This window comes from Papio anubis, chromosome X (genome assembly GCF_008728515.1).
Source record: "Papio anubis isolate 15944 chromosome X, Panubis1.0, whole genome shotgun sequence".
In the NCBI taxonomy this organism is placed as follows: domain Eukaryota; kingdom Metazoa; phylum Chordata; class Mammalia; order Primates; family Cercopithecidae; genus Papio; species Papio anubis.
The window spans coordinates 130,432,453-130,576,631 of NC_044996.1; the positions used below are offsets into that span (position 1 = coordinate 130,432,453).

General features: G+C 38.4%; 1 pseudogene; it reads left to right on the top strand.

Moving 5' to 3' along the window:
• Positions 1–42,243: 42,243 nt before the first annotated feature.
• Positions 42,244–43,589, top strand: LOC110742090 (annotated as a pseudogene).
• The last annotated feature ends 100,590 nt before the right edge of the window (positions 43,590–144,179 follow it).

Sequence of the window (144,179 nt, forward strand, 5' to 3'; positions counted from 1 at the left end):
CAATACAACTGCAATACAAGAAAGATGAAGAGGTGAAATGATTGAATTTTTTTGAAAAGGACAAACTCAAAAAAGGAAGCAGTGACTCTCGTGACACATTCCTATTGGTTGAAATTGGTGAGACTGTTGAGAATGTTATTTGTTGCTTCCCCATCCCCCCTGGCATTCTCAATGCACTCACCCATTCATTAATTCATTTTGCAATAATTATCAGACACCAATTAGGAACAAAATGTTGCTCTACCACCATGGTTGATTCACAAGTAAGATTTAGCCCTAATAACCAGAGTTAGAACTTCACGCAATTTGTCTCCTGACCAACCAGTCTATGTTACTTGCAGTTTTACAAGCTGGCTTTGACAAAAGGAAGCATTCTCTGTCTATTGATTACAACTTTTAAAAATGTACTTAAATAGCTCACAGGCAGGTATTTAAACAAAAACATGATAGCTCCTTGGGAGTCATCGAAGCTGGCTTAGTTGCTCTATTCTAAAAGAAAAATCCAAAAGCCTTTTGTTTTATTATGATCTCAATTATAGCACTTCCTCAAAGGATGGTACCTAAGAAAAGCCACTGCTTATTATGGTAAAACCCTTATATGATACTTAACCCTACAAACTTTAATAATATCTCACTAATATTCCCATTCCTGAAAAAAATGGATTTCATTAAGAATTCAAGAATAAGACCACTTTTCTTAAATCTTTGCTTTTTAAGCTTGGCATTTCTAGATAGTGATCTAGTTGGAAACAGCAACATTTGAAAAAATAAGGTTTATTCAGTTTCTTCTGAAAGTATTGATTATATTTTTCACTGAAGTTGCTTTGAAACGTTCTTAAAGGTCTGGATTAGGTATTTACGGAAACCTCTTACTCTCTAAGTTATGGAGTTTACATTAAAAGACTATAAAACTAACTGATCCTCAACCAAGTGTCAGACAAGAATATTTGAAGAATATTAAAACTTATTTTGAATTTATTTCCTTTCATGTGTCATCTCCTTTAGCCCCAGTTTACTTTCAACTACTGATGCTTTTATAAGAAGATTCATTCAAAATATAGGCATCAGATACTGACTAATACTAAATATTTTCCATTCTCCTAAACTAAGGCCAGGTTAATATCTCCAATGTCTTTTTTTTAGTCCATTCAATGCCATGTTTTTTTGGTGATTTTGCTGTTTGAAATGGCTCCCAAGTATAGTGCTGAAGTGCTGTCTACTGTTCCTAAGTGCAAAAATACTGTAATATGTTTTATGGAGAAAACAGGTGTGTTAGATAAGATTCATTCAGGCATGAGTGATAGTGCTGCTGGCCATGAGTCAAGGTAGTTAATCAACAATATGTATTAAACAAAGTATCTTTAAACAGAAATACACAAAATGAGGTAATGTATTAATCAGTTGATGAAAATGTAACCAGATGCTACAGAAACCCAATCCAGTATTTCCCTTAGGAGCAGTGGTTCTGTATTTGCTCATTCAGTGTTCGTGGTGACTTTATAGAACATTAACTACTGTAAGTAATGAGAATTGACTGTACTGTAAATGCCTAGTACTTAGTTGGGGCTAAACATATACTTATTCATTTGTCATTTCTTTGTACACAAAAGGATAAAATGATAACATTTCTTTGAGGGATGAAGGGATGGCTGCCTCCCCTTAGAGTGTTTCCTTGTAAACATAATAGGGCCAATGAGTGGGCCAACCTTTTTACTTCACAATGAAAGGTTTGAGGCCTTCTGCTCCTTGGTAGCGTAAACATATACCTCCAAAATTAACTCTCTCATGAAGTGCACAGGAAACTATTTCAAGGTAAATCAATTTATCTCTCAAGGAGATAAGACAAGCTTGAATTATTCTTTCTTCTGCCTCACTGTAGAAACTTCGATTAAACTCTGTCAAGATGTTGTAGGTACTTTGGAGCTACCTTACATGCAAGTAAATCTGGTAGGGCTTTCTCTAAAAAATTGTGTTCCCTCTCTCTTCTATGTTGGTACAGAAGGGTCTTTTGTTTGGTAGGATTATTTTATTTCTTTTTTTTTCTTTTTTTGTCGGAGTCTCGTTCTGTTGCCCAGGCTGGAGTGCAGTGGCGCGATCTCGGCTCATGGCAAGCTCCACCTCCCGGGTTCATGCCGTTCTCCTGCCTTAGCCTCCCGAGTAGCTGGGATTATAGGCACCTGCCACCACACCCGGCTAATTTTTGTATTTTTGGTAGAGACGGGGTTTCACTGTGTTAGCCAGGATGGTCTCGATTTCCTGACCTCGTGATCCACCCGCCTCGGCCTCCCAAAGTGCTGGGATTTCAGGCGTCAGCCACCGCGCCCAGCCTATTTTATTTCTTAAATGTATGTTTGAGTTTTATTCTGGGGAGGCTGTTATTCTTTAATTTCTTGGGATTGTTCGTATCTGTCAATGACTGAATGGGTTTTTGGCTTTGCTATTATGCCATTCAAATTATACTAATGCACCTGTTAAGTTAAAGTGGTTATGCTTGTGGGCTCTCAGTAAATCAATTTTACTGCTGAATAATGAAGCACTTCAGGTTTTCCATCTTTCTGTATTTTGTTGGAAATCAGAAAAATGGATGTCTAGATATTTTGCAAAGTGTCTGATGATCCCATTTGTTGATTGAGAATGTTGCAGGCATGGGAAGAAAGGTTGCTTAGACTCTAAATTGTATGGCATGATTCTCAGTTACCGGCTCCAGCTATGAGCCAGATGTCTGATTTTTCTAGGAGATATGTAAATTCGATAATTTAAGATAGAAACTAATTCAGGACTCCATTGATTCATCTTGACTGTTTTGAAAAACGCATTTCACTAAAGGATGATGCTGGTGATGCTTGCTTTTACTCATCAACCTGTCCCCTCCTCTCCTATGCACTTCCTTCCCTGGAGATGTTCCGAGTGGTGTCTGCATCAGTGACTTAGGATACTGCTGCCTATAGGGCAGAGTTTCCTAACCATCCTTTGTTGTGATAGGAGCTGTCCTGTGCACTGTAGGATGTTTAGCAACATCCCTGACCTCACCCCGCTGAATGCCAGTAGCATGCCCCCTTCCAGTTGTGACAACTGAAAATCCCCAGACATTGCCAAATGTCCCCTGTCCCCATTGAGAAGCACTCTTTAGGGAGAGAAGGTGTAACTGTGCTAATTTGGGGTTTCCAGCGTTTCCTGTCTCTAAGATTGAAAATAAATGAGCCTTAAGGCCAGGAACAGAAGCTCATAAGTATCTGCCACTGAGGAAGCCCACTTGGTTGTCCTAAGAGGAAATGTGGCTACCACAAGACAAAGGTTCTTCTTAAAAGTTTGTTGGGCTGTTCCCAACTTGCCAGCATGTAGGGAATAGCACCTGTTGTGTATCTCAGTTTTCTTGTCTACACAGGGAATAAAACACTGCCCCTTACACAAATTTTATTTTGTTTTGCTTTTAGTTTCTTTTCTGCCTCATAGAGGACAACAAGCTTAGCAGCTTCTGGAAGATGAAGAACAATGTGATCATCTGAATTTCATCCCTTCTCAGTTCTCTAGAGCTCTTAACCTTAATCGTTGGTACCTTCCCTTTTTCAATAGTTCCTTTCTTAGGACCTTTGTCCAACCAAGTTAATTGGCTTACCACGGAAAGGCAGGAGAGCATGGTGACTAAGATGATAGATCCAGTTTAAAGCCTGTCTCTGCCACTCACTTTGTGTGACTTTGATTGGCTGTTTAATTTCTGGGTGGCTTAAATTTCTTCTTTTAAAAATGTTAATAATGATATTACCATTCTTACATGATTGTTGAGAATTTTGAATGAGTTAATATCCTCATATCACTTGGCATAGTGATGCAAGGAAAAAATTTGTACTTCAGTGGTAACCTATATGCCTTTCCCCTTTATCTATTTTGATTCTGTGGGAGTTCGGTTACAACTCTCAATTGTAGATAACTGATAGCAATGCCAAAGGATTCTTGTCTATAGACATGAAAATGTCCAATCATTCATGTTGCAGTCATTGAATCCCTTTTATTTCACTGTTTCTCTCAGTAGGGGCCATGGGGAGCTGACATCTTTGGCTATTCTTCGTTTCAGTGTCTATGTAATAAATTGCCTGAATCTAAAAAGAATTCATGTTTCTTTACTGGTCAAATCTGTCAGGCCTTGGCCTTACCTTGTGCTTGACAACCAGAATTTGAAATTAGGTTTCCCTGACTTTCCAAAGTCTATCTGTTTGTCACTGTATCTCTTTACGCTCCTGGGTATTATTTTCTTAATAGCCTGTCATCATTTAACTGTCCTTTTTTTGCAGTAAGATTTATGATTGAGTGTTAGTGTCCATCTGAAACAGAATGCATGAACGTCTGTGGCCTCCATCCCAGCCTGTATTCCTTATCTACTGCTGCATAACACCTTACCCCAAAAACTTAGCAGCTTGAAATAACACATGGTTTATGCTGTCATGAATTTAGGCACAGCTTAGGTATGGGTTTTGGGACTCTTACAACCCTGTAATTAAGGTGTCAATCAAGGCTATGGTTTTTCTTACATGAAGCTCAACTAGAAAAGGATCTGCATCCAAGCTCACTCACATGGTTGTTGTCAGGATTCAGTTCTTCAAGGGCGGTTGGACTGAGGCATCAGTTCCCTGCTGGCTCTTGGCCTGGGGCTTCCCTCAATGCCTTAAACTGTGGGCTTTTCCAACATGGCAAGTTACTTTATCAAAGTGTGCCAGCTAAGAAGGCAATAAAGAAAGTCTGCTGAGGTGACATCTCATCCTTTTCCATATTCTATTCACTGGGTTCTGCTCATTTTTTATTTTATTTATATATTTATTTATTTGTTTTCATTTAATTAATTAATTAATTATTTTTTTGAGATGGAGTCTCGCTCTTGTCGCCCAGGCTGGAGTGCAGTGGCATGATCTCAGCTCACTGCAACCTCTGCCTCCCGGGTTCAAGTGATTCTCCTGCCTCAGCCTCCCGACTAGCTGGGATTACAGGCGCACACCATCATGCCTGGCTAATTTTTATATTTTTAGTATAGATGGGGTTTTGCCATGTTGGCCAGTCTGGTCGCAAACTCCTGACCTCATGTGATCCGCTCACCTCGGCCTCCCAAAGTGCTAGGATTACAGGTGTGAACCTCTTATCAGACAGGAAGTATACAGGGGTGTGAACACCAGAAAGTGGGAATCATGGGTGACTATCTTAGAAGTCTGCCTATCACACAACCAACTGTGAACCAAATCTGTGGGCTCCAGCCCAGCGCAATCGGAACCAAATCTGAAGGGGCATACAATAGAACCATAACCCAAAATTCCCCAGGTCTTACAAGCAGGGGGTAGAAATGAGGTAACATTATTATGAATGCCCAAATGTAACTGGATCATAGTCCCTATCTGATAACACCAGATCTCCAGCCTTTCCCTCAAAGTCAACTTTGATTATTTCTGAGAGTCCACAAGGAGTATCTCACATGGTCTCATGAATGAGCCCTCCTCAGTCTTTGGTTGCAACTTTGAAGAGATGCAACCAGGCACTGACATTATTACTGGTGCTGTCTGTCAGAAGTATTCACAAACATGTGAAAGGAAACCCTCAAGATGTTATATAGGACTTGTTTCCTTCAGACCCAATTGCACTTCTAAAGCCATCTTCTACAAAATGAACAAACACGTGACAGAATGCTCCCTCCCTGCTCTAAGTCACAACTTGGATACCCAGATAGTACTGCTTATGTCCCAATATTCCTGCTGTGTAAAGTCCCCTCTATTTGATTCAGATCCCCTTGCTCAAATCAGGTTGAGGAATGGATATCATATCATCTTCTTTACCTTTTCATCCCTCCCATCTCCACTCCCAGGTTCTCAAAATTCCCTCAGCACTTTCCATCCATGTTAATAACTACAGTCAGTCTTTAGGAAAAAGCCCCGATTTGGAACACTTGCCAGTTTTCATGGTATTAATGTTTCCAGCATGCATGATTACAAACTACAAATGTGATATCACTGAACACGGGGTTGGGAGATGTGCACAATCAGTTCTATGCAAGTTGGTACTAGCTAGCTCCAGCATATCTCTGAAGGGCCAGTGGCCCAGGAGACACAGCCACATCCTGGACTAGCTGAAACTTCACTACATGCTCTGTATTGGAATTTTGCTTCTATGTGATAGGGTGTAGAATTAAATCACTTTACTGGTACTCCAGCCATGACTATGGCTTTTGTGCATTCCTTTCATGGAAATTGCTTTTACTGCAAAATGGCCTGGATCTCATTATCCTCAGAGAAAAGTCTGAGGTGTTCAGAAAGCTCCCAAAGTTACAGTCCCTTTAAGATTAACTTCCTGTTTCCCCAGATACTCATGAACTCGAGGCTACTTCCCAGACTTCATTGTTTCTCTTGATTTTTTATATTTCTACTCTATATTCCTCCATGTTGGCTGAGATTGAAGCACTGAGTTTCTACCAAGTTTCTTCCTTCTTGGTTTCGACTAGGACTTTATCTTAGTGATAAGGGACATTACTACCCCATGTAAGTCGATCTAGTATCTTTTTTTGAGGTGTGGCTTGCCCCTCTACTCTAAATATGATCATGGATTCAATGCCCTTTAACACACAAAGCTTACTGAGATTTGGAGAAGAGCCAGGCAGCCACATACTTCTTTCTAATTTCACAGCTCTATGACCTTGGGTGAATTATCTAACTTCCCCAAGTCTGACAATCTCTGTATATGTAGTGGAGATAAGATTACTTATCTCCTCGGTTTGTGAGGAGGATATAAATTAGATGATGGATTTAAAGTTTCAGGCATAGAGTAGGTGCTCGTCAAAAAGTATTATTTGTCGGCGGGGCGTAGTGGCTCACGCCTATAATCCTAGAACTTTGGGAGGCCGAGGTGGGCGGATCACAAGGTCAGGAGATCAAGACCATCCTGGCTAACACGGTGAAACCCTGTTTCTACTAAAAATACAAAAAATTAGCCGGGCATGGTGGCGGGCGCCTGTAGTCCCAGCTACTCGGCAGGCTGAGGCAGGAGAATGGTGTGAACCCGGGAGGCGGAGCTTGCAGCGAGCCGAGATCGCGCCACTGCACTACAGCCTGGGCGACAGAGCGAGACTCCATCTCAAAATAAATACATAAATAAAAAGGTATATGCCAATTAAAAATAAAAATTTAAAAACCATTAAAAAATCTCGAAATACCCTATCATTGTTTTTTATTATTATTATTACTATTATTTTCTTTCTCTCTCTCTATCCATTTCTAAGCATGGATGAATCTTTTATCCATGGATTCAGGGTTGGGTTGGACTGAAATTAGTTGTTCTAGCTTGGGCCAAGGGCGGGAGTGGGCACTTGATGAAGGACACATGCAAAAAAGGAATGTTGCCCCTGTATGGAGGCTCAAAACCTGGAGTCACATTTGGTTTTTGTTGTTTTTTTTTTTTTTTTAATACATTTTTGCATTTTTTAAAATATAAAAATATAACCTGCTCGTCTTAAGAACAGAAAAATATGCAGACATGTTTTAAAAAGCTAATAGTCCACTTTCTTCCCCTATTTCTGTTTTTGAAAGCAATGTATTTATTCTTCCATAAATCTTACATGCTTACACAGATGTAAATACACACATATAAGGCTTTCCTTGATGTTTACTTTTATAAAATAGGTTTCTAAGATACTCATTACTCTGCAACTTGTTTTTTCCCCTTAATAATCCATCATATGAATAGTATTTGCTTTTTTGGTAGGCACTGAATAAATAGTTACTGAAATATTCATTTGTGAAATAAGACTATAAAACTCTTTTGTTGTAACGACTTTATTGAAATATTATTCACACGCCATACCACTCACCCATCTAAAGCATAGAATTCAATACTTTTTTAGTACATTCACAGAGTTGTATAATCAATACCACAATCAATTTTAGAACATTCAATTACTCCCCAAAGAAACCCCATACCCTTTAGTAATTGTCCTCCATTTCCCTCCAAACTCCTCCATTCCCCACCAGCCCTAGGGAACCACTAATCTACTTTTCGTAATCTATCTTGTGTCTCTACAGAAATGTTCTGGACATCTCCTGTAAGTGGAATCATACCATACTGACTTCCTTTTCTTAGTATAATGTTTTCATTTCATCCATGTTGTAGCATGTATCACTACTCTATTCATTTTTACTGCTGAATTACATTCCATTGTGTGGATATACCTCATTCTATTTATGCATTCATCAGTTGATAGGCATTTGTGTTGTTTCCAGTTTTTGGCTATTATAAATAATGCTGCTATGAACATTCGTACGTATCACTTGCTTTAGAACCCTCAATTTTCTGGTCATCTGTCGACCTCTTTGCCAGAACTAATTCTCCAGTCATACCAATGCCAAGTAAATCCTCTTCCATACCCTCAATGTTCCAGGAATGTCTACTCCTCAACAGAACCATGCAGATCTTAATTTAGGGATGTTCCCTGGTGGATCAAGCTTTAATTAAACACTAGCTCTGCATGTTTTATGGCAGATGAGGATACCAGACACTAATTTTGAAAATAGTTTTGTTCCCCAATGGCAAAAATAAATTTTTACCTATCTGACAATTTGGTTTCATAGATGTAATAAGGAGATATCCTGAAGGAAAACATGAATGATCATAACTCTATAGTCAGTTCAGATCTATTTCTGTGTCAAATATCCAGCTGTCTGGAACATCTGGATTTTTTAATCTCCTAAAAGTGTGTCCAAGATGGTACTTATCCCACCTCCGGACAAGCCCACTCTTACTCCTGTATTCCCTACAATGGCAGATGGCACCAGCATACAGGTTGTTGCCCAAGTCACAAATCTGGTAAATGCCCTAGACTTTTCCAACAATCCATTCTGCTTATGATCAATCATCCAGGGCACATCAAGCTATCTGAAATATCTCCTTAATTCATCCCCTTCTCTTTATTCTCATTGCCATTATGTTAATTCAAGTTATCACAATATACCATTGTGCACTATGACCTCTTGAAACACACATTGTTGCATGTTTCAGTATTCCTTTGCTTATGGTATCCTTCCTGCTCTTGTGTGCCTGGTTAACACCAAGCCGAATTTTAAGACTCAACCCAAATGTCACCTTCTCTGGAATGCCTTTGCCTTCCTTCTCATTCAAGTTGGATGAGTTTCCCTTCTTTGCTCCTTGGCACCCTGTTCTTAGTTTTATTTTAGCACACAAAACATTCTAGTGTAGCTATTGATTTAACAGTTTATTTCTTCTTTCATTCGATCTGAAAATCTTCCTTCGTTTTTTATCACAGTAGCTCACACATTATTAGGACCAAACAAATGTTTGTTTAATAAATGAATGAATAATTAACTTTTGTATGTAAAAAAGAAAAATTGAAATGAGTGATCAGTTTTTCACTTACAAATATATATGAGGAACTTCCTCCCTTATTAGAGCTCGGCTATTTATTTGTAACATCAATCTTAAATTCAAAGTTGCTTATATAAGTATGTAACTGTTTCCATCTTTGCTTTTCCTATTTGATTTGATAAATTTTAATGCTTAAATTCTGAATAATTGGAGGGACTCCTTGAAATGTGTGTAATAAGTCCATTAATAGTAATATCTAACTAAAGAACATTTTTAAATAAGCAAAGTAATAGAATAAATCCATTAAGTTTCCATTAAATCCCTCTGTGAAAGTGAACACTATGCATTTGTTAAGGGTTCCTTAATGAAATATCATTAACCCAAATACTTCAGAAATTAATATGAAACTCTCCACACAGAATGTCTTATAGAAGAAGTATATGCCTTGTTATGTAGTCCCATGGTCAGAACTAATCAATTCCATCAGTTTATTATACTGAAGAGATTAAATTTCATGCTTTGCTAAAGATTAATAGAAAAGTATTATTAGAGTTGTGCACATTATTTATTAATCTAATGAGATGATTGTCTCTTTGTAGCAAAAAGAACTTTAGAATTAAAGTGTTATAGAAGATCTTGAACCTTTCATATAGAGGGGAAATGATGAAGAAATAAATGAACAAGGACAATATAGTAAATAAATGTTTTTGGAGACATCCTTACCATAATTCTATAGGTGGAAGAGAGAATAATTTACTTTATCTATCCTATGAAAGAGAACGCTCTGCAAAATACTAATTTGTTACTTCTGTGTCAAGAGGACAAACTTCACCCTTTTCTGTGCTTGAAAACTCCATTTATGTGTTGGAGAATTGTAAGAATTATAGTAAATTCATGGCAGCTTTGGGAAAAGGCTTTGGTGTCACCATCAGATCATACATTTTGAGGTATATCTGGAAGTTTAAAAAATAGAATTGTACTAATGGAAAAAGCCGAGGGGAAAACCCTCAAGCTCACTCAAGCAGGTGAGGAGACTGCAGAGAAGTGAGTAGAAAGGATTTCGCAGGAAAGATTAAGGCTGCAGAGGGAGAGACAGAAGATTACTGGGTGTCTGGTGGAGCGGCTGGGTGGCCACAGAGGGACTACCACTGTGGGTGTCTGCTGGGAGCTCCTAGTATGGTCAATAGGGCCAGAGGGGAAAAAAAGGGTCCAGGGAACTTGTGGCCACAATTAACATGGTAAAAAAAGGAGAAGTTGTCTCTGGTGGAGGTGAAAATCCTTCCAGAACTCAACTCCAGAGAAACTTGCTATTTTCTTGGTTGAGATGCATCTTCAGACTCCTGTCCTCCAGCTATATATCTTTCCTGAGAAGTCACTTTCCATTTCCCACTCACACACCACACAAAGGGTGAAATCAAGGCACAACCACGAAGCCTGCCTTCTTACTCATAGGTGAAATGTGGGAGGGAATGTGGGGTGGGGGTGGTGAATGCCAGGGGAGCAGTGATCCTCTGTTGCTGAGGAAACTGTCACTAGATATCAATATTCATCAATTCATATTGTTGTTTCTAGGCAGGAATGGGCAGCCAAGAATCACCAACAGCATGAAAGACAGTCTCCAAAGCAAATCAGCATAGCAATGAACCTGCAGGGTTATGTATGAACGTATGTATATATGAAATGAAGAGGAACTCAATGTCTAATTAATAATCCCAGAAGTTAAAGCAAATATTGCAGTCATAAACAGAGCGTATAGCTTAAATAAAAAATTCTATCAGCAAGCAAGATCTTAGTAACTAGAAATAACTGTAACCCTCCTTCTGGGTATACATTTAAAAGAACTGAAATCTGGACCTCAAAAACATATCTGCACGCTGGACCTCAAAAAAATATCTGCATGCCCATATTCATTGCAGCATAATTTGCAGTAACCAAGATATGGAAACAACCTAAATATCCATTGATGGATGAATGGGTAAAGAAAATGTGAGAGAGAGATATATATATGTGTATATATATATAAAATATATATGTGTATATATAAAATATATATGTATCTATGTATATATATAATATATGTATATATGTATATATATAATATATATGTATATATGTGTATATATAATATATATGTGTATATATATACAGTGGGATATTATTCAGCCTTGAAATGTAAGTAAATCCTGCCATATGTGACAACGTAAATAATTATCCATTATCCTCAACATGAACATTATCCATGTTGAGGACATTATGCTAAGTGAAATAAGCCAGTCACAGAAGAACAAATACTGCATAACATCGTTTATATGAAATCTCTAAAATAGTTAAACTCATAGAAGCAGAGAGTATATTAGTGGTTGTCAAAGGGTGGGGGTAGGGGGAAATGAGAAGTTGTTGTTCAATAGGCATAAAGTTTCAGTTATGCAAGATGAATATGTTCTGGAGAACTGTTGTACAACCTTGTGCCTAGAGTTAACTGTACTGTGCTATACAGTTAAAAATCTAAGAGGGTAGAGCTCAAGTTAAGTGCTCTTAACCACCACCAAGAAAAGGGAACGGGGAAACAAGGCAACTTTTGGAGGTGATGAATATGTCTAGCATCTTGACTGTGGTGATGGTTTCATAAGCACAGGCATATGTATATGTTCAAACTCATCAAATTGTATACATCAAATATGTATAGTTTTAAAGCTGTTTAAAAATATAACTAATCATTTAAAGTACTTATTAGAATTTCTCTTGACATTGGGCATGACTAAAAAGAAAATATGTAATTTAGAAGACAAAATTGTGGACTTTTCCTAGAAAGTTTAAAAGAAAAAAAAGATGGACATTTTGAGAGGAAAACTAAATGAAACAGAAAAAAAAAAGAGGCTACACATAGCCATTTACTGGAAACATAAGAAACAATGATCAGAAATAATGGTGAAGAAAAATATAATTAAAAAGAGGAGAACATTCCTCTGCAATGAAAATTTCAATCTTATTTTTGACACTGAAAAGGGGGAAGGAAATAAGAAGTATCTCCCACTTTTTGATGTTTTGGCAGTGCCTTCCTTTGGCTGTACTCAGTGGAAACCAGGTGGCAAGAGAGCACGACTCTCCAGGGTCACAGAGCCAGGCTAAGAAGGGGAAGGATTTGACAGTGAAAAAGATAAAGTAGCTTCCCCCAAAGTTATTACATTTTACTGAGGCAGTGTATTAGGATTCTGAAAGGAAAGCAGAAACCACTCTAGGTATTCAAAGAATTTAATGCGAGGACTGAGTATTACAAAACAATTAGAAAGGTGGGAGGAGCCAAAGAAGAGGTACACTAGCTCCCTGTCTTGTCACTAGGTTTCATGGATTGAGGATGTTGCTAGTGCTGACCAGGTCAGGAATTGCAGGAAGCTGCTGCAAAACCTCATCTGTGCTGTGATTCTGCCTGCCATCGCCAAGAAGGAATGATGGTTCTACTTTTCTCTTGCCTTGTAAATCTCATTGATTCTCATTATCAGAACCTGGAATGGAATACAGTAGGCAAGAGACTCAGCAGAATGTAGTTTCCAGGTCCCCAGCCCCTGTGAAAAGCTCAGATTAAGGTGAGGGGGGGAATGGTTCTGACTACCAACAGACAATCCAGAAAAAAGGTTGATGTGAGGTTATTAAACAAATAGACATATAATGACAAATATATTAAGTGATGTGAAGAAAAATAAAACAGGGAAGGGGCAAAAAGTGCTAGGACTGCTCTTTCGGAGAGAATGGCCAAGACGAGCTGCTCTGGGGAGATGACACTGAACAGAGACTTGAATGAAGTGAGGGTGAGATCCATGGGGTTCACAGATGGAAGAGCATTTCCTGCAGAGGGACCTGTCAATGGAAAGGACTTGAGGCAGGGAGGTGCTTGGCAGGTTAGAGGAACAGCAAGGCAGCAGTGTGACTGGAGTGTAGCAAAAAAGGGAGACATGAAGTAGATGAAATTACAGAAGTAGCTGTGGACTGAATTAGTCAGTCTTGCGGGTCATGGTAAAAACTTGGGATATTTTTCTAATATATAAAAGACATTAGAATAGTTTGAGAAAGGAAGTGTCTGAATTTGACATGCATTAAATTTATTTCCTTGACCTCTAGGGGTAGAAGAACTATGGGAAACAAGAGTGGAGGCAAAGATACCATTTGAAAGCCATTATAGATCTTCAGGTGAGAAAGATGATGGTGGTAGTGGGGAGGTGGTGAGAAAGGATTGGATTCAGGTGTCTTCTGAAGCTAGAGCTGACGGGATTTTGCTGATGAACTAACTGCATGGGGGCAAGAGAGAAGGAGAGGAGTCAAGGTTGATCTCGAGTTGCTAAAAAAATGGTGGGGCCATTTACTAAGATGGGGACACCAGGGACAACAGCTGTGCAATGGAAGTCAAAGGGTAAGTTTTATGTGTGTTAAGTTTGAGATGCCTACAAAAATATCCAAGAGGAAATGTTGAGGAGTTCGTGAGATACACAAGTCTAGAGTTCAGAGGTGAGGCTGAGGTGGAGGTAAAGATTTGGAACCTTTTTTAGTATACAGGTGGTCTTTCAGCCATAGTGCCAAGTGAGACCCTCCAGGGCTGGTTATTATTCAAGGTAGCTACTCTTAGTAAAAATCTGCTATGTGTGTGTTACCTTCTAACTCACTTTTGAATTATTTAAAGTTGCTTCCGGCATGAAATGACAGAGCCCACTGGAAGAAAAAACTCTGAAGCTAATTCTCAATTGCTTATACAAAGAGTATTCAACGCAACAGAATATAGATTTCCTTGTTTGCACATAATTGGTTTTCATCCAGTCTTTCTCTTTCCAATAACCTAATTCTTTCATCATTTCCAGGAATGCCTTTTCTACATTTGACATTTCTAGAAGTTTGTGTGATGTCTATTGAACAATTTCTCCTTTAAATATGATCATGCTATCTAATTTGTGTTTAAAAATCCCTAATTCAGTGCACCTCTTACCTTATTTCCTACAGGCTCTTTGGCATGCAAGAGGAAGTAGATTTTTCTCTCCTCAGAGACACTTGCCAAAGCTGCATTAAGAAGAAAAGAATGAAATCTGTTTGATCTTAGAGACATGCTGTTTTGTAGATAATGAAAACAAATGAAGCATAACAGTTAATTTTGTTATTTCTATCACAGATGGGGCCTCCTGTTAAAGAAATCTCTCAATCAAATAAATTATTTTATTTGACACTGAAGACCTAGAGAATTCGACAGCTAATGTGGTCACCCTCTCTATTTTCATTTAAAGATAGATAAGGCAGGACAACTCATATTTGCTTCCCAACCTCCATCACTCTCTGAGCTCTAGACATTTTAAATTCCAAAACCTCTGATCATCATTGCCTGTTTTTAAACAATGAAAGGCTGGAAAATTATTCTTCTCTGTAGTCTACAAGATAGATATCAGCACCTGAGAAAAGCACCAGAGACCTTCATGTTTTAAATGGCTTGTCTCTCCGAGGTTCCAAGGTCGCATTTTCTTTGTTTTTTTTTTTTTAAAAAAAGGTCAGTGCAAAAATAAATGAATTGCAACAAAGAGAAATACTAAGTAAATACAGCAGAAAAAAAAAAGCCCAGAGGATTGGAGAAAAGGCAGGGGTGAGGGGTGAACTAAATATCAGTTGATGGGTTCTGAAAAAGGAATTTCACACTTACAAAAATTCTTCTAGAAATCATTATGAATCTATTTTGCAAAAGCTTAAAAACAATGGCTTTAAAGCCAAAGTCAGATCCCTTTGAAAAGTAGAATATTTTCACGAAATTATTCTCTGTAATGTTTTGAATGTCTCCCTCATGGATCCTTGCCCATTTGAATGCCCTTGTGTAGAGAGGAGAGAACCTGAGCATCAAAGAATATCTGATGTGTTCACATCAAACACAGACATTCCTCCATGTCCATGATTAGAGGCTTAGAATCATTGCTGCTGACCAATGATTTACCAGGACTCTCTGATTTTTCCCTAGAGATAATTTTGCAAAAGTATTTTTATTTATGCAAATCAGATTATACAGTACACAATATGCAGCAATCACTTATGTAATTTCACAATATGACATGCTTGTCTTTCCATGCCAATATGTGTGGCTCTGATATCTTCTTTTTAAAGACTGCATCATATTCACTTAAATTAGTGATTCCTAATTTGTGGCAGCCAGGGGCTGGGGTTGTGGGGATGGGGATTTTGCCCCCTAGGGGGCAGTTGGTAACTTCTGGAGATATTTTTTGTTGTCACAACTGGGCAGAAGGTACTGATGAGTGAGGACCAGGGATGTTGCTCAGCATCCTACACTGCACAGGACAGCCCTCACGAACAAGAGTGTCAGCATTGCTGAGGTTGAGAAACCCTGGAAATAGATGTGCCACAATTTACTTAACAAAATCTCTATTAGTAGACATTCGGAGTATTCCCAATTCTATCTACCACAGTAGCAGTGAATACACAAGAATCTATATGTTTGTGCAACATTCCAAATATTACTTTAGGATAAATGCCTAGAAGAATAATTTCTTGGTAAAAGATTATACCACTGAGAGGTTATATATGTTGTCAACTTGAACTATAGAAGGTTATATGAATTTACTTTTCTTCCAAGAATATGTGAAAATGAAACCATATTCTTGGAAACCACTCATAGCCTCCGTTGGATCTTATTAATCTATTTAAGCTTTGTCAAACTTTTTGATATATGGATGGCTACTTCTTTATTGTTATTTGAAATTTATTAATTGCTAGTGAGTTTAATCATATTTTCAAATGTTTATTGGGCTTTAGTTTTTTCTTTTGTGAATTGTTCACATCCTTGATAATTTATCTATTGAGTTAGTTATCTTTATCATTGTGATTTGAAAGAACTTTGTTTCTTATATGTGTTAACAAATAGTTTCTCCTAGTTTGCCATTTGTATTTTAGCATTTATAATTTTTGGATATGTGGAAGTGCTACATTTGAATAGAAGCAAATTTATCGTTATTCAAATATTTCTCCTTAGAGTTTGTGTCATATTTAGAAATGCTTTCTCCACCCCCAGATGATTAAAAATACACCTATGTTCTCTTCTAGTACTTTTCTAGTTCCTTTTTGGTCTGTTTGTCAGTTTTACGTATAATCATTTACATCTAGCTCAATTACCTTTAGTATAAATAATGTTAACCTACTGACTTCTAATATAGCTATCACAGCTTCACAGGAACAAGTTTATGGAGATTCTTGTTGCCAAGAATAAGTTTCTAACCTCACCATCTGTAATCCATTCTGGAACACTAGCCAAATTTCTTCATAACATCACCCACAGGCAGGAATGATGCCTAGCACTTGTTAAGTGTTAAGCTTGTCAAGTTTAATAACTTATGAGATTTCACAGTATTTTTTATATTTCACATTATTTTATTTATTCATATTATTTCATTTAGTCACATTTCATGTTGTTTTATTTTACCTTCACATCACACTTTAAAGCAGGTTGTATTATCCCCACTTTACGGATGAGGCACACTTTAGGCTGTCAGCTTGGCTGTACATTTCTTGAGAATGGTCACTATTTTCTCTCCTCTAGTGTGGGACACATATGATTTATTGAATAAATGCCTGGATGGCCTAGGTTACTTTGCTATGTAAAGGAGATGAGCAGATTGACTGGATAGTTGGTACTTCTTATCTTTACTTGATTTGGCTATAACTTAATCACAACATCAGCCTCAAGACAAATTGTCTGCAAAATACTAGCTGGTTTGATTATACTATTTATCCTTTTTGTATATATATACACATATGTATAAAGCGATGTCAATTTATTGCTAATTTAAAATAACGCCAAATTAAGATTAGCATGGGATGTGGATGTTTAAGGATCAATAAGTTAATACTTTTGAGAGATTTAGAGTCCATCAGCTCACATGTTTGGGGGGAGCTTACATACTAAAATTACTGCTGGAACACTAAACAAGATATCTAGCTGAGAGAGAGAGAGAAAGAGAGAGACTGACAGAAAATGAAATTTGTATCCAAATAAATCATAATCATATTTTTTTCTAAAATCATTTCTACTTCTTTCCAAGAAAGATAGACAATTCAATTCTTTTGCAAATGACTTGCTATGGTCCCCTGATCACAATAAAATTTAACTCCTAACTACATATTCCCAACATATGGACCAGAAACCAAATTAATTCCTGACTACTAGCCCACTGGAAGGGAAATGCCTAGATTACTTCAAAGTGCTTATAACTGCACAAAGACCAGGGCCACTTTGTACGTGGCTATAGAAACAGGCAGTAGTGTTGGTGTCCTTAAAATAAAGTCCACTCACTTGGTCAAAATGATCATGTGCCAAATCATCAAGGAACATTGTATAAGTGATATGAGGAGATCTTCAGATGCATGCCCCTTTGATGTGATTGAATGGTTAGGGCCAGAAGTGGGTAGATTCTGACTTTTTGAGTGATCAGTGCTATCACCATTATTTTTTGGTGAAAATTCTTCTATGAGAAAATGCCAGAAGTATGTCCAAACAAAAGCCTTTTTGTGTTCATAGCTAGTTGCATCCATAACCACTAGACAAGAGATAAAAATTGATAAAAACTACAGCCTTGAGGATATAACTCTATCCCTGAGGTCTCCTCAGAGCCTCAGCTTTATACAAATTTTCTATTCCACTCTCAGCCAGCTGTTCAAAGTATAAGAATCGATTTCCCTGATGGGCAAGGAATCTCAGGATAGAAAACATATTCAGAACAAAATTACAGAATTGTACTTTTTCTTCAATAAAAAACCATTTGTTTTCTTGCTTTTACAGAACATCCACAGCTGAGTCCAAATACATTTCAGTCAGATGTCCTTAAGAAAACAAGGTCTTTGGGGCTGATCTCAGACACACTGCAAAGCTCTGTTTGAGACTTTCTTTCCCATGCCCGTTGTCTCAGCCTGTTGCTTCATCTTCCAGAATCCTTTAAAGTTACCTTTCCTTTGGATTTACTAAGAAGTTCAGTGCCACCAGGTAGTTCTTCCCAATTCTTCATGTTAGTCAATTTCCTGGTTTGTCTTTGCCACTTAAGGACTTAGCTCTGTTCCTGAATCTTGAGCTGAGTTAAGTCCTGGATGGCAGAAGATGGAATGAGTCGGTGGAAGAGGCAGAAGATTAGACAGAATATCAATTAGAAGCTGTGTTGGTGGTGCTTATATTTTCAAGTAAGAGAAAATCCCAACCCAAACTCCCAATAAAAAGGGGACTTACTAGTTATCATAACTTCACATTAGTAATGGATGATTTTCAAAACAATTCCACATGTATTATTTCACTTTATTATAAGATACTCCTCTTTGCAAAATTGGTTATCACTGCGCTTCAACTGAAAAAGTTCTGTTCCAAAGGTGTGCTGCCAAGGGTTACACGGCCACTAGGTGGCGAGATGAGATTCAGATTGAGGCTTCGGAACTGATTTACTATACCTCGCCACTCCCAGGATTGTTTTGAGAGTTGGAAATGGGAAAGAAAAAGAAGAAAATGCAGAATAAGAAGGCAGTGAGGGAGGAGGCCCTGGCGCATTTCAATTAAGGACAAATTGTATAGATTTATGTTTTTTAAAAAATGGGGAGAAATCACTGAGAGCAGTAATGGGGAGAGTGTGGTGGGGAGCTGGCTTCCTAGAGAAGGCTGGGGAATAGGGCTGGTGTTGGGGTGGGAGTCAGCAACTAAAGGCCAAATCTACCTCTTAATGGTCTGACCTTCCAATGATACAAACCCTGCACATACAATGTGTTCCTTATATTTTGGGCTTTATTTGCTTACGTTGAAACAAGTCTTTATGAACTTATACCATACAAAGATGTGGTACCATGTTTACCAAAACAATTATCCAAGGTCACACAGACCATTTGCAGATATTTCAACTCAAGAGCTCTGTCCTCACCTGTCACAGTAGGGACACTTTCATTCAGAAGGAAGGAAACCAAGTGAGAAGGGGCAGAAAGGAGTCACCTTTATATTGAATTGCTTAAAATGAGTTCGGCTAGTCTCCTGAACTTTGCCAGTGCTGCCTTCACAGCTGACAACAGCCGTCTTTTGATTTGAAGTTTTGCTTTCCTTGTAAGATCTTTAAAAAAAAAAAAACCCTTTCCTCCAAGAGTTTTCATCTATTCAGGACAAGTTAATCCTCATGCTTCTGTTTTTCTGCCTGTGACATAGCTTGTGGTCAGTTGCTAGATTAAATAGTGAAGGCTCACTCTGAAGATCTCAGTTGGGGCCACAAAGAGGTTACTGAAAGAAAGAGAAAGAGAACTGAAGAGTGATTGTGTAATCACTCACATAAAACAAACAACTTGGCTCTAGGTGACTGGTGTGGCATATTTGATTAAAACTCTTTCCAAAATGACCTTTTCTCCACCCACGTGTACTATGCGTCTTTCAAAGTCTGAGCTAGGAGGCTTGATAAGAAAGGGCAAGCCTTGACAGGGCTTCTGGGGTGTGATTCACTTGATAAACTTGCAGACCCTGGTGCAGGATTTGGAATGCATGGAGGAGGTGAAAGCGGGAAAGATAAAGCAGAAAATGCAGAATAGTTAGGTAGTGAAGGAGGAGACCTCCCTCTTCAGGACTGACTGTGCTGACCTTTGGGAGCACTCTCTTTTTTGACTTCCTTCCAGTTGTGTGTGTGTATGCGTGAATGGGGAAGTGTAGAGGACATCTTCTTAATCTCTACCTTGTGCTCAGATGATACAAGCTAGTAATTCAGGGGCATGGCACACACATGCAAACTGTAACTCAAGCTTGAACGGAATCAACTCAGGACAGAAACAATATTTCAGAGGTCCTAGCACATAGATTCACTTGACTACACATGTATTCTCCCATCCTCATATTTCCATGTAGACCTTAGCATGGACATCTTTACTCATTTTTTAATGTATTTGCAATGTGGGTTTGACAGAGATTAGTATTTCAAAAGTATTACCTGGGATGTATTTTTATATACTTGTCTCACTGAAATATAGAAATCTAATCAGTAGAAAACCTATACAAGGATGATAGGCCCCTATATACTATGATTTAAGTGGCTTTTGGAAAAGATTTCTAGATTTTTTTGAAATTACATCCAGTCAGAAGACTTTAGCATTTTCTCTGTTAGTAGTTGCCAGCTCAGTTTCCACATTTTAAAATGAGGCTACTGAGAACTACAGTGACTGAAAAGCTTTCGTTGCAGCAAAAATGTATTAATATGATCCCGCATCTGTGCCTAACACTGGGACTTGTATTGCTATGGTCAGGGAAGTAAGAGTGTGAGTATACAATGCTACTTCAGTTGAGTGAGAAACTAGGGACAAATAATTCAATTTTCCACAAATAGGAAGTATCACAATGTTCTGAAATTGTTTGTTTAACTTTATCTACTCAAACTGGACTGATCAGCTTGAGAATAGAGCCCAATTCTTGCCCACTTTTGAATTTACACACCTAGCATGAGACTTGCATTTATATGAAGCACTAGATAAATTATTCCAGAAATAGACTACTCAATATATTATTCTAGAACCATAAAAAGACTATGGAAATAATTTTCTCAAAGCCCCTTTTGAAAAGAGGGAAAGAGAGAACAGCAAGGATAGCTATCCCTTTTTGGCGGTGACTGCTGCAGTTTCTTCTCCTCCTGCTTATTCATCTTTATTCTTTTCAGCAAGAGTTAAGATTTCCAGATTTTGAAGCTGTTGGCTCATCTTGCAGGAGGCCATGATGGCAAGCAAAGTCTTTACTCTGACTTTCATCTCCCTGTATTTCTCCACACCTGTGTGGATGCTTGCTGTTTTTGTTTACATAATCAGAACAGCAATGTTGGAAAACTTTTTTTTTTTTTTGCTTTTTTATGAAACTTCTTGAAATTAGATGGGCCCCTAAAAAAAAGATGTGATTGTCTTGAGGCTTTTTGTTCCCCCATAAAACTGACACGAAATAGAAATTCTAGCTTTCTATTTTCCTCTGTGATCCTGGGCCTCAAAACATTTTAAGTCTAGTGCTAAAATAACAACCAGATATCCCCCTTGATATTATGTGTATTAGGGGTTTTTAACATTACAGGAGACCTGGAGAATGAGTCTTTATTAATTGAATAAAAGTAACAGTCATTTATGTAGCACCTACTTTTGCCTTCTATAAAGAATTCAAAGACCAACTAATCACATTTATCCTCCAATGGCTATCTTTGGAAGGAAACCCGTCAGAGTCCCACATATCCCCTGGCCATTCAAGATTGTTGTATCGGCCAGGCACAGTGGCTCACGCCTGTAATCCCAGCACTTTGGGAGGCCGAAGTGGGCAGATCACGAGGTCAGGAGATCGAGACCATCCTGGCTAACATGGTGAAACCCCATCTCTACTAAAAATACAAAAAATTAGCTGGGCATGGTGGCGAGCGCCTGTAGTCCCAGCTACTCAGGAGGCTGAGGCAGGAGAATGGTGTGAACCCGGGAGGCGGAGGTTGCAGTGAGCCGAGATGGTGCCACTGCACTCCAGCCTGGGCAACACTGGGTGACAGAGCGAGACTCTGTCTAAAAAAAAAAAAAAAAAGATTGTTGTATACCCTGTGGTAACAGAACAATTGGCCCTCAAAGATGTTCGTGTCCAAATCCTCAGGACCTGTGCACATGGTGCCTTATATGAAAAATAGGACTTTGTAGATATTGTGAAGTTAATGATCTTAACATGGGGAGATTATCTTGGATTATCTGGGTAGGCCCAGTGCAATCACAAGGATCCTTATAATAGGAAGGCAGGAAGGTCAGAATCAGAGAAGGAGATAGAGCTTTAAAAATGAAAGAAGGGCCATAAGCAAAGGAATCTAGGTGGCTTGCAGAAGCTGGGAAAGTCAAGGAAACCGATTGTCCCCTAAAGTTTCCAGAAGGAATGCAGCCCTACTAACACATTTTAAACTTCTGCTCTCAAAAAATTGTAAGATAATAAATCTGTGTTGTTTTAAGCCACTAAGTTTGTAGTCATAGGAGATGAATACACCTCTCAAAGGCTTTCTACTGCAAATACTGGACTCTCTGTCTATGAAAGCAGACTTGCTCATGCACTGGACAGGCCATGTGTGCCAAGCAATTAAGCCTCAAGGAACACCCTCAAGCAATGACTAACATGATGAATATGCTGATTTCTGTGCCCCTCAGATTCAGAGACATGGTTCTAGATCATCGCCAGAGGTCTCAAGCTGGAGTGATATCCAGCTGCTCGTAGCAGTGATCCACCCAATGATCTCCCTTTCCCTTTCCTGTTTCCCTTCTCCTCTCCCCTACCTGTGCTTCCAGAGATTGCCTCCCCAATATGTTACTTGTCTCAGGGTTCATTTGCTGGGGAACACAGCCTAAGACACCTACTTGAAAGCCCAGATGAATGTGTGCGGAAGGCCCTCTCTGGTAGAGATTGGGGGTGGGGGTCATAGAAATCTTTATTGTATTTTTAAGGGAAGACAGAGAAAGTTTTTATCCATAAAGATTGTGATAAATAGGAAACTGTAAAATGATAGTGGAAGATTAATTGGAGCTCTAGAAAAGGAAATAACTAACTTATTTAAAAACTTGCTCATTTGGCTGGGCAGGGTGGCTCATGCCTGTAATCCCAGCACTTTGGGAGACCAAGGCAGGTGGATCACTTGAAGTCAGGAGTTCAAGACCAGTCTGGCTAACATGGTGAAACTCCGTCTCTAATAAAAATACAAAATTTAGTCGCGCATGATGGTGTGTGCCTGTAGTCCCAGCCACTCAGGAGGCTGAGGCAGGAGAATCGCTTGAATGCGAGAGGCGGAGGTTGCAGTGAGCCGAGATGATGCCACTGCATTCCAGCCTGGGCAACAGAGTAAGAATCCATCTAAAAAAAAAAAAAAATTGCTCATTAATTTGATGATACTTATCCTATAAGGTTTTCTATGGACCTTTAAAATCAGAGATACAATGTGTGGGCATTGTTTTCTTCATAGATCAACAGCCGAACAAAAGATAATTTCAACCTAAATAAATATGCAAAATAAATGTAATATTCTGATTTTTGTGAAAATCAAGTAAAATGAAAAGGTTTATATTGCAAGTCCTGACATTGGCTTGTTAATATTAATAATAGCTTAGAGTTTTTTGCCATTCACAGTTGCCCTCCCATCTTTTATCTCAGGCAATACAAATGCTACATTCAAAAGTGCAATTCCTGTTGTGTGGTTCATTTAACATCCAAGACAAGGGAGTCCTAATGCTATAGAGCAATGGATGCAGAGTGTTTCAGCATCATTCCGATAAAGCAACTAGCAACTTTAACCACCATTCTTTCAACTACTTTATCTTATCAGCAAATCAACTGGTAACAAGAATTTTTTTTTTCTCTTAGCAGTAGAATTGCTATTTTTGTAAGAGATTCTCATATATTTTCTTCTTATTCCAGAATGAAGCTCATTGCTTATTTCAGGGTTAGAATACTTCAGCTGCAAAATGTGAGTAGTTTGATATTTAAATATTAAATGACCAAAACCTTTTACTTCTGAAGCTTAAGAAAGTAATACTTCTATTGTTGCACTTGACATCCCATCTAGACCTATCTCTTGTGTATATGAATGGTCTGGGGCATATTTAGTAGATATTTTCTACTAATGCAATTAGAAATGCGATAAAAATATTATTAGGATGATGCCATTTTATTGAGCACTTATTTTTTAAAAATGAGGTTAGTCAGTCTCTGTGCTCCAGATACTACATCATTAAAATAAGACTATTTTATTTTACTCATTCATTCATTTAATTATTATTTCAATAGGTTTAGGAGTTCACGTGGTTTTTGGTTACATTAATAAATTGTATAGTGGTGAAGTCTGGACTTTTAGTGTGCTTGTCACCCAAATAGTATACATTGTACCCAATAGTTGATTTTTCTTCCCTCATCCCCTTCCCACTCACTCACTTTCTGAGTCTCCAGTGTCCACTATGCTACTCTATATGCCCCTCTGTATCCATAGCTTAGCTCCTACTTGTATGTAAGAACATGCAGTATTAAGTTTTCTGTTCCTTAGTTACTTTGCTTAGGATAATGGCCTCCAGTTGTATCCAACTTGCTGCAAAAGACACTATTTTGTTCTTTTTTATGGCTAAGTGGTATATATACACCACATTTTCTTTATCTACTTAGCAGTTGATGGGAACTTAGGTTGATTCTGTATCTTTGCAATTATGAATTATGTAGCAATAAACATATGAGTGCAGGTATCTTTTTAATATAATGACTTATTTTCCACTGGGTAGATACCCAGTAGTGGGATTGCTGGATTAAATTGTAAATCTACTTTTAGTTCCTTGAAAAATCTTCATACTGTTTTCCATGGAGATTGTACTAAATGACATTCCCACCAACAATGTATAAGCATTTCTTTTCACCACATCCACACCAACATCTATTCTTTTGTGACTTTTTAATAATGGCCATTCTGACTGGGGTAAGGTGGTATCTCATTTTGTGTGTGTGTGTGTGTGTGTGTGTGTGTGTGTGTGTGTATTTTGTAATTTCCATAGGTTATGGGGGAACAGGTGGTGTTTGGTCACATGAGTAAGTTCTTTAGTGGTGATTTGTGAGATTTTGGTGCACCCATCACCCAAGCAGTGTAGACTGCACTCTATTTGTAGTCTTTTATCCCTCGCCTCCTTCCCACCCTTTCCCCCTGAGTCTCCTAAGTCCATTGTGTCATTCTTATGCCTTTGCATCCTCATAGGTTAGCTCCTACTTATGATTGAGAACATAAGATGTTTGCTTGTCCATTCCTGAGTTACTTCACTTAGAATAATAGTCTCTAATGTCATCCAGGTCACTGCAAATGCCATTCATTCATTCCTTTTTATGGCTGAATAGGATTCCATTATATATATATATATATATATATATATATCACAGTTTCTTTATCCACTTGTTGATTGATGGGCCTTTGGGTTGGTTCCACGTTTTTGCAATTGTGAATTGTGCTGCTATAAACATGTATGTGCAAGTATATTTTTCATATAATGACTTCTTTTCTTCTGGGTAGATACCCAGTAGTGGGATTGCTGGATCAAATGGTAGATCTTCTTTTAGTTCTTTAAGGAATCTCTACACTGTTTTCCATAGTAGTTGTACTAGTTTACATTTTCACCAGCAGTGTAGAAGTGTTCTCTGTTCACTGCATCCATGCCAACATCTACTGTTTGTTTGTTTGTTTATTTATTTATTTATTTATTTATTTATTTATTTATTTTTTGATGGAGTCTCTCTCTGTTGCCCAGGCTGGAGTGCAGTGGTACAATCTCGGCTCACTGCAACCTCCGCCTCTGGGGTTCACGCCATTCTCCTGCCTCAGCCTCCTGAGTAGCTGCGACTACAGGTGCCCGCCACCATGCCCGGCTGATTTTTTGTATTTTTAGTAGAGATGGGGTTTCACCGTGTTAGCCATGATGGTCTCTATCTCCTGACCTCGTGATCCACCCGCCTCAGCCTCCCAAAGTGCTGGGATTACAGGCGTGAGCCACTGCGCCCAGCCTGTTTTGTTTGTTTTGTTTTGTTTTTTGTTTTTTTTTATGATGGTCATTCTTGCAGGAGTAAGGTGGTATTGCATTGTGGTTTTGATTTACATTTCCCTGATCATTAGTGATGCTGAGCATTTTTTCATGTTTGTTGGCCATTTGTGTATCTTCTTCTGAGAATTGTCTATTCGTGTCCTTAGCCCACTTTTGAAGTACTATGGCTAGAGTCATGGTGGAGAAAATGCAGTTCTATACCAGTTCAATTACCCGTAATATTTTTAATATTTTAATATTTTTTAACCTGATTTTTTTCCATAGGTTATTTCATGCAAACTTAATGCAACCTATTATCCCACATTTATATCTCTGGCTCAGACCTTTCTGCTAAGATCCAAATTCATGTTGCCATCTGCCATCTATCACCTCAATGACAGAAGTATAAGAAACCTCATATTTCCATTTTTTTTTAAGATGGGGTCTCACTGTGTTGCCCAGGCTGGTCTCAAACCCCTAGGCTCAGCCTCCTGAGTAGCTGGGACTACAGGTTTGCCCCACAGTGCCCAGCTAGAAATGTTACATTTCCGAAATGGAATACTGATCTTTCTTGCCATCCCTTACCATTCTGCAACTACTCCAATATCGTGAGCCTAAAGCTATGGCATTGCTATTTGCTTAGTTCTCATCCCACACACTTGAGATTCATTCTTGGTATCTCCTTCCTCCCTACCCTCTTACACTCAATTGATCATCATGTTTTGTTGATTCTACTTTTTGAATCCACCTCTTTCTCTCCATCTCTATCTTAAGCATCCTGATTCATGTACCCATCAATTCTTGATTGAGCCATTGCAGTACTCTTCTTAGCTAGTTGCCCAGGGTCACTCTTACACTAAGTTTGTCTTTAATTTGTTAAATTATTATGAACTACTTAATAGAGAAAAAGTTAACATACATTTATATAACTCCAAAAACTATAAGTCACCACTTTTTTACAGAGGGATTTTTTATAGATTTTACAGAGATGGGTATTTTCCATTTCTTCAGACCTCTTTTAAAAGAAGGAAAACAGTGCAAATGGAACTAAATCTCTTTCCCCTCCTCCCATCCTTTTTTCCTCCCTCTTTTCCCTGAAGATGGTACATATTATTCCTATAAATGCTTATTTGCTTTTACTTCCTTGTATAGATCCTTAATATAATGTATTGCTTTATATGTTTTAAAATGTACACAAACTGTGGTTTGTCCATACAATGGAGTCCTTTGTTGCAGTTAAAACAAATAAACTAGATCTGTATTTATTGACAGATTTCAAAAATATAATATTAAGGTTAAAATATGTTGAAAAGGAACCTTTATAGTCTTTTCTCCTTCCTGTATAAAAGCACAAAGATTGAGTGGCCTTTTAAAAATAGGAACCTGGCCATACTTTAATATTAGGAAACTGTCTTCATGTTGCTCTTAGGAAAAAGTTCAAAATCCTTAGTATGACCTGCATAGACCCTCCCTACCTTGCTTTTCAGCCTTTGTATATGTATCCACTCTACTCCTCAATCATTAGGCATAAATTATAGGAAAGTTGTTAGTGATGCAGCATGTATTTAGGATGTTGGGTATTGATGAAATAGGAGGCATATGGGAGAGAAAGAGTGTCTCAGTTTATCCCCTAACCCCCAAAGCAGATAAAGGCTTGGGTGCTGGTGGTTATTTGGGAGGTAGTCCCAGAAAGTACAAGCAAGGAAGGTGGGGATGTGAGACTGGGAATAAAGAAAAGTCAATAAAGAGTGAACTAATGGTCAGGTTACTGCTGGGGGCAATTGGGACTCAATACCACTGGGACCTTCTGAGGAACTGTGTGGTACACACTTCACAATTGTTCTGTAAGAGGATGAGAAGGCAGGGGCATGTATTCACTGGCTCTCTTCTTTTGTAGAGGGGTTCCCCTTGAGACCATTGGCTCCCGTGAGCATCAGTGTTAGGCATCTGTGGCTGAGCAAGCGCCTGTATTGTCCAAAAAAGTGTTCAGAGAAGTGAGATGCAGGTGCTTAAGGAAGGAGGTTGCCAGCCAGCCAGGAATCAACTTCCTCAGCTGCAGCACTGATACAGAGCATGGCATCAACTGCATTGATTCCAAAATGATTCTAAAACCAATCCCAGGTTTCTGACCTGGGCAGCTGAATGAAATTATGCATTATTCCTGAGAAGTGGGAGATGTTAAAGAAGGTGGGGAAAACTTAACAGCAAATACCACCATAACCTAGTTCTTTTGCATTTTCACCAACGTTTCCTCTGCTACACTATGGACATGGCAGGTCTACGTGAGCAACGCACCATCATTCCAGAACATAGCCTCCCTCTAAGCATCTGTGGCCCCATCACCCAAACTCTCCCTATTGCAAGTAAGATCAGGATGAATTAATATTGGATATTCTAGCTTCATCTTTCCTAACATCCAACACACTTGTACTTAAATAGAATAGTGTGGTACACAGAATTCTAAAATGGCTGCAAGATTCCTGTCCTCTCGGTGTACATGTCCTGTGTAATTTCCTCCCTCTTGATTGTAGGCAGGACCTGGAATATGATGAAATATCACTCCCATGATTAGCTTACATTATATGGTAAAGGTAAAGAGATGTTGCAAATGTAAATATGATAAGGTCACTGCTCAGTTAACTTTGAGCTGATTAAAAGAGAGATGATCTTGGGTGGGTCTGAACAAATTAGTTGAGCCCTTTAAAAGAGGGTCTAGAGCAGCAGTCCCCTACCTTTTTGGCACCAGGGATCAACTTCATGGAAGATAATTTTTTCCCACAGACTGGGGGTGGGGGTGTTTTGGGGATGAAACTGTTCCACCTCAGATCATCAGGCATTAGTTAGAGTCTCATATGGAGCACACAACCCAGATAATCAGGCATTAGTTAGAGTCTCATATGGAGCACACAACCTAGATCCCTCACAGGCACAGTTCACAAGAGGGTTCTCATTCCTGTGATAATCTGATGCCATCACGGATTTGACAGGAAGCGGAGCTCAGGTGGTAATGCTCACTCGCCTGCCGCCCACCTCCTTCTGTGTGGCTCAGTTCCTAACAGGCCACAGATTAGTACTGGTCCATGGCCTCAGGTTGGGGACCCCTGGTCTAGAGGTCAGAGAGTTTCTCCTGCTGGACTCGCAGAAGTATGCTGCCATATTGTGAGAAGACCTACAAAGGGGACCATGTAGCAAGGACTGGAGGGCAACTTTGAGAAGCTAAGAGTGGTCCCTGATAGCCAGCAAGAAAACGGAGACCTCAATCCTACAACCACAAGGAAATGAGCCTTTCCTGAAGGAGCTTGGAAATGGATTATTTCCTATTTGAACTTCCAAATAGAAATGTAGTATGGCTAACACCAGGCTGATTGCAACCTTTTAAAACCCCAAATAGAGGACCCATGTAGGCCATGCCTGGACTCCTGACCCATGGGAAATGTGGGTTAGTAATTGTATGTTATTTCATGCTGCTAAGATTGTTGTAATTTGTTATATAACAATAAAAACTAATATAGGTAGTGATTAAAAGAAGGAGTTCTGGAATCTGGTCCGCCTTGCTTTTCATGTACCTTGGGCCTATAGCTGAGAATTTGTGTGTCTCAGTTTCCTTATCTGTAAAATGGGAACAAAAATACAACTTATACAATTTTTAAGTATTAAGTTCAGTTTCTGCCATTAAGCCAGCACTCAACTAACTCAGCTATCATTATGATATTATTATGACATTATCATCATCATCAACAGCAACAAAAATTAGATTTTGAATTAAATAAAACTGAATACAATTGATTTTTTGGTAATGAGCTATGATGGGTTAACCCACTCAGAATAGAACAATGTTATGAAAATTAATTAGGCATCTACTATGTTCTTCAGAGAAGAAGATGAATAAAGCTAAGTCCTTGCATATAAATAGCACATGCACTTAAAAAGAGTGAGGATTTATGAAGAAAAATTTTAGGCAATGTAACATATATGTTGAGTTTTTTTTTCAAAATTACTAAAGCATGGCATACATACATAACACTGCACAAATCCTAAGCGTACAGCTGAAAACAAATTATAAAAAACTTTCATGTAACTGGCACCCAGATGAAGAAAACAGAGCATTAGCAGCATCCAACAGCCCCACCTTGTTCCCCATTCGACTGACTACCCCAGGTAACCCCTCTACTGACTTTTTATACCATACACTAACTTTGTATGATTTTGAACCTTGTATACATGAAATCACACAATATATTCTTTATTGTGTCTGATTTCTTTTGTTGAATATTGTGTTGGTGGGATTCATTCATATTGTTGCACATAGTTGAAGATTGTTTGTTCCTTTCTATATAGTATTCCATTGTGTGAATATCTCACAGTATCTCCGTTCTACTACTGATGGGCATTTGCATAGTTTCTGGTTTTTGTTGATTACAAGTAGCATTATATGAACATGCTAAGAGACATTTTTGGTGTATATATATATATATATATATATATATACACACACACACACACACACATTTCTGCTGGGCGTATGCATAGAAGAGGAATCAATTTTCAGTTTGAAATAACAATATGACTAATCAATATCAACAGCAGCAAAGTAATTCCAGGTGAGAGAGGAAAAAATGAGATAGTCAACAGGGTGGAGGCAGCTAGGCAAGGAGTATGGGCGGTTGTGCATCCTGAACCAGCACCAGAAGAATCAGTCAATGAAGGTTGAGCTGGAGTAGATTACATCTTCCAGGATGAAAAAGAGCCGAGACCACACACCAAGCTTATAGCAACAGATACATTGTTATCGACTAAAAGAACATTCTCATATTGAATGCCACTGGGACATGTGTCAGTGTGGCATTTGGATAGACCATATACAAATGAAGTGGAAAGACAAGGTAATCTTATTGGGCCAAAACATTAAAAAAAATCAGTTTCTAGTATTAGGTGTATAAGCTATGGCCGAGAAAATGCTCTCTTAACCAACACCTGTTTCACTTTCTTCTTTCTAGGCATGAAGGAAAACTATATTTCCCAGCCTTGTAGCTGAGGCCATCTGACTGGGCTCTAGCTAATGGGATGTAGGCATAAGAATGAATATTACTTCTTGGCCTGGATATAAAACTTGCTATGTAACCTCCTTCTCAGTCTCTTTCCCTCTGATGAAAGTCCATGAAATGAGTCTCTCCAATCTTCTCTAGATTGTGATGACAAACCTTTGTTACAATAGACTACTGAGATTTTAGTGTTAGTTTATTACTGCTGTATAGTTTAACCTACCTTGACTATAATCATAAGCAATAAGAGAGGCTACTGAGAAATTTTACAACCTAGACCTGCCCATGACCTGTAACTATTCAAACTATGGCTATACTGCCTTTAACCAGGTCTGTTGATAGTCATCTATTCTCTATCATTATCACCTATTCTCCCAACATCTCTGCAAGATAGACAGGCAACAGGAGGAAACTCAGGTTCAAAGGTCTGAAATTGAGTCAAAGTCATACATCTGGTAAGTGGCGGGTTGAAATCCGATCCAGGGTTTCCCAACACCAGAACCCTCTTTTTGCTATTCCTCCTCCTGTCTTTTTAGGCTATAAAAAGGTATTTTTACTTGGGTTTTCCCAGAAGCCAACCCTGAGGCAAGGATTCCAGTGCAAGTAATTTACTTTGGGGGTGATCCAAGGAAACACCTGCAGAGAAGTAAAAGGAAAGAGAAGGCAACTAATAAAGAGTGTTTTGCCAAGGCAGTTAGCACCAGAGACAACTGGGTCTCAATTGGAGAGGGAAACTCTAAGTAAGTGTAGAACGTATTTTTCAGTGTTATCAATCCTGAGAGGTGAGAAAGCTAGGGTATCTATATAGCAGTGTTCCTCAAACTTTAGCTTGTATCAGAATCACCAGAAAGCTTGTGCAAACAGATTGCTGGGCCCTATCCACAGTGTTTCTGATTCAGTAGGTCTCAGGTGGGGTTTGATAATTTGCATTTCTAACAAATTTGCTGGTGATGCTGATGCTGCTGGTCCAGGGGCCACATTTCGAGAACCACTGTTATTAATGTTTCCATGTGAAATTTCTTCCCCTGAATTTCTCAAGAAACATATGTGCTTATCTGAATTCTGAATCCTGAGATAAATCCATTGACAAATTGGGAAAATGGGGAATAATATTATAATTCTCCTGTAGCAATTAAAACTTAACTCTCAACCTACAGATCATGGTTTCAAAAGAATACACTGATGTTGAGTCAAAAGCAAGGGCAAAAGTATGAGCAAAAACTCACACATGTAGTAAAAGGTTAAGGTCAGCCTTTCTAGCAACAGAGACAGGAGTACACAGCAGAGAAGTGGTCACAATATAGATGGTCAGTCTTGCTTGTATCTGTTGCCATGTTAAGTGTAGTGTGTTTGTGGTTCTGTCTGTTGCTAAGAGTGAGTCATTCTGGAAAATAAAATAAATATTCATAAGTTTATATCCATGGCTATACCTTGTACAAATCCTATTATTTGTACATTAGAATAACAAGTTTTAGAAGCAAAATAAATCACTACATTGGCAATTTCAATATGTGATTCTGGGTACCGTGGTTAACCTTGTTAAGAGATCTGAATGTTAAATTATTCAAATAATATCCAGTAATGCTCACTGGCATTTCCAGTCTTTGAATGTTCACTAGAGTCCACAGTTCTTTGTAAATACTACTAAATGTAACATATATTATTCATTAAAGATTTTTTAGATATCTGTAATAATAAGTAAAGAATATAAAGAATACCAAAGTATTTAAAGAGTAATTTATAATCTGGGGAATTCCTGAGAATTCCTAAATATTTCTATTCATTTTCTCAATTGTTGAAGAATTTGGAAATGTTATTGTACATCAACTTCTATCCCTCATTGTTGGGAACTGTGTATAGGGAGAGATAGTTATACAACATTTTCCCCCTTGTGGAACACATAGGCAAAGCGAGTTCTGGCTACAGAGGAAGCCAGAAGGAATACGATGGGGCAACTGACATAAGAGGACATTATGAAAAAGATGAAAGATAACAAGGGTTGGGGTCATGTGTCAAAAAAGGAACCCTTGTGCACTGTTAGTGGGAATGTACATTATTAATACAACCAGTATGGAAAATAGTGTGGAAGTTTCTCAGGAAACTGAACATATAACTAATGTATGACCCAGTAATCCCACTTTTGAGTATATATCAAAGAAATTGGAATCAGTATGTCAAAGAGATTTCTACACTCCCATGTTCATTGCAGCATTATTTACAATAGCCAATATTTGAACCAATGTAGGTGTCCATCATCAGATGAATGGACAAAGAAAATGTAGTATATGTACACAATGGATTACTATTCAGCCTTAAGGAGAAATCCTGTCACTTAATGATAATGTGGATGATATGGTTTGAATATGTGTCCCCTCAAAATCTCATGTTGAAATGTGGTCCCCAATGTTGGAGGTGGGGCCTGGTGAAAGGTGTTTGGATCATGGAGACGGATCCCTCATGAATGGCTTGGCATCATCCCCTTGGTGATAAGTGAGCTCTTGTTCTGAGTTCACACATGATCTGGTTATTTTAAAAGTGTGCAGCACCTGCCCTCACCCTCTCTCTCTCTCTTGCTCCCGCGACAACCATGTAAGATGCCTGCTCCCACTTCACCTTCTGCCATGAGTAAAATCTCCCTGAGACCTCCCTAGAAGCTGAGCAGATGCTGGCATCATACTTCCTGTAGAGCCTGCAGAACTCTGAGCCAATGAAACCTCAACCTCTTTTCTTTTTCTTTCTTTTTATTTATTTATTTATTTTTTATTATTATTATACTTTAAGTTCTAGGGTACATGTGCATAACGTGCAGGTTTGTTACATATGTATACTTGTGCCATGTTGCTGTGCTGCACCCATCAACTCGTCAGCACCCATCAACTCGTCATTTACATCAGGTATAACTCCCAATGCAATCCCTCCCCCCCTCCTCCCCATGATAGGCCCCCGTGTGTGATGTTCCCCTTCCCGAGTCCAAGTGATCTCATTGTTCAGTTCTCACCTATGAGTGAGAACATGCGGTGTTTGGTTTTGTGTTCTTGTGATAGTTTGCTAAGAATGATGGTTTCCAGCTGCATCCATGTCCCTACAAAGGACACAAACTCATCCTTTTTTATGACTGCATAGTATTCCATGGTGTATATGTGCCACATTTTCTTAATCCAATCTGTCACTGATGGACATTTGGGTTGAACCTCTTTTCTTTTTCTTTTTTTTGAGACAGAGTCTCGCTCTCTTGCCCGGGCTGGAGTGCAGTGGCCAGATCTCAGCTCACTGCAAGCTCCACCTCCCGGGTTCACACCATTCTCCTGCCTCAGCCTCCCGGGTAGCTGTGACTACAGGCGCCCGCCACCACGCCCGGCTAGTTTTTTGTATTTTTTAGTAGAGACGGGGTTTCACTGACCTCTTTTCTTTATAAATTACCCAGCCTCATGTATTTCTTTATAGCAATGCAAGAATGGCCTAACACAGTGGATGATCCTGGGGGACATATGTTAAGTGAAATAAAGTAGGCACAGAAAGACAAATACTGAATGATCTCATTTATATGTGGAAACTAAAAAAGTTGAACTAATTGAAGTAGAGAATAGAATGATAGTTACCAGAGTCTGGGGGAAGAGGATGATTGGAGAAAGGGTAGATGTTGATCGAAGGGTACAAAATTTCAGTTAAACAGAAGGAATAAGCTTTAGTGATCTATTGCAAAGAACTGTAGTATTAATATATTTTAAAAGGTGACTATAATAAATAATAATAATGCATTATATATTTCAAAATGGCTAAGAGTAGATTTTAAATTTTTCACCACAAAAAAATAAGTATGTAAAATGACACATTTGTTGATTAGCCTGATTTAATCATTCCACATGGTAAATATATATCAAAATATCACATTATATTCCATAAATGCACATAATTATCATTTGTCAATTCAAAATAAAACAAATAAGAGAAGATGCAAGTACTGGGGGAGGGGTTGGACTGAATTGCTCTTTTAAAATAGCTTTATTGAGGTATAATTTATATACCATAAAATTCAGCCATTTAAATTGTACAATTATATGATTTTCAGTAAATTTATTATAGAGTTGTGAGACTATCATCACAATTCAGTTTTAGAACGTTTTCATCACCACCCAAATATCTTTATGCCCATTTTCAGTCAACTCCAGCTACCCAGGCCAAGTGCCAAGCAACCATTAATCTGCTTGAATTACTTTTAAGGGATTTGCTGACCCCAAGATTCTATAAAACTAGAATTCTGAGACTTGGGCACAGATACAGTGCCCAAAATGTAAGCTCACTCCAGGAAATTCCAAAGGCATTTGTTTTTTTCTGAGAACACACGCCTTCCTTGTACTTGCCATTTTGACATTTAGCAGCTTTCCTCATTAGTGCACTTTTCACACTGAGCAGCTTTGCAGACACCTGTTGATTATTTTGCTGTTAACTGAGATTCTGGTATCCTAGAAATACTGAGGGTGAAAAGGCTGTGTCGCATATTATAAATATCACCTTCTTTGCTAATGTAGGCACTTTGCTTCCAGATAATTCATGATGGATGAAATCAGCAGAACACAAGGTTTTGAAAACTCTGAAGTGCCAGATGTTTTCTTCTGGGCTTTCCCTAGAATGTTATCTTGTCCTGACTTCATAAAAGAAATGCATTTAAACCTTGTTCTCTCCATCTCAGTGGAAAAAACAATGATGTTGCAATTAGAGATACCTAGAGTTTTCTACCTATCCCTGAGAATGTGCTTTCATGTTGGAAACTGAGGTAACCTTTCTGGGACTGGGGAGATTCTGTTGTTCTGTTCTTCAGGTCCTCTAAAAGCCCAGGAAGCCAGTTTTGTTCCAATAGGTAACTTTACAGTTGGGGTCAGATCCTTGATCAAATCTATATTATCAAATAAATATGACTAGCAAAGTGCCATCAAAATTAAGAAACAAATGTAAATTTCTAGGATAACATAAAATAGCAGATTCATTTCCACATACTATAAAATGGATACATATTTTCCCCAAGCCTGTTTTCTCCTCTGTAAAAATAGGCCTAATCATAGCACACTCTGAAGTATAAGAGTTAAATGTATTAGAGAATAAGAAAATAGAATGCGTATAACATTTAAGATACATGTAGTACATTTTATTTCTCTTCTTCTGTTTACATTGATTAAATGAGAAGTTCCACTTGCTAATCTAGACAAACCATAAACAAAATTTACAGATTCTGTTGCATTTCTATGACAAAGACAAAATATAAATGAAAAAAGTACATTTTATTAGACTTCACAAAGTAAAACAAAACATAACAAAAAAACCTTTGTCAAAAAAACACCAAAAACATAATTTAAGAGCATTTAATCAATTAAGAAACAAATTTGCAATATGTATAATAGATGAATTAATAGTATTAATTAAAAAAGTTAGCTGGGCTTGCTGGTACACACCTGTAGTCCCAGTTACCCAGGAGGCTGAGGCAAGAGGATTGCTTGAGCCCAGGAGGTTGAGGCTACAGTGAGCCACGATTGCACCACTGAACTCCAGCCTGGACAACAGAGCAAGACAGCAAGACCCTATCTCAAAAAAATAGTGAATCTTTTTGTGTGGGAAACTTGGTAAACATATTTACATCCATTGACCTAACAATTCAATTTCTAAAACTTTTTCCTAAGGAAACAATTAGTAATATGCTCAAATATTTAGCCATATAATGCTAAAGGTGGACTGTGTGGGGTTTTTAGTTTCATCTAAAATTTTAAAATACCCTAGATAGCCAATAGGAAGAATTAAGTGTTATGTGTATTCACCAGAATCTTATGCAGCTAATAAAAATTATAGAAAAACCATTAATGACATAGGGTGAGTTTTTTTTAAAAGCCTTTTTAGAGAGATATGATGAAACCTGACAGTAAAGTTTGAATATATCTCTATAATAAATAGGACTTAAAAATTAACACGAGGATGTAACCTGAGTTGAGCTTCTTTCTTTATAAAAGGATGCATAATTGATCTTAAATATTTTAATATCTTTGACTATCTTTGATAGACTATGAAAACATCATAGTTTGTAGAGGAGAGGTCATGAGTTCTGTCTTTGCTAATAACTGTATCATTTGTGCCTAGCATGATGCCTGCCATATAGTAGGTGATCAATATTTGTAGGATGATTTAAGTAGAAATTTCCTAGGTTAGACTATTCTTCTTTTCTTTGCTTTTCAAGTGTAGCTAAGTGGTCTGATGAGTGTTGGGGGCTGTTAGTGTTGAATTCATCCTTAGGGTTGTTTTGGCACAGGCTGACAGCATTACATCTTTCCATCTATCCCCCAGATACTCCCCCACTTGTATCACTGCCACATGTCATGGTATGAACCCTACAAATGTTGACTCAGTGTACAAAATAGTTAACTATGGTATCTTCTTTAATCAATGGGGGGAAAATGGCCTCAATTGCCCTTTTATACTTCCTATACCTCCTGCTTTAATCTTACAATTTTTTTTCAGACTGTCCCTTTGGTCTTTCCTGATGGTTCCTTCAGTTACCACATGAATATACTGAGCTCTAGCCATTCCCTGCTCCTCATATTTTCTTTCTCTATTCTCTAAGCTGAACTTTTTTAATACCCAGCACTACAAAAGAAACTATATGAACCCTGAGAAATGAATAAAATTAATGTTCCTTTGGGAAGGAAGAGGATTTGTATAGACGAAGTCCCACCCAACGTGAAGAGGAACATGTGGCCCACTTCATCAGCATTGGAGAATTACGTGCAGGCGAAGAAAGGCGGACAGTCAGACACATGTATTATGACTCCCCTGCCCTGTGCCAAATCCAGAGTATCTGTCGTAGTGCTGGTGGTAGAAGGACTGAGGCGGGATCTAAAGACATAGGGGCTTTTTTCTTCTTCCCATTTGGGATTCTTGGGAGATATCACATCTCACAGTGTTCCTGCATCAACATGGCTGACCAACTAAAAGAAAAACAAGTGTTGTGGCATGGTAGGGCAGAAAGAAATTAGTGAGTTTCTAATTCTGCACTGAGTTAGTGTCCAGTGACTCCTGTCTCTTCTGTGTCATGGAAGACAAGAAGTTCTAACAGTCCCAGGGTTGTAAGGAGGACACACAAAGTAGCTGGTGTTATCGGTAGGTAAGCCCACTGAGAATGTTGCTATAGGGGAAATGAGTGACCCAGTAGTGAATGGTTTCATGGCACAACCACAGAGCTAGCTATTGGATGGGTGTTGCAGCCACACTTCTTGGGATTATACAGTGATCGGGAGAACCAAAAGGGGAAATTAAGCTGAGAGGACACCCCCAGCCTTGAGACTACAAAATCACCAGCTGCAAACTTTAGCAAATGCCAGCAGGGCAAGCAGTGACAAGTGAATAAGGTTACTATCACTGCTGGCCAGTACATCCATACCATGGAATGTTATCCAGCAATAAAAAGGAAAGCTATTAATATGCATAACAACTTGGATGAACCTGAAGGAAATTATGATGAGTAAAAAAGCCAATCTGAAAAGATTATATGATTCAATTTATATAAATAAAAACATTTTACATACATATATTTGTTATTCTTGAAATAACAAATTATTGAGATAGAGAACAGATTAGTGGTGCCAGGAATTAGGACTGGAGGGAAGGGAACAGGTATGGCTTATAAGGGAGTAACAGAAAGGAGCCTTGTGGTGATGGAACAGTTCGTATTTTGATTGTGGTGGTGGTTACATGAAGGTATACATGTGATCAAATTGCACAGAACTACATACACACACACAAACTCAAATAAGTGCATGAGAAAAGTGAAATATTAATAAAGTCTACATTGTATCAATGTCAGTTTCCTGCTTTTGATGTTGTACTATGGTTTTGCTGGATGTTACAATTGGGAGAAGCTGAGTGAGGGTATATGGGACCTACCTGTATATTTTTGGCAAATTTCAAAACAAAAACTTAAAGCAAAATATTTCTGTATGAGTAAGATATGATTAATTAGTAGGATTAAGTTTCTCTCCATTATTCATTCAGGTGAGAGAGCAAGAGGAAGATTAGATTAATTATAAGAAGTAAAGAAGATACAGTTCTCTAGGGACACCTATGTGTATTTATAAATCTGTGACTATATATGAATGTGAGTTTATTCCTTTGTTTGACATAAATGAAAACATATGTTACAAGCTATTTTACATCCATTTGGCTTTTTTTTTCACCTTTAGCAATGTGTCTTGCATTTGTTGTCTATCAATACATATAGGTCTACCTTATCCTATTCCTTTAAATGGCTGGTTAGTATTCTTTCCTTGGATATGCCAGGCTTAATCCATACATTAATTATGTAACCATTTCCTCACTGATGAGCTTTGAAAACCAAGCTGCAGTGAAAATCCTCCTACATTTGTCTTTGCAAGCATATATCTGTAAAAAAAATTCTGAAGTGGATTTACAGTTACATTAGAGACACACTGATGGTAAGACTCACACACATGCCAATCAATCAAACCGCTAACTTGGTTTAGGATAAGGACCTGGATACACAGATGTTTGTACTGTTGAGAGTGAAGTATACTGGATGGAAGGTATGTTCAGCACCTGTAGTTGGCTTAGCGCTCCTACCCTAGGGTCCCTTCACCTACCTGTGATACACCGGCCTGTGGAATTGGATGTGAAGTCCCTCCTGCAGTGGATCTGATCAAGTCTCAGGAGCTATCCTCCAACTGTCTCCCAACTTTTTGTATATGACACATTTCTGTATGCAGGTATTCCCTGATATTCATTCACCATCACCTTTTGACATATCATTACTTTGTCAACCTTGAAAACTAACATGTCCGTTTTAAGAAAAAAATCAATGTGCAATAAATATATAATTTATTTATGTTTTTGGATAGCTCTTTTTCTGGAGTTCATGGTTAAGATGCCCTCCTTCCAGAAATCTCCACTAAATATGAACAACTGCTCTTATGGGGCCCAAGATTTGAACATCACCTTTCTATACATTTCTACCAGAGTGTACTTGGCAGAGAGAGTATAGAATAATGATTAACAGCAAGGGTTTCAGTATTAGGTTGACATTTCCAATCTTACCTTGCCCACTCACACAGTACAGAGCAGGAAGTCAAAACCCATCAGTCTGGTCCTAGAGTTTCTTAACCAGTTTCAGTTATATATTGCTGTATAAATTCTGTGTAATGAATAACCACAAAAAAAAAAAAAAAAAAAAAAACAGTGCCAAACAACAAAGAAGTGTTTATTTCTTGCATATCTGTGGATTAGCTGATCTGGGCTGGCCTCAGCAGAGCTTCCCCAGCTGGAATCAACAGAGTAGTCAAGATATGTTCTCATGGTGGTGGTAGAAGGTTAAGAAGGCAAGATGCACTATGCAAGTACATTTCGAGTCCCCACTTAATGTCATGACCAATTATACCCATTGGCCAAAGCAAGGCTTATGGCCAAGCCTGATGTCAAGGGGTAAGGAAGGAGGTGAGAGTTACTACAGACACACATGGCAAAATGTGTGGCTACAGAGAAGGGTGGAGATTTGAGGCCAATAATACAGTCTGCTACAACCATCATCCTAATGCTGCTTCCAATATGTTTTGTGATTATTATTCATTTTCAGTAGCCCATCAGAGTCTCTTGGAGCATACTACATCCTTTCCCACTTTTTATAAACCGATCAGGTTGTTTCTTCTTATGTATCTTTATGCACAATGGATTGAAAGGCACTACTGTGGTCTCCTGGTATCTGTATATAACCAGGGATAGCAGGTTATAGGATATTAGTTCTACTCTTTTTGTATCGGCTAGGAGTGTTTTTGGCTACAGTTAGAGAATTCATAGCTACCAGCGGTTTAAATAATAAATAAATTCCATTATTTTACACAAGAAAACTGGTGGTTCCACGTTTGTTGTGATTGCTCAATGAAGACTTCAGAAATTCAGGATCTTTCTATCATTCTATTCTGTCATTGTCAGCCTGTTGGTTTTTCTGCTTTAGGTTACTGCCTTATGGTCACAAGATGGCTGCTTTGTTCCAAGCATCAGAACATCCCATTTCCACATTCAGGTCAGAAAGAAGAGTAAAGGAGCTGTAGTAGAGAGTACTCGTCACATGTTTATCCCTCTGCAAGTAAGAGAGACCTTTTGCAGATGCTCCCGACAGACTTCTTCATCCTTCTAGCTGACTGGAATTGTGTCACATGGACAACCATAGTTATAGGAGAGACCAGGAATAGTAGTATTTATTTCCTTTACCTCTTTCACAAAAAAGTGGCAAAGGAGAAGAGGTTAAGATGGCTCCTGTGTGCCAATTGACACTGTCTACCATACATTTTTCACTATTCCGAGACATTATTTCAGGGCTTCATAACTCTAACTTTAGATTCTCCTCACATTTTTTTTCAGATTCCCAGGTTAATTGAAGAGGAGAGGGATTAAGCCCTTTTCTCTGACAAATCCTAGTATAGTCCTCCTGTGGACTTATGAGTTAAGTAGATTTTTCCTACCACTTTGGGATTTTATTTTTTCATTTTTTGTTTGTTTTAGTATTTGTTTATTATCCCAGAAATAGTAGTATAACCATAACAATGATGAAACCATGTAATTATTTTGAATAACTGAAAAAGACAAGAGAACAATCCGGAGCCTTTATTTTAAAAAGTCGGCACTGAATTTCTTAAGAGTATTCAATCAGAAAGAAATCTACTGAGACACTAGCTTTGGGATATAATTGAGCGATTACAGAGCTCCCCAAATAGCAAACACTGAAAAGAAAAACTCAATTTTAACTAACAACACATACACCTATAAACAAAAGGCTTTGGCCTGATTCTCATTAATACAACTAAAATCTATTTCCATTCACTTGTGGAAAAAAGATTGATTTTTTTCATTTCTGCCTTAGAGAAACACTGATAATTACACTATGAAAAAATATCACTCACATGCAGTGTCTTCTTCCCCAATGTGCCATCAGATTAAAATTACTCATCCCCCCAATTCAGACATACATTTCTCTTGTCAGAACATATAAATTAGGGACAAAATACAACCTGCATATTAGAATGAATAAGAACACATGCCAACAGATCAAATTTTAAAAATTGGCAAGTCTCTCTAAAAATGTGTTAATATATATATTATGAAGGAAAATGAAAGGGCCTGGGAAACAAAAGCAATTTTTACTTAAATTAATTTGATTTTATTTTGGAGATTGACTTTATGGTCAATTCTAAATTTCTATATCTTATTTTTATGGCATAAAAAGAAGCTGAAGCTGATGTCTGGTCCTTAAATGTATCTGCTTAATATAGCCATATACAGGGAAGCCCATCACATCTTCAATAAAATCATTTCTACCTATGACCAAAGCTTAGAGCACTGCAGTAGCAGTCAGTGTCGTTCATTACTGACCACTTCAAAGTTTGATTCAGTTTGCTTCTCGAGAACCTCAACTGCTGATGGTGCTAAGATGCTTCCACATGATAGCTAACATTTGACATCTTACTTAGTGCCAGGCATTGTTGTAAGTGTTTTTCATGTGTCATCTCATTTAGTCTTCAGGACAACACTGTATATATATAAATATTTGTATATATTTACATTATTATATCTATTTATTTGAGGAATTCATATATAGATAAAAGCTTAGTCAATTGAAAGCAAATGTTTCTAGATGCCTTTCTCCAGCTCTATTTCTTGCCTTTACAAATTGCAAGAAAAGTGTACTCAAAACTCAAGTACCCTGTCCTAATCCAAAGATGTCCAGTAATGCGTGGGCCAAAGGTGGTTGGCATTGATTCTCTATAGGAGTGGGACAGAATGTGGTGCTGTTCTCACCTTGTTTTGCTTTGTTGTTGGACCCTCCAAAAGGCCTGAATTGGGTAAAGGTAGATTTTAAGAATAATGTAAGTGGAATGTATGTACGTGGATTTCATCATTTTAAGATGTAACACAAACACTTCATTTCAACTTGAGATTCAACCCCTAAATCCCCTAAGGCAGAGAGTATTATATTTTAACAAAATGCTGTGTAACTACACAATTAACATAAGGCTTTGAATAGACTACTAGTTGTGGATTTGACCTGCCCATGAATATTCACCCACAAAAGTGACAGCCATATCAGTTCTCTGTGATAAGTGCCTCACCGTCACTCCAAGCAACTGGTCACTGATGACTATTAGAGGACAACATATGTTCCAAGTTAGGGCAACCATATTTTCTGTTCTAGAAATTAAGAATCAGATTCCTTCCACCATCTTGCAGCCTGTGGAGACCTGTTGGGAATAGGACTTCTAAAAGGCAAAGATGTCTGGAAGGCTATGGTCCAAGGCCATTTTTGCTGTCTGTAAGCAGGGTCTCTAGAACTAAAGGGAGCATAACATTTCTTCTTAAAATTGAAGGTGTTTATGCCTGAGATGAAACTGAATTCTATTTGGGCAAGAAATGTGCTTATGCATACAAAGGGAAGAACAACACAGTGACTCCTGGTGGTAAACCAAAGCCATAATAATCGGGGGAAAGGTAATTCAGGTCCATGGAAACAGTGGCATGGTTCATTCCAAATTCCAAAGCAATCCTCCTGCTAAGGCCATTGGACACAAAATCCGTGTGATGCTGTATCCCTCAAGGATTTAAACTAATGAAAAGTAAACAAATAAAAGTGGATTTGTGCTCTTGTAAAAAAAATAAGAATCAGGATTCAGAAAAGGCTAGAAATCCTCTATGTCTGGTTTAAACTGAGGACATGGAAATCCAGGGTCTGTGGAGGGGTGACAAAGAAACAAAGATAGCTGAGGAAAGAAAAAGAGAGTAAAATACATGAGCAGGGAGAAGATGTCCTGAGAGATCATATGCTATCATATAGTGGGAGAGAAACAGAGACAAAAGAGAAACTACCTTTGTTCTTCAGGTCAGGGTTTCTGTTTCGTGCTGCTGGGATTCCAAGTACTGTATGTGCTTTAAAATTTTGCTTCAGCTCATTTAAAGTGGGACTCTTTTATTTACCCTAAAAGGAACTTGATTGACTGTTCCAGGTTTCAGAAATATGAGCTCTCTAGATGAATGTTGCCTGTTAAAGTTTTAAGCTTCATTCTGATACCTCTGGGCATTGTATAAGCTCTCACAGAAAAGCTTAAAAACTTTTATTTTAAGGCTAATGGCTTGGAGTTGGACTAGGTGACTTCTAAGAGCCCCCTCAATCAACCCTGCAATTCTAGAGTGCTTTGCCATAGAGTTAGAGAGATTTTTATACCTTAGAAGGGGCTACATTAAGCATTATCTCAGAGAAATGGCTATGTTCACACAAAACCTGTAATGAATATTCGTGGCAGCATTATTAATAATACCCAAAACACCGGATGCAGAACAAACATCTTTCAACAAGTAAATAATTAAACCATGGTCCATATGATGGGATACTACTCATCAATAAACAACAAAAATTATTATTATTATTATGGAAATTATTATTTTCAACTTTTATTTTAGATTCAGGTACATGTGCAGGTTTGTTTTTGGGCATATTACTTGATGCTGAGGTTTGGGGTATGATTGATCCCATCACTTAGGTACTGACCAGAGTACCTAACAGTTTTTAAACCCTTGTACCCCTCCCACCCCACTCCAATAGTCCCCAGTTTCTATTGTTGCCATCTTTATATCCATGAGTACTCAATGTTTAGCTCCCACTTACAGGTGAGAACATGGGGTATTTGCTTTTCTGTTCCTGCATTAATTCACTTAGGATAATGGCCTCCAGCTGCATCCATGTTGCTACAAAGGATATGACTCTGTGCTTTTTTATGGCTGTCTAGTATTCCATGGTGTATATGTACCACATTTTCTTGATCCAATCTACCATTGATGGGCACCTAGGTTGAGTCCATGTCTCTGCTATTGTGATTAGTGCTGCATTTAACATGAAAGTGTATATGTCTTTTTGGTAGAAAGGTTTGTTTTCTTTTGAATATATACTCCTTTTCTCCCGAGAGCACTTCCTCACTTCAATAAACCGCATACATCCAAAATTCTGTCTGAAGCTTGCCTTCTAGGGAACCTAATACAAGAAAGAAGCTTAGGAGTGGCCAACAAGTTAGTTATTATTTTTTAAATAACTAACTGATTAACATTAATTTTGTAAAAATGCCTGCTCTGCTTTTCAGATGCTTAAAATGACTGAAAAGAGGTATTTGCCAAAAAACTGATGCTATCCAACAAGTAAGTTCACCTGGACAGATTGACTCAGACACAGGTATTAAATGTCCATGCTTGGGGCTATGGAAAGGTTATGTTAAACCCCCAGATTCTAGTTTCACAAGGTATTTCCTACAAAGCAGAGCTTAGCAAACTAGGGACCATGGGCCACATCTGGCCTGCAGCCCATTTTTGTATAACCCATGAGCTCAGAATGATTTTATATTTTTAAATGGCTGAAAGAAAAATTAAAAGAAGAATATTTGTGGCATGTGAAAGTTATATGCAATTCAGATTTCAGCATCCGTAAATACAGTTTTACTGAAAGCCAACCATAACCATTTGTTTACATTTTGTCTGTGGCTGCTTTCAAGCTAAAACAGCAAAGTGGAGTAGTTGACGCAGCAACCATGTGGCCTGCAGAGCCTAAAATATTTACCACAGTATTTGCCTTTACAGAAAATGTTGCTGAACCTGCTGTAAAAGAATGAGGGGCTTGAGTCCTGTTGTGTTTGATGGAACTCATTCTGAATAGCTAATTCCAGTTGTTACAAAATTTCTTTTTCTGGGTTAACAAGTTTCAACCGAGCAGAAAACAAGGAAGTAGTTGTGTATGTGGCTAATGGGGTAGGGGACATTGAATCAGAAGTAAAAACCCACAATGAGAAAAAGGAACATTGCAGCCTTGAAAGATCCACAGTCAGTCTTTGTCACTAGGAGAAAGGAAGATGCTGACTTGCGACAGAGCAGACTTGGAGAGCTGGGAATAAGGGAGGGGGCTAGCAATGAACTCATAGAGCTAAAACAACTGAAAGTCAGTAATTGCCTTTCAATAGTGTCTAAGCCCCAGGAGCTCCATTAAAGCAGCCAAAATGGATTGAATTCCCACTGGGGGAGACGCTTGCCATTGATCGCCAGACCCATCCAGCAATCCTGCGTCTTAGCAGGAATGATTACTCTCCAAGAAATCCTGCCCAGAAGCCTGCATCCATCACTTTCTCAGTGACTGGAGAAAGCATCCTAGACAGGATGAAGATGGCTTGATAGATTCCTGCAGCACAAGCGGGAGAATGTGTGAAGGTGAGATCATTTAAATTCAACTCACATGTGTTTGATACAGAGCAAGGTTTTTGCATACATGTTATTACTCAATTATGAGCCCCAATTGATACATGGAGAAACTCAGATTTGGACAGTTTTAAGATATGTATGCAGGATCATAGTATTAGTAAGAGAAAGTTATTTGAAAGTAGCAATGTTAGAAAACTAGACAGGCATCATGAGAAAAATTGACAAGGGGAAGAGAGAGGTGGTGGGGAGAATCCCACTGCACATAGCAACCCAAGTGGCCACCCCTGGATCAGGGCATTGGACTGCATAGATTCAGGCCAGCTACTAGAGTGGGCCTGGGACCAAGGTTGGACACATTAAGGAGGCTGGAGACAAAGAAAATAATTCAAGCTCTAATGTGGATGAATATATAGTTCCCTAGAATATGTAGTGTTTTCAGAAAAGAAAAGGCTTCATGCATAGTGATTAAGAACATGGACCCTGGAACCAAACTGCTTACCTACTTAGCTGTGTGACCTTGGGCAAGTCACCTAACCTCTCTGTACTTCAGAAAAATGGGACTAACAATAGTACTTGTCCCATGAGGTCACTATGAAGCTTAAAATGGATTAATATTTGTAAAATGAAAATACAACTTTATTAAATAGATAATGGAGATTATTTGTATGTGCTTATGAACAACGAAACACCAGTTTTCCAGGAAAAAAACCTTTTAGGGTTTGTTTTGTAGCATTTGTTGATTCCTATGGTATAAATAGTCTCCCCATGTCAGGTATTAAGTTACCAATGTAGCATAATTGAATGCAAAATTAAGAAGAAGTATGTATAGTAGCATACTATTATGTGGTATTTCCACCACACAGACACAATAGATATAATTGATCTCAAGAGCATAATCATATAATCCAGTAAAATAATTAGGCCAATTTGAGTACTACCTTTGCTTTTAAAATAATTCATTTAATTGTAAGTTTATATAATTTAATTTTTAATATAGGCTGTATTTATCAATTGGCTGTCAATTCCTGAAATTTTAACAATTGTCCCTCATGAGCTGGTATAAGGCAAATTCAGTACACCGATAACGTGTGCTTTTGAGACACTAGCCCTGTCTGTGTGGCAAAGGAGAAAGATCTGTGGAAAGAATCCTATGATGGTTAATTCTATGTGTCAACTTGACTGGGCCATGGGGTACCCAGATATTTGGTCAAACATGATTCTGGGCATTTCTGTGAGGGTGTTTTTAGGTGAGATTAACATTTAAATTGGTAGACTAAGTAAAGAAGATTCCCCTTCCTAATGTGCATGGGCCTCATCCAATCAGTTGAGTTTAGTCATCAGAGACATGGAAATCAAAGCAACAGCTAGATACCACTTCACACACACTAGGACAGGTATAATTTAAAAGTCAGATAGTAACAAGTGTTGGTGAGGATATGGAAAAAAAAATGGAACTCTTATAACAGTTTTGGAGGCAATGTAAAATGGTGCAATCTGTTGGGAACAAGCCCCCCAAAATCTGGCCATAAATTGGACCCAAAACTGGCCATAAACAAAATCTCTGCAGCACTGTGACATGTTCATGATGGCCATAATGCCCACGCTGGAAGGTTTACAAGAATGAGGGCAAGGAACACCTGGCCTGCCCAGGGTGGAAAACTGCTTAAAGGCATTCTTAAGCCACAAACAATAGCATGAGCGATCTGTGCCTTAAGGACATGCTCCTGCTGCAGTTAACTAGCCCAACCTATTCCTTTAAATTTAAAAAATTTAAAAAATCCCTGGCAATCGGGATTAGCATTGTTGAAAGCTAATAACTGCAACCCGACCAGCGACAGCTGAAGCAGGGTGAGGGATCGCCTCACCTGGGAAGCGCAAGAGGGAAGGGAATTCCTTTTCCTAGTCAAAGGAAATTGAGACACACAACACCTGGAAAATTGGGTAACTCCCACCCTAATACTGACCTTTACCAAGGGTCTTAGCAAATGGCACACCAGGAGATTATATCCCACACCTGGCCCAGAGGGTCCCACACCCACTGAGCCTCCCTCATTGCTAGCACAGCAGTCTGAGATCTAACTGAAAGGTGGCAGCGAGGCTAGGGGAGGGGCACGTGCCATTGCTGAGGCTTAAGTAGGTAAACAAAGCCGCTGGGAATCTCAAATTGGGTGGAGCCCACCACAGCTCAAGGAGGCTGGCCTGCCTCTGTAGACTCCTCCTCTGGGGACAGGGCATAGCTAAACAAAAAGCAGCAAAAACCTCGGCAGAGGTAAATGCCCCTATCTGACAGCTTTGAAGAGAGCAGTGGATCTCCCAGCATGGAGGTTGAGATCTGAGAATGGACAGACTGCCTGCTCAAGTGGGTCTCTGACTCCTGAGTAGCCTAACTGGGGGACATCCCCTACTAGGTGCAGACCAACACCTCACACCTCACACGGTGGGGTATACCTGAGATGAAGCTTCCAGAGCAAGAATCAGACAGCAACACTCGCTGTTCAGCAATATTCTATCTTCTGCAGCCTCTGCTGCTGATACCCAGGCAAACAGGGTCTGGAGTGGACCTCAAGTAAACTCCAACAGACCTACAGCTGAGGGTCCTGACTGTTAGAAGGAAAACTACCAAACAGAAAGGACACCCACACCAAAACCCCATCAGTACATCACCATCATCAAACACCAAAGGCAGATAAAACCAAAAAGATGGGGAAAAAGGAGTGCAGAAAAGCTGGAAATTCAAAATCAGAGTGCATCTCCCCCTCCAAAGGAACGCAGCTCATCGCCAGCAATGGAACAAAGCTGGACGGAGAATGACTTTGATGAGTTGAGAGGAGAAGTCTTCAGTCGATCAAACTTCTCAGAGCTAATGGAGGAACTATGTAACCAGCACAAAGAAACTAAAAGCCTTGAAAAAAGAATGGATGAATGGATAACTAGATTAATCAATGCAGAGAAGACCTTAAAAGAACTGATACAGATGAAAACCATAACACGAGAACTACGTGACAAATGCACAAGCTTCAGTAACCGACTCGATCAACTGGAAGAAAGAGTATCAGCAATTGAAGAGCAAATGAATGAAATGAAGCGAGAAGAGAAGTGTAGAGAAAAAAGAGTCAAGAGAAATGAACAAAGCCTCCAAGAAATATGGGATTATGTGAAAAGACCAAATCTATCTCTGATTGGAGTGCCTGAAAGTGATGGGGAAAATGGAACCAAGTAGGAAAACACTGCAGGATATCATCCAGGGGAACGTCCCCAACCTAGTAAGGCAGGCCAACATTCAAATTCAGGAAATACAGAGAACGCCACAAAGATACTCCTCGAGAAGAGCAACTCCAAGACACATAATTGTCAGATTCACCAAAGTTGAAATGAAGGGAAAAAATCTTAAGGGCAGCCAGAGAAAGGTCAGGTTACCCACAAAGGGAAGCCCATCAGATTAACAGCAGATCTCTCGGCAGAAACTCTCCAAGTCAGAAGAGTTAGGGGCCAATATTCAACATTCTTAAAAGAATTTTTCAGCAAGAATTTCATATCCAGCCAAACTAAGTTTTATAAGTGAAGGAGAAATAAAATCCTTTACAGACAAGCAAATGCTTAGAGACTTTGTCACCACTAGGCCTGCCTTACAAGAGACCCTGAAGGAAGCACTAAACATGGAAAGGAACAACAGGTACCAGCCATTGCAAAAACATGTCAAAATGTAAAGTCCATCGATGCTAGGGAAGAAGCACATCAACTAGACAGCAAAATAGCCAGCTAATATCGCAATGGCAGGATCAATTTCACACATAACAATATTAACCTTAAATGTAAATGGACTAAATGGTCAATTAAAAACAGACTGGCAAATTGGATAAAGAGTCAAGACCCATCAGTTTGCTGTATTCAGAGACCCATCTCATGCAGAGACACACATAGGCTCAAAATAAAGGGATGGAGGAAGATCTACCAAGCAAATGGAAAACAAAAAAAAGCAGGGAGTTACCCAATCCCTGAAAGTCTCTGATAAAACAGACTTTTAAACCATCAAAGATCAAAAGAGACAAAGAATGCATTACATAATGAGTAAAGGGATCAATTCAACAGGAAGAACTAACTATCCTAAATATATACACCCAATACAGGAGCACTTTAGATTCATAAAGCAAGTCATGAGAGACTTACAAAGAGACTTAGACTCCCCATACAATAGTAATGGGAGACTTTATCTACCGCTGTCAACATTAGACAGATCAACAAGACAGAAAGTTAACAAGGATATCCAGAATTGAACTCAACTCTGCACCAAGCGGACCTAATATGAGCATCTACAAGAACTCTCACCCCAAATCAACAAATATGCATTCTTCTCAGCACCACATCGCACTTATTCAAAAATTGACCACATAGTTGGAAGTAAAGCACTCCTCAGCAAATGTAAAAGAACATAAATTACCAACCAACTGTCTCTCAGACCAGTGCAAATCAAACTAGAACTCAGGACTAAAACTCAATCAAAACTGCTCCAACTACATGGAAACTGAACAACCTGCTCCTGAACTCTAAACAACTCGTACATAATGAAATGAAGGCAGAAGTAAGATGTTCTTTGAAACCAGTAATTAAAGACCTGTATAACAAGAATCTCTGGGACACATTTAAAGCAGTATGTAGAGGGAAATTTATAGCACTAAATGCCCACAAGAGAAAGCAGGGAAAGATCTAAAATTGACACCCCTATCACAATTAAAGAACTAGAAGCAAGAGCAACCACATTCGAAAGACAGCAGAAGGCAAAAGAAATAACTAAGATCAGAGCAGAACTGGAAGGAGATAGAGACACAAAAAAACCCTCCAAAAATCCAATGAATCCAGAAGCTGGTTTTTGAAAAGATCAACAAAATTGATAGACTGCTAGCAAGACGAATAAAAGAAGAAGAAGAATCAAATAGATGCAATAAAAATGATAAAGGGATGTACCACCGACCCCACAGAAATACAAGCACCATCAGAGAATACTATAAACACCTCTATGCAAATAAACTAGAAAACTTAGAAAGAAATGGATAATTTCCTGGACACTTACACTCTCCCAAGACTAAACCAGGAAGAAGTTGAATCCCTGAATAGACATGAGCTCTGAAATTGAGGCAATAATTAATAACCTACCAACCAAAAAATCAGGACCAAGACCTTAGATTCACAGCCGGAATTCTACCAGAGGTACAAGGAGGAGTCGGTACCATTCCTTCTGAAACTATTCCAATCAATAGAAAAAGAGGAAAATCCTTCCTAACTCATTTTATGAGGCCAGCATCATCTGATACCAAAGCCACAACAGAGATACAACAAAAAAAAGAGAATTGCAGACCAATATCCCTGATGAATATCGATGTAAAATCCTCAATAAATACTGGCAAACCAGATCCAGCAGCACATCAAAAAGCTTATCCACCACCATGATCAAGTGGGCTTCATCCCACGGAATGCAAGGCTGGTTCAACATATACAAATCGATAAATGTAATCCAGCATATAAACAGAAGCAAAGACAAAAATCACATGATTATCTCAATAGATGCAAAAAGGCCTTTGACAAAGTTAACACTTCATGCTAAAACTCTCAATAAATTTGAGTATTGATGGAATGTATCTCAAAATAATACAAGAGCTATTTGTGACAAACCCACAGCAAATATCATACTGAATGGGCAAAACTGAAGCATTCAGCAGAAACTGGCACAAGACAGGGATGCCCTCTCCACCCTCCCTATTCAACATAGTGTTGGAAGTTCTGGCTAAGGCAATCAGGCAAGAAAAGAAATCAAGAATTATTCAGTTAGGAAAAAGAAGTCAAATTGTCCCTGTTTGCAGATGACATGATTGTATATTTAGAAAACCCCATTGTCTCAGCCCCAAATCTCCTTAAGCTGATAAGCAACTTCCAGTAAAGCCTCAGGATACAAAAGAATGAATGTGCAAAAATCACAAGCATTCTTATACACCAGTAACAGACAACAGAGCCAAATCATGAATGAACTCCCATTCACAATAGCTTCAAAGAGAATAATAAAATACCTAGGAATCAACACAAGAGATGTAAAGGACCTCTTCAAAAGGAAAACTACAAACTACTGCTCAGTGAAATAAAAGGACACAAACAAATGGAAAAGAGAACATACCATGTTCCATGGATAGGAAAGAATCAATATTGCAGAAATGGCCATACTGCCCAGGTAATTTAGAGATTCAATGCCATCCCCATTAAGCTACCAATGACTTTCTTCACAGAATTGGAAAAAACTGCTTTAAAGTTCATATGCAACCAACAAAGACCCAACCCTACATTGCCAAGACAATCCTAAACCAAAGAACAAAGCTGGAGGCATCCGCATACCCTGACCTCAGAGCTATACTACAAGGCTACAGTAACAAAATAGCATGGTACTGGTACCAAAACAGAATATGAACCAATGGAACAGAACAGAGCCCTCAGAAATAAAACCACACACACCTACAGCCATCTGATCTTTGACAAACCTAGAAAAACAAGAAATGGGGAAAGGATTCCCTATTTAATAAATAGTGCTAGAGGAAAATTGGCTAGCCACTTAGAGTAGAAAGCTGAAATGGATCCTTCCCTTACTCCTTATATGAAAATTAATTCAAGATGGATTAGAGACTTAAATGTTAGACCTAAAACCATAAAACCTAGCGAAAACCCTGGGTAATACCATTCAGGACATAGGCATGGGCAAGGACTTCATGTCCTAAACACCAAAAAGCAACGGAAACAAAAGCCAAAAAATTGACAAATGGGATCCTAATTAAACTAAAAGAGCTTCAACAGCAAAAGAAACTACCATCAGAGTGAACAGGCAGCCTACAGAGTGGGAGAAAATTTTGCAATCTACTCATCTGTAAAGGGCTATATCAGAACCTGTAAAGAACTCAATCAAATTTACAAGAAAAAACAAAACCATCAAAAGTGGGCAAAGGATATGAATAGACACTTCTCAGAAGAAGACATTCACATACAACCAACAGACACATGAAAAATGCTCATCATTACTCGCCATCAGAAATACAAATCAAAACCACAATGAGATACCATCTCACACCAGTTAGAATGGCAATCATTAAAGTCAGGAAACAACAGGTGCTGGAGAGGATGAAATAGAACACTTTTACACTGTTGGTGGGACTGTAAACTAGTTCAACCATTGTGGAAAACAGTGTGGCGATTCCTCAAGGATCTGGAACTAGAAATACCATTTGACCCAGCCATCCCATTACTGGGGATATACTCAAAGGATTATAAATTATGCTGCTATAAAGACACATGCACACATATGTTCATTGCAGCACTATTCACAATAGCAAAGACTTGGAATCAACCCAAATGTCCATCAGTGACAGACTGGATTAAGAAAATGTGGCACATATACACCATGGAATACTATGCAGCCATAGAAAAAGATGAGTTCGTGTCCTTTGTAGGGACATGGATGCAGCTGGAAACCATCATTCTCAGCAAACTATGGCAAGAACAGAAAACCAAATACCGTATGTTCTCACCCATAGATGGGAATTGAACAATGAGATCACTTGGACACAGGAAAGTGATCATCACACACCGGGTCCTATTGTGGGGAGTGGGGGGAGGGAGGGATAGCATTAGGAGATATACCTAATGTAAATGACGAGTTAATGGCTGTAGCACACCAACATGGCACATGTATACAAATGTAACAAACCTGCACATTGTGTACATGTACCCTAGAACTTAAAGTATAATTTAAAAAAAACCCGAATATTTATTTAAATCATAATTAGTTGACAAATGAATGGACTGAATTTGAAATTATTTTCCAATTTTCACATATGTATTCTGTTAGAAATTTCAGATTATATAGGGTTTATATTATTTATTGATAAAATAATCTATATGAGATAACCAATTCATTATTAACTTCAATAATGTTTCACAGACATGCATAATTAGCATTTTCTATTTACATTGCTTAATAAAAATAGAATCTCTTAGCATTCTGAGGATTGCATTAATTTGTAACACATGACGGCACAAAAAGAAAGAACATTTTAAGTCTTCATTAATGGACTGGAAGAGAAAATAAAAAGCAGGCTCATTAAATTCTCCACTGATACTCAATTATAAAGTTTCCCACACTGGGAAAGACAGTAAAGTTTCATAAACAGATCCAGAGAGTGTGAGTTGATGTGAACAAGAATAAAACTATGGGAATTTAACCTGATCAATGACAAGGTAATATACTTGAAGGCGATAAAATAGCTATAATGTATTTGAAAGATAGTGTGACCAAAGATAAGTAGAAATTGCAGGATAAATACACATACCGGTAAACATTCAATCTGACAAAAAGAGCCTATAATACATATTGGACATAAGATCCCAACATAGGAATTTAAATGGCAAAAGTGGAGGACATGTAATGTAAACCATACTCACATAGTGGTTAAGAACCTGAGGTCTGGAGTCAGAGAGCTCGAGCCCCAACCTTCATTCCGCCATTTAGTTATACAAATTAACTTACTTCTCTCCACTTTATTCCCCTAATATATAAAATATAGATAGTAACTTCTTTTCTCACAGGAATAAAGAATGTAATTCTGGCTCAGGAACCTAATACAGTGTCTGGAATCAAGGACCAATACATGTCAGCAATTCTAACTACTATATTATTATTTTTATTACTATTTCAGCAGCCTCCTAGTGGTTGTTCTTGACTCCAGTCAATACTCTACTCTGTCAGAGTGGTCTTTCTAATAAACAAATGTGAAACTATTATATTTTGTTATAAAACATTCCACTGACTGCATGAAGCCTATGGTCCAAAGTCCAAATCATTTACATGACACAAAAGGCTCTTCAAGCTCCAGCCACAGTCCCTTCGCTACATCATTCTAGGTATTCCCTTCTGTGCACGTTGTCTTTCAGTTGACCCAAGCTTTTACTTCTCTTAGACCTCCAAATCTTTACACAGACTATTCCTTTTTCCCAAAATGGGAGAAAAAGAAGCATTCCTATTAAGAATTGTGAAAGATTTGTAATATCTACCCTGCTAGAAACCTGGCAAGTCAGTGTCGATTTCACGGATGCAGTCAGAGGACAGTAAGTCCCTGCGTTAGAGACAAAGACCTTTATTACTCCCAGTACAGCACAAAACATGAGTTCATGCTTGTGTCAGTTTTCCTTGACCCCCAAATCCCACAAAAGCAACACAGAGAGGCCCGAATAGATGTTACACACCTAAGTCACAGCTGAGGGACCTTAATATTAGAAAATGAAAGTATTTTATAACTGGCTGCAAGCAAACCTCCCTGATCTTTGCCTCAGATGCAGACATTATTATACTGAGTAGCAAACAAATCTGCCACCTGTTCTGGAGAGGGACACTATTTCTAGCTTCCAAGGCTCTAAAAACATACTTGCCTAATATTACAGATTATAAAACAAAAAACAGTCTGTCTCTATTTAAAATATTAATAATATTTTTCATTACGAATTCTTGCATTAAATTGGATTTTTAACAAATATTGCATTAAAATATTTATTTTGGTGACTAAACTTTTGGCATCCCTTTGAATTTTGTGCCTGAGAAAATTAGGGCCTCAATCACTTCACTCTAATCCTAACCATACAAAAAAATGCAAAAACAAAAAACACAACAAAATTATACACATATAGGCATGCCTCGGAGATATTGTGGGTTCAGATCCAGACCACCACAATAAATCAATTGTCACAATAAAGCAAGTCACATAAAATGTTTGGTTTCCCAGTGCATTTAAAAGTTATGTTTACATTACACTTTGTCTATTAAGTGTTCAATAGCGTTATGCTAAAAATAATGTACATACCTGAATTTTAAAATAATTTACTGCTAAAAAATACTAACAGTCACCTGAATATTCCGTGAATCATGATATTTTTGCTGGAGGAGGGTCTTGCCTCAATGTTGATGGCTGCTGACTGATCAGGGTAGTGGTTGCTGAAGGCCAAGATGGTTGTAACAATTTCTTAAAATAAGACAACAATGAAGTTTGCCATATTAATTGGCTCTCCCTTTCATGAAAGATTTCTCTGTAGCATGTGATGCTGTTTGATACCGTTTTACCCACAGTGAAACTTCTTTTGACATTGGATTCAGTCCTCTCAATCCCTGCCACTAAAGCAGTGACTATGTTGATGTACTGTTCTAAATCCTTTGTTGTCATTCCCATGATATTCATAGAATCTTCAGCAGAGGTAGATTCCATCTCAAGAAACCACTTTATTTGCTCATCCATAAGAAGTAACTCCTCATCCTTTGAAGTTTTATCATGAGAAATCAGGAACTCAGTCACATCTTCAGGATTCATTTCTAATTTCTAGTTCTCTTGCTATTCCCACCACATCTGCAGTTACTTCTTCCACTGAAGTCTTGAACCCCTTAAAGTCATCCATGAGGTTGGAATAAACTCCTAAAATCCTGGAATTTTGACCTCCTCCCATGAATCATTAATGTTTTTAACGGCATCTAGAATAGTGAATCCTTTCTAGGAAGTTTTCAATTTATTTTGCTCAGTTCCATCAGGGGAATCATTATATATGGCAGCTATAGACTTACAAAATATATTTCTTAAATAGTAAGACTTGAAAGTCAAAATTACTTTTTCATTGATGGACTGCAGAATGGCTGTTGTGGCAGCAGGCATGAAAACAACATTAACCTCCTTGTACATCTCCATCAGAGCTCTTGGGAGACCAGGTGCATTATTAATGAACAGTAATATTTTGAATTTTTAAATATTCAGTTAACCATGCTGTAAACAGATGTACTGTCATCCAGGCTTTGTTGTTCCATTTCTAGAGCACAGACTGAGTAGATTTAGCATAATTCTTAAAAGCCTTGAGATTTTCTGAATGATAAATCAGCATTGACTTCAACTTAAAGTCACCAGCTATATTAGTCCCTAAGAAGAAAGTCAGCCTGTCCTTTGGATCTTTCAAAGCAGGCACAGGCACTGACTTTTCCTCCCTAGCTGTGAAAGCCCTAGATGGCATCTTTTCCCAATATAAGGCTGTTTCATATACACTGAAAATCTGTTGTTTAGTGTAGTCACCTTTATCAATTACCTTTGCTAGATCTCCTGGATAACTTGCTGCAGCTTCTTCACTGGCACTTGCTGCTTCATCTTCTACTTTCATGTTAAGGAGATGATTTCTTTCTTTAAGTGTCATGAACCAACTTTTACTAGCTTCTAACTAGTCTTCTTCAGCTTCCTTACCTCTCTTAGTCTTCACAGAATTAAAGAGAGTTTGGGCCTCACTCTGGATTAGGCTTTGGCTTAAGGGAATATTGTCACTGATTTGATCTTCCATCCAGACTGCCTAAACTTTCTCCATATCAGCAATAAGTTTGTTTCACTTTCTTATTCGTGTGTTCACTTGGGTAGCACTTTTAATTTCCTTCAAGAATTTTTCCTTTGCATCCACAACTTGGCTAATTGGTGCAAGAGGTTTAGCTTTTGGTCTATCTATCTTGGCTTTGAACATGCCTTTCTCATGAAGCTTAATCCATTTTAGCTGTTAATTTAAAGTGATAGACATGTGACTCTTTCTTTCCCTTGAAAACTTAGAGGTCATCGTAGGGTTAATAACTGGCCAAATTTCAATATTGTTGTGTCTCAGAGAACAAGAAGACCTGAGGAGAGGGGGAGAAATGGATTGGCTCATCAGTGAAGCAGTTAGAACACACACAAAACGTTGATTAAGTTCACTGTGTTCCATAGGTGTGGCTTATGGTACCCCAAAACATTTACAATAGTAACTTCAAAGATCACCGATCACAGTTCACCATAACAGAGAAAATAACAAGGAAAATTTTTGAAATATTGTGAGAATTATCAAAATGTAACACAGAGACATAAAATGATCCCATGCCATTGGAAAAATGGTGCTGATAGACTTGCTCAATGCTGAGTGGCCACACACCTTCAATTTGTAAAAACACAGGAAACATTTGACCAAAATGGGAGAGTAGAACCAATATAGCTTAACTCTCTCACATAGAAAACCAAAAACAATATCCAACAACAAGATTATCACCAGTAATATTCCAGAACTCAATTTTGAGGCTAAGACAATCCCTGGAACCACAGAGAAATATAAAACTTTGAGCATATGTTAAGATAAATAGACTTCTCAATGTCCCTCCCCAAACCTGCCAGGCACTGCCACAAAAAATTCCTTTTGGACTCACAGTTTCTACACAGAAGAAAGTGAGATATAGGCATACATCCAGCTTCCCCACCATCTTAGTTTCTTTTGCAAGAAAACCATTCCTGCCTCAAACCACAGGAAGCATCATGAGTGCCTGTATGGAGAAAAACCTCTGAGAGCACCTAGAGACACAGAGGGGAGGCTTAATTAGCAAACACAGCCTATAAAACCCTGTGTTTTATCTCAGCCAAAGGAGATATCACATCAGAGTGGCTGATCAGCAGCATCATACTGTAGGAAGCATGTTCTGTGGGTCTTATGGACATGAACCTCTAGCTATGCTTCCCACACGGCTGAGGTATCATTTGGGACACCCACTTCAATCAGAGATGGGCAGAACTCCCTACATGTGGGAGAGCTGAGGCAAGCTGTGGTGTAAGGCACCATCTAGTGCCAAAAAGGAGGTATTAATTTAAGATTAAGGGGACTCAGCAGGCATATTTCTAGGAACCTCTAAGCAAACATACCCAAGAAAGAATAAAACAAGCCAGACGGCAAATACCAGAATAAATAACTAATCTTTCAATATGAAAACATAAACATACATCCACAGGAAACAGTGGCAAACAGGGAAGCATGCCCTCCCCAGATGAATAAAGCAAGGGTCCAGTGACTGATCCGAACAAGATGGCAATGTGTGAGCTCTTAGATCGAGAATTCAAACTAGAAGTTCTAAGGAAACTCAGTGAACTCCAAGATAACATCAAAAAGCATCTTAAATTTATCAGAAAAATTTAACAAAGAGATTGAAATAATTTTTAAAAACCAAACAGAAATCCTGGATTTTAGAAGTACATTTGCTAAACTGAAAAATGCATTACAGGCTCTCAACAGCAAAATGTAACAGAAGAAAGAATCAGTGAGTTCAAAGAGAAGATATTTGAAAATATACAGTCAGAGGATAAAAAAAGAAAAAACAATAAAAAGGAATGAAGAACACCTACAAGGTGTAGATAAAAACCTGAAAGGAGCAAATCTAAGAATTATTGGCATTCAAGAGGGACTTGAGAACAAACAAAAGATAGAAATCTTTTTTTCAAAAAACAGTAACTGAAAACTTTCCAAATATAGAGAAAAGTAAAAATATTCAGGCACAGGACGTTTAGCGATCACGAAGAAAATTCAAGCCAAACAAGACTAACCCAAGGCATTACAATATTCAAACTTTCAAAGGTCAATGACAAAGAGAGTATCCTAAAAGCAGCAAGAGAAAAGAAGCAAATAGCCTATAAGGAGCTCCAATTCATCAGCCAACAGTCATCTCAGCAGAAATATGCAGGCCAGGAGGGAGCGGGATAACATATTCAAAGTGCTGAAGAAAAAAAAAAAACCTGTCAGCCCAGAATACTTACCCAGCAAAGCTTTCCGTCAAGCATGAAGGAAAGATAGTCTTTTTCAGACAAACAAAAGTTGAGGGAATTCATCACTAGACCAGTCTTATAAGAAACGCTAAAGGGAGTTCTTTCACTGGAAGAAAAGGACACTAACATGCAAAAAGATATCATTTGAAGGTGTCAAACTCAGAAGTACACAAACAAATTTAGAATTACTCTAATACCCTAAATGATGAGTGGATTACACATCATATATATAAATGATTAGATGGCAAATATATACACATACATATATGATAAATGACAAATCTATCAAAATAATAATAGCAGAAACCTGTTAAGAGAAAGCAATGTAAAAAGAAATTGTGACAACAAAAAGTAAAAATGTTGAAGAGGTAGAATTAAAGGGTAAATTAAAGATTTTTTGTTGTTTTTTATTTGTTTCTTTTCTTTGTGATCAAAGTTAAGTTGTCATCTGTTTAACATAATTTGTTATATCTGTACAATGTATTGTTTTGATATGTGTATACAATGTGGAATAATTAAATCAAGCTAATTAGCATATCCAACACATCATTTACCTATCATTTTTATGGTGAGACATCTGAACTTTACTCTCTTATTTTGAAATATACAATATATTATTGGCTGTGATCACCCTGCCATGCAATAGATCTCAAAACTTATTCCTCCTGTCTTTCTGAAACTTTGAGCCCTTTGATTACACAACTCCCCTTTCCCTTCCTCCTGACACCTCCAGCCTCTGTAACCATCATTCTACTCTCTATTTCTTTCTTTTTTTTTGTTTGAGATGGAGTCTAGCTCTGTGAGTTCAACTTTTTTAGATTCCACATGTAAGTGAGATTATAAGGGATTTGTTCTTCTGTACCTGGTTTATTTCATTTAGCATAATGTCCTCTAGATTCATCCATGTTGTTGCAAATGACAGTATTGTTCCCCTTTTTAAGGCTGAACAGTATTCCATTGTGCATTTTTACCACATTTTCTTTATCCATTCATTTGATGAGGAACGCCTAGGTTGATTTCACATCTTGGCTATTGTGGATAATGCTATGAACATGGGAATGCAGATACCTCTTCAGCACACTGATACCAATTCCTTTGGATAGGTACCCAGAAGTGGGATACTGAATCATATGGTAGTTTTATTTTTAGTTTTTTGAGAAATCTCTACACCATTTTACATAATGGCTGTATTAACTTACATTCCTGCCAGCAGTATGCAAGGGTTCCCTTTTCTCCTCACCCTCACCAACACTTATATTTCATCTTTTTGATAAAAGCCATTCTAACAGGTATGAGATGGTATCGCATTGTGGTTTCAATTTGCATTTCCCCAATGAGTAGTGATGCTGAGCATTTTTTCATGTGCCTGTTGCCCATTTTTATGCCTTCTTTTTAGAAATGTTTGTTCAGGTCCTTTGCCCATTTTAAATAAAGCTATTTATTTCCTTTCTATTGAGTTGAGTTCCTCATATATTTTGAATATTAATTCTTTATTAAATGTATGATTTGCAAATATTTTCTTCCCTTCTGTGGGTTGTCTCTTTGTTTTTATTATTATTATTATACTTTAAGTTCTGGGATACATGTGCAGAATGTGCAGGTTTGTTACATAGGTATACACATGCCATGGTGGTTTGCTGCACCCATCAACCTGTCATCTACATTAGATATTTCTCCTAATGCTATCCCTCCCCTAACCCCCTACTCCCTTACAGGCCCCGGTGTGTGATGTTCCCTTCCCTGTGTCCATGTGTTCTCATTGTTCAACTCCCACTTATGAGTGAGAACATGCGGTGTTTGGTTTTCTGTTCCTGAGTTAGTTTGCTGAGAATGATGGTTTCCAATTGATTCCTTTGATGAGCAGACACTTTACAGTTTGATGCCATCTCATTTGTCTATTTTTGCTTCTGTTGCCTGTGCGTTTGTGGTCATTTTGGAAAAAAAATCCTTGCCCAGACCAATGTTGTGAAGCTTCTCCTCTATGAAACCCTTATTTCTATCAGCCTCTGCATTTCTTCACCTATAAAATAGTGTGATCCAGCAAAAATGTATACCTCCTCTACCTAGAAATGTTTTCTTACTTTTCCCTGGGTGGATATTTAGAATTTAAGTATTTTGTTTAATTAAGAATTAAGTATTTCTTTCATCCATTGATCTGTTGCTTCTGTATTTTGAGTTAAACAATAGCCATTTAGAGATAATTTTAGAACTCATGGGGAGGCTATTCTGGTCACAATGTGCCTAAATCTACTGGTAGAAAGAGGGTGGAGGCAGCCTGAAATGGAATGTGTGTAATTACTACACAGAAAAATGGATTCTTACTTTTTTATGCTATAAATCTTCCTTCCTTCCTTCCTTCCTTCCTTCCTTCCTTCCACAATCCAACGTAGAATTACAGAGACCTAAAAACATATGTAAATAGCACAGCAGTGTAAGCATATCTGAGAAATCTGTACTCTGTGTTACAAAAACATGACTGATTTGGGGGGAAGTTTTAAATATGTATAAACTGGCCAGCCTTATATATAATCATTCACTTAATTGCAGGCTGAATGACACTTTTGCAAAATGAATATTAAATAATAGTTAATTTATTTATTGTATTACTTATGTATCCAGAAGGAATGGGGCAATGAGAAGAGAAAGAGCTATTTAAATGTCTCGGTGAACTGGCAAGCAGATGAGACTTGTTCATAAGCTTGGTACACTGCATAATTTGGCTGCAGCTTGGGGACGATAAAATCCCCAGTGCTTAAGATTCTAATTTTTCTCTGTGGGGTTAAACCTATAGATGCATACCATTAGCTGAAAATAAACAGAGCTTACTTTCTGGGAGAAACATATATGGTATTTCTGTGTAGCTTCTATTCAATGATTTTCTAGGTAATTATCGAAGTTTTTGCTATCAGTAATCACATTATGAAGTCAAATGACTCAGGTTTATGAAGAGATTTAACCCATCGCTACAAAGTATATCTGAACTTCTCAAAAGGGAGATGTTTAGTGTCCACTAACTTTAAACAAATGCCTACCCTATGACTCAGCAATTCTACACTCCTAGGATTATATGCAAGAGAAATGAGAATTTATGTCCATCAACAAACATGACCAAAAAAGTTCATAGCATCTTTATTCATAACAGCCCCAACTTGGAACACCCAAATGTCCATCAGAGTAGAAAGGAAACTAAAGTGTGGCATATTCATACAATGGAATACTCCACAGCAATGAAAAAGAAAACTGCTGATATATGCAGCACAAGGGATAACTCTCCCACGTATTTTGGTGAATGAAGGAAGCCAGACACAGGGTGCATGCTGTACATGATAAAGAATTAAAGATAACTGGCGGGACGCGGTGGCTCACGCCTGTAATCCTAGTACTTTGGGAGACTGAGACAGGCGGATCACCTGTGGTCGGGAGTTTGAGACCAGCCTGACCAACATGGAGAAACCCCGTCTCTACTAAAAATATAAAAATTAGCCAGGCGTGGTGGTGCATAGCTGTAATCTCAGCTACTCAGGAGGCTGAGGCAGGAGAATCCCTTGAACCCAGGAGGTGGAGGTTACGGTAAGCCGAGATTGTGCCATTGCACTCCAGCCTGGGCAAAAAGAGTGAAACTCTGTCTCAAAAAAACAAAAACAAAAACAAACAACAACAACAACAAAAACTGATGGTGATGGAAATTAGAATAGCTGTTATTGTTATGGAGTGAGGGTGGGGGAGTAGGCCATTGACAAGGAGGAGGCATGAAGGAACCTCCTGGGGTGCTAGAAATGTCCTAGATCTTGATCTGGGTGGTTACACAGGTGTGTAACTCCTTTGTAAAACTCCTTTGAATGGTACCGTTTTGTATACTTTACACAACTTACTGTACATGTGTTATACCTCAGCAAAAAGCAATAAATAAATACATTCATTCACTTTTACAGAGGTAGACTTTTTCCCACTACCAAGTACATAGCTAGAGAAAGAACACTGGAGTCCAGTGAATCTCACAGATTTTGCATGGGGTCAGGATGAAGCTATGGATAGATGTCCATGGGTGGGAGTTAGCAGAGGCAATTGTGCTTGGCGCTCCAAGTCTCTTTCCTTTTTAAAAAATGCATATTCTGGGCGGAGCAAGATGGCCGAATAGGAACAGCTCCAGTCTCCAACTCCCAGCGCCAGCGACACAGAAGACCGGTGATTTCTGCATTTTCAACTGAGGTACTGGGTTCATCTCACTGGGGAGTGCCGGACGATCGGTGCTGGTCAGCTGCTGCAGCCCGACCAGCGAGAGCTGAAGCAGGGCGAGGCATCGCCTCACCTGGGAAGCGCAAGGGGGAAGGGAATCCCTTTTCCTAGCCAGGGGAACTGAGACACACAACACCTGGAAAATCGGGTAACTCCCACCCCAATATTGCGCTTTAAGCAAACAGGCACACCAGGAGATCATATCCCACACCTGGCCGGGAGGGTCCCACGCCCACGGAGCCTCCCTCATTGCTAGCACAGCAGTCTGTGATCTACCGGCAAGGCAGCAGCGAGGCTGGGGGAGGGGCGCCCGCCATTGCTGAGGCTTAAGTAGGTAAACAAAGCTGCTGGGAAGCTCGAACTGGGTGGAGCTCACAGCAGCTCAAGGAAACCTGCCTGTCTCTGTAGACTCCACCTCTGGGGACAGGGCACAGCTACACAACAACAACAACAACAACAACAAAGCAGCAGAAAACTCTGCAGACGCAAACGACTCTGTCTGACAGCTTTGAAGAGAGCAGTGGATCTCCCAACACGGAGGCTGAGATCTGAGAAGGGACAGACTGCCTGCTCAAGTGGGTCCCTGACCCCTGAGTAGCCTAACTGGGAGACATCCCCCACTAGGGGCAGTCTGACACCCCACACCTCACAGGGTGGAGTATACCCCTGAGAGGAAGCTTCCAAAGCAAGAATCAGACAGGTACACTCGCTGTTCAGAAAGATTCTATCTTCTGCAGCCTCTGCTGCTGATACCCAGGCAAACAGGGTCTGGAGTGGACCTCAAGCAATCTCCAACAGACCTACAGCTGAGGGTCCTGACTGTTAGAAGGAAAACTATCAAACAGGAAGGACACCTACACCAAAACCCCATCAGTACATCACCATCATCAAAGACCAGAGGCAGATAAAACCACAAAGATGGGGAAAAAGCAGGGCAGAAAAGCTGGAAATTCAAAAAATAAGAGCACATCTCCCCCGGCAAAGGAGCGCAGCTCATCGCCAGCAACGGATCAAAGCTGGACGGAGAATGACTTTGACGAGATGAGAGAAGAAGGCTTCAGTCCATCAAATTTCTCAGAGCTAAAGGAGGAATTACGTACCCAGCGCAAAGAAACTAAAAATCTTGAAAAAAAAGTGGAAGAATTGACGGCTAGACTAATTAATGCAGAGAAGGTCATAAACGAAATGAAAGAGATGAAAACCATGACACGAGAAATACGTGACAAATGCACAAGCTTCAGTAACCGACTCGATCAACTGGAAGAAAGAGTATCAGCGATTGAGGATCAAATGAATGAAATGAAGCGAGAAGAGAAACCAAAAGAAAAAAGAAGAAAAAGAAATGAACAAAGCCTGCAAGAAGTATGGGATTATGTAAAAAGACCAAATCTACGTCTGATTGGGGTGCCTGAAAGTGAGGGGGAAAATGGAACCAAGTTGGAAAACACTCTTCAGGATATCATCCAGGAGAACTTCCCCAACCTAGTAGGGCAGGCCAACATTCAAATCCAGGAAATACAGAGAACGCCACAAAGATACTCCTCGAGAAGAGCAACTCCAAGACACATAATTGCCAGATTCACCAAAGTTGAAATGAAGGAAAAAATCTTAAGGGCAGCCAGAGAGAAAGGTCGGGTTACCCACAAAGGGAAGCCCATCAGACTGACAGCAGATCTCTCGGCAGAAACTCTCCAAGCCAGAAGACAGTGGGGGCCAATATTCAACATTCTTAAAGAAAAGAATTTTAAACCCAGAATTTCATATCCAGCCAAACTAAGTTTCATAAGTGAAGGAGAAATAAAATCCTTTACAGATAAGCAAATGCTTAGAGATTTTGTCACCACTAGGCCTGCCTTACAAGAGACCCTGAAGGAAGCACTCAACATGGAAAGGAACAACCGGTACCAGCCATTGCAAAAACATGCCAAAATGTAAAGACCATCGAGGCTAGGAAGAAACTGCATCAACTAACGAGCAAAATAACCAGTTAATATCATAATGGCAGGATCAAGTTCACACATAACAATCTTAACCTTAAATGTAAATGGACTAAATGCTCCAATTAAAAGACACAGACTGGCAAACTGGATAAAGAGTCAAGACCCATCAGTCTGCTGTATTCAGGAGACCCATCTCACACGCAGAGACATACATAGGCTCAAAATAAAGGGATGGAGGAAGATTTACCAAGCAAATGGAGAACAAAAAAAAGCAGGGGTTGCAATCCTAGTCTCTGATAAAACAGACTTTAAACCATCAAAGATCAAAAGAGACAAAGAAGGCCATTACATAATGGTCAAGGGATCAATTCAACAGGAAGAGCTAACTATCCTAAATATATATGCACCCAATACAGGAGCACCCAGATTCATAAAGCAAGTCCTTAGAGACTTACAAAGAGACTTAGACTCCCATACAATAATAATGGGAGACTTCAACACTCCACTGTCAACATTAGACAGATCAACGAGACAGAAAGTTAACAAGGATGTCCAGGAATTGAACTCATCTCTGCAGCAAGCAGACCTAATAGACATCTATAGAACTCTCCACCCCAAATCAACAGAATATACATTCTTCTCAGCACCACATCGTACTTACTCCAAAATTGACCATATAATTGGAAGTAAAGCACTCCTCAGCAAATGTACAAGAACAGAAATTATAACAAACTGTCTCTCAGATCACAGTGCAATCAAACTAGAACTCAGGACTAAGAAACTCAATCAAAACCGCTCAACTACATGGAAACTGAACAACCTGCTCCTGAATGACTACTGGGTACATAACGAAATGAAGGCAGAAATAAAGATGTTCTTTGAAACCAATGAGAACAAAGATACAACATACCAGAATCTCTGGGACACATTTAAAGCAGTGTGCAGAGGGAAATTTATAGCACTAAATGCCCACAAGAGAAAGCAGGAAAGATCAAAAATTGACACTCTAACATCGCAATTAAAAGAACTAGAGAAGCAAGAGCAACCACATTCGAAAGCTAGCAGAAGGCAAGAAATAACTAAGATCAGAGCAGAACTGAAGGAGATAGAGACACAAAAAACCCTCCAAAAAATCAATGAATCCAGGAGTTGGTTTTTTGAAAAGATCAACAAAATTGACAGACCACTAGCAAGACTAATAAAGAAGAAAAGAGAGAAGAATCAAATCGACGCAATTAAAAATGATAAAGGGGATATCACCACCGAACCCACAGAAATACAAACTACCATCAGAGAATACTATAAACACCTCTACGCAAATAAACTGGAAAACCTAGAAGAAATGGATAATTTCCTGGACACTTATACTCTTCCAAGACTAAACCAGGAAGAAGTTGAATCCCTGAATAGACCAATAGTAGGCTCTGAAATTGAGGCAATAATTAATAGCCTACCAACCAAAAAAAGTCCAGGACCAGATGGATTCACAGCTGAATTCTACCAGAGGTATAAGGAGGAGTTGGTACCATTCCTTCTGAAACTATTCCAATCAATAGAAAAAGAGGGAATCCTCCCTAACTCATTTTATGAGGCCAACATCATCCTGATACCAAAGCCTGGCAGAGACACAACAAAAAAAGAGAATTTTAGACCAATATCCCTGATGAACATCGATGCAAAAATCCTCAATAAAATACTGGCAAACCGGATTCAGCAACACATCAAAAAGCTTATCCACCATGATCAAGTGGGCTTCATCCCTGGGATGCAAGGCTGGTTCAACATTCGCAAATCAATAAACATAATCCAGCATATAAACAGAACCAAAGACAAGAACCACATGATTATCTCAATAGATGCAGAAAAGGCTTTTGACAAAATTCAACAGCCCTTCATGCTAAAAACGCTCAATAAATTCGGTATTGATGGAACGTACCTCAAAATAATAAGAGCTATTTATGACAAACCCACAGCCAATATCATACTGAATGGGCAAAAACTGGAAAAATTCCCTTTGAAAACTGGCACAAGACAGGGATGCCCTCTCTCACCACTCCTATTCAACATAGTGTTGGAAGTTCTGGCTAGGGCAATTAGGCAAGAGAAAGAAATCAGGGGTATTCAGTTAGGAAAAGAAGAAGTCAAATTGTCCCTCTTTGCAGATGACATGATTGTATATTTAGAAAACCCCATTGTCTCAGCCCAAAATCTCCTTAAGCTGATAAGCAACTTCAGCAAAGTCTCAGGATACAAAATTAATGTGCAAAAATCACAAGCATTCTTATACACCAATAACAGACAAACACAGAGCCAAATCATGAATGAACTTCCATTCACAATTGCTTCAAAGAGAATCAAATACCTAGGAATCCAACTTACAAGGGATGTAAAGGACCTCTTCAAGGAGAACTACAAACCACTGCTCAGTGAAATAAAAGAGGACACAAACAAATGGAAGAACATACCATGCTCATGGATAGGAAGAATCAATATCGTGAAAATGGCCATACTGCCCAAGGTAATTTATAGATTCAATGCCATCCCCATCAAGCTACCAATGAGTTTCTTCACAGAATTGGAAAAAACTGCTTTAAAGTTCATATGGAACCAAAAAAGAGCCCGCATCTCCAAGACAATCCTAAGTCAAAAGAACAAAGCTGGAGGCATCACGCTACCTGACTTCAAACTATACTACAAGGCTACAGTAACCAAAACAGCATGGTACTGGTACCAAAACAGAGATATAGACCAATGGAACAGAACAGAGTCCTCAGAAATAATACCACACATCTACAGCCATCTGATCTTTGACAAACCTGAGAAAAACAAGAAATGGGGAAAGGATTCCCTATTTAATAAATGGTGCTGGGAAAATTGGCTAGCCATAAGTAGAAAGCTGAAACTGGATCCTTTCCTTACTCCTTATACGAAAATTAATTCAAGATGGATTAGAGACTTAAATGTTAGACCTAATACCATAAAAATCCTAGAGGAAAACCTAGGTAGTACCATTCAGGACATAGGCATGGGCAAAGACTTCATGTCTAAAACACCAAAAGCAACGGCAGCAAAAGCTAAAATTGACAAATGGGATCTAATTAAACTAAAGAGCTTCTGCACAGCAAAAGAAACTACCATCAGAGTGAACAGGCAACCTACAGAATGGGAGAAAATTTTTGCAATCTACTCATCTGACAAAGGGCTAATATCCAGAACCTACAAAGAACTCCAACAAATTTACAAGAAAAAAACAAACAACCCCATCAAAAAGTGGGCAAAGGATATGAACAGACATTTCTCAAAAGAGGACATTCATACAGCCAACAGACATATGAAAAAATGCTCATCATCACTGGCCATCAGAGAAATGCAAATCAAAACCACAATGAGATACCATCTCACACCAGTTAGAATGGCGATCATTAAAAAGTCAGGAAACAACAGGTGCTGGAGAGGATGTGGAGAAATAGGAACACTTTTACACTGTTGGTGGGATTGTAAACTAGTTCAACCATTATGGAAAACAGTATGGCGATTCCTCAAGGATCTAGAACTAGATGTACCATATGACCCAGCCATCCCATTACTGGGGATATACCCAAAGGATTATAAATTATGCTGCTATAAAGACACATGCACACGTATGTTTACTGCAGCACTATTCACAATAGCAAAGACTTGGAATCAACCCAAATGTCCATCAGTGACAGATTGGATTAAGAAAATGTGGCACATATACACCATGGAATACTATGCAGCCATAAAAAAGGATGAGTTTGCGTCCTTTGTAGGGACATGGATGCAGCTGGAAACCATCATTCTTAGCAAACTATCACAAGAACAGAAAACCAAACACCGCATGTTCTCACTCATAAGTGGGAACTGAACAACGAGATCACTTGGACTCAGGAAGGGGAACATCACACACCGGGGCCTATCATGGGGAGGGGGGAGGGGGGAGGGATTGCATTGGGAGTTATACCTGATGTAAATGACGAGTTGATGGGTGCAGCAGACTAACATGGCACAAGTATACATATGTAACAAACCTGCATGTTATGCACATGTACCCTACAACTTAAAGTATAATAATAATAAATAAATTAAAAAAAAAAATGCATATTCTTTATCCTCTTTGGCCTTCTTGATCATCTGGGCTATGTCATATAGAAAAGGATGTTACCATGGCGTGGGTCAGGGTGGGAGAAGGGGCAGAAAAACAAATGAGTTTCATAAGCTTAGGTGCAGATAGAACCGGGAGCACAGACAAAAAATGAATTGTGGTAAGACAGCTAGGTTTACTCCCAAGCCGACTAGATAAAGATTTGCCAGTTAAGGGAGAGAACAAGAGTTGAAGAGAAAGCAAGGAGTGAGATGATGCGGGTCCTTGAGAAAGAAGCCCTGTCCTCTTCACAAAACTCCCAGGTAGATAGTATGACTCAAAAGCACATGTGCATTGCTTCTCAATTTCTTTTTCTGAATGCCTTGCTGATTCTATATTTCCCTTTGTCATTGATTATGGGTGTTCCCAAATGATCAACTTTGAATGTTGTTTTCCTTCCTTTAGATTATATTGACCCAGAATCATAAGTTTATCTATTCAAATCGTGTCACAAATGAAAAAAGTGATTGTTGAATTCATACTCACATTTCCTTATAAAATTCACTTTCCAGAAAGTTGATTCAAAACTGTTTCTCCTATAGATTCTGAGTATTCTTTTTTTTTCTTTTCTTTCCTTTTTTTTTCTTTTCTTTCTTTTTTTTTTTTTTTTGAAATGGAGTCTTGCTCTAGCACCCAGGTTAGGGTGCAGTGGCACGATCTTGGCTCACTGCAACCTCTGCCTCCTGGGTCCAAGTCATTCTCCTGCCTCAGCGTCCCGAGTAGCTGGGACTACAGACATCCGCCACCATGCCTGGCTAATTTTCGTATTTTTAGTAGAGATGGGGTTTCACCATATTGGCCAGGCTGGTCTTGAACTCCTGACTTTGGGATCCACTCGCCTTGGCCTCCCAAAGTGCTGGGATTACAGGCGTGAGTCACCATGCCTGGCCCGTATTCTTTTAAATTTTAGGACTGATAGGTATTATTACTGCAAATACACACACACACACACACACACACATTCTCAGCAAAAAATAATTTAAAATACATATTGAGAAAATAGAAAAAATTACTTCCTAATAATAGATATTTTCATATTGGAGAGTAAAATAAGTTTTGGCCTGCTTATCTGAGACAGTTGAGTGGGGAATTTATTCATATCTATTACGATAAATGTTCTCTATGTTTCTCTTGTGCTGGAAGAGACTTGACTGCTTGTTCATAGCATTTTTGTCTTTTGATTTTGGTGCCATATATACGCATGACTAGAGACATGGATGGAGTTTGGTTTTGAGACGGAGTCTTGCTCTGTCGCCCAGGCTGGAGTGCAGTGGCCGGATCTCGGCTCACTGCAAGCTCCGCCTCCCGGGTTCACGCCATTCTCCTGCCTCAGCCTCCCGAGTAGCTGGGACTACAGGCGCCCGCCACCTTGCCCGGCTACTTTTTTGTATTTTTTAGTAGAGACGGGGTTTCACCGTGTTAGCCAGGATGGTCTCGATCTCCTGACCTTGTGATTCGCCCGTCTCGGCCTCCCAAAGTGCTGGGATTACAGGCTTGAGCCACTGCGCCCGGCCTTGGTTTTCAATTAAAGACTAATTCAGGAATCCAACATGTATTGATGGCTGTGCCAGAAAGACTTTGAATTTCAAAATACTTGGTAGGTCAGCAAGCGCATGGCAATTAACCTTAGACATGAGGATTTTCTGATGGACAAATTAATGCTGAAATGGTACATATTGTTATGTATTGACCCAAGACTTACCATTTTCGTGGTCACGTGTTAACATTTTAAAAATCATATTTCTCATTTCATCGACATAATGACAGTGTTATAGTAACACAGAGCTTTATATTTGTCTTCTTTCTGAAACACAACCTTATTGAATCACAAATACAAATCAAGTTATCTTGCAGCTCTCAGGTACAGATATATTCCTCTGAAAGTGGGCCAAATTGAGAGAATCACTGCATTTGTGAAATCCACCATACATTCCAGATTTGATACTTCACATATCATCAAAAGGTTATCAGAAAATCAGGAGACAGAAATTTAGAGATGGAATGTAGCATTTCTGAGTCAGTGTCAGATTTGTCGAGTCTTGGTTTCCCAGACTTTGTAGGAGGAGAACCTTAGCAGTGTGAGCGGGGAGGAATTTTTGTCTTCAAAAGGCATAGCAGTAATTTCTAGTATTACAGTTAATAGCCAGGTTGTATTTATATTATTTAAAGTCTCTATTTGTACGTCACCACAATATGTAAGTCTATAAAACCAAAAGAAGCACACTGTCATTGTTAGCCTTCTTCACAAAGTGTATTGAACAGTAGCTGGAAATTTGTAACTCATTGAATACAGTTAGAGTCTATATTTTTTTACTTGAATCATTCTACTCATATCCTGTCCATTAATATTCCTCCTTTTGTGGATGTAATGGGGAAAAAGTTAATGTCAAAACTGATGGAAATCTTCCATTTTTTAATTGCATGTGTGTGGATTTGTAACTTTTTTCCTCAACATCTTTTCTGGAATGGGAAGAGCTAGAGGCATAACAGTCACTATCATGTTTTTAATTTATATTATCAAAGTTTAGAAAGGGAAACATCACCTGTTTATTTAGGCCCACTCTATAGCCTACTTATCATTGTAATTTTGTTTCTGGTTGGTGACACTTTCATTTGTATTATTTCTGATTTGCAGGCTTGAAGCCACAAAGCAAGTGGCCCTCCCTCTTTCTTATTCAGTCATCCCTACATTTTTCATGGCCTAACCTGTTAAGATAGCAATTGCTCAAGAAGACTTGGATCACACTGAAGATCCTTCAGTCACATCTCAGTAATGCCAAATTAGTTCCTGTTGGAGATGGTGGTTTTTAATTTTTCATTGAGTACCATGGCACTAATGTTCAATGTACAATCTCTGTCTTTGAGTATATGGAGTGTCAGTAAAATTTCAACTTCTCTGCTGTTTCCAGGAATCTGCTGGGCATACCTTTCATAGCCATGAAATAAGAAAGAAACCAAGCTCTTATGGGGTTCCCACTTCCCATTTCCTATTTGAGAAAGGATCATGTTTTGAAAAGGGTCTGGTCTTTGAAGTTGGGCAGGTCAAGTTTTGAGTTGTGGCTCTGCTCTGTGACCTTGGATGAGTTAACTTCTGAATAGCAGCTTTCTCCTCTGAGAAAACACAGCAAAACAAACCTAAATACAGCAGATCTTCCTTTCCTGGGGGAAAAAAAACAGCAGAAGCAACACAATGTTGCTGTGATGAATAAAAGCACTAAAGCTTGTAAAGTGCTAATTAATATTAGCTCATGGGAGATGCTCAACCAATGTTGATTCTGAGCTTTGCTCTCTTCACACAAGCCTTGTTTCTCTCACTCTTTTTATTACATTAATTTAATAAAGATTAGTTGAATATCTATTATGGGATTCACTCTGTGGAAGGTCATGGGGAAAATACAAAGATGAATGACACAGTCCTGTCCCTAGGAAAAACATTCTAGTATGTTCTTTCTTGACTTTGGCTGTACCTTAGAATAACCAGAGAAGCTGTAAAGAATGTCAGTGTCCAGGACATGCCGAAGGTCAATTATGTTGGAATCTCTGGGTGGAACCCCAGGATCAGTATTTCTTAAAGTACCCTAGGTAATTCCAATGTGCATCCAAATTGAGAATCACCATTCTAGAAATAAATCAGATGTACAGACTAGAGTTATAAAATCCAATTCTGTTTCATACAGAGGATTCAGGGCCAATGAGATGGACAGGCTAAATCATGAAGGATCTGGTACACCACCTTAAATAATTTAGCTTTATCTTAAAGATGATGTAAAAGCAATGAAAGAACATTCTGATTAAGCTTCTAGAATTATCCTTCCGGCATATATGTGAGGGTGTTGTGGTAGATGCTGCCCCACTCATATCCCCTTGGACTTTGTTATTACAGACTTTCAATAAACTGCCCAATGGCCTTTTTAGGCTGAAGAAGCCCTATTCTTTCTCTGTACCATGTGCAGCAAACTAGAAGTATGGAAGAATTAAGCAACCAACACTCTGACTGCTGCAGTAGTCACCAATGACTTGCAGGGGTTGATGGATAAACATCCCACACCCCTTGGGTGAGATAATTCTAGAGTATGTGGTCTATACGGTCTCCTAGAGTTTCCAAGCAAGACTTAACTGCAGTTGCCCACAGTGCTAACTAACTTGACAATGTACCTTTATTTGGCTTCTTTCTTTCCTCTGTCTCATTTTCCTACTTCTATACTATACTATTTCTCAACATGGACACTATTGACATCTGGTGCTAGATAATACTTCATTGTGCAAGATTGACGTGGTAGGGGGTGCTGTGCTGTGCACTGAAGAATGTTTAGCAACATCCCTGGTCTCTATGCATTAGATGCCAGTATCACCACCCATCTGTCACAGTTGTAACAAGCAAAAAAGCCTCCAGATATTTCCAAATGCCTCTGGGGGAATAAATTACTCCCTATCCCTCCAGGTTTAAAACCACTGCCCTACTAGTATAATGAACTATTTATCCTCGAATCTTTGTCTCTAGATCTGCTTCTGGGGAACATAAACCAGGGAGAGGAGTTGAAGAGGGACACACCAGGGACATGGAGATCAATTGTAGGATAATCATATCAGTCTGAGACAGAAAAGATAACAGTCTGAACCTTGAGTGAAGCTGAAGTAATGGAGAGGGAGAGGTGGATTTCAGAGATTCCAAGAAGTGTAATTCACTGGGACTTGGAACCTCAGTATATATGAGAAATGAGGAAGAAAAAGAAATTTAGTATGACCTTTGTGGGGTCGTTCAATGACAGGAAATTCAGAAGCAAAACAGGATTTAAAAACAAAATCTATTCTTTTAGGGGATTTGTGGGAAGATGGAGATGTTGGATTCTATTTTGTATCTTAGTTCAGAGCCATTATTGTAATGTTAGCATTCCTCTAACTTTCCAAGAGAAAGGTCACTTTAGATCAGTGATTCTGAATCTTGGCTGCATAATGGGATCACCTGGGAACTTTTAAAAATCTGATACTTCAGCCCCCATACTCAGAGTTTTCGACTCAATTTGTCTGGAGTGTGACCTAAGCATCAGGATATGTAAAGCTCCTGAGTGATTCCAATGTGCAGTCAATACTGAGAAATCCAATAAAATTAAACAAAATTAGAGGAATTGTTTAGAGAGAGGACCCCCCACTTCATGCACACACACACACACACACAAACACTCTTCAACCTTTTCCTACTATAAATATGGCCATGCTATTAATGGTCACCCTGTAAAATGATGCTAAAGATAATACTTAATCAAAAAGTTAAAAGTATTGAGCACCTCCTCTTTCCAGGTACTTTTCTAAGCACTTCTTATGCTTTGTATCATTTAACCCTCACAAAAGCCGTATGAGATAGTACTATTTTATACCCGTTCTACAGAGGAAGACACTGAGTCTTAAGGCCTTTGGCTTCGTAAAACCTTGTAAAGTGGTCCAGGGCTTCCTGCCTGACTCCAGAGCCCAATCTGTCAGCCACAACACTAGATGGTAAGTTTAAATTCTTCTTTTTGTCTAAGAGTCTCCGCTTATGGGGAAATTTAATATATGAATAAGTTTGGAGAATAAAATGCAGCATTTTACAATCTAAGTGACAACCAAAGCTTTTCTACAGGTCATACAAACCAGATGGATTTGACATGATCAGGCTAGAAATGACGATCACTTTTCCAGGGCTAAAAATATGTTTCTATGCTCTCATATTCACTCCTAAGTCAGAGCTTATCTGAGAAAGACTAATGGTTTGGATGTCATTTTATAAAGCTTTATGAGATTATGTTGTTTTATTTAACTACCTTTTTGGTAGATAAATTGATGATGATAATCATTTATTTTTTTAAAGTTCGCATACATTTGAGTAGGGGGATGTTAACAGCGAAAGTAACATCTACTCTGTTTCTCCTAACATGGTGGTTTCCAGGAGTTTACTCTATCCCATTATGCTTTTAAGTTTCCACTGTCTTTTGAAGTTCAATAATAAAGAGAATTATGAGAAAATAACTTTACTAACATTAGACATCTTACTTTGAAGCATATGACATGTGGCCTATTTACCTACTTCTCTTTACTTTTTTATAGTATCTTTTTTCCAAGGAGTGTGAATATTTCAAAAATATTTATTTTGCCTTCATAATATTTCCTTGATATTAAAAACGGAAAGACATATTAGAAGTATTTAGTATTTTCTTTTTATTGCATGGATCTTAGGGAAAAAATTACCAAGGGGCATTCATTCTTTAAGGAGTGTTGAGAATTATTATTTTTATGCTAAATTCTCTAAGCCTGGTATCAACATTTTCTTTATGATATCCATATGAGCAAGTGCTGTGTACAATGCCATCATCTGCCACATTGGTTTGTGGACAGAGACTACATAGGCCAAGGGTCCACACACTTTCTACAAAGGGCCAGATAGTAAACATTTTAGACCTTGTAGACCATACAATCTCTGCTGCAATTACTCAACAACTGTGTTACAGTGTGAAAGCAGTCACAGGCAATATATAAACAAATAAGCATGATGGCATTCCAACAGAACTTTATTCACAAAAATAGGACATAGTTCAAATTTGGCCATCAAGGCTGTAGTTTTCCAACCCCAGCATAAAATCATACAAGAAAGGCCCTAATCTTTGCTTCCAGTTCAAAGTACTAATCCCACTTTTCATTTGTGTGTGCACTTCAAAGCTGTCAGATAGCAATCTCTAAATAAGAGTGATTAGGTTGTATAAACAAACACAGCTGGGCAAATCCTATTACTGTTATCCCAAATGACTTCAACCACCTTGCCAGTCCTTGTTTTCTTGGATTCAGCCTAATCGCACAAGCTTGAGTTAGAAAGATAACCTAAGTGAAGTTTGGGCGTGGTTGCTGCCCAACAGCAATATACTTAAGATATTTAAAACAAGGAAAGCAGATGATTTTCAAGGTCCTTTCACTTCCAACACTCCAGGGTATGTCTAAGGCCATCTACTTATTCATCACAGAAAAGAACCTGTGGCCAAAAATGTGGCCTTTGAGGTGACCACACTCAGAACATAACTTAAGTTCTGCTGGTCACTAATTTAATGCTAATAAAAACAATGGTTACCTTATATTGAGCATTATAAGCTGTCTTTTTTTTCTCACATAAACCTTATGATGCCTCTGAAGTAAGATACTCTTATCCCTTTACAGGTAAGATACTCTTATCCCTCAGACCACCGAGGTTTGGTTTCCCCAAAATCACTCAACTAGTGAGTGGTGGAATTAGTATTCAGACCCACGTGTTCTGAGTGTAAAACCTGTATTCTTTCTACTTGAAAAGCTCCCTCCCCACATAGTGCTCTGATAGCAATAATAGTGTCAGCATTATGAACAAAAATAGCTAATTGAGAGTTACAAGGTGCCTGGCACTATTCTAATTTCTTTATAGGTGTGAATTCATTTATCTCTCCCACAGGCCTACCAAGTATGTCCTCTTGCCATTCCCGTTTTCTAGCTGGGAGGCACAGATAATGACCCAAATAACCAATCTCAAGGCAATTCCTAGAGTTGGAAAGCACCATTCAGTCCAAGTGGAAACAGCCTACACAGGAAGCACTCCCTTTATTTTCCACTGTCAGAAAAGAAAGAAAAACCACTGAGATCTAGAGAAGCAGTTATGTCCCAGCCTGGCTTTTCATTCTAACTGCATCCCTCCTTTCTCTACTCACCCTTTCATGTCAGTTCATTTTGTGCTGATAAATTCTACTCTCTCTGGAGTCTTCAATATGCTGTCTGGTGAATCTCACAGCAAAACTATACATTTTGGAGATATCAAGTGGACAACAGAGACAGAAAATAGATCTGTCTCACTGTCAAGACATCAGATAAACTGATTCCTTCCTTCTGCTTCTTCCTTCACATTGCTTTGCCAAAAGTCACACAACAACGGCACCAGAGGAGCTCACGTGGTGCTCTAGAGCCCAGGTATTCACAACATGCAAGGCAGATACCACAAAAGGAGAAGGGGGAAAAAGGATTATACAAATCATCAACCATGTCAAATAGCTTTAGCTATGAACATGGAGGTGCCTTTTCAGAATGTCTCGATAGTGAGTTTTTTTGTTTGTTTGTTTTTGCTGTTGCTGTGGTAAATGATGATAACATCAAGTTTAAATCTGCTAGGATTTGAATGTATGTGTCCCTCTAAAATTCATGGTGGAACTTAAATCCTAAGCGATGGTATTAAGCGGTGGGGCCTTTTGAGAAGTGATTAAATCATAAGGATTCTACTCTTGTGAGTGGAATTAATGCCCTCATAAAAGAGTCTTCAGAGAGCTGTCTGGTGTTTCCATCTCTTCTGCCATATGAGGACACAGCAACATTCCAAGAACCATCTTGGAATCAGAGAGAAGCCCTCACCAGACACTAAATCTGCCAGTGCCTTGATTTCTGACTTCCCAGCCTCCAAAACTGTGGAAATAAATTTCTATTATGTATTGATAAATAACCTAATCTAAGATATTTATTATAGCAGCCATGAATGAACTAAGACAAAATCTAATCCCTGCCATGAAAGAAAGTAAGTGTCCTGTGTACCCTCTCTCAGAAAGGGGATTGTGAGGGGACAAAAGTTACCCGTCCTCTCTTCTCAAATTTTCTGCTGCCTACCCTTCTTGCATTCATTCTGATGATCTTTCCATGTCTGAGTATTACAGTTGCAAAGCTTGGAATTGCCTGATTAACTGGGACTGCTTGTTGTGAACTAATGGATAATTAGACTTAAATGGCAGTTGTGGGTTAGGTACCATCACCACAACATAGCTACCAGGTTACAATACCAATCAGATAAAATGCTGCTTCACAAACAGGTATTTTAATTTTCTTAACTTTTACCTTTAAATAATTTTATACTTAGAGAAGAATTCCCAAAATACTATAGAGTTTCTCTCAGTATAGAATAGTATAGAAACCTTCGTTCAGTTTCCTCTAATGACTACATTTGCATAGCCATGGTACACTTATCAAAACCAGGAAATTAGCATTGATACAAAACTATTAACTAACTGTATTAGTCCATTTTCATGCAGCTGGTAAAGACATGCCTGAGACTGGGAAGAAAAAGAAGTTTAATTGGACTCACAGTTCCACATGGCTGGGGAGGCCTCAGAATCATGGCCAGAGGTGAAAAGCACTTCTTACATGGTGGCGGCAAGAAGAAATGAGGAAGATGCAAAAGCCGAATCCTCTGATAAAACCATCAGATCTCATGAGACTTATTCACTACCATAAGAAAAGCATGCGGGAAACTGCCCCCATGATTCAAATTCTCTTCCACCAGGTCCCTCCCACAGCATGTGGGAATTATGGGGGTACAATTCAAGATGATATTTGGGTGGGGAAACAGAGCCAAACCATATCATTCTGCCCCGTCCCCTCCAAATTTCATGTCCTCACATTTCAAAACCAATCACGCCTTCCCAACAGTCTCCCAAAGTCTTAACTCATTTCCGCATTAACTCAAAAGTCCACAGTCCAAAGTATTATCTGAGACAAGGCAAGTTCCTTCCACCTATGAGCCTGTAAAATCAAAAGCAAGTTAGTTACTTCCTAGATGCAATGGGGATACAGGCATTGGGTAAATACAGCCATTCCAAATGGGAGAAATTGGACAAAACAAAGGGGCTACTGGCCCCACGCAAGTCCAAAATCCAGCAGGGCAGTCATATCTTAAAGCTTCAAAATGATCTCCTTTGAGGCTATGTCTTGCATCTAGGTCACAGTGAGGCAAAAGGTGGGTTCCCATGGTCTTGGGCAGCTCCGCCCCTGTGGCTTTGCAGGGTACAGCATCTCTCCCAGCTGCTTTCACGGGCTGGCGTTTAGTGTCTGTGGCTTTTCCAGGTGCACTGTGCAAGCTGTCGGTGGACCTACCATTCTGGGGTCTGGAGGACGGTGGCCCTCTTCTTATAGCGCCACTAGGTGGTGCCCCAGTAGGGACTCTGTGTGGGGGCTCCCACCCCACATTTCCCTTCCACACTGCCCTAGCAGAGTTTCTCCATTGGCGCCCTGCCCCTGCAGCAAACTTCTGCCTGGGCATCCAGGCATTTCCGTACATCTTCTGAAATCTAGGCAGAGGTTCCCAAGCCTCAATTCTTGACTTCTGTGCTCTTACAGGCTCAACACCATGTGGAAGTTGCCAAGGCTTGAGGCTTGCACCCTCTGAAGCCACAACCCGAGGTCTATGTTGGCCCCTTTTTGCCAAAGCTGGAGCAGCTGGGATGCAGGGTTCCAAGTCCCTCGGCTGCACACAGCACGGGGAACCTGGGCCTGACCCACAAAACCATTTTCTCCTAGGCCTCCAGGCCTGTGATGGGAGGGGCTGCCCTGTCAGAGGTGAAGATCTCTGACATGCCCTGGAAACATTTTTCCCATTGTCTTGGGGATTAACATTTGGCTCCTGTTACTTACGCAAATTTTTGCAGGCAGCTCCAATTTCTCCTCAGAAAATGGGTTTTTCTTTTCTATTGCATTATCAGGCTGCAAATTTTCCAAACTCTTTTGCTGTTTCCCTTTTAAAACTGAAAGCTTTTAATAGCATCCAAGTCACCTCTTCAATGCTTTGCTGCTTAGAAATTTCTTCCACCAAATACCCTAAATAACCTTTCTCAAGTTCAAAGTTCCACAGATCTCTAGGGCTGGTGCAAAATGCCACCAGTCTCTTTGCTAAGATATAACAAGAGTCACCTTTGCTCCAGTTCCCAACAAGTTCCTCGTCTCCATCTGAGACCACCTCAGCCTGGACCTTATTGTCCATATCCCTATTAGGCTTTTGGTCAAAGCCATTCAACAAGTCTCTAGTAAGTTCCAAACTTTCCCACATTTTCCTGTCTTTTTCTGAGCCCTCCAAACTGTTCCAACCACTGCCTGTTACCCAGTTCCAACATCACTTCCACATTTTTTGGTATCTTTTCAGCAACGCCCCACTCTGCTGGTATCCATTTACTGTATTAGTTCATTTTTACACTGCTGGTAAAGATATACCCCAGACTGGGAAGAAAAAGAGGGTTTAATTAGACTTACAGTTCCACATGGCTGGGGAGGCCTCAGAATCATGGCAAGAGGCAAAAGGCACTTCTTACATGGCAGCGGCAAGAGGAAATGAGGAAGATGCAAAAGCAGAAACCCCTGATAAAACCATCCAATCTCATGAGACGTATTCACTACCATGAGAACAGCATGGGGGAAACTGCCCCCGTAATTCAAATTATCTCCCACTGGGTCCCTCCCACAACACGTGGGAATTATGGGAGTACAATTCAAGATGCAATTTGGGTGGGGACACAGAGCCATACCATATTACTAACCTACAGGTCTTTTGTGACCGTCTCCAGTTTCCCCACTAATGTTCTTTTCCTGTTCCTGGTTCCCACATTAAATTTAGGTTTTTTCTCTTGAATCTCTGCCAATCTGTGATACAGGGAGGTTAAATGGCATGCCAAAGGTTATACAGTTATTAGTAGAACTGAGGTTTTTGAACCCAGAGGTATCTTTATGAAAACCACATTTTTAATCTTTATACTGCTGTCCTGGGTTTCCTTTTGGACATCAACTGGACTGTACATAATTTAAAAATAAATGTCTAATTTTTGTGACTTTGAGAGTTAAAAAATTTATTTGTTTTAGCAGGTACCATTATATTAACTAATGTATGGGGCCTCTCTGGGTCAGTATAGTAATATAGAGTTATACTACTATGTTAATTATATAGTATGGACTTAGCCCAAGACTATGCTATACCTAACAAAAGAAAGCAATATAAGTGTACCCGTCCTTTAATTTAGGCCCTTGCTTTTACATACCTTCATTTATCTTTGATTATCTTAAGAACTAAGCAATTGTTACAAATATAAATTTGAAATAAATTTACTTTTCAAAATAAAATAGATGTCACAAAATACTTTTATAAAATGATGGAGAGGGTAGAGATTGTGTATTAGGAAATCCAATACACTTATTCAGAAGTATCTTATAATTTCATAAAAGGGGAATCACTACTTTAGCACATCATTAATGCCAAACATTTTCAAGACTTTCTATTGTGTATGTCTCTTAAGTCCCATATCAGCACATTGGATTATTAAATTGGAAGTTGGAATCATTAATCAACAAAATGAAGTTAGAGCTAGGAAATTTGCATGGGAGCCAATTAGAGCATAGCCTGTGGGATACAATATAATAAAAATTCAGCCACAGGATGTAGCACCAAATAGAACATTTTCCTAGCAGAAGCACCCTACTAGAGGTGACTTCTTCGTTTCTAGCACCATGTTTGGTCAAGGATTTGGAGAAACAGCCCAATATGCTATACGAGAGTATTTTTTTAACTTTACCTGTATGAACATATGTGCCTTTCATTTTCCAAATCATACTTGGTTGTAGACTAAGCACTTAATGAAGTACAAGGAAGAGAAAAGCATTTGAAAAAATTTACCTGAAACAAATATCTGTGAAATTGCATTTTTTCTTTCCTCTTTTCAGCCTTCCACTTCTCTCCAGAGAATAAGAGGCCAATAACATGTGCCCTCAGCCTGTTCATAAACTGTGTGGAGTGCAGATATCCCTCATCATTCAGCTGCTATGGGTAGGTGGGATGAAGTGTAGGCATCAAAGACGCTGAGGCAGGCTGGCACTGGCAAACCTATTTACAATTGGATGAAAGGCAGGGATAGTTTCACTTGTCTTGGTGGCCCTGGACCTAGCAGAGAACATGACAGGCTTGTTTCGTGTACTGGTGTGGCAACCATGAAAATATGCCTTACATCTCCAACTGCAGAGAGTGATAGCACCAGCTTCTGCACTTTAAAAGCCATCACTATACTTTATAAGAAGAGGTTCATTGTCTACTGCTGCTGATTCCTGAACTTCACTTTTAAAAATGTCACTCATCACTTATGCCAAAATTTTTGTTGAAATTTGGTTACTGATTCCATTTTCCATAATAAAAATCAGTTGTTCTTGCCAATTTATGAAACTTTTGCTTTTAAATATATTTCAATGGGTTCAAAAGCCAGTAAACATTTGCATTTTAAAGACTTCCTCATTTTAAAAATATTTAATGCCAATGCTTTCTATAGATGTTTATGATATTTTTTGTAAGTGATATATCATTTGGGGTAATAACGTTACATAATGCTGGAAATTTTTCCACGGATTTATTTGAAAATGCTCTCTACATAAAATATCTCTTTGGTAAATCAGTTACTTTTGTACACTTTGCTCAAATGTTAATATGTACTTTGAAGAGACACACTGGTGCGTTAATTTTGTTTAAATCTGCTAAGTAGCCAACTATTAGCAGCCATCCTGTTATTATGCAAAACTGCCACTCTTTGCCAGAAAACTAGGACACTAACCTTCTTATGAAAGAAAAATAGATTATAAATCATTAAGTTGATAATGATTTTCAGTACTTTGCCACAAGATAACCAGAAAATTCTACAGCAAAAACAGAATGTTACACTTTTATTACAAAGCCTTATGAAGATTCCACAGTTTAAAGCTTTTGGTTTTATAAATGAAAGCTTGATGACATATGGTAGTGCATAAATTGCAGTAAATCACAACATGCCAGTGCTGAATAAAAGATCAATCCCTCCGCATTTTGATATTCCCTTCGTCCTTCATGATATCTAATGGGCTGGCTATGATCATGTGACATATGATTGAATGAGCATGCCAGTGTTAATGTTTATACAAAATGTTAGTAATGCCTAATATGTTATATAGATGAAAATAACACAAACTGATCTCATATGCTTCCCTATATCCTTATTACCAGAATTATAGCCAGAGTGGTAAGCATCTTACTGGCTGGTGGTTAAGGAGGTTTTCAGTCTTGGTAAGCTGTAGGTTTGGGTTTTACCATGCATGCAAGAACTGGAGACAAGTCTTCAATTTATGAAAGGTAGGCAATAAAAGCCAAAATTCGGCTGGGCGCCGTGGCTCACGTCTGTAATCCCAGCACTTTGGGAGGCTGAGGTGGGTGGATCACGAGGTCAAGAGATTGAGACCATCCTGGCCAACATGGTGAAACCCCGTCTCTACTAAAAGTACAAAAATTACCTGGGCGTGGTGGCATGTGCCTGTAGTCCCAGCTACTCGGGAGGCTGAGGCAGAAGAATTGCTTAAACCCAGGAGGCGGAGATTGCAGTGAGTAGAGATTGTGCCACTGCACTCCAGCCTGGCAACAGAGCGAGACTGTACCCACCCCTCCCACAAAAAAAATATTTTTGCATAAAGTCAAGGTTCTCAAAGAGTTGCATATATAGGCCAAGAGTTGAAAAGTTCCATCCATTAGCATATGGCAACAAAGAAACTTCTCTGCTCATGAACGGGTTTTGGGTAAAAACAAAAATGTCTCCCTTTCCATTCTATAATTATGGGTCTATGTCTCACATGATTAACAGTTAGAATTTAAACTGTTTGGGATCAGGAATTTCTGAGCTGAAAAATTAACACAGAACTTGAGTCCAGGCCAGTGATAGTGTTAAGACATCTGCAAGGAACAAATATAAAATTGCTCTGGATGGGTATGCCCTCCTCCCAAGCAACAGAGGTTTCCAACAGAGAAGCCACCCCTGAACACGAGTTTACGACAGTGTTAAATGTTTTCCAATTATTTCTCCAGGTTTGTTCTCCATCCTTCTTTACCCTGCTTTTCCCCCAACAGACTAACCTCTATCTACTGCATCACTTGGGTTTCCTGTCTTCTCACTGGGTTCAGCTAGTGGGAGGTAATACAGGAGATTGAGGGACAGAAGAATAGCAAGATCATGATATTTGTTCCCTTAGCTACATCCATGCAGGGCCACTGGTTGGTAGTGTCTGCTTTCCTCTAGTAAGGCATGTCTCTTGTCAGGCTACCCTTTCTTTCAGCTATGGGTCTGGTAATCACTCCCTCCTTGTGCCATTCAGGCTTAGGGATAGCAATAGCTCCATGTTTTACCATCTTTTGGCTGCTCTTAGCCCTGGCCATACCTTTATAAACAATTTTGTGTTAAACTCTCCACAAGTACTCTATTTGATGAAGCATCTTCTTCCTGCCCGAAATTTGACAGATATACTATTGATAATTTTAAAAGTGAATATTAATGATAAAAATTGAGGACAAAACCTACCTTGAGCCAAGAGTTCACATACCTAATTAGAACTCAAAGAATGTCAATACTAAAACAATTTATTGGACACTGTAAAAATATATATTTGGCATAATTAAAAACTAAAGAAGCAATAAAAATCAGAAAAAGAACAAGATACTATGAAAGAAGAACAGACATTTGAAAAATAACCAAATATAATTTCATGGAGAGATGAAGAGATTGAAAATATGAAAGAGGGGTTAAGAGACATTGAGAGATTGGCAGAGAGGCAATATACACAGAATAATAGCTGAGAACTTTTCATAATGGATTACAGACATAATTCCTAAAATTTAAAAAATATAACATGTCCTGAGTAGAATAAGCCCATATTCAGGCATATCTAGTGAATCCAGAATAAAATAAACCCATATCCAGACATATCTAGTGAAACTGCAGACAAAGAAACAGACAGAACATTTTAAAAGCAGCCAAAAAGAAAAGCCAGGTTATTCATAATACCAATAATAAGACAGACAGTTGACTTTGCAACAGCAGTAATATAGACCAAGTAATATTGGAATAATATCTTCAAAATAATTAGAGAAATTAACTGACATTGATAATTTTATATTCAACTAAAAATACCATTCAAATTCAGGGGAAAATGAAAACTTTGAAAAAGTGGTTCATGTCTTACAAAATATTTATGTTATAAAACTGGCTAATAAAAGAAAATATAACTACTAAAGAAATAGAATCAATAATCTAAAATCTATTTACAAAATGAACATCAGGCCCAGATTGTTTTACAGGCAAGTTTTGCTTAAAATGCAAAGAACCTAAAAGAGACATGGGCAAAACATGATGTATTAGTCCATTTTCATGCTGCTGATAAAGACATACCAAAGACTGGGAAGAAAATGAGGGTTTAATTGGACTTGCAGTTCCACATGGCTGGGGAGGCCTCAGAATCATGGCAGGAGGCAAAAGTCACTTCTTACATGGTGGCAGCAAGAGAAAATGAGGAAGATGCAAAAGCGGAAATCCCTGATAAAAACCGTCAGATCTCATGAGATTTATTTACTACCATGAGAATAGTACGGGGGAAGCCGCCCCCATGATTCGAATCATCTCCCACTGGGTCCCTCCCACAACACGTGGGAATTGTGGGAGTACAATTCAAGATGATATTTGGGTGGGAACACAGAGCCAAACCGTATCACATTAATAGATAATCCAGAGAGACAAAATTCACAGTGGCTAATAAACCATATGGAACATTATGATCAGGGAAAAGCAAATGCAAACAAAAATGAAATATCGTTCTGCCAGTTTCAGGTTGACAAAAGTTAAATCTGAAAACATCAAATGTTGGCAAGAGTTGAACATAAATGGGAATTCAAAGGCTTTAATAATAGACTATAAACTGGTTTATTTACTTTGGGCAACATTTCTGCAATAGTTAGCAAAGATTCAGATAAACATACACATTGGGTAATTTCATTTCTAAAAACTTGTACACATGTGTGCAATAAAACAAATACAAGATAATTTAGTGGAACATTAGAGATAATCTAACCCTCCCTCAATGAAATAATGGATAATTGTAATATTTAGAAAATAGATCTTGTAAATAGTGAAGATGCATGAACTAGGTCTGCATACATTACAGAACAAAATGTTGAAGAAGCAAGGCACACAATATGTATCACTATATCATTTATATAATAAGTTAAAAACACACAAACACTAATGTAATTTACCTATGGATTTATGCGTATGTGGTTAATGTTAGAAACATACATGAAACAAGACATATCAACTTCAGGAGGAGAGGGAAGAGATTGAGTGGTTACAGCTGTATCTGTAACACTTTAGTAAAAGTAGAGATAGGGGAAAAATACAACATTCTACTTGTTTAATCTTGGTGTAGGTATAAGAGTATATGATTTTCTATACTTTAACTGTATGTTTGAAAATGTTTGTTATTTCAAGACAAAATAAAGCTTATAAATCACCAAAATATTTTTATTAAGCATTACACTCTTATTATCTTCTTTACACCTGTAGCAGAGGAGTAGTGTCCCCACCCAAAATCTCATCTTGAATTGTAATAATACCCACATGTCAAGGATAGGACCAGGTGGAAATAATTGAATTATGGTGGGTGGTTTCCCTCATACTGTTCTTGTGATAGTGAGTGAATTCTCACGAGATCTGATGGTTTTATAAGAGGCTTCCCCCTTTCCCGCTACTCTCATTCTCTCCCTTCCCTCCCTATGAGGTGGTGCCTTCTGCCGTGATTGTAAGTTTCCTGAGGCCTCCCCAGCCATGTGGAACTGTGAGTCAATTAAACCTCTTTGCTTTATAAATTACCCAATCTCGGGAATTTCTTCATAGCAGCGTGAGAACAGGCTAATACAAGTAGAATAGCCAAATCTATTTCTAAGCAGTTTTACTATACATTAAATTTATATGACCTACACTGGTATTCAAAGCTATGTGTTACACCTGCTTCCTACCCTCTGGGATATAAGTAGGGGTGGAAATGGTTTGCCTTGAATTTGTAGATGAGCATCTGACACTAAATGTTTCTTGTGAGACTATGCCACCTGCTTGCGGTATAGCCTGTTAACAAGCAGAAAGGAGGCCACGGAGTTACCAAGTTTCCACTTCCCCCCCTGAGACACTCCTTGCTCTTATTTATTCTGTTCTGGCTGCTGGATTTCCATCCCTTTCCTCTCCTGTGAAAGTACTGGCTGGTGATGCTAATTTGAGAGACGAAAATGTAGGAGAAAAACCACCTGCAGCCAAAGGAACTCTATGAGTTCTTACGAGCTCATTATTACACATACAAGTTAGAAATGTTGATTGAACTCAGCTCATTGCATTTCTATTTCTAACTTTTTCAACACTAAAGAGCCTGCTCAATGCACACATTGGCAGTTTCAAACTGCACTGAAGGATTGCTATATCCCAAAAGGGAGCATTGGCAGTTGTTTCTGGGAACCTGTTGAAATTCAAAACTGAGTATGAATAAAGGCTTGGACCACTGAGTGAGAAAGAGCCTTGAACAGTCTATTTTGTTATACAATGAAAGGTATTTGCTTTAAGGCAATAAAAGTATTCAACTTTGGATATGATTGGGAAAAGAAAACATTTACAACCAGGTGGTCTAATTGAAAAAATGCAGCCCACAGATTTGTTCAGTGTCTTTCTAGATACTGGCAAGAGACACAGAAGGAAGAAATTGAGTACATCAAATACTACATGTAGGCTCTGCCACTCAAGGACTTTTAAACCCAGATAAGGAAAGAGGGCACATGTATATAAAACAGAAGAACAGGCAGAAAATTCTGATGACATTCTCATGTTTGCATGTCTTGATCTCCAACTTCCCAGTAAGCTTGTTCCACACGGCTAATATATATTGGACACCTATTATGTGCCAAGTGTTGAGAGAAGCACAGGAGACATAAAATCAAGTCAGACAAGGTCCTTGCCTTGATCTATAGGTGGAGATAGAACACTTAAATAATTATTCTAATATTAGGTGAAATGTGCTCTAGGAGAGCACCACTGCAGCACAGAAGAGGGACTCGGGGTGGACAGAATCTTGAGACATGAATAACTGTTAGCCAGGCAAAGAAGTGGTTCATAGAAGATTATTCTAGGCACAATTAAAAGCATGAGCTAAAGATTTTAAGGGGTGGAACATCATGAAGTTTGAAAGCCAATCAAGTCCTTTTTGTTCTTTCACCTGAGCTTTAAACAGTGGCTCTTAAAACAGGAAATATAATTCTCTGAAACACTTTGTGTAAAATATTTGTGTTTCCATTCAGAATTTACTCTCTTATTCCTGAAACTACATGCAAAATGTGAGGAAAGGGACAAAGGGATAAGGACAGCTACCAGTTTTTTTCTTGTTTCTTGGCTCTTCAGTGCCTAGCTCATTGTCTGGGATGGATAGATGGATGGATGATGAATGGACAGAAGACGAAGACAGAAATTTTGTACACACTCACACACACACACACACACACATATCTATATATATGTCTATCTATCTAGAAGGCTTGTTGAATTGAGTTGAACCACTAGCTAACAAATACAAATTGTGTTATTCACTTCAGTTCATGGAGGTGGGATAGGTTGTTTGATTTTCTAAGTCCTCCCACCTTTAAATCTAAAGGCTTTATGACATTGAAAATTAGGAGATAGCAGGTTGATAGGGTCAGATGTTATATCGGTGAACAGGGAAAGGGAATTCCCCTTCCATCATCGGCTTAAATGTATGCTGGGCTTCCTACAGAAATGTAAACTTACTATATGTATTGACTGCTGTCAATGCCAAGTATTTATAACTGTTAACTTTATTACTTTCAAATTTCATCCTGTGCTTTGGTGCCTGAGGCAAGTTAGGAACAGACACCAAAGTGGTGACGCTTCACTCTCACCCAACATAATTAAAAAGTTTTCAATGACTTCTCCACACTCTTGATCCCATGGGAGAAAAATAATTTCTTTTTCACGCAAAGGTTAAATATATTATTAGATATGTTGACAATGATACATAAAACTATAAGATCTCTTCCACAGAGTAAAAGAAATTCTCTCACTTCCTACATTTTGCCTTCTTCATCACTAATATAATGTGTTCTGTCCCAAATCTTCATTTTTTCCTCTCTCCTCAAATAACATTCTCTGGTGGACAAAACTTACTTTGGTGAAGGTGGTCTTTGAGTTTCATGCTCTAAATACTGATAATTTTTGGCCCCCAAACTGGTTTTGGTTTCCAGTTGCTGTTAAAAGTAGCATATCATAAAAATATCATGAGTTTCAGGTCTCTAGAAGGCAGAAAAGTCTTAAAAACAATAGAAAGAACCTGGTATAAGTGAAACTAATTTTTAAAAATATATGCATGTATATACAGATACTCCTCGATTTATGATGGGGTTATGTCCCATAACACAGTAGTCTATGTTTGGACAAAATCATCTAACACAAAGCTTATTTATTAATAAAGTGTTGAATATCTCATGGTTGTTTATCCTTGTGATCACATGGCTGACTGGGAACTGCCCAACATTGCAAGAACGAATCCTACCACGTATTGTGAGTCAGGGAAAAGATCAAAATTCAAAATTAAAGGTATGGTTTCTACTGAACGTCTATTACTTTCTCACATTATGAAGTCGAAAAATAGTAAGCTAAGGACTGCCTGTATATATAAATATGTGTGTGTGTGTGTATGTATGTGTATATATATATCTTAATCATGGGTAACTTGCGATCTTCAGCTATAGCCTTTTGTTCTCAAAAAAGTAAAAAGATCCTCAAAAAGAGGGGCAATGTTAGGAAAAGCCTGCTTGCACTAGAGCTAACAGGAATCCACACAATCAGTTAGGAAGTCTTTTTCTGTAGATAAGCATCAGTCAAGAGACAGAAATCACACCAGTAATTTTAACAGAGAGAATTTAATAGGAAGAATTGTTAACTAGGTATAAAGTCTTAACTACACAACTGAAAAGGTTAAAAGAGAAAATGCTAAGGTATTGTAGTTGCGGGAAGCAGCTGCTATCCTGAGGGAACAGAGAAGAGGTTAGGACTGTACCATTTTAGAAGTTTGGGAGAGAAGGGGCCCATGGAGTTAGAACTCTGAGCCCTGAGAAAGGCACACTGCCTGGTGGTTGCTGGTGTCTCAGGGTGGTGGTGGAGCAAAATAAGGCTGACTCTGAATGTGTTGAAAAGATGAAAATTGACTTCAGGTGCTGTTAAAGGAAGGCCTGGCCACTGCCAGAGTAAAGATGTGAGGCTGGGTTGATGGCAATATGAAACAGGAATACAACAGGAAGCCCATGGGAAGCAAACAGTAAGCGGACAGGAAAAACCAAGGCCCTCACCCTTATCTGGATTTACGATCAGCTTCTGGCGACCCCTAGTGACAGAGCCAAAGAGGGATCAACTGGCAAAGTAAAAATGTGTGGTGCATAGTTCAAGCCTTAGTATCACAGAGCAGGAAATAGAAGGGCAAGTTTGGAGCTGGATAACAATACTTTAATAACTGACACTTAAGTTTGCAGAAGAAACCCTATCTACAGTGTGGATTGGTTGTGAAATTAAAGTACTGTCTGACTAAGAACCCAGAAGGCAACCATTCTGGATGGCTATGCTGATTGACTCAACATCATCTAATGGTCCCTAATGAATTATTTGAGCCAAACCCGAAACCCCTTGCTAGTGACTTGTATGAAAATGAGTTTTTCATATTTTATATTCAACCTAAAAGTTCTATATGCCCTTCAGCAAATTAAGTAGTTCAACGCCAGTATTTTTAATAAACCACAGTCACTGGTGATAGGGCTTGAATCCAAAGTCCAGATGTGTAACAAATGTGGGCCTCTTATGCCTGCTTCATATCAAAAGCAGAAGCAAAAGAATTTTTGAAAAGTGTAATACAGTCACTTACAATGGGAAAAAACCTAAGCAAAATACTACAAAAAAAGGAGCAAGATAATTTTGGTTGTTTTCACTGCTCAATCAACATTATTTTGGGGGTCCTAGCCAGTGCATTTAGACAAGAAAAAATAGGTAAGGTGTATGAATATAAGAAACTGTCATAATTCACAGTTTATATCATTATTCACCTAGAAAGGCCAATTGAGTCAACTCAAACCCTAATATAACATTAGAGTTCAGTAAGTAAGCTAGATGTAAGATTAACATACACAAATCAATAGCTTTGCTTCAAACTAGCCATAACCAGTTAGAAAATGTAGTAATTAACCAAAAAAAAATTAGAGTTTATTCACAGCACTATTGGAAACTTTGAAATACTATATAAAATTAAGTAAATTCTTTAGCAGAGATATATTCTCTGGGGTCCCTAAGCATCATTTGTGTGTTTTCAATTATAGTATCATCTGTATAAGCATTATAAATGCATTCTGTATCATCTATATCAGGGGTTAGTAAATTACAGGCCATGGGCCAAATCCTGGTTGTGGTTGGTTTTGTAAATAAAGCTTTATTAGAACACAATCACACTCAATCATTCATACACATACTGTGTGTGACTGTGTTTGCACTACGTTTTCAGAATTAAGTAATTGCAACAGACACACTTTTGCCCACCAAGTGGAAAATATTTCTTCTCTGGCCCCTTATAGAAAATATTTACTGACCACTGATCTGTATGATTACATTATAAATGAGCCCAGTCCATATTTGCATTTGTGTCCCTAATCACACTGGTACTTGCAGTGACTATATTTAACTCTTAATATGCTGGCTAATAAGCAGATCTAACTGTTTCCAGGTTGGAATATTCTTGCATCAAAATGAGAACCATCTTCTGACCACACTGTGCTCTTGTTTAACAGTGAAAAGGCCAAAACTTATCTCTTGCAGTTATAATTTACATGTATAACACTTTTATGGAATAAGACTTGTTTTGTAATTTAGTAAGTTGAAATTTGTTTGATATAATCAAATCATCATAGTAATGATTAGTAATATACTACTTTAATTGTCATGGGCTAAAGAGAAATGTACCAAAGAGGACTTAAGGCAAAAATGATATGTTTTTACCCAGTAATGTCAGAGTGTGTGTCCATGAAAATGTTTTCCAGTAGAGTTATTAGAAAATCCTTGGGAGACTTGAGTCCTTGCATGGCTTTCTCTAGCACAGATAGAACAAACTCAAAAGGTATCTTAATGATAAACACCATTGTTGCCCTATGGTCAGCTGGGATGTGATTATCTCATTTTTTGTACTCAACAAAGGATTTATTTTCAGTAACTATAACAGTAAATATGCAATAAATAATTAAGTTGCCTTTTTAAATAACTGTATTTTGGTTTTTACTATTAATTAACTTAAAATGGTACAGAACTGATTATTATAAACACACTTGTTGTGAAAAAGGAAAATTAGCATTAATGATAATGACTAGAACTCAAGTCATGGCCCACTATCTTTAAAATAAAGTAAAGATCATGTTGAACAATAGCATACTACGAAACATCTGAATGCATCTTTACAAATAAGATGTGTGTTTCAACAAAGTTACATCATATATTAACTTAATGTTATTCAATTAAAATTTTCTAGCAGTTTGAATTTGATTTTAGACTTAATGGTCTCCAGAACTGTGGGAGAATAAATTTCTGTTGTTTTAAACCACCAAGGTTGAGGTAGTTTGTTAATACTGGCCCTAGGAAACTAATACATAGCTCTTCTCAGATAATGTTTGCTGGCCCCCGATTTAGATATTTTTTGGTAGCCCAGAGTTTCTAGTATAATCATCACAATTTGTCAATTGATCTCAAAGCCTTTTCTGGTAGACCTTTGTCATTGTCCCTCCACTCCATTCTCACCAACACACAAACATGCACAATATGCACATGCACACACACACACACACACACACACACACACACTCCACAGACCTTCTGTGTGGGGAGGGTAGGATAGCCAGTAGTAGCCTCCACACATTCCTTCCCATTGTCTCCAGCCCAGATAGCTTGAATTATCAAATTTGGCCCCCAAACTTATCACCCTAAAGTCCAACCCAGAGGCTTTGAGTGGGAAAAAAACAAAACAAAACAAAAAAACAAAAACAAACAAAAACAAACCCAGCAGCTAGCTAGGGGATCCTCAGTCTATTTTTTCTTTAAAGGGTAGAGTACACAGTATATTATAATGATCGTAATGTTATGGATTTTTTGGGTGTGTACAGTCTAGAAAGTTTTGTAAATTTTTTTTTTGAAGGTGACATACATTAAAACAAATCACCCACCAGCAGCTAAAGCAATGGCTCAAAAAGTTCTGAAAATTTTAACTGGATTACTATGCCTGTGTAATTTTCTTTTAATGACTACTTAGCAGGCAAAGGAAGAATAGAGATTGGGGCTTCTAAAAGAGTATTCTCAAGGATTCCCTTAATAGCTGACTATTACCAATAAAGCTATAGGCAGCTTTAGCCAACATGAAATTGTAATGTTAGTAGATAAAAATAGTTACCATAGTTACCTTTCTCCCACTGGAAAAAATTTCAACTGGCTACAGCTATCCGTCATAGGGGTTTTGTAACAAAGCACATAGGCGTGGTTTTATCTGATAACTTCAGGATGCTGTGGCATCAATGAAAATTAAGTTGGAGTTGTTAAAATACACTGTCAGGGAACTTGATGTTGCTACAACGGATATCCCTATACCCATTTTTTTTTTTTCTTAAAAAAAAAAAGGTATCTCTCAAGGTGTTTAAGCATTCAGTGATGAATGGAAGGAATTGACAATACAGACTCCAAACTCCTGATACCAGTAAACCTCTGTTTTATGCAACTTCAGAGCAGTGAAATTTCCCTTCAATGTAATTGATAACTTATTTGAGGTAAAAATGACAAGAAAAAAATCCTGGTTTAAAACTGAGTTGTGATTTTTTTTTTTTTTTTTTTTTTAAATCTCCATCAAGAAATTTACTAAGTGATGGCAACTGGAGGATCATGGATGTTTTTCAAGTATGTGTTTGGTTCAGCTCAAGGTTCCTATAATGGAGAGTTACTGATACCAGGCTATATCTTTATTATTATTAAAAACTGGTGAAGGTATTCTACTGTGAGGTCACTCAGGATGTAATCACTGGTTTCAGAGTGGTTTAATTCACCCATTTGAAATTTGACTGATGAATTTATATTTTATCGCAAATAATAAAGCAATTTGTTTTTGTCTAATAACCTCATTTACATTTTCACATTGCTAGAAGCCTACAGACCTTATTTTTAATGTTTTTCTGATAACATAAGTAACAAATGTTCATTGTTGAAAATATGTGAAAAATTCAAAAAGCCCAAAGATTAAAATAAATCATGATGCATACTATAACCCCTGAGTTTAACATGTAGGCAGATCTACTTCCAGTTTTTCTATATGCAATATAAATATATATTCATAACATGCACTTTAAATTTTATATGTGTACAATGTATGTGTATGTACAAACTTTTAAAGTAAAACTAGATGTATATTTTACATGCCACTTTGCAACCTACCACTTTTCTTTCCTGTTTTTTTTTTTTTTTTTTTTTTTTTTAGCCTGATGAAATCTTGTTTATTCTGAAACATAATTGGTCAACAGTGAACATATGATTCTGGAAAGTTTCTTGTTTGAATGGCAGGAATGAGTGAGGGAATATGAGGACATTGTGTGGGAGGAAGGAGTAAAAGAGTAGGAAATAAGAAAGGCTGAAAAGAATCAAAGATGAGCTGGAGTTACTTAACTTTTTTGAGAGAGGTGAGGCATATTTTCTTTCAACTGGATTTGGGCCAACAGGCCCTGCTCCAAGTCCTTTGGCCCTGTGTAGCTGAGGGGTAGGAGATGATAAGTTTTGAGCCAGCTTGGCTTTGAGTGGCAGACCAAATATTGAGTGATGTTTTCTCCAAAACATAGCAGAGTTTCTTAAGAAAAACTTGATTCTAAGAGAATTAATGACTACAAGGGTCAGAGTTATTTTAAATCTCTGCACAATAAAGATAGGGGAGCACCAAGTAAAAATTACACTCATCTTCCAAAATGTTGGCATTTGCTCTATATAGCAGTTCATCATTTTAAGGTAGGAGTCATCTAAATGGAAGTGGGTGGTTTGATAATGATTTATTATGAACCTCTAAGAGCAGAGAAACATTTTAGGGTCCTTATTAGAAGACAGGTATCCTATTTGGCAGTAGAATGGGAAAAGCTATTGGGTCACACGATAATCCAACAGCAGATCATTGAGTTTGGATTTTTATTGAGATCTTTGAGCATCTTTCTCATCCTCAAATTTGCACCTCTGGAGCCTCAGGTGGCAGTGTTTTCTATCCTTTTTTTTTCTTTTTAGTTTCTTTTCCTTCTAGTTTCCATATTTGTAATCTGTTTCATTTTTTACATTTTGTTTTGAAAAACATGAAGAACCAAGTTCCTACTGGACAAAACAAAAACAGGCAAATAGAAGAGAACAAACACAATTATGTGGTCCTTTTCATTTGGAAATTGGTCATTCATGGCAATCAGTATCTGCACATGAACTTCTCATCAGAAAAGGAAAACAGATCTGTATTTTTCAAGGACTTTTATCAACCACGTAACTAAATACTTGTGAATTTTAACTATATTTAGTATTCTCTTTTTTTCTCACATAAGTAATTAAGAATATGTTCCCTGTATTTGTCCAACTTTTTTTTGAAAGTTCAAAAAGATTTCCCCATATTCTTACCTCACTATCAAAGGGTGGTTTTTTCCTTCTTTTTAAAATTTAATTTTAAATTCAAGGATACATGTGTAGGATGTGCAGATTTGTTACATAGGTAAACATGTGCCATGGTGGTTTACTGTACCTATCAACCCATCGCCTTGGTATTAAGCCCAGTATGCATTAGCTATTTATCCTGATGCTCTCCCTCCCCCCATCCCCCCTGACAGGGGACATTTGGGTTGATTTTGTGTCTTTGCTATTGTGAATAGTGCTGCAATGAACATATGTGTGCATGTATCTTTATAATGTAATGATTTATATTAGTTTGGGTAATCGAATGGTATTTCTGGTTCCATGTCTTTGAGGAATTGCCACACTGTCTTCCACAATGGTTGAACTAATTTACATACCCACCAACAGAGTAAAAGCATTCCTATGTCTCCACAGCCTTGCCAGCATCTGTTGTTTCTTGACTTTTTAATAATCAACATTCTGACTGGCATGAGATGGTATCTCATTGTGGTTTTGATTTGCATTTCTCTGATGTTGAGCTTTTTTCATATGTTTGTTGGCTGCATAAATGTCTTCTTTTGAGAAGTGCCTGTTCAAGTCCTTTGTCTACTTTTTAATGGTTTTTTTTTTCTTGTAAATTTAAGTTCCTTGTAGATTCTGGATATTAGACCTTCATCAGATGGATAGATTTCAAAATTTTTCTCCCACTCTTTAGGTGGGTTGCCTGTTCACTCTGATGACAGTTTATTTTGCTGTGCAGAAGCTCTTTAGTTTAATCAGATCCCATGTGTCAATTTTCGCTGTTGCAATTGCTTTTGGTGTTTTCGTCGTGAAATCTTTGTCCATACCTATGTACTGAATATATTACCTAGATTTTCTTCTAGAGCTTTTATAGTTTTGGGTTTTACATTTAAGTCTTTAATCCATCTTGCATTAATTTTTGTATAAGGTGTGAGGAAGGACTCCAGTTTCAATTATCTGCATATGGCTAGCCAGTTTTCCCAGCACCATTTATTAAATAGGTAATCCTTTCCCCATTGCTTATTTTTGTCAGGTTTGTTGAAGGTCAGATCATTGTACATATGTGGTCTTATTTCTGAGATCTCTATTCTGTTCCATTGGTCTATGTGTCTGTTTTCGTACCAGTACCATGCTGTTTTGGTTACTGTGGCCTTGTAATATAGTTTGAAGTCTGGTAGTGTGATGCCTCCAGCTTTATTCTTTTTTGCTTAGTATTGTCTTGGCTATATGGGCTCTTTTTTGGTTCCAGATGAATTTTAAAATATTTTTTTCTAATTCTGTGAGGAATGTCAATGGTAGTTTAATGGAAATAGCATTGAATCTATAAATTAATTTGGGTGCTATGGCCATTTTCATGATATTGATTCTTCCTATCCATGAGCATGGAATGTTTTTCCATTTGTGTCTTCTCTTATTTCCTTGAACAGTGGATTGATCCTACCACTTTTCACTCAACATTATATTGCTAACATTTTTCATGACACTGAATATTCTCTACAATTTCAACTTGTATTTCTTTCTAGTAGTTCATTATATGACCATATCTTAATTACCTTAACTAAGTCCCGATTGTGGAAAATTTAGGTTATTTCCTATTTTTTCCAGTTATAAACAGGGCTCTGCAAATATGTTGATGTTGTATCTTTGCACAATCATGGCTATTTAGGAGAAATTTCTAGAAGTAGAATTGCTGAATCAATGGATTTGTACATTTTGAGCTTAACTGAACTCAAAAATCCTTTAAATATTTATTCTCCATGAGTACTTTTTTTAAAAAGGTTTCTTTTCATCAAAGTTTTCAGATCAAGATGTAGGACATTTCTAGCCCTCCAGAAGGTTCCTTTTTGCTTCCTACCAATCTGTACCCACCACACATACACATCCCAAAAGTAACCACTGTCCTGACTTCTGTCACTACAGACCAGTTTGCCTATTCTTTAACTTCATATAAGCAGAATCAGACAATATGTACTCTATGTATGGCTTATCGTACTAATTATGTCTGTGAGATTAGTCCATGTTATGTACATAACAGTAATTTGTTCTTTATAATTGCTGTATAGTAGTCCACTGTATGAATGTGTTTAAAATACCACCATTTATATATCCATTCTCCAGTGAATGGACATTTGGATTGTTTCCTGTTTGGGGCTATTGTGAATAAAGTTGTTATAAACCTTCTTCTATGTGTCTTTCCTGGGCATTTACACTCATTTCTCTTGGAGTTACTGGATCACGGAGTAGGTGTATGTTCAGAAATATGTCTTCTTAAGTGAGGGCAGAAAATCATGTGAGGAAAGGAAAAATTAACCTCCTGAGTATAGGAGTGGATGCTAGCAGGTGCCAACAGAGAGGGAGAGCTGGTCCAGACCACCTCTGTTGTCCTGGGCACTGAAGCAGTCAGGAAGGCAGATCATAGTGATAAAGTATTCAGGAGCTTGGCCAATAATACCATTACAAAAAACTCCCAGGCCAGTTTTAAGGCTGGCAATTCCCTCTAAAATGTGTGTTTCCTTCAGAGGAGGAAGAAAAATAAACAAGACTAGCAAGTTTGGACATTTTGGAACAGACTCCCTACAGTAGTAGCTGAGGTCCTCTGAGTTACTTCTGTCTCAAGACAAACTAAGTGCACTTTAATGTTCTTCTTCCATAGATATGAAAGAAGAAAAGCTCTACAGTAATCTAAGGTGCTGTTTTTCTAGGAGTCTTATAATGCTATGCAAAGTGCTGATTCATGACAAGATAAGAAGCTTGCATTAGAATGTAAATCAATGCACTGCTTACCTTGTCAAGAAGATCTTCATATCAAAAAAAGTTAGATGAATTAAACAATGTGCTTACTGACATAGTTGATTTACATTCTGGCAAAAACTTCTTATCACAGATCAATAAGAGTTCACTAATAGGCAGCTGAACTCCAGACCACGTGGACTTTGGAGTAACATGACCTGCGTTCAAATACTCACTGTGCCACTTACTATGTGATCTTCCATACATTTCTTTCTTAAAGTTTAGTTTCCTCATCTGTAAAATAGGAATGATAATAGTAGCTACACATGGGGGCCTATGAAGAATCTGAGTGCACCCATGGAAAGTGCTTGTTTTGGGCACAAAATAAATGGTTCTCTTTGCATATGCAATCAGACTGTATGGAATGTGGTCGGCTCCAGAGTGCACTTCAGCATCTGAGCTCTAGTGTTTCACTGTGCAGTACAGGTCCTGCAAGAAATGGATGAGAATACCATTTACGAAATTGCTAAGCAATCATAATACCTTCCTACAAGAATAAATTTCATGTTCTGTATAGAGCATTAAGCATTGCTTTGCCATCTCATTTCAGAAAATATGTCACCAAATTAGCATATGTCTGCTCCTTATCTCTCTGCATTAAGTCAATTTATTTACATGTCTTTCTCTCCCACCATTGGGATTGTGAATTCCTCAAGGGTAAAGGCTTGGACTAATTTTCTTAGTATTTCTTGCATGTCTGGCACATGGTAGAGTTAACGCATTTTTATTGAACGTGTGGAATGTCAGGTACTTGACATTAACTAGGGACATGAGACAGTACAATCCTTTATCTGTTATAATTAGGCTGACCTTTCCAGATGAATAAGTAATTTGTCTGCATTGTTTAGCCAACCCTGAATTACAATTGTTGGTATTTGACAATTAATTAGGATATGCTAATGTTAAAATGTAAGCACTATCAGGTGTGTGTCAAACAAAAGATAGATGGGAAGCCAGAAGTGATATATGACATATCCAATTTTCATAAGGTCATTCAACATTTAGAATCCCCTACTGCTGCTTTCTCTACAACCAAGCAGAATTTTGATAATCTATTTTTGCATTATTTGAAGACAGCATAAAGTTCGGTGAAGATTCTTGTCTAAAATATATTCCTCAGTAAAAGGTGATCTATCCCACCCAATTTATTAACCTCCTTATATTCTTTTGGCCTCTTATGCCTTGCTGATCCTTGGTGAAGTGCTTCATTGAGTGGCGTACTGCTCTCCTGTTTGCTTCATCTCCCAATACCTCAGTCTCATTCACAGTAAGGGTAGTGCTCTGGAATGGGCTTATTGCACAAATGTTGAGCAGCTTCAGTGTCCAAACAGACTGAACTCACAAGCCCTGACTTGTCACACAACTTCAGAACTCAGTTCAGGGCTGTACCTTGGGGTATGGGACCTGGGAAAGTTAATGCTCTGTGGGTCAGGCATTATGGGGAAGCTAACAAATAACCTTTTCTCCCTTCCTCCTCACTGGTAGACTGCTCCATTAAGTCCGTCCAGTGAACAGACCAGCTGCATTTTCTTGTGAAGCTGTGGCCAGCTTGGTAATATCCAGTGCTATGCTTGGAAAGTGTTTAAAAACTGACTCTCTAGACAAAAGTAAAGCCCTAATTTGTAGTATTTGCCAATTTCCATGGCATAAATATTTCCACCATGGCCAATTTTAAACAAGGTGATGTCATTGGACATGGATTTGGAAAGACATGCACACAATTGGCTCTGGTGACAACTGTAGCACAGCCCTGGTGACACTTCACTCTTTTTGCCTTTTCTCATGTCCTGGTTTAATTCCTTTTTCTTCCTACTTTTGCTGCCCTGGGATTGTACCCATACAGATTGCATATGGTCTATGACATATAGCTTGTAGACTGCTGCAGAACCTAAGCTAAAATGAGAAGCTTGTGATTACTATTTCTGCATTATATCTATATAGCTGATCCAATTATTTCTTCTTCATTGTGAAAATTTTCAAGTTGAAAAATCTGACCCAAAGGTATACAGAAATATCCCTTGTAGGATACAGAGCAAATAGTTGACAATGAGGAGCTGTGAACCAAAAGGGATAAAATGCATTGCAGAGAGGAAAATTTCCATCAAATGCTAAGTTTTAATCCAGAGTCTGTCTCCCTGCTGTTATCAATATTATATTATTAAATAGTTGATTAATAGAGATAATTCCTTTTTGCTTCATGGAATAAAAATTGAAGACTTCATGGTGGGTTTTTTTAAGGGTCAAAGGAAAGGAAGGGTCAAAACAAAGGGTTATATGGACTTTGGGGACCAAAAAAATGGAAGAAAATTAGAATATTTGATGATGTTTTGAGGAGTGGATTCTATTGGTGCCCCACCCAGACCTCCTTTACCAGTGGGCTCACCCAATCCCCAGCTGCTGTGAGTGTTGGTTGCTTGTCTTCCAAAGCTACTTTCTTCTCCTGAGCATTGTCTTCCAAAGAATGACCATCTGGCCAGGAAGGTTATGCTCAAACCCTGGCACTAGTCAGAGGCCAGTGACTGACACACACAGGTGTACAAATGGTTGGCCCACTTACCTCAACATGAAAATAAATTTGTAATTCCAATGAGTGCTCCTCATTGAGATTAAGCAGAACTTAATCTCCATCACATCCTTGTTTAGCTTTCTCCTCCAATCCATCCTGCTTCCCTCACTTCCCTTCTCTTGAGAACACTTGCTCAATAAATGACATTGACAGGCATTCCTGTCTTAGGTTCTGCTCCTAGGAAACACAACTTGAGACATTTTGTATTTAAGGTTTTCTTTACTTAAGATTGAAGAGCTCATCACAATATAGTCTCTCTTTATCAGAGTGTACTTATGAAGGAGAAATACAAAGATAAGTTGATAACATGTCTGGGCTAAGCTTGATCTTTGAAAGTATTTTTCTCAGTCTTTAGGGTAGAATCAAAGGTGGTGCCATTCATCTGTAGAGTGTGCCAGTGTTTCAAAGACATGCAAATAGATAGATCTATCTTAACTTGACAAGCAGATTATATAATCGATTAGGAAAGTGACATTAGCATTTCAGATAGAGAGGTTAAATGGCTTACTCAAAGCCTTTTGCCTTAACTGGATAGCAAAACATAACTTTTTTATGAGAAATGAAGCTGGAAACTGGCCCATTGGGTTGAAACAGTGACTTGCTGCCTATTTTTACTATCTCCCTCCCTGTCTTGCTGTCCATCTCTGTAGTCATGATGTGGGACTTGATAATATCCAGCTGCCTAGAATTCCTTGACTTGCTAATTTATAATAATAATAACGAACACTTTTTACTGCTTTTACATCTGGGCCAGATTCTCTTTATTTAATCCTCACAAGAAACTGATGGTGAAAGTATTATTATCAAAATTATTAACAAAATTCAAGTCATCTAGCAAGTGTGTGGCAATCAGAAATTTAACACTAGTTAACATCTCCTTAGGTATTTGCCCTTATCTGTTTAAAATAACTAGCAGGGAGATGTAAGCAATAAGAGAATGCTGTGCTGGTCTGTTGTTTGCTCTCAGATCTGTTCTTTGGCCTCTTTCCACTCTTTCCCGTCTCAAAAGGTGTTGAACTCCACAGACTGCATTTCCCAGTCTGTCACATGTCAGCTAGCTTCCAAACTGGGTTTGGTCAATAGGAGGCACTGATGGGAGATTGAAGGACTGGAGGGAGAAGCCAAGGTATTTCTCCCTCCCTCCTCACCTTGCTTTTCTGGCAATAGTCATGTGTTATCCATACTCATGGATTCTTCTAACAGACTTACTAAGGCTTCAGTTTCCACCAGCTGAGCCCAGCTCCTGAGCACTCATAAGCCACGTCCTTCCTCTGTGCTTCCAGCCTATGGGTGGCTTCCTGCCATTGTTAATCCATGAGTTGCCCCACTATTATATATTCGACTTCTGCTCTCCCAACATCTATATAACCAATTCCCTGCATTAAAATCCTTCTGTTGAAATGCTTGAGTGGTTTCTGCATCTTGGCTAGTCTCTGACCAATATGGATGCAAATCACACATCATAATCTATAGCAGTACTGTCCAATACAATAGTTACTAGCCCAAATTGAGATTGGCTATATGTGTAAAATATACACTGGATTCTGAGTAGTGAGTATGAAAAAAATGAGTGTAAAATATTTCAAGAATTTATTGATTTTGTATTGATAATCTGGATATATTGGGTTGAATAAAATATGTTATTAAAATTATTTGTACCTCTTTCTGTTTTCTTTCTTTAATGTGGCTACTAGGAAATTTAAAATTACATATGTAGCTTACATCTGTTTCTTGAATTCTATTTCTGTTGGATAGATATTCTCAGAATCATGCATCCTATGTAGCCTATGTGTATGACTTTGAGTTTGGTCTTATAGATTGAGCAAGTGAATTTAGCTGGAAGGGTATGACCTGATGGACAATACTGAGAAAGTATTGCCTGCTCAGAGATTAGAGCTGTCTAGAAGGAGAACTGGGAAAGTGAATAGAGTATGCAAATCCAGAGGAAAAAGATAAATATTCTCCTCATCAGCAGCACCCTGGTGGCCAAGTAGAGCCCTGAAGTAGAACTACTAGTAGACAAAGCTGATGCAAACGACAGTTGAGAGGCCAGCAGTCTGAGGTTACAATTTGATAGTGTCAAAAAGAAATTCAGACTTAGTAAGGATAGGCTTTATTCAAAAGGGTTATTGCAAGGCAGGAAAAGGACTATTGTAATAGGGAGGATGCTCTGCTCTGGCCATAAGGTCTGCAAGTGTCTCAAGGCTTAGGCAAAAAGGGTTTTTCTTGTCCTCATTCATTCATTCATTCATTTGGTGGCTCAAGCTGAAAATGAGCCAAAGTTTCAGGACCAGGGTTGAGAAATAAGTTGGACCGAAGCTTGCTTAACAAGCATCTTGTTTTGATTGATCAGTGGAACAAGCAGTTCAGCTAATCATGTATGAGACAAATGGGAGTGTACAGGGTCTGTGTCTGACCTTCTCACAGGTAAACAAGGAGATACCCATGGCCCTTATCTAAGTCTTACCGGGAAAGATAGTTATTTGCAGTAAGCCAGTTTCTGAAACACAAAGGAGTGGGGACGGGGGACGTTTCTTTAACTGGCACTATTTCCCAGGGTCACACGGGTAAGGTTAAGTTCAACATTGCCAATAGCTTATCAAAAACTGAGTTCAAATGAGAACACTTGGACACAGGAAGGGGAACATCACACACCGGGGCCTGTTGTGGAGTCCGGAGAAGGGGGAGGGATAGCATTAGGAGATATACCTAATGTAAATGACGAGTTAATGGGCGCAGCACACCAACATGGCACATGTATACATATGTAACAAAAAAAAAACTGAGTCCAGTGGCTTGTTTTCCTGCCCCTAAACCTGCTTCTTTCTCCTCTAGTTACTGATGTCTCCATCCCCAAGATGCCCAGGTACAAAACCTCAGCCATCATACACACCTCTTCTCTTTCTTGCCCCTCATCTATCTGCTCAGCCTGAAGGTCTGGAGAAGTATCTTCTTCCCCAAGGTTGCTTCTGTCTGCCATTCTGTTCCTAGGTTGCTCTGTCCAGGCCCTTATCACCAGGGCCTTATCACCTCACACTCATTTGCTACAGCAGCTTCCTATTGGGTCTCACTGCTTCCTGCCAGAGCACATCTGCAGCTGAAGTTCAGTCACACCCTGTCTGTGCACAGAAGCCCTTAGCAGCTCTGCACTGCCCACAGGTTAACACTCAAACTTCCCACCTCACTTCTGAAGCCCACCCACAAGGTGACCTAAGTCCTCCCATGCCTCTAGATACAAGCTCCATCCAACTACCTACTTAAGTCTGAACATGCTATAAGCTTCTGTACCCGTAATCCATTCCTTCCCTTGTTCAGTCTAACTGAGATGACTTTCCACCCTTTCTTCCCGTTTTTGACTGCTGAAATCCAATCTCTCCTTTAGGTGTAGCTCTAGAGCTGCCAGCCATATCCATGCAGCTCAGTGTTTCTCTCTGGCTTACATTATTTTCTCCTTTTTTTTTCTGTGTTTACATAGCATTTTGTTTGTATATGGTGGTCTGCTTGGGTTTCTAATTCAATGACTTGCATTTTTAGTGATGTGTAAACATACACATCTCCCCTGCAATTTGTAAATTCCTTGAAAGTAGGGATGTGTCTCAGTGATCTGTGAGTTTTCTCAGACTGGCACAGTCACTGACCCATGCTAAGCAATTGAATTACATTTTAACAGATACTTTTGAAATGGCCTAACTTAATATAGATGTTTTTGTGTTACGTATTAAGAACCAAAACAACAACAAAAACACCTCCTTAAAAGTTTGCCAACATTTGTGAACCCCTGGGGTAAGAGCAAGAACATTTAATTCCTTTTAAATGCAGTTTAAGTACAAAATGGTAAATATACAACTGTTCGTGACCAATTCTTTTTGATAAAAGAGGATACTTTCAATAGAAGGGAAAAAAGTTTATAGGATTAATTAAATTAATTTTCCACCTATTTAGAACAATCAAGTATCTAAACTCTGTACTATCTGGAGATCACATATACACATATATACACATATATACACACATATATATACATATACACATACGTATATACACATATATACACACATATACACATATATGTATATATACATATATATGTGTATACTATATACATATATACACATATATATGTGTGTGTGTGTATATATGTGTATATATAGAGAGAAAGAGTGAGAGTGAGAGTGCCCTATTGAGTAGTTTTTGTAATAGTGGGGGAAAAAAATGCTACAATTTCAATCTATCCTGTCAAACTCCTTTAATGTTAAACTGTAAACAAATCTCTATTGAAGTCAGTCTCACAGCCCTGCCCACTTTCAGCTTAGAGCTTAGATTATCTTTCAGAAAATGAAGCTGGAGGTTGTGTTGACATAAAGGAAATGTCATTTGTGAAATCCCTGCATTAGCTGAGCTCTTCTGGGAAGTGACTTCTGCTGGATCTCAGAGGCAAATGTCTATCTTTGGAGGAAGTGCGCATTTATGTCATGTCACAAAGTCCCTGAACAGTAAGTGGCTGAGAATGCCTTCAAGTAATATTTTTAAAAGAATCACCGCAGAAGAAGGATACAATCAACATAATAAAATCTTAGGGTCTAATAAAGACAAAGATGACAAATCCAGCCTCCTCTATCAAACAACAGACATCAGCTTATAGAGTTTAATTTGATATATGGATGAAGTTGAATGCTTACAGATTCATTACTTTGGACAAAATAAGGTGCCATATTTTTCCACTATGATAATCTAGTATTGAATACAAAGCAATTTTTATGGGATTTTTTTTTTTCTCACTGATTTTAGGAAACGTCATTGTGGAAATTTTCAGAAAATCAAGAAAAGCATAAATAAAAATGACTTGTAACCCCACCTCTCAAAAAGAATTCTATTCATATTTTGGAGCATATCATTTCAGTCTTTTTCCTGTGCAAATATGCACTTTAAAAAATAATAGTATCGTAACTGCCATTTTGTCATTTTTTGTTGGCTTCCCACTTGAAGCAATGGTTCCCAGCCCTGCCTGTAGTTTAGAATCCCTGGCGGGTTTGAAAAACATGGAGTAACCTCATGAAGAGTCTTGTGAATACATAATGAAGAGTCCTGTCTTGGACCAGACATTCTTAACCTTGGCTGCACATTAGAATCCCCTGGGGAGGTTTCACAAATTCCCATGCCCCGGCCACACCCAGACCAATTGTATCAGAATCTCTGGGGTTGGAACCCCAGTAATTTTTTTTTTTTTTTTAAGTTCCCAGGTGATTCCAACAGATGGCCAAGGTTAAAAACTTTGGCTTTGGGGTGGTGGGTTACGCATCAATCTATCAGGCTTTCTTAAAATTCTCTCAGATGGTGGGTTCAATGGCATGCACCTGTAGTCTCAGGTACTTGGGAGACTGAGGCAGGAGGGTTGGCTTGAGCCCAGTGGTTTGAGATCAGCCTGGGCAACACAGTAAGACCTTGCCTCAAAAAAAAAATTTCTCATTTGATTTTCACATATTCTTAGGGTGGAAAAACCTATACCCAGAACTTAAAATTCACTTGGTACCATTTTAAGCTGTGGCTGTACCTAGCTAGGTGCCACCTACATAGGTGTCATAAGTGGGTCCACCTGCTTGTTCTCCCTTTGGTCTAGGGTGGCCCATCATTCAGTTCACTGTCTTAAGATATCAGAAGATTTTAAGGAGTGGGTGTAGTGAATGCACAGAAAAAGCCGGCCTAGCCTAGCAGGAATATGGTGTAACAATAAAATCAACTAATAAGTTCATGCTGCTTCTTGGTAGAGAGCAGTGATTCTCAATTTTGGATGAATAGTAGATTCCCTGGGCCTATCATAATCCTGATGTCCAGGCTGTACCCCAGACGACTTAAATCGAAAACTCTGAGGAGGGGAACTTAGGCATAAGTAATGTTCAAACTTCCAAACAATTCCAAGGATATGTACGGTCAGGATGGAGAATCACTAATTTAGACCAGGGCTTCTTTTTTTATTTTTTATCATTATACTTTAAGTTCTAGGGTACATGTGTACAACGTGCAGATTTGTTACATAGGTATACATGTGTCATGTTTGCTGTACCCATTAACTTGTCATTCACATTAGGTATTTCTCCTAATGTTATCCCACCCCCTGCCCCCTACCCCACAACAGGCCTCTGTGTGTGATGTTCCCCGCCCTGTGTCCAAGTGTTCTTATTGTTCAATTCCCACCTGTAAGTGAGAGCATGCGGTGTTTGGTTTTCTGTCCTTGTGATAGTTTGCTCAGAATGATGGTTTCCAGCTTCATCCATGTCCCTGCAAAGGACATGAACTCATCTTTTTTTATGGCTGCATAGTATTCCATGGTGTATATGTGCCACATTTTCTTGATCCAGTCTATCATGGATGGACATTTGGGTTGGTTCCAAGTCTTTTCTATTGTGAATAGTGCCACAATAAACATATGTGTTCATGTGACTTTATAGTAGTGTGATTTATAATCCTTTGGGTATATACCCAGTAATGGGATTGCTGGGCCAAATGGTATTTCTAGTTCTAGATCCTTGAGGAATCACCACACTGTCTTCCACAATGGTTGAACTAGTTTACACTTGCACCAATAGTGTAAAAGCATTCCTATTTCTCCACATCCTCTCCAGCATCTATTGTTTCCCAACTTTTTAATGATTGCTATTCTAACTGGTGTGAGATGGTATCTCATTGTGGTTTTGATTTGCATTTCTCTAGTGGCCAGTGATGATGAGCATTTTTTCATGTGTCTGTTGGCTGCATAAATGTCTTCTTTTGAGAAGTCTGTTCATATCCTTTGCCCACTTTTTGATGGGGTTGTTTTTTTCTTGTAAATTTGTTTAAGTTCTTTGTAGATTCTGGATATTAGCCCTTCGTCAGATGGGTAGATTGCAAAAATTTTTCTCCCATTCTGTAGTAGACCAGGGCTTCTTAAAGGGTGATCTGCAGATGGGCAACCTCAGCAGCACCTGGACTGTGTGAGTAATGCTGATTCTCAGGCTCCACCCAAACTCTGCTGAATCAGAAACTCAGGAGTAGGGCCTGGTGATCTAAGGGATGCTGGTGATCAATTTTGAGAACCACTAGTTTAGAGATTTCTAGCCAAACATTTCTTTTCTTTTCAACGTTCTGGTCCTTGGGTGTAAAGATCTGTGTTCATCATATTCCTCAGTTGGTGTCACATGGTCATCTGTGGTGTGTTTTCTTTTTGTTTTATTTATTTTATCACCTTTAACCCCATTTAATTTTCTCAACAAGCCTGTGAGAGCAGTATATCCCTTTTTTATAACTTTTCATTTTTGTGGGTACATAATAGGTGTATATATTTATGGGTTACCTTTTTATGGATTAGAGAAACTGAGGCTCAGGAAAGATCATTTCTAAAGCAAGATCTTCAGAGTCTTGGGTCTACCACTTCTGGGCTGCCTTCAAAAATTACCAGTGAAAATGCAATTGCCATGAGTCAGACCAAATCCCTAACCTGTTAGCAGCCAACATTTCTGGGACTTAGCTGGCATTGCCTGTGAGACCATGTAGCTGCAAGGTAGGACCAAAGGCTATTCATTCAGAGCCAGTGATGGTGGAGGGTCACTCTGATGCTGAAGTAGGCACAATGGGAGCAAGGATGATGGGAGTGCCAAAGGAAGGAGAGGTGAAGGTGGGTTAGAATTTGACCCAACTCTACTTTAGATGAAGGCAGCTGTTGTTCCTGGTATCCTCGGGCCCTTGGGCACTGTATTAGTCCATTCTCACACTGCTATAAAAAACTTCCTGAGACTGGGTAATTTATAAAGGAAAGAAGTTACTTAATATGTAACATAAAACATCTAAATAAAGTTAGGGCATTTCAAAAGTATCTGTTAAAGTTTAATTCAATTGCTTAGCATGGGTCAGGGCTGACTCACAGTTCTGCCTGACTGGGGAGGCCTCAGGAAACTTATAATCATGGCAGAAGGGGAAGCAAACACATCCTCCTTCACATGGCATCAGGAGAGAGAAGTAGCGAGAGAAGGGGGAAGCCCCTATGAAACCATCAGATCTCATGAGAACTCACTCACTATGACGAGAACAGCATGAGGGAAACTGCCCTTACGATTCAATTATCTCCACCTGGTCCCATCCTTGACATGTGGGGATTATTACAATCCAAGGTGAGATTTGGGTGGGGACACAGAGCTAAACCATATCAGGCTCCCATCACAAGGCAAAATAGTGTTTTGTGTTCTCTGAGGGAAGCCTGATCTCTCTGGGGAAAGTCTTTTGGGGACATGGCTATCAAGATTTGTGGCATGTTCTGGGAGAATGGTCACTGCTAGGCAGTAGTATCATGAGCAGAGCATAAGCACTGCTGTATCAGCTGCAGTCCATAGGAAGTGTACCTAAAAATGTCTGAGAAGTACTATTCAGGGGCAGTCATTCTCCTTATTAAAGGAATCTTGGAAATGTGCTATTAAATTTCTAACTCCACCTTTCCATTAAAAATGTTGTGATTATAGCATTTTCCTGTTTATGTTTACTTCTCAGCACTACTTCCATGGCATGGCATTTTGGTAACATGTACCCTAGAACTTAAAGTATAATAATAATAATAAATAAATTTAAAAAAAAAGAATGGTATTTCTCAAGTAGGGGATTTTAGATGTTTGGAGTTCTGATATCGGACTTTCAGAGGAGGTATGTCTTTCATAGCAGTTTATTAAACTTATCTTTTGATGGTGATTTTAGAATTAATTCACACATAATATGGATTAGCAGGATAATCACCTTTAAGAAATGCGTTGAGCTCTTACTGTTTAGAGTTATTTTATTTTAGTAGTTGTCACAATCCAATCAAGCAAATTCCATTGTCATCCCCATTTCAAAGATAAACGAAGTTTGCACAGAGGGGTGAATTAACTAGCTTTGAGTCAGTAAAAAGAGGAAGCACCACTAATGACTTAATCTTGCCTCTGTCTTAGTGTCGATTTCAATTGTCCCACTACTAATGAGGCAAAACAGAGACAGAGACAGACTTAATAACATAAATCATCAATTACATCAGAATAAAGGCCAATTACATCCCAGTGTGCAGTATGAATAGGTGTCACAGTAGTTCAGGGAGGGAGATGTGTGGTTGGAAAATTTAATGAATCCTAAGAGAAAAGGTTTTTCTCCAAAAAGATTTAAGCAAACTGGGTATTCAATGTCTTTGATTGCTAAAGAAATCTTCTAATAGCTGCTTGGAAGAGAAGCAGGACCTATGTGTATATTGGTTGACATTTGCTAGCTACTGTTTGGTTCCATTTACTAATTGCCTCTTTGTTGGGGGATTAAACCTTGTTACTTGCTACATCTAAGTGATAGGCACAGATAGTTGGAGTGTTGTTTACATCTCGATATGTAACAATTATTACCTGTTATTTCTGATTAATGGCTCATGTTTAGCAAATATGGAAAATGGTTCTGAAGATCCTGTCCCAAAAATATTAACTCATGCCACTTGGTAAAGAAATAACCACTTTGGGGCTATGATAAGATAAGCACCATATGAAAGAAACCAGAGCCATTACTTATCAACCAAGCTGTGTGCAAAATCAGCCCCTCATATAGAGCCTATGTCTGTTCCTCCTAAAGGTTTTTATTTCAAACTGGCATTCTCCATCTGCTAGTTTCCTCATTAATGAGTAATAAACTTTGGTGTTCAGATTAATTTGTTTAAGAAATTTTTGCTTCAGTAATCTTCACAAGTCACATGGAAGGAAAGGAGGGCCCAACTCAAAAGAACTGACACCATGGAAGTTCACTTCTTATTCATGTTTCAAGTGGCTATTTCAGCAAAAAGGGGAGGAAATCCAATGTCAATTACACCTATGTTTTTATACTTTTAATTATTTTGTACATTTGTTTTAGTTCTTTCAGTTCATGTATTAATTGATTCATTAATTCAACAAGTTTATGACCTCCAAGAACTTAGGTTCTAGAGGGGGAAGCCAGGCAATAAACAAGAACACTTAGGAGAAAGAACTGTGCTGTGTGGAAGAATAAAGCAGAGGACAGTTTGGGTAATGGGTTCTATTTCAGACATGGTGATAGAAGTTTGTTGAGAGAGATGACATTTGAGCAAAGGCTTGAATAAAGTTAGGGAGCCATGAAATGATATGGGAGAGGAACATTTCAGATAGAGAAATAAGAGTGGGAAAAATGTACTTCAATAGAAAACTATACATTGTTTAGAGCAATGACTCCTAACTGAGGATGGTTATGTCCTCCAGGTGACACCTGGTAATATCTGGAGATATTTTTGGTTGTCGAAACTTGTGTGGGGGGGTGTTATTGGCATATTGTGGGTAGAGGTCAGGGATGCCTCTCAATGTCCTCCAACATACAGGACAGTTCCCCTCTACAACCAAGAATTATACATACAGCTCATAATGTCAATAGTGCTGAGGGAAACTGGTTTAAAACACACCCTTCTGATTTTATGGGGCTCTATGACTTTCATTACCTTTGAGTTATTGTACAATTCTGTTAAGTTGTATATAAGTGACAGAAATACAAAATAACGCTGGTCTGTAGAGATATAATAAAGGTTTTCTGTGGGGGTTTAATTAACTTCCCTCCCCCAATGAGAAAAAGACTGATTTTGCCTCCATTTACGAATTCTCTCAATATCCATGATCTATAAATGTGCCTCTTGGATTCACTTTTGAATCGGCTGTTACATCTTACTGGTTCTCTCATTGTTAATGAGTTAAATAAAATCTTTAACACATGCTAATTTTATACCTGTATGAGAGTCATATTTTTTGAAAATTGTTCTTTAACATAAGTAAGCACAAAAACCTTGAAGAATAACCTTGGCTTTTTTTTTTAAGAAACAGAGGAAGAAGAGAATGGAGAACATTTGAGGGAGAGTGCTATAGTTTGAATGTCTCCCCCAAAAAGCACATGTTGGAAATTTCATCTCCAATGCAATAGTATTGAGAGGTGGAGCCTAAGGAGAGGAATTTAGGTCATGGGGACTCCATCCTCACAAATGGATTAATGCTGATTATAAAAAGGCTTGAAGCTATGAGTTCAGTCTCTGCCCTCTCTTGTTCTTCCACTTTCTGCAATGGGATAACACAGCAAGAAGGCCCTCACAAGATGCCAGCCCCTCAATCATAGATTTCCTAGTTTCCAGAACTGTAAGAAATAAATTTCTGTTCACTAGAAATTATCCAATCAGGAGACCAATTATGAGGTGCTCCAAATAATCCAGGGAAGAGAGAATGGTGGTTTTGACTCACGAAGTATTGAGCAAGGTGATGAGATATGTTCAGATTTGGGATGGTGAATCTTGATATGTACACCCAGAGGACTTGCTGAAGCTATGTTGTCTAATTAGGTAGCCACCAATCACATGTGGGTATCAAGTACTTGCAAAGTGGCTAATTTGAAATGAGATGCACTATAAATGCAAAATACACACCAGATTTTGAAAATGGAGTAAGAAAAAATAATATAAAATGTCTCAGTAATATTTGTTTTTGTAGACTACATGTTGAAATTATAATATTTTGGATATTATCATTTAAATTAATTTTACCCATTTTCAAACACTTTAAAAATGTGGCTACTAGGCATTTTCAAATTACCTATGTGTTCACATTATATTAGACATTGCAGTGTTGAAGAATGGCAAGTGGGCTGTTCAATTCAAGAAAGGTAAAATCTATACCTCTGAAAATTTTTAAACTGATCAAAAACATTGAAGAAAAGCAGTTGTTTCTGTTTTGATCTACTTAACACTACCTAACAGTCATTCTTCCATAGTAGGGGAGGGAATTTAATTGATCTAAGTTTTTGTTTATGTATAATATAAATACATAAACAGAAATATAAATACATGTATAATAATAAAACAAAGGGATGCTTCAGGAATCTTGAAGAAAAAGAGGATCAGTATCTCCTTTATGTTTGAAAAGCAGGGGAAAGATAAGTAGAGTAGTAGTTAGGAAATTTGAATTCTAGTCCTTCTTAAATATAATACTCTAGTAAACTATGACCATGGAAAAGCCACTACCTTTTCTGAATCAGTTCATGCTATATCTTTGACGTGTCTCAGCGTGTCACTGGAAGCCCTCAAGGGCAGGCACTATATCTCATTCAGCTTTGTATTTTCCATAATAGTGCCTTACATAATGGTGGTCTTTGTTGAATTGAAGAAGATTCAAATTGTAGTCCTGTCTTTGAGAGAGTAAATCAGCCTCCTTAAACCTCAGTTTTCTTCATCTTTAAAATAGAGATAATGTTACCAGCAGCAAGTTCAAGTGGGCACCACAGTACTGGATCCTTGTCTTCTTGGGAGAAAGAATTCAGCCAAGAGACAGAACTAGATTTAAGGCAGAAATGGGAGTTTATTGAAGCAAAGTAAAGTATACTTGAAAGGGACCAGGTGGGCAACTTGAAAGATTTGAGTGCCCTGCCTGATCGTTGGCTCAGGGCTCTTATAGATGTACTATTTCCTTTTTTAATCCCAGTCTCTTCCTCTCATGTCTCCCCCTGGGCAGGCTGTTGGTTAATTGCTGCACGTGCAGGGTCTTGCCAGTATCTGGGAGGGACCGCATGCACCCTTTGGTGGTTGAAGTTATACACATGCCCTCTTAGTGCAATTTTCTCTTACTGATCTAGCGCCCCTAGAGGAAGGTCATATACAGGTCAAACTCCACCATTTTGCCCTTTATTATATGTGCCCCTTACTGTGCATGCCTGGAAATGTCCCCAGAGAAAGGTCAAACTCTGCCATTTTAGTTCTTATTGGGAAGTTTTTTGTTTGCTTGTTTTTGTTTTTGTTTCTTTTCCCAAGATGGAGTCTTTCTCTGTCATCCAGGCTGGAGTGCAGTGGCTCAATCTTGGCTCACTGCAAGCTCTGCCTCCTGGGTTCACGCCATTCTCCTGCCTCAGCCTCCCAAGTAGCGGGGACTTTAAGCGCCCACCACCTCACTGGGCTAATTTTTTGTATTTTTAGTAGAGACGGGGTTTCACTGTGTTAGCCAGGATGGTCTTGATCTCCTGACCTCGTGATCTGCCTGCCTCAGCCTCCCAAAGTGCTGGGATTACAGGTGTGAAGCACTGCACCTGGCATTCCCTGGGGTTTTTTTTTTTTTTTTTTTTTTTGGCAATTCTCCTGCCTCAGCATCTGGAGTAACTTGGAATACAGGCACTTACCACCACACCCAGCTAATTTTTGTATTTTTAGTAGAGATGGGGTTTCCCCATGTTGGCCAGGCTGGTCTCAAACTGCTGACCTCATGACCCACCTGCCTCAGCCTCCCAAAGTGCTGGGATTACAGGCATGAGCCACCGAGAAGTTGTTGCCCACAAGCTCAAGATGTCTCCTGTTTTTTAGGAAAATTTCCATTCCCTGTCACCAGCCACCTGACAATCACCTGATGGTCCTGACATTATTTGGGGTCCTATCCTGCCCTGCTCTTATCTGCCTATCTACCTACTCTAATAATGATAGTTGTATATGACTTACAGGGTAGTTGTAACCCTTAAATTAAAAAATTTGTATTAAGTACTGTATCAGTTTCCTAGGGCTACCATAACAAAGCACCACCAATTAGGTGGCTTAAAACAAAGGAAATGTATTCTCTCACAGTTCTGGAGGTCAGATGTCCAAAATGAAGGTGTTGACAGGGCTGTGTTCTCTCTGAATCCTCTAGGGGAGGATCCTTCCTTGCTTCTTCCACCTTCTGGTTGCCTCAGGAATTCCTTGGCTTGTGGTAAAATAACTCCAATCTCTGCCTAAGTCTTCACATTGCCATCTTTCCTCTGTGTTTGTGTCCAAATTTGCCTGTTTTTATAAGGATACCAGTCATATTTGATTAGGATCCATCCTTAATCTCAGCCTGATTACATCTACAAAGACCATATTTCTAAATAAGGTCACATTCACAGGTACTAGAGTTAGAACTTCAACATATATTGGAGGTTGAGGGGACACAATTCAATCCATAACAAGTACTTTTTAGAGGACCTGGCACACAACAAATATTCATTATTGCTATTTTTAACTGTTTATAACAGAGTTCAACAAACTACTGGCAGTGGACCAAATCAAGCCTGCCACCCATTTGTTTACACGTTATCTCTGTCTGCTTTTGTGCTTCAAGGGCAAAGATGTGGCAGATACCATACAGCCTGCAAAGCCTAACATATTTACTATCTGATTTTTTTTTTTTTTTTTTTTTTTTTGATAGTCTTGCTCTGTCACCCAGGCTGAAGTGCAGTGGCGTGATCTCGGCTGACTGCAACCTCCACCTCCTGGGTTCAAGCGATTCTCCTGCCTCAGCCTCCCGAGTAGCTAGGATTACAGGCGCCTGCCACCACACCCAGCCAATTTTTGTATTTTTAGTAGATACAGGGTTTCGCCATGTTGGCCAGGCTGGTTTTGAACTCCTGACCTCAGGTGATCCACCTGCCTTGGCCCCTCAAACTGCTGGGATTACAGGCATGAGCCACCGCACCTGGCCTACTATCTGATTCCTTACTCAGTAAGTTTGCTGATGCTTGGTCTAGAGTCTCACTCTTAGAAATGTGATCCATTGCATTAGCATCACCTGGAAACTTGATGGAAATGCAACATCTCAGGCCCCATCTCAGACCTACTGAACCAGAACCTGAATTTTAGCAAGATCCCCTGGTAATTTGTGTACACATTTATATTTGAGAATCACTGATCTAGAAATTATCTTTAAATGACTTACAATTGATTCTTGTCAGTCTTTAGTTTTTAAAAAGTTTGCTCATTTTTTTTCATTTTTGGAAAATGGTAATACTTATATGTAGTAAAAACTTCAGATATAGTGACAATTTATATAATTCTTTTTAATTCCTTGTTTTTACCCCCCAAAATATCATACTGTATATATTGTTATGTACCTAGCTTTCACACATAATAACATACTTAAGACCTAGCCCCATAAATATACAAATCCAGCCCAATCCTTTGATATTCAATTTAGCATATATACAATATTGATATTGTATGATATTCAATTTAGCATATATACAATATTTTATTTAGTCCCCTTATAATGTATTTACAGTGAAAAAATTTTCCATTTGCTGAAGTTATTTTCATGATCACTGTTTTTCTGTGGACAGCTTCAAATTGATCATTGTCTTCCAGACTATAGTTAGTTGAAAACACACTATGCTGGATTCTTTGTAGGCCCCAAATATTGGCTCTTTCAATGAATTCATCAGAAAATTTTATAGAATCAAATATGGTAGAAATTAAAATTTGGGGGGTTATAGAGGGAGTCAGAAGCAGCATAGCTCCATTCCAGTCCTTGGGCTGGGATCTTCCCGTTGCCCCTCCAGATCTATCCTGCACCTTTCTTGATGTTGCACTTTGTCATCTCCCTTCCATTTTAGCCAACGAGGAGCCCTAGCAGGATGTTTTTTTCCCCCTCTTATTTCTTCTGATACTTTCAGTATTCCAGTTGAAGGTCAATATTTTTTCATAGGTGGCTTTTTCTATATGATTTTCTTTTTGCAGTTTTCTGGAATCTTAATCTCACCTTATCCCTGTAGGCTTAGGAATAGAAACAGCTTCCCTGCACCCAGTCCTGTGACATGCTCTCCATAGCTTTGTAAATAATCTCTTTGTAAACAGACTCTTTTCAAGTCATCCAAAATTGAGTTTGATTTCCTGTTGGATTGATACAATCCCCTTCCCTCTTGTACTCGCCAGCTGTGGGAGGTAGTGAATGGACCAGGTTTTACATACCATACAAGTAATTACTTTGGTAATACAGGTTGAGGAATCCTGGAAAATGTTTAGCTATCTGGCTCCAAAGACATTTTATCTTTGACTCCTGAATCAGTTAGGATCTTCTGATTGCAAGTGACAGAAAGTTCAATTCCAACTGGGTTAGAACCAAAAAGGGATTAAACTGTCACAAGCAAATGAAAAGTGCAAGGATCAATTTGGCTTTAGGCTCAGCTAACTGGTAAACCCAGGAGCAGGAGGCTTGTCACCAGCAGCTATTACTTTGATATCTTTTTGATCTGTTCTTTATGTTGGCTTTATGCTCAGACTCCCATAGGAGGCCAAAATGTAGGCTTCAGACCTACATTTTCCTGATTTAAGGTCAGCAGGAAAGAGAGAGAGAGTCTTCTCCAAAAACCTTCACAGAAGTCTAATTTATCATTCTCACTGGCTCAACTTGGTCTTTAGCTCATCTCTGAATAAAGCACTGGGCATGTCCCTGGGGAAAAGAAAGAAAACTATCAAGCACTTAATGTGTGGCAAACATGATTCTAAGCACTTCTCCCATGCAATAGGCATTATTATTGTGTCTATTCTACTGAAGAAGGAAGTGAGACATAAAAAGATGATGTCCCAGAGCTAATAAGTGGTAAAGCAGAGAGTAAAACCTGGGTAGTCTTGCCCCTTTCCCAAATACAAGCTACTTTACTCTTTGGGCTGTCTGGCTTGGTCCTGAGTCTCATGACCACCTCTGGAGCTGGGGTGATATCAGCTTCACATAAACGTCTATGGATGTGAAGCAGCAGAGGAAATGTGTTCTCACTGGTTGTAATCTCTTTCCCAGTTCCAACCCTGGAACAGAAGGTTGTCTGTTCTAGGATGGCAGCCAAGTGATAGGGTTCACCTTGGGTTCTGGGAGACCATGGCAGGAGCATAATTTTCTGACAGAAACAGCCCTGTACACCAAGAGCCAGAAGGACAGAGAAAGCAAAGTCCATTGGGAAAACCAAGGATCAATAGAGGTGAAACCCAAATGCAGCAGTCAGAAGCAGCAAACAAATAGGGACTACAGAGTCTCCATCACTCAATGAATTAGTAAAGACGGCACACAAATGTCACGTACAAAGAGTTAGATTATCAAACTTTAGACTTCTTCAGGGTTTGGGACGGGAAATTCTGCAAGTGGAAATCAAGTCACGACTAGTTGATGCGAAGAAGAATGGATTTTGTTTTAATGGATAGAGGAAAGACTGAAGACAAATACAAACTTCAAAGTAGGAGGAATGAGTAATATAGGTGCACAGTTGCTAAGGAAATATTTTCTTAATTGGAAAAAGATTAGCTTTTTTATATGCACACAAGGATCAGCCTCTGACAACACCCCCATTTTCTCCCCAACAATTTTTCTGATGTAGAGTACAAGAAAGTTCCATATATTAGACATGAAGAGATTAAACATTAATGTTTCAAGCTTGTGATGGGGGAAGGATTTGAATTATTTTATGCATAAAAATTAATGGTGAAGACTAACATGAGATCTGTTTTCTGTTCTGACTCCAAGAGGAAGATACCACTCCCTGAAAGAAACTTTGAAGTCTTTCCACTTGTAGTATGCTTAGAGACCCTTAGCCACCATGGTCATGAACACAAGTGCTCAGAGAATTCAGATGCAAGTGCACAGCTCAGAGATGCAGAAGTATCTTGGTCAATGATTTCAAGGGTCAATAAGGAGAAGCTTAAGAACTTTCAGTGATTAGATGTATAGAAAAAAATATTCAGACTAGCTTTTGCCTGGTCTCAGCTCTATGAAATAAGCCATCACAAAGTTCTTAGTTTAGAAGGAGACAGAAACTGACTTCACACGCACTGTATGTGCTTTACAGCAATGATTTTTTTACCACTAGCTGCACTTATCCTGGGAACTTGAATAAATGCTTAAGGCTGGGCCCCAGCCCAGGTCAATTCAAACAGAATCTTTGGGAGAAGGGGTCCCAGCCTCCATGTTGTTTAGAAACTCCCCAGGTGATTCTAATGTGTGGCCCATGTGCAAACCTCTGTTTTAATTTGGGGTATGTATGTGTACTTAGTAAATTGTATACCATTGTCAATAAATAGAGTATTATCCACAATAAAGCGCCATACACAATGAATCCAGTTAGCATTTTCATTCACTCCAGCAAGCCCTGCAGGTATTGGTGCTTACAGATATGTGAACTCAGTATAAACTACTCACTCTTAGTGTCTTGGTTTTCATTCCAAGAGTGTGAAAAGTGCATGTAGCACCCTCCTCCCCTTAGAGAATTCTGGCTTCATTAGATTCATTTTGATGTGAAGATGCTACTTGTTTCTTAACAGAGACCAAGGTATTGAAATATAGAAAGCCAAGTATAGCCTTTCATTAGAGGATTAGAAAAAAAAATTCTATGTGGGAAAAAAGAAGGTATTTTGTAGATTGGAAATAAAAAGAGAAAAATGAACATCTTACCTCAGAAAGATCCCTTGTTGAGGTCAAAATTTTTGATGGAAGAGTTTCTGAGTGAGATAAAATATGAGCACTGTATGCAAAGTTAGCTTTCTGGAAACTTTGGAGAGGCCAAATCCTAGGATTTTGATATCCTAAAATGGAAGACAAGAAAAAAGTCTTCTCAGGTAAGAAGTCTGAATGGGGTAAATAATATCAGAAGAGTAATCAAGAAGCTTCTTAACTTGTATCTTTGTGTTTGTACTTATCTCTTTCTCAGTTTTTCTTTTTTACCTGTTTTTCAAATAGAAGTTATTATAGTACATTAGGAATGTATACTAATGTTCTTTTAAAGAGTTATATTTTTATAGAAAAGTTAAATGACTGGATCATATGCTGGCTGGCTCTGTTGATGCCATGGGAAAGAATTGGTTTGGCCATAGCTTAAGGAACTAGACATATTATGCAAAGGGCAGAGTATACAATGTAGGGCAAAGGTATATCACCAGTCCTCCAGACCAGTGTCACCATTGTACCCACAAGGAGAGCAAGTTTCAGAGATTTTAAGCATATAATTTGTAAGTGCACAATTAAAATTCATAAGTTTAGCCAACTGAAGTTAGAGGGAGCACAGTCCACACACAACTACCCTCATCTCTGACACTAGTTACAAATTCCGGGGGTTCCGAAAACCACTTTCACACCCAATAATTTACTAGAATGACTCAGAACTCACCAAAAGCTGCTGAACTCATGATTATGGTTTACCGCAAGGAAAGGAAACAGATTAAATTCAGCCAAAGGAGGAAGCACATAGAGAAAAAATCAGAAAAAGTACCAGATGCAGAACTTTCATTGTCCTTTCCCCATGGAGTCATGAATAGCATTACTTTGCTTGTATCCATGGTGACAATATGTATGGAAATCTTACCAACCAGGGAAGCTCACCTAAGCTTTGGTGTCCAGAGCTTTTATTGGGGCTTGATCACATATTGCCCATATGGATGACCTTTTGTTTTTGAGTTCCTCCAGACGTAGAACTGATGTCATATGGCCCCATCATTAAACTTTCTGTGACCAAGATTCTCAGATAAAGACATTCTTATTGGGTATGACATTCCAAGGGCCTAGAGATTACCCCCCAATAGCCAAGAACAAAGGCCAGTCCTCTCTTTAGGTAAGGTTTATTTTTCACTGCACAGCAGTGGGGAATAACCAAGTTCTTTAAACTACTGGAACTTTCAGGTCTTCATATTACAAATATTAATAACACTATGATACATTCTTACACATTGAGCGCTTACCAAGTGTGATGATGCCTAGAGTTAAGACTTTTACATTCATTTATATAACTCAATCTTGAGTTACATCATTCGATTTTGTGAGGTAGGCACTATTATCTTTGACTTATGAAATGACAGAGTTTGGGTAATTTGGCAGGGACTCATATGTATTAATAGAGTTAAATTCCAACCTTTGTTGGTCAGACTCCAAGCCCTTTTTTAATCACAGAACTTCATGCCTTCTAGTTAGCATGCTTTGGATAAAATAATTCAGGGCAAAGTGTTGGCATAAAAATGAATTAAAAAAACAATTATACTGAAGATGACTTTTTACATTCTATCAGCACTTAAATGTTAAAAAGATGGTTAATCACTAACTACCTTTGCCTAGGATAACACAGAAAGCTATTAGGTATTGAAATATCAGCCTTGTGGGGATATGTGAAGAAAACATAAAGGTGAGAGGATTTTTTTTCTTCTTTTGTAAGATTTGGCATTGAGTCTTAATCATTACAAAGAAGTTGAAATCTAATCTGTCTGGAGTGGTAGACATAGTAGACATTTGTCTCCATTTGGAATATTTCAGTATTATAATTTTCACCTACCAAACTTTTATAGGATGAATATAAGAATTAACAATATGATTTGAAAGAGCTCCCAGCTATTGCTAACAAAGGTGAGGAATAAGAATAAAATGTTCACAGAGAAACTACTAAATATGCATGTTGCTCAAAGGTGAATTTGTTCCACTAATTTGTGGGCTGGTAGAATTATTTTTGCTGGAGTGTCCCTTTGAATGTCACCTGAATAATACATGATTTTGTACTTCTGTTGTCATCACAGTGTCTTCCATTGCTGTGAATCTGAGAGTTTTAAAGGAGTGAGATGTTTTCCATTTCCGGAAAAGAAATAGTGTGAAGAGGTAGGTTAGCAAGTTGAGTGTTCATAAGAATAGATCAGAAATGAAAAAAGCTAATATTTTATTTAAGTGCTACTTATGGGGATGATAAAAATGCTATCAGAATGTAAGATCGACCCTTCATTCCAGGACATTCTCTCTTTTCCAAAAAAAAGAAAAAAGAAAAAGAAAAACACCAAGTCAAACTAAATCTACAATGTCCTTCAATACTCATAGCCTATGTTACAGGCCATTCTTGGAGTAAGCCAGCATCATTCTAATGAATATGACCTTGTTTTGACAGAAAATAATGTGAACCCAGATTTGCCTGTTATTTGTAAACTGGTATTAAAATGCTATCTATTTAGATATTGATTATTTGCCCATAAACAGCCTCCTTTCTATAAGATCTCAAAAGGAAATTGAGTGTGTATGTAAAAAAATTAACTTTGATAACCATGCTAGTTTTATGTTTTTTAACTAGTCCTATTTTCCTCGGCAATTCCAATTCCAATAATTTATGTCATGTATACACTAGAAAAAATATGAAAAGACATATGCACAAGACTATTCATTGCAGCTCTATTCGTAATGGCAAAAGATTAGAAACACCCAAATGTCCATAATTAGACTGATTGAATAGACTAAGGTACACCCACACAACAGAACAGTGCAGCTCTGAAAAGAATTGTGAGATATCTGTAAATATTGCTTTGGAATCATTTCCAGGATATATTATCAAGTAGAAAAAAACAAGGTATAAAAAGTACATATACTAACCAACTAAGAAAATAAGATTATCTATGGGGGCCAGGCACAGTGGCTCATGCCTGTAATCCCAGCACCTTTGGGAGGTTGAGATGGGTGGATCACGAGGTTAGGAGTTTGAGACCAGCTTGGCCAAGATGGTGAAACCCCGTCTCTACTAAAAATACAAAAATTAGCCAGGTGCAGTGGTGGGCACCTGTAATCCCAACTACTCGGGAGGCTGAGGCAGGAGAATCACTTCCCAGGAGGCAGAGGTTGCAGTGAGCCAAGATCGCGCCACTGTACTCTAGCCTGGGTAACAGAGCAAGACTCCATCTCAAAAAAAAAAAAGAGTATGCATATTTGTTTATAATAAAAACAAAGGTTAAACAACTTTTAAAAAAGAGAAAAAAGAGAAGAAAAAGGATGGGAGGGACAGAAATACAAACTAGGCTTCCATGATTAAGCCTTGCACTGTATATTTGACAAAAATTAAAAATAAAATAAAGATTGTGAGTTTTCCTTTTGGAGTGATGAAAATGTTCTAGAATTACCTGATCTGAAACCAGTTTCACTTGGCTGAAACCAAGATGTCAGCAGGACCACACTCCTTCTGGAGGCTCTATAGGATTGATACAGTCTGGCTATGTCTCACCCAAATCTCATCTTGAATTGTAGTTCTCATAATCCCCATGTGTTGTAGGAGGGACCCAGTGGAAGGTAATTGAATCACGGGGGTGGTTACCTCCATTCTGTTCTTGTGATAGTGAGTTAGTTCTCATGAGATCTTATGGTTTTATAAGGGACTTTCCCCCACTTCACTCTGCATTTCTTGCTGCTGCCATGTGAAGAGGGATGTATTTGCCTCCCCTTCCACCATGATTGTAAGTTTTCTGAGGCCTCCCCAGTTCTGCTGAATTACAAGTCAATTAGGTTAAGTCAATTAAACCTCTTTCCTTTATAAATTACCCAGTCTCAAGTATGTCTTTATTAGCAGCATGGGAAGGGACTAATACAGTGATAATCTGTTTTCTTGCTTTTTCCAGCTTCTAAAGCTGTGTACTTTGCCTCATGGTCCACTTCCTCCATCTTGAAGTCCAACAGTGTGGCATCTTCAAATCTCTCTGCTTCCATTGTCACATCACTTTCTGTGTCAAATCTACCTTTGCCTCCCTTTATAAGGAAACTCGTGATTGCTTTTAGGGCCCATCTGAATAATTCAGGATAATACCCCTGTATACCCCTGTCTTAAGGTCTTTAACTTAATTACATCTGCAAAGACCTTTTCTCATATAAGGTAACATTTACAAGTTGCAGAAACATGTACAAGTGAAATAATATGTTGACTAGGATTTGTTTTAAAATATTTTAGGAAGGGTAGAGATGAAACAATGACAGAATTATGACAATTTTTGAAGTTGAGTGATGGCGACACTCAACTGGGGCTTATGCCATTTTCTCTGCTTTTGCATATATTTGAAATTTTCCAATGAAGTGTTTTTTTTTTTTTTTTTGAGACAGAGTCTCACTTTGTTGTCCAGGCTTGAGTGCAGTGGTGTGATCTCAGCTCACTGCAACTTCTGCCTCCTGAATTCAAGCAATTCTCCCACCTCAGCCTCATGAGTAGCTGGGATTACAGGCACCCGCTACCATGGCCAGTTAATTTTTATATTTTTAGTAGAGGTGTGGTTTCACCATGTTGGCCAGACTGGTCTTGAACTCCTGACCTCAGGTGATCCACCCACCTCAGCCTCCCAAAGTGCTGAGATTACAAGCATGAACCACCTCGCCTGGCCCCAGTGAGTCTTAAAATAAGTAAATAAAGAAACAAAAAACATGGCCTCTTTTCAAATAGCATGTGGTATGTGGCTGACTATTCTGAGGTTTACTGTTCTTAATTACATTCTTAATTGCAAGTCATGTTGCCTCCATATTCCCCTGAGTTAAGTGCCTAGCACTGTAAGTAAAGTGCTAAAGGCTGAAAGGATAAGACCTTAATAAAGGCTTTGGGCTCAAGCATGAGCACAACAGAGAGAGAAAGACTTAGATTTGGAGGACCAGAATGGCTTTTCCCTCCTGTACAGATACGTGGCTTGTGCCAAGTTAATTAACCTCTGTAGACTTTGGCTCTCTCATCTGAAGCAGAAAGTAAGAATATTACCTACTTTATAGGGTTGTGTAAGAGAAAATGAGATAATCAATAAAAAGACCTTAGCACTTTGGCAGTACCTGGAATCATTTGACAATTCCTGGCAAATGATGAGAATGCCTTTCTAAAACAGTTTCCATTTTCTTTTCAGACATCACTCTGTGCTTCTGCCTTCCTTCCTGGTTACCCTGTTTTTTCTGCTGACGTTTTTTTTGGATGTCAATTCTCATCTTAGTTTATATTTCCCTCAAAACAGAGTCCCAAACAAGGACTTGAGAGAAGGGTAATTTATTTGGGAAGTTTTTCACTGTTAGGGTTTCCAGATTTAGCAAATAAAAATCCAGAATGCCCAGTTAAGTTTTCTTTACAGATAAACAATGAATACTTTTTTAGTGTAAGTATATACCATTTGAGAGATATTTTTAGACATTTAACTGAATGTCCTATATTTTATCTGACAGCTTTATCCCAGGGGGCAGAGGGAAGAAAATGAGTAGTGTTCTAGTCCATTCAGTTTGCTGTAGCAAATGACCACAGACTGAGTGGCTTACAAACAATAGAAATGTATTTTTCAGTTCTAGAGACTGGGAAGTCCAAGATAAAAGGTGCCGCAGGTTCGATGTCTGGTGAGGGCCCTCTTCCTTCATAGATAGATGTATTCTCACCAGTGTACCCTCACATGGTAGAACAGGCAAGGGAGCTCTCCCAGGCCTCTTTTATGAGGACACTAATCCCATTCATGAGGGCTCCACCCTTATGACCCAATCACCTCCTGAAGGCCCCACTTCCTAATACCATCATCTGGGGATTAAGATTTCAACATATGAATTTTGTGGGAACATAAGTATTCCAACCATAGCAAGCAGTGGGACATAAAGGAAAGATAATCTAAAAAAGAACATGTTAATGAGTCATTAAAGATCACTATTAACTAACTGAGGCTCAATCCTAGTAATCCTAAAACTGACCCTCTGAGAAACCACATAGAATAAGGCTCAGAATTGTCTTTTCTGTGGAAGGTGAGGCTAGTGCTTTCTTCAAGAAGATTGCCCTTGGGGGATTTAACTTCTCAGCATCTTTTTTTTTTTTTTTTTTTTTTTTTGAGACAGGGTCTCTCACTCTGTCACCCAGGCTGGAGTGCAGTGCAGTGGCATGAACTCGGCTCACTGCAGCCTTGGCCTCCTGGGCTCAAGTGATCCTCCTGCCTCAGCCCTCCAAGTAGCTGGGACTACAGGCATGTGCCAGTACACCCAGCTAATTTTTTTTTTTTTTTTTTAATGTAGGGACAGGGTTTTGCCACATTGCCCAGACTGGTCTCGAATTCCTGAGCTCAAGCAATCCACCTGCCTTGGCTTCCCAAAGGACTTCTCAGCACTTATGAACTGCTCCTTATTTGGGCGGAGCAACCACCCACAGCTTCAGAAAAACCCTATTTGCATATTTCCATATGACCTTCATTTTTTTTATAGCCCTTTTCACAACTGTCATCAATTATTTTTGTGATTATTCCCTCCATTAAATTAAACTCCTCAAAGACAGAATCTTGTCTTTTTCACTTATGTAGTCCCAGAGCTTGGCACAGTGTCAACTCTGTTGACATAAGAAATATGTGTTAGTTGCCATTGCTGTGCAGTGGTTGTTCACATAAGAATAGTACTTTTAGACCCTGGGAGGTTGTAGACCCCAGTGACCCCAATGGGTGGTAAGATTAATGGTCTCATAAGTTCTCCATTGGGTGGAACGAGGTGCTTCTCCAAAGCTTCTAGATGTATTCCTCCCCATTTTTCCTGCCTCTCAATCTTAATGCCTGTGATCCCAACTGGTTGACTGTGTAACTCCACTCAAAATTAAATCTGCCACTATAAATATCTTTTGAGGTCTCTCTACTGTACATATAGTACCTACCACAGTAGATGCTGTGGAAGATGCACACATGAATTAGACAGGGGTCCTCCTCCTACTCTCCAAGAACTAACCATCCTCTGAATGAAACATGTGAAAAGCTTTAACACGGGGTAGAAATGAAGTGTAGGGATGGACTGCCTCTGTCTTCCCCACATCCCTGATAGGTTTTTGCACTAGTCTGCGAATTAAACATCCCTGTCCCACTTCCCAGAGCAATCCAGGTTTAGACAGGAAATACATAGGCACCTGACTTATGAGGCTGATCTGGAATGTGGTCCCTGAAGGTTCCTCCATTGCCGCTGTGAGGTCTGTGATGTTATCTGATGAGTGCAGACCACTGGATTCCTGTGTTCTCTCTGTGGCAGGTCACTCATCCTCCCCATTTATATCTAATTCTTGGCAACTGGGTACCCAGCCAGAGTTCTTCCTTTGCCCTAGCCTCTGTGTTGCCCAGAAGTAGTGTTATGCTTCTGCTTTGCTTTCCTCTCCATTTGTAATTCCTCTTCCAGTAGTCTGTCTGGTTCCTAGCTCTTCTTGAAAATCCAGAGCCTATTTTTGTCCTCCTTCATAATACTTACTGCTAAAGTTTGAATGTTTGTCCCCTCCAAAACTCATTTTGAATCTTAATCCTCAATGTGGTAGTATTGAGAGGCAAGGTTTTTAAGAGGTGATTGAATCATGAGGACTCTGACCTCATGGGTTAATCCTCCCATGGATTAATAACTTAATGGATTAATGGGATGATATATTAATGGGTTTCTATGGGAGTTGGACTGGTAGCTTTATAAGAAGAGGAAGGGAGACCTGAGCTAGCAGGCTAAGCTTCCTTTCCATGTGATGCCCTGTACCACCTCAGAACTCTGCAGTCTCTATCAGCAAGAAGGCCCTCACCAGATCTGGCCTCTCAAACTTGGACTTCCCAATTTCTATAACTGTGAAAAATAAAGTCCTTTTCTTTGTAAATCACCCAGTTTCAGGTGTTCTTTATTATTTATTTATTTACTTTTTGAGACAAGTCTCATTCTGTCGCCTAGGCTGAAGTGCATTAGCACGATCTCTGCTCACTACATCCTCTGCCTCCTGGGTTCAAAAGATTCTCCTGCCTCAGCCTCCCAAGTAGCTGGGATTACAGGCACACACCACCATGCCTGGCTAATTTTTGTATTTTTAATAAAGACAGGGTTTCACCATGTTGGTCAGGCTGGTCTAAAATTCTTGACCTCAGGTGATCCACCCGCCTCAGCCTCCTAAAGTGCTGGAGTTACATGGCATGAGCCACCATGCCTGGCCTCAGGTGTTCTTTTATAAGCAACAGATAATGGACTAATATACTCACTAAATCAAGTGTCCTATCACTGGATGAGTCACCAGCTGCCTATGGACAGGCTCCCAGACACTTGCCCATTGGGTCTTCCAAGGAGCGAGAGCCAGGGTCACCCATGAAAAACTTCATCTCCCAGAAAGGACAGGGATTACGTCCCTTGGTTCCTGAGAGTAAGCATTTGCCTGAACCGAAGCATAGGTCACTATACCCTTGAACGCTATCCATACCCTGTAGCCACACCTCTTCTAACAGCCCAGTCTATCATTCTTTTGCCCAGCCAGGTTTAGTGCCAGGCCCCAGCTTCCATCCCCACCACGAAACCTGCCTGGCATGGTTTGTGTAAACCCACAAGCCTCATTAAGTGGTCCTAAAAGTTGGCACCCTGGGGGTTGTAGGCAAGGAAGAGAGTGACTTTGACTGACATGACCTGGGATCATTGGGAAAATGGCAGGTACTCTGAAAATGAGTAGGACTTCCAAAGCTGGATAACCAGTATTGGGTGATTTCTCTCAGTAGCTATTTGAATCTATTAAAAATACATCAGTCTTTACTTCTTTCTGTTTGCTCTCTGCTCACCGATATCTCTGTTGGAAATATTTAGGTGCCTCCAATATCCTTTTATGGTGAATCCTTCAGAATCCCAGAAGGTGGCAGAAGCTTTGAAATCACATGGGAAACAATTGCTCTCTATTTTGAATTAAAGGGATTATTCCATGATAATGCTTCTCATTACTATGATTTTTTTTGGACATGAGAATTGTGGCGTTTCTTTCACAAGCTAATTTGTTTGAGATTTTGCATTCATATGCAAATATTTAGCTTTGGGATCTGTATTCAATTTCTCAATTAAATTTTTAGGCAGAGCCAAATTAACTGTACAAACACATAGTATATTTGTAATTTTTGCTCATTTCAATCATGGTTTCAGTCAGCTCTAAACAGGACAATTTGTTTTCCCACCTACAGATGGTTTGCAAAACATAGGAAAAAAATAGTTTCAACTTTGTTGATTGCGTTTATATTTTTCCAGGAAAATTTGTAGTAGCATTATCTTATTTCCTTTAAATTTAATGTTTTCTTCAGATAATTTTATATATGAAGAGAGATACACCATGCTGTTTTAATAGAAAATTTTCAGAATTATTTCCTCCAAATTACCCCATCTCCCTTTCAGAGGAAATAAATTTACTTATGATATATGAATCAAATGTAGATGTACTATTTTTCCATCCGTTTTTTTTCTTATCTTAGAAACTAAACACAGACTCAATCAAAAAGAAAGCTATGCTTGCTATTAACATTGCTACATCAATATATTCCTTAAGGAATGCTATGCTAAAATGCATTTTTGAGATTTAAATTTCTTATATCCTTGTATGAACTCTTCTAAGTCTAGCCAATCTATAAATTATATCCATTCAGTATTTTACACGTTTACCTGATCTGAAATGACAAAATAGGAAAATAGAGAAACTCAAGCTTTTACAGACTCTACTATAATGTCCATGGAATGGTGATTTGGGATTAGAAACGAAACCAAAAAGCAACACTATTTTGATTTATTTGAAATGAAAAGTACTGTTGATATTTACCCTTACTGGTATGTTGTGCAGGCACCAAAACCTACTCTGTACTATTCAGGAAAAATTAAATATATACAGGTGAAAGATAACTGTAGACTTGTACCATCTGGAGACTAGGTTATAATGAGACAAACCTATTGCAATTTTCTCCAGCAAGGCCAAGGAGTTCTGAGTTCATCTGGCAGCTTCTTTTGGATCTAGGAAATTCAGAGCTGGCCAGTTAGTCTCCCTCTATCCTCATTCCCAGCATATACATCTGTATATAGGACTAAAGAAGAAAGGGAAGGAAGGAAAAGGATATGGTTGCCTACCATTCTCCATCTGTCCTCACCCTACAACCTTCCTGTACAGAGGTTGCCTTATTGAGTCTATTGATCTTAAAATTTCCCTTTCTCTTTCTATAACACATCTCCTATACTGAGTCATAGCCCCATCATTGACACTTAGTGTTTGACTGAAATCATGCTATTCAGATGAGAAAGAAGATTTTATCAGGGTGGCCTTAGACACCAGTTTCAGGATAGAGGAAGGGAGTTTCTGGGGAGCATGCATTTCATTTCCAAATGTGTCAGTCAAAGTAAATCTAGCTGTTGGAAGATTCCTTATATTTAGTAAAAATCAATAATGTAATGTGCTCATACCATATTTCCTCATGAGCAAGCTTTCAAGTTTCCTGTAGGCCTTTCCCCAGGCTCCCTATCAGAACTTGCATTTTCCTTTTGACCAAACCATTCCGCTGGAAATGCAGTCATGCAGGAGAATATTGCATCGCTCAGTTAATCTCAGTGCCATAGGCAAAGACCTTACCTCTAATTCTACAAAAGGTACCTCTTTTGCCCTTTCTAGTTAATTCCTCTACTCTTAAAGGTCAAAGTAAAAGTGATACTATGGATTTCTTTTTCTTTTCAGTGATAATGAAATGCTGTCAAACTATTCGGGGGCAGGGTATGTAAAGATGGTACAGGGATATGACAGAATGATATTAGGGAATATCTAGGTATCTGTATATCTTAGCCTGGGATTTACCAAAAGTAAAGCCTAAGGAAAAAGCTTATGTGCAGAGGGTTTACTTCAGCCTGGGATTTACCAAAATTAAAGCCTGAGGAAAAAGCTTCTGTGAAGAGGTTTTACTTCAGACCTGTCTTTGTCCAGTCAGGCTGCTATAACAAATTGCTGTAGACTGGATGGCTTATAAACAATGGAAATTTATTTATCATAGATTTGGAGGCTGGAAATCTGAGATCATGTGCCAGCATGGCCAAGTTCTGGTAAGGGATGTCTTCTGGGTTGTAGACAGCCAACTTCTTCTTGTGTCCTCACATGGCAAAAGGGTAAGGGTCTCTCTGGGGCCTCTTTTATAAGGGCAGTAATCCCATTCATGGGGACTCTGATCTCATAACCCAATTACCTTCCAAAGTCCCCGTCTCCTAATACTACCATACTGGGGATTAGGATTTCAACATATGAATTTCAGGAGGATACAAACATTCAGACCATAACAAGACCTGATCCAGAGACATAGGAGAGAAAGACTAGCATGTGTGTATGTGAGGGAGGATGAGGAGATCATGGAAAAATAAAAAGCCAATGCAAAAATATCTTATTGAGTCAGCTTCTACTATAGATTATTTGCACTTGATTACCTAGGACCCTCCCAGGAGACTCGTGAGATGCATCTCAGAACTGTCTGTCTAGAGCACCAACGAGAGAACCTTTATCCTTCAGTTGCCAACCCCACTGGCCAAGGATGAATCTATGGGTATTCTCATTCCTACACACACTTCCTGGTTATATGTGCATGAGGGCCAAATGGACTTGTCTGAGTTTCTTATGCTGTGCTGTCACAGGAGCCTCAGCACAGAAAGAGGCATGGCTTGTGGCAAGACTCTGTCAACTTGCATCTCTGTGAAGCTGCTGGCCACCACAGCACAGAAAACATGACCAAAACGCTGTGCCAGCCTTCCTTGGGATGCTTCATTAGTTATGAAAAGCAAGCTGTTCCCCTAACCTAGATCTATCCCTACAAAATCATTTTTATTAACTCATAAGAACTCCACCAGAAATTTACCTTTTATACATATAGACCTGGAATACTACACAGCCATTAAAACAAAGAGTAAAATCATGTCCTTTGCAGCAACATGGATGCAGCTGGAGGCCATCATCCTAAGTGAATTAATGCAAGAACAGAAAACCAAACCTCGCATGTTCTCATTTGTAAGTGGGAGCTAAACACTGGGTACACAAGGACATACAGATGGCAACAATAGATATTGGGGACTGATAGAGGGGGAGAGAAGGGGAAAAGAGTTGAAAAACTTACCTATTGAGTCCTGTGCTCACTACCTCGGTGATGGGATCAATTGCACAACAAACCTCAGCATCACTCAGTATACCCATGTAACAAACTTGCACAGGTACCCTCTGAATCTAAAATAAGAGTTGAAATTATTTTTTAAAAATCCTAGTTTGCTGAGAGCCTTTTAAAAAACAAAAATTATGAATGGAAAAGAAAAAATTATCTCATAAATTTCCCAAAGCTATCATATAGTCACCCATAAAATAAAAATATCCTATTTGTTCCCATGCTACAGTATGTTCTACATAATCTCTGTTTAAAAAAAAAAAAAAAACTCTTGGCCAGGCACTGTGGCTCACACCTGTAATCCCAGCACTTTGGGAGGCTGAAGTGGGTGGATTACTTGAGCCCAGGAGTTTGAGACCAGCCTGGGCAACAATGGTGAAACCCCATCTCTACCAAAAAAAAAAATGCAAAAAAGCTGGGCATGGTGACATGTGCCTGTAGTCCCAGCTACTTGAAGGCTGACGTGGGAGGATTGATTGAGCCCTGGAGGTCAATGCTACAGTGAGCCGTCATAGTGCCACTGCACTCCAGCCTAGGGGACAGAGTCTCAAAAAGAAAAACCTTAATATGCCTATTGTTGGTGAATTCATTATTACATTGTATTAGTCAGAATCTTTGGGCTAATACAGTGAAAGAAACATGACTCAAATAATCCAAGGCAAAACAAAAGAATAACTTTAGTGGTTTGGTTTGCATAATAATCAGGAAGTCTTAGGGTAAAATTACCTGAAGGCTCAGCTATATCCAGGGTCTCAAATGATGCCACCAGATCTCCCTCTTCCTCTCTCCCTTCTATCTCTCCTCCTGTCTTTTTCCCTATGTCTTGACTGTTAACCATGTTCAACCACATAGCTTGTGATCCAAAGTCTTGTGTGAGTATCTGTTTGGGCCTTAGCCCAATCACTGTTGGAAGAAATATAAGATATCATGATTAGCAAGTTGTCTGAGTCTGTTCAAGCTGCTATAACAAAATACCTTAGATTAGGTAGCTTACAGGCTACAGAAATTTATTTCTCACAGTTCTGGAGGCTCGGAAGTCTAAGATCAAGGTACCAGCAGATTCAGTGTCTGGTGAGGGCTGGTTCTTCATAGACAGTGCCTTCTCACTGTGTCCTCATATGGTGGAAGGAGCAAGGCAGTTCTCTGGGGTCTCTTTTATAAGGAGCCCATTTTATAATCCCTTTCGTGAGGGGCCTATCCTCATGACCTGATTACCTCCCAAAGGCCCTACTCCTAATACCATCACCTCGGTGATTAGGATTCAGCATATGAATTTGGGGGAGGACACAAACATTCAGACCAAAGCACAAGGCCTGGGTCAAATGCCCACTTTTGCAGCCCAGATAATACTCTAGGGTTGTCAGTCCCATCAGAATCAAGTGCACTGTGAGAGTGACAGGTCCCAAAAGAAAGAGTTGTGCCAGGTGTAAAAAGCGATGACTTCCAATGCGTTCCCATGAGCAAGGCTTCTGGTAATGCCTTCCCTTTCAAGTAACAAAACTTTGTACTTTTAATTTTTATAAAAGTACTTATATACATGCATAAAACTCTCTTGTTTTATGCTTTTTTGCTTTCCTTTTTTCTCTCTCCTTCTGACCTTCTCTGTTCATTTTACATTTTTGTCCCCATAGATAACTAATGTTAACAATGTAATACATATAATTGTTGTATGTTTTTTCTTCATGCTCATATAATCATAACAAACATACATATGCATATTATATAGACACAGATATGTGACCCATAAATTACAATAAATTTGCCCTCTACGGGACATCTGGCAGTGTCTGTAGATATTTTTGGTTTTCACAGCTGAGGGGAAGCTACCAGCATGTAGTAGTAGGTAGAGACCAGGGATGCTATTCAACAACCTACAGTGCACAGGACGGTTCCCCGCAACAAAGAATTATCCAGCCCAGAATGGCAACAGTATAGAGTTTAAGAAACTTTGATATGTGCACATACATGTAAGTTTTGGTCATTGTTTATAAAATTGAGATCATATTAAACCTACCTTTCTGGATCTTGTTTCTCTCACTCAATACTACCTTATTAAAATAATTAAAAAGAAATTGGTATAGCATGAGTTAACTGCATAATGGTTGCTTACTATTTCATATGATTGTAATCTAACCATTCACTGCGGACAATTAGAACTTAATTCTGTTGGGGAGCTCTCAGAGAAAACATGCTTCAGGATCTTAATATCCAAGTGCAGGGGCCTTTGAAAACAGTATGCTGAGAATAGATAGGGCTCAAGGACAGTATCTCCAACTGAACTTTTAATGAACTCCCGTAGGCGCCAAGAAGGCGGGTAGATAAGTACGAATATAGAAACAAGGTACTGAGTAGAAGGTTACATGTGGGAAAAGAAAGTTTGTTTTGCATTACATTCTTTCTGCTGACGTGAGGTTTATGGAGTATAAATAAAGTGAGGCGGAGGCTCTGAGTGCGGCCGCCATGTTCTCTGTGTGTCTTTGTCTTTGTGTGTGTTCTTTCATTCTCCACCACCCCCGGTGCGGCCCCCAACACCAAGGGTTAGGGAGTTGGGATATTTATACCAATTCCTACCAGAGATTGGTTGTGGGCTACTCTTAGAGAGCGTTAATTCCTCAGTACTTTGCAGGTGTGTCAAAGCAGGCTCCAGGAACAATCTTGGACAAAGAAATGCATGCACTGCCTATTGGAAGGTAGGCTGGTAGGCAATGAGGCAGTAAGGAGAGCAGATGGGGTCTAGGCACTGCTGACATCTGCCGTAACCCTTGAAATACGTATCATTATTTATAGTACTCTTATTTTTGTAGGAGAGTCTTTTAATAGAGGGATTGCTAAGTGTGTTAGGGTAGTCATACTTCTCCACAGAAATAGAGCCAATAGGAGAGATAGATAGAGATATATATGATTTAAAATTAAATATTGACAAATCTCTATAAATTTTAATATATACAGAGAGAGAGAGAGAGATTATAAAGATTTAGCTCATGATTGTGGAGGCTAGGAAATTCCTTGATCTGGCATCTGCAAGGTAGAGACCCACGAAAGCCAATCTGAGTCCAAAGGCCTGAGAACCAGGAGAGCTAATGGTGTATGTTCAGTCTGAGGGCAGGAGAAGACCAATGTCCCAGCTCAAGCAGTCAAGCAAAGAGTGAATTCTCCCTTCGCCTGCCTGTTTGTTCCATTCAGGTTCTCGAGGGATTGGATAATGCTCACTCACTTTGGGGAGGGCCATCTGCTTTACACAGTTTACTAATTCAAATGCTAATCTCGTCTGGAACCACCCACACAGACACAAGAATAATGTTTAGCCAAATATCTGGGTACTCCTATGGCCCAGTCAAGTTGACACAAAATTAACCATCTCACTGAGTTAAAGTATATATTTATATTAATTTCAATCAATCCTACCTGATTGCTTTCCAAAATAATTTTCATAATTCACATTTCTACCAGCAAATTTTGTAATTGCTATTTTCCCCAGTATTCCTGTCAGCAACAAATATTATGAGCCTTTAAAATTGTTGTCAGTCTGACAAATATAACATGATATTTTGTTACTTAAAAAGGTGTTATCCTAATATTTTTGTTTGGCCAAATGAATTTACCCTCCTGAAAATGTCTCTTCAGATTCTTCATCCATTCTTTTTGTAGGTTATTTTTTTCCTTTTTGAAAATTTTTAAGAGTGTTTTGTGTGTTATTTATACTAAACCACTATCTGTTCTCTGTGTTACATAAAAGTTTTTCAAGTCTATTGTTTGTGTATTAAGACTTTGTTAAAATGTTTTTTGTAACACAGAAGTTTTTATAGAACACTTTCTGGATATATTTTGATAAATCAAAGATATCAAAAATCTTTATTATTTATCACTAAAATTTTTTTAAAAACACTGGCAATTAAATTGAAACAATGTTTTGTTATGAATTCAAATTTTAGTTGTAGAAGGAACTTTTTCTGATCTTTAATATTGACAGTATAATTGTGGGGCACACTAAAGAACATTGGGTTTTGTTAGCATTGTTTACTTGACTCTTATATTTCCTCTACTCAATTATATGTCCCTAGAAGTTTAGCATCAGCTTCTGTTCAGAGTCAGCAGGAAGTCTCTGACATATTGATTTTAGGCTCCTTAACAATAGTACCTCATTGGTATGACAGTGGCCTCTCATACCTTTGAAATGTATTTTATCTTTTCCAAAAAGTTTGGCAATTTCTCCAGTCTGTGTTGCAAGGCTTGGTGTTGATAGGCAATATTTTCTTATATATCTCAACTTCAAAATGTAATGTAGTTTCATCCACTTGTGAGTACTTGCCTTCCTGGTCCCATAAAGCACTTGGTTGTTTCTCAGTGTGAAGTGTGGAACTGGTTATTGTTACAGATAGTAATGATGATTTGCTTCTCTATAACAAAGTCACATCTATACTGTTTGTATGCCTCAATAAGTATTTGTTAAATGAATTAAAGCAAAGAATGACCTCTATACCTTATTTCATTTAAATTTTTCTCTCTCATAGAGTCTTTTAAAATCACTAGTCTGGATTTTACCTTTTCTCTTTCCCTTCCCACATTTTTAAGTGTAATAGCTTTATTGAAATATAATTCACACACCTTACAATTCACCAATTTAGTGTGCAGAATTCAATTGTTTTTATTATATTCACAGATATGTGCAACCACCACCACAATCAATTTCAGGACATTTTTATTACCTCTAAAAGAAAGCCTTTTTATAAAAGAGAAAGAAAGGAATGTTTGTGCCTTGCTTTCATTTGTGAAGGATAACTTAACGAGTAAAGAATTCCATGTTGTCAGTTAAAGGGAAAAAAATAAACCTTCACACCCATTAGCAGTCACTTCCTAGTTTCCAGAACTCCCAGCCCTACACAACCACTAGTTTATGTTCCATCTTGCATATTTGCTTTCTTGGATGTTTCATACAAATGCAATCATATCGTATGTACGTTTTGTGAATGGCTTCTCACCTAGCATATTTTTAAGACTCATCCATATTGTAGTATGTATTAGTATTTCATTCCTTTTTATTACCAAATAATATTTCTTTGTATCGATAGACTACATTTTATTCATGCATTCATCAGTTAATAGCCATTTGGGTTGTTTCCACTTTTTGGCTACTATAAATAATGCCCCATGTTTTTGTGTGGACGTATGTTTATATTTCTCTTGGATACATACCTAGGAGTAGAATTGCTGAATCATGTGGCAATTCTATGTTTAACTTTTTAAGGAATTGGCATCTCACAAGATGTTTAAGGTAATATCTTTATAAAAGGCAGCAGAAACAAGGAGAAGAATGATAAAGGAAGGGTGTTCAGAGGGCAATTATGATCAATATGAAAAAAGACAGCTGATGAATACATAATTCCTTAAATAATGATTGAGCACCTGCCATGTGCTAAAGTGCTGCTCTAGGTGCCAGGGCTACTGCAAGAGAGGATAGACAACAAATAAATTAGGAAATAAATAAACAATGATTTCAACTAGTGAAAAATGCTAAGAAAATAAAACAAGATGATATGATGGGGGAGGACAGGAGAGGATAACATTAGATAGGAGAGTCAGGAAGGACTTTCTAAGGAAACCTCTTTTGAGGCTGAGACCTGAAAGGTAACAAGGTGCTCCTATTGTATCTTTGCAAAGCAGTTGCACTAATTCACTGAAATATTTTATCTTCATTTGACAACTTAGGAAAAAATAAAAGATGAATAATAGTATATCATTGCCTGCTACTATTTGAGTGGAAAACATGAAATGATATCCTTTAAAACTTTCTATAAAGTAGAATAAATTGCCATTTGTGTACATTTTTCTATATATAAAAATGTTAAAAATTTATATATTAAATATATAACATATGTTACATATAACATATGTAATATATATTATATAGCATATATTATATATATTATACATAATGTATATTATATATAACATATATGTCCATGGAAGGTCTACATAGCACTACTTATTGCTCCACAAGAGCCTTACCACTCCTTTCTTTGCTTAAAGAACACTGGTTTCCCTCTAAAGCAAGTGTCCATATACTTTAGTGAATATATATAATACAATATAATATAATATATAATATATATTTTGTATTACATTCTATATATGTTATATAACATGTAATGCAATTATATAATATAATATAATATAATATGTATATTACATATTATGTAATACAATTATATAATATATAATATAATACAATTATATAATATATATTATATAATATTGTGCAATACAATTTTATAATATATATAAATATATATAAATATATAAATATTTATAATATATAAAAATATATATCTATAAATGGATATTATATATCTAAAAATATATATATCTATAAATGGAATGTCGCCTTGCTGCCTATGCTGGTCTCAAACTTTTTGCTTCAATAAATCCTGCTGCCCTGGCCTCCCAAAGTGCTGGGATTACAGGAGTGAGCCACCGTACCCAGCTAATGTTCATTTTTTCTATCCCTTTTATTTTCTCGGAATTGCAGTCATTACATTTGGTAGGTGTGAACTATCATATCTCTATCTTTATTGTAAAGTAAATTCCATGATTGAGGAATCTTCTATAGTCTCCTTACTGTTTGTGTACCCACAATCTGTGGTTAACATTCTTTGGTATATTATTTGTGGAAATTCTCAGCAAGAGACAAAACAATCTCTTTCTACAGTAGTAGTAAATCCAGCAAATTAAAATATGATGTGTTATCAGCATCCATATTTGTCCAAGGATATGGACCAAAAGACCAAAGTAATTTGAGTGTTCACTAGCAAAGAAAAGATAAGCTTTGTTCTGGGTAGCTGTAAACCACAACAACAACAGACAATTAGTCAGGTTTCTATCAGGTTACATTGCACAAAGCACACCCAAGATGGTTTGATTAAACCTGAAGCCTCCCTAAAGCTGCGAAGCTGAATTTAGATATAGAATTGCCTGAAGGTAAGACAATAAACTGAAAAGCAACTGTGATTCTATCTTAGTCTGTCTCACACCCTGCCTGTTTTAATGCTTCCCTCCTTGCCACTATCCCACTTTTTCTGGAATTTATCCCCGCAAAGACCATTTTGGGAAGATTTTGTTGGACAACAACATTCATTCATTCAGCAAATATTTATTGAGCACCTTCAGACAAACTGTCTTCCCACACAGATCTTACATTACAGTGATGGGGGAAGAAAATAAACAAGGAGCAAATAATACAGTTTTTAAAAGGGATAAGAAGTATAAAGGAAAAAAAGAGCAAGATAGTGAGGAAGAAATTGAGGATGTGGGGTGAAATTTAGGTTGGCCATGGAAGGTCTACATAGCACTGCTCATTGCTCCACAAGAGCCTTACCACTCCTTTCTTTGCTTAAAGAACACTGGTTTCCCTCTAAAGCAAGTGTCCATATGGTTTAGTGAAAGGCAGGCCCATCTCCACCTCAAGGGGTAAATCTTAACTGGTTTGAGCCTATTGTGATGGTTCTCTCTCTCTTGCCAGCGATTGGTTTAGGATTGGGACAGTGAGGCAATCTTGGTCAAAGAGATTCAAGGGAAAGTTGGCTGGAGACTTCTGGAACCATTGTCCCCCATTTTACACAAAGGCATGAGGAAAATATATTGTCTCCTTCAGCCTTTAGATGTTTGAGGAGTGATGCTTGGAGCCTTCACTTGGTGTGAAGCTAGAGGCTTCTTGCAACTATGAGAGGGAAGACTGAAGATGGAAAAGCGAAAAGATAGAAAAAAATTTGAGTCCCAGAAATCTCTGAGTCACTTAATTGGTATACTCTGGAGTCACACTACCTCTAGACTTCTTATTAAGTGACATAAATACGTTCCCTTATTATTTAATTCATTTGAGTTAGTTTGTCTATTGCTTACAGTCCAAGGCATCTCTATAAAAGATAGTATGTGAGTGGAGATGTGAATGATAGAAGAGCAATTCAATTGAAAGTCGTCTTGCTCTCTTAGTTCATCACTATGTGATCTTCTTCCAAGAGAACCACAGGACCAAGATATGAGCAGACCTAGATGACTGTTGTAGGACCCCAGGCATCTAGGCAATGTCTTGTTTATAATTGCCACATGGAAGAATCCTAGAGTCTGGAAAGCTTAGCAAAGTTCATGATTTTATAATTAACTTCGTTGTAAGCATAAGTGATTTTAAAAATGGGTAAGATATTCTGGGTTAATGATAGTCCTGGGAGTCTGGACCCAGAAATGAACATCCTTTTGGAGTAAAAACTCAGTGTTATCGAGTTTTCAGGACTGTTTAGATTTTATTATACTTATCTCTCTAAGAATACATTCATTATGGAAAGTCCTATAAGAGATATGACCTTATTTCAAGTCATAAGCTAACAGCAGCCAAAGATTACAGGTATTCATGCCTCAAATAAGAGTAGAGGTAATGCTGATTACATAGAATGTATGGGAAATATTGAGGTTATGGAAGATAACCAGATAATAACCTGGTTATTCAAGTGCAATCTACTTATAGGAATGCCATTTATTTACTTATTTATTTTAAACCCAACTCTCCAGATTTTAAAAAACTTAAAAATCCTTTCACCTTTATCTTATTTTTTGTAAAAGTGATATATGGATTCATCTTATGTGGACAAAATAAGACAATATCAAAAAAAAGACCTCATTAATTCTCATGCACTCCTATCTGCAGACATAATAATAATTAGGATTAATTGAGAACTTAATATGCACCAGAGATTGTGTTAAGTGCTTTTATATTATTTAATCTCATACCCACCTCATGTGGTTGGTACTGTTATTATTCCTGTTTTCCAAATAAAGAATCTGAGGCCCAGAGAAGTTAAGAAACTTTCCCAGGACTCCTCATAAGTGATAGGGAGGGGATCAAAACCTGAGCAGTCTAATTGCAGGGCACATGCTACTAAACTCAGTGCTTTTCTCCATTGATATAAATCCTCTTCATTCCTGTCATAAACATGAATCACCTTGCATTAAGCATGTATGTAGGTGTTTGTATTTACTATTTTTTGACAGATTAGAAGTTGGTGAATAGCAAATGCCAAAAGATATGGGGCACAAAATGGAGCTCTGAGATGGTTGATGAAAGATGACAAAGATGCAAGGAGGAGCAAAGGAAGAAATGATTGGGGAACAAACTAAAACGAATAAAGGCAATTAGAGAATGAAATGTGTAAGCACTGTGATAATCATGGAAACAAGAAAGGATGCAATGAGATGGTGACTCTATACAATTTCTGAAAGGGTCAGAGACTGCAGAGAAAAAGGGATTTTTAGTTCTCTTCATGCCACATAATAGTATTGTGTAGTTGTTTTGAATACATTTTTATAGACAAAGATTCCTAATCCTGTGGTCAAATAGCCCTTGAATTCTAGATACTTGGCTGAATTGTACTGCTCATGCTGATGATTATGTGATGAAAACATTGTACAGTGGAATCTACAACGTAACTATTCCCAAGAGGGCAGTCTAAATAATGAGGAGGGCACAGTTCTATTCCTTGGCTAGTAACAACAGGCAATATCCATAGCAACCACAGCAGCAATCTCTTCATAAAACCTCATGTGTATTGTGTGTGTGCTTGTGTGTGTTTAGAATGTATTCAATAAATATTGATTATTGTGTTTAGAAAAAAAGTTATGAGAATACGCCTGTGATAGACATCTATCACTGCCTACTCAAGACCATTCCCTCTTTTTCATACCTATCAAAACTCTAATTTTACTTAGGCAAAATTGGGTCCATAACTTGGGGGTGAACCATGATGGATCTAAACCATAAAACCAGTCTTATTCTCTTTTGGTCAGCGATATGTTGAGCGATGAGTGTGTGACCCAGTGTGACAAAAGAAATGGAATGGAAAGTCTGTAGGGGAGCTTCTGGGGAAGCAAAAGTTCAAATCTATATAAAGAAAATGCTTTTTGCTCATCCCTCCACTTCCTGCTTTGGATATTGTCTTGAGGATGTTATGTTTAGAGCTGGGCCAATATAAACAAGGAAGGTAAAGGCATGCTCCTTGATGACATCATTACACTGCCAAGCTAATCCTGGGTCACCTACCAACAGACTTCATGTAACAAATAGTAAATGTCTTCATGTTAGTTGGGGTTTCTGTGACTTGTATCACCTAAAAAAGACATAACAAATGAAGAAGTGAATGGGTGAATGCTGAACTACATTCATATAAACATACCTGAATTATTTATTGTATTTTTTATGACTCATTATTATATCTTAAATACACATATTGACTGGCATTCAATCAATACTTATTAAAATTATTGAATAAATAAATTATGAATGGAAATGAAAAGACTAAAATCAAAATCTAAGATAAACTTTACTGGATAAACTTTTACAATTGTTCCATAAAACAATGTATTATAATGTCTAAGATCGGCAAGTATTCAGAACTGTTGCAAATCACCAAATACATTTTTTATTTGACTGGATATATGCTACATTTAAGAAATGGAATGCAAATAAGCAGAGACTAAAAGCTTTTGCTGGCTCTGACATAAGGTATTTTGGCAGAGGACAAACTCAATAGTGAAACTAAAGAATTCATTGTAAATTGAAGACTGATCTAAAAATTCAGCTTACATCATCTTTTAATGTATCTCAATCACCTAGAAGAATATATGTAGCATTATGAGGGAATATGTTGATCTCTTACTCCCATTTGAAAATGAAATTCTTCCATATCAGTATTACTTAAATACTGTCTAAAGAAGCCAAGCATGCCTCATCCTTTAGTCTTTCCTGCTTAGCTTCTCAGCATGTTGTTTTAGATTAAAAACTATACAATAAATCATTTGATGCATGTAATAATTTTTATATTTTTGCTAAATTTTTGCCAATTAATACATATAGGTAATAATCATAATTACAGATTGTGTGGGAGTGAAGAAAACATAAAGTGCAGAAGTTGACATATCTAACAATGGCCCCAAAGATGAGTAGTCAGTTTGTCAAATTGATTATCCTTTTTAGAACTTATATGCTCATCCTCTCACTCTCATTTATTTCCTTCCCATAGACTTTTAAACGTCACCCTTTAAAACAACAAAATAATCACTCCTAACCTTGCATCTTAATCTAGCCAACTTCAAATCTTCCTTGTACTCATCTCCAAACTTCCTGAGTTATCCATACTATTTGAAGGCAGATGAAGTCAGTGCCTCACCCAACTCCTCTCAGCACTCAGCTTCCAGTCCAGTCCAGTGGCATCTTATTAGGTTGATGCAAAAGTAATTGTGGTTTTTGCCATTAAAAAATACTTTAAGCTGCCAGGACACCCTACCTGGGGACTTCTCTCCAGTCTAGTGCAAGGCACTCCAGAGGGTTATGGGAATTTGTACCCCTGGGAATATCTCTCAGCCAATGATGGGTGGGAGCTGGAGGATAAATATGCATGTCTTAGTCCCTGAGTGAGGAGAAGCCTAACTCTGAGGTGTGTTCTACGTTGTGTCCCAGAGGTCCCCAGCAGGGCTGAATCTGTTAACCACAGCAACAATCTGCTCAGTACCTCACCCTTTACTCTCTTCCTTCCTTTCCCTTCCCTTCCCTTTTCACTTACTCTTGCTTCCTAGGATTGTCTTTCCCCCAAAACCCACTTCAACTCAAATTCTTGTCCTAGGATCTGCTTTTGGAGGAGCTCAACCTAAGACATATCCAACATATCCACTTCCATTTCATCTCCTCTCCTCACTCTCCAACCACTCCCACATGGGTTCTGTTCCATCACATCATAGAAAATCTCCATGTCAATG